Genomic DNA, 116,943 nt, shown 5'->3' with positions numbered 1-116,943 from the left:
CTTTACATGTAAAGAACCCCTTAAATTCTCTCACAATTGGTAGAAATTTTCTGGTTTTAACACTGGCAATGCATTTTCAAAACAAGATTACCACGTGACTACAGCTTATCCGTTAAATTGACTGATCAACATGAGGAACTTGTAGACTCATCAATCATGCTGATTATGTCTTTACAATTACTAGTATTTCTAAACGGCAAGTGTTTGGTACCTTGTAACTACAGAACATGCTTATGCCAGTAAAAAACATTGTACTAAGCTTTTGTTTAATACTTACCTTTGCAGCGTGTCACCCATGGTTGAGCTTACTACCCGTTGCAGTTCAATGAGGTTCAAAATGGCCTCGGAATTCTCTTAAAGTACACTATGAGTGATAATAATGGGGACAATGTACCTCGATTGTCACGTTTTGTTTATTTACATTTGATGATTTCCTTGATAATCAAGAGCCAAAGTCGAAAACAATAAGTTCTGTGCTGCACCCCTCTTGTGATGTGTAAAGGCACTGGATACTATTGGTAATTGCTCACAATAATTATTAGCATAAGACCTTACTTGGTAATGAGTAACGGGGAGCTGTTGATAGTACATGTATTAACCAATGTGAGAAACGGATCCCTCTGAAGCGAAGTAGTTTTCGAGAAAGAAGTCATTTCTCACTAGTTCGAGACCATGGAATTTGGTTTTGAGGTATCGAATTCAAGCATCTGAAGGCACATAACTTCGTGTGACAAGGATGTTCTTTTCTCCCATTGCCATCTTTAAGTCCTCCCGTGAAATAGCGAAACAGGGTTAAGTGTCTTATAATGTCTTGTGCTGGCATAACAACATCTTTGTCGGCTGTACTAATCTCAAAAACACCTCCCAGTAAAACATCAATGATCTCTAAAAACAAATCAGTGCACTGATAATCTCGGAGGTAGAGCACCTCCGAGATTAAGACTACAAGACAATTATGAGACAAGACAATTGGGTGGGGGTCTAAAAAAGAAATATCACCCTTAATCAATGCAAACACTTTAAACTGTTAATTTTGTTTTATTTGAATTTTTTTTCTACTAAAAGTCTCTTTTTTTTAATCATATATATATAGCCTTGTTTTAATTGTAATCAAATTACTTTCAAGAGAATGTTATTATTCAAAGAGATGTTTAAGCACAGCCCTTCATATAAAATATCGCTTGTAAGCCATCAAGATTTGATACGTAAGACATAATGACTATATATGCACGTGCTAACTGTTCAGCCATCGCATTACCTTTTACTTCAATCAATAAGTTGTTGTGTTAAAAAGTTGCGGTATAATTAACACCATGTGATTGGTTTTACTTTTCGACCAATAAAACTTTAGAATTCGTCACCGATAGGTATCAAGCGCTTTTGTATCACATCACGTGATTGGTTCTCGTCCAATAAGACTTAATTATTATTATTGGTTTATTAAAACACATTCAAACATCGCAGCTACAAGCTGAATTGAGTTTAAAATACAGAGATTAAAAAATAAAAAAAAATAAAAAAAATAGAATTGTTTAAAAATTACAAAAAAAACATACAGAATTTACAACTTTTTACCAAGAGGTTTGCTTTTTGCCTAGTCTACAGGATGCTTGCACGTTCTCAAAATATGTAAGCGATATAACAAGCGATAATGAGAAGAGCGATTTTAAAACACAAAAGAACATAAAATGATTACGCTGCACCGGTATTTGGAGACCATCTTCATGGAATTACTGCTTAATATAATGATAATACTTTAAATAGAGTGATGGAAATATTTTCATCGGGTAAACATTAATGACCTTACATTATGCAGTCGTTTTAGACACTAGTGGTTTGATTTGACGTTACATCCGTCCTCTGGTTCAACGCTCCACAAATGTCTCATATTGGATCCAATCCACGAAGTTCTCGATGCGCACATACACACCAAACTTGCCTGCTTTTGCGCATCCCTCGCCCCAAGATACTATTCCATATGTAAAATAGCGATTAGTGACGTCATCTCGTAGCATCAACGGTCCCCCGCTGTCCCCCTGACAACTGTCAAGACCACCTACATAAAATAAAACATAGGTTGAACAAAAGTGACGCAAAGAAATAGATATTTTGAGAAAAAGAGCGGTATCATAAACTGTCGCATTTGTAAAAGGCCAAAACAGTCCCAGCTCCACCCCTCCTTTGTTTATTTAATTTATTGTTCACCCATGAGTTTTCTTTCCAATTTCGACCCCTATCACTATTCTTGCATTTACGCTTGGCTGCGTCAAACTTGATCCTACTCGTATAATCTCATTGTGTTGTTGTACTCTTTCTTACTGTTTGACTAGGGATCGTCTTTGGTCTAAGAAACCGAGTCGTTATGGATTGTTATGGGAAGTAATTGGCATATTGGAGATACATAACGTATGACATAACTCACCTTCTGTTGATCCAGCGCAAACCATGTTAGTTGTAACAGGATCATTTAGCTTCATATTACATAGGTCCCTCGGCACATTGACACCAACGTAAACCTCTAGCAGTACGTTTGACGTAGACAGGCCCTGGCCCCTCTGCCCCCAGCCAATCACAACCGCCGTTGTATCCTCGTCGGCTACGTTAGGGATGTACACGCGTTCGTCGTCATCCTGCTCAATGTGTGTGTTTTGTGGTGGGAGACAGATTGGTCGTATGACGTTATTGAATCGGATGGATTCATTGAGGTGAATTAACGCCACATCGTTATCGTAGGTTACAGGGTAAAACTCAGCATGCTTGATGATTTCAAATGCAGATCTCTGTCATGTCAGGAAGAAATGTTATACTGCAGAAGTTAATGACGAAACAAAAGTTGTCACACACACGACAATACGCCTGGAACGTGGTTGGCGATTGTCACAGAGAAACTATCATGTTTTTTTTTTTTTGCATACATGTATATATAAGCTGAGATGTTACCTAAACCCAAGTTGCGAATTTGAATTTCAAATAGGCCAACGCTTATTAAGCAATGCTGTTGTTGATTTAAGCTGAACAGGTAAAAACAACATGTGGCAATGACTTACGTTTACGTTTTTGGAGACATTTTGGTCTTTGTGACCTACATTTACGTCTTTGTGGCCTTTTTGTGACCGACATTTACGTCTTTGTTACAGGAAAGTGCACAGTAAAACAAAAATGGTCTTAACTTACGACGATAGTGTGTTCAGCCGGACTGCCTCTCTTATGAATCCCCAATGATACAACCACGGTGTGGTTGGGTACAACTTCGCCATACGTTGTAAGGTAGCTTTTGGTTGCAGTGAGGCAATGGGCTGCAGTCAATATCCATTCTTCATTCAACACGGAGCCACCGCAGATGACGTTTCTTAGTCCAAACCCAGGGGCGTTGATATTGATCAGTACTTGCCACGGCCATGAGCCCGGTGTAGACTCTTGACCACCGACAATGCGTCCAGTCGAAAGGCCTCTTGGTATAATAGAACTCTCACCACATACTGAACAGACAACAAGAACAAGACGAAATAATTCCATTGGTCCTTAACTTTTTTTAAGTTTCCGCACGCTCAGACCTGAAAATACTCCTTTAAATGTTGATATACAAAAATATTAACTATCATGTTGAAATAGAAAGGTTTTGCGGAAACACCATGTAATGACTATCTCTAATGAGTTGGGGATATACAAAAATATTAACTATCATGTTGAAATAGAAAGGTTTTGCGGAAACACCATGTAATGACTATCTCTAATGAGTTGGGGATATACAAAAATATTAACTATCATGTTGAAATAGAAAGGTTTTGCGGAAACACCATGTAATGACTATCTCTAATGAGTTGGGGAAAGCTTTCTCCAGAAGACGATCAGAGCATATTGATCGAAACGTCGAGTTAAAACCAACGGTTCTTTTCAGAACCACCCCAACTCATTAGAGATAGTCATTAAATGGTGTTACCGCAAAACCTTTCTATATCGTATTTCCACCATGCAAAGTTTCAAATCCTACTCATCATGTTGATTTTTTTTTAATTAATGAAAGTGATACAGCAGAAGAACATTCACAATACGCTTTTGAAATTTGAAAAAGGTAGAATAAAGTAAATTTAGAAAAATCAACTTGAATGAAAAACAAAGAACGCCCCACCCAACCCCCGCAGGCTGGCAGATTGGTAGACATGCATGGCATGTAGACTAGCAGGCAAGCATACAGACAGCAGCGGGCGGCAGACAGACATGAAGACTGGCAGGCAGACTGGCAGGCAGGCAGGCAGACTGGCAGGCAGACTGGCAGACTGGCAGACTGGCAGGCAGGCAGGCAGGCAGACTGGCAGGCAGGCAGGCAGACAGGCCGACTGGCAGGCAGGCAGGCAGACTGGCAGGCAGGCTGGCAGGCAGAAGTTTTGTGTCATTGCCTTTGTTCAATTGCCATAGTTTCCACTTCCTCTGACTTGATACTTTTTCTTCAAATACTGTACTCTGTTGTCTCAGACACCAACACAGAGATGACGGCAATGACGCTATTCGCTCAGGTTGTACTACTAAAACGACGTATATAACTTACTTGGTACACTGGTGGCGTTGGACTACTCAAACAACGTATATTATAACTTACTTGGTACACACACTGGTGGCTCTGGACTACTCAAACAACGTATATTATAACTTACTTGGTACACTGGTGGCTTTGGACTACTCAAACAACGTATATTATAACTTACTTGGTACACACACTGGTGACTTTGGACTACTCAAACAACGTATATTATAACTTACTTGGTACACACACTGGTGGCGTTGGACTACTCAAACAACGTATTATTATAACTTACTTGGTACACACACTGGTGGCTCTGGACTACTCAAACAACGTATATTATAAATTACTTGGTGCACACACTGGTGGCTTTGGACTACTCAAACAACGTATATTATAACTTACTTGGTACACACACTGGTGGCTCTGGACTACTCAAACAACGTATATTCTAACTTACTTGGTACACACACTGGTGGCTCTGGACTACTCAAACAACGTATATTATAACTTACTTGGTACACACACTGGTGGCTCTGGACTACTCAAACAACGTATATTATAACTTACTTGGTACACACACTGGTGGCTCTGGACTACTCAAACAACGTATATTATAACTTACTTGGTACACACACTGGTGGCTCTGGACTACTCAAACAACGTATATTATAACTTACTTGGTAAACACACTGGTGGCTCTGGACTACTCAAACAACGTATATTATAACTTACTTGGTACACACACTGGTGGCTCTGGACTACTCAAACAACGTATATTATAACTTACTTGGTACACACACTGGTGGCTTTGGACTACTCAAACAACGTATATTCTAACTTACTTGGTACACACACTGGTGGCTCTGGACTACTCAAACAACGTATATTATAACTTACTTGGTACACACACTGGTGGCTCTGGACTACTCAAACAACGTATATTATAACTTACTTGGTACACACACTGGTGGCTCTGGTGTCCATGTTCCATTCACTCCACATTCACTCGAACTCATGCCTTCCATTTCATAATAATCGTTACACACAAAACCAATGGAATTGGAGTAGCTGAAATTCATACCGGAGTAGTACTTGATCTCACCGTTACTGATGGGCTGTGGGATGTTGCATTTTACAACTGAAAAAACAAATCGCATATTAATACTCCGTTGAACCTTCTTGAATCATCACATCTTGATGTTAATTCTTTCTCAGAGAAATGAAGTTTGAGTCACTTGTATCAAAGCCCTTCCATTTTAGTCGTCACTAAAACATTTTGACCTATGGCTGAGGGAATGATGCGATGCAGGCATTGTCATTACCTAACCTTTTGTGTAAACTTAAACCTCGTTTCAAATAACATTCGTTTTTTCGTGAGATTTTTGGGAATAGGACGAAAGGATTTCTCGGAAACGAGCGGATATTTTGAGGAACGAGCATATAATTGAAATACATTTGTTTTAATTGTTCATTTTTTTTGTATAAACTGTAAACTCAGTTAATAGATGCATACATACTTTCACAGGTAGGTTGGATACCAGACCAGGTGCCATTAGCTTGACATGATCTCGATGTGGAGCCATTTATAACGTAGCCATCATTGCAGCTGAATCGAACAGAGTCTCTAAAGGTAAAGTTACTTCCTGATATCATACCATATGTAGGCCGGTAGAGGGCGGGACAAGATCGACCTACAACCAATAAACGAGAGGCATTCAAAGTGACAAGACTCGAAAGGAAGTATCTTTGTGAGTGTTTATAACCGTTTGATTTTATACAAACCAGTCAGTTTACCTTTTGGTTTATCACTTGATGCTAGGTATCCGTGTAAAACATTCACCAAGTTTGAACGTCCGATCATTATTGTACCCGCAAAAGACATTGCCTTATTAAAACGTTAATGTGCCAATTTTGGAGTGGACGATTGTAAATAAGAACGACATGTTTTAGTGGGAACATGTTGCACGGATGAATGGCAGTGAAATATACCAACATTTTCCGTTGCCCTTTACTTTGCCGCCCATATTCGTTCATTGGTAGTTTCGTTTTGTTTTGCGTAACGAGGAAAGAGTTTTGAGGGGACGGACTATTTCGAATTAAGCAGGGTCTGTTGAGTACTAGAAATGACGCGGTGGTATTTATCGAACACTATTTATCTATCGCTTAATACGAACGATAGGCCACGGTGGCGTCTGACTAGCATGCAACACCCAGACAACCTCGCTCGACCCCAGGTCAATCAAGGCAATGCGCTTAGGCCGACCGAACCTGACAACAAGGTTGTTATTCTCACCTGTGACGTCATACCGAGCCCGGAATCCCATTCTCTGTACTGATTGATCGGAATGAAACGTCACATTGGCAATGTTCCCGGATGTGGAGAAACTTGCGGGTAGATCAGTTTGTGAATCGCCACACATTGGCCCTCTAACCTCGTTATCGTAATAAATCTGCCAAGAAAAGGAAACAAGTTTTGGCATTAGATGATGTTTACACTGGCTCAATGTCAACTTAAATATACACGACAGACTTTGTTCTGTACTTGAAGTCATTGGGCACCAATGTTGTAGTTTATTTTGTTACCGATCTCTAAGCCATGTGCCAAAGTGCAAAAAGGCAACAGCTTTTAATAATAATACATGTCCCATTATACAACTCGTCACCTGATAAGTAGTTTTATTCAGGATATATCAAGTACATTATTCCTGGTTCTTACTTAATGCATCAACATAAAACACAGTAGGATGTTGATAGTTATGACTCTCCTCCAACTTTCTGTTACTAAAAAAATGTTACTTTGAAAGGTAAATCAACTAGTTTATTTGGTGTAACTCTTAATCACTGTTTACGCCTACTTTGACATAGTCGTAAGGACAGAGTATAGTTGGATGCGATTCTATCTGGAATGTTTCAAACACGATGTTAATGGAGTATCCGATGTCGACATTTATCAGCCAGTTACAATCAGCATTCGGCGGATAATCGTCAGGATAGTCAGGAGTCTGGAAGTCATCTTCATCTGAGGTATAAACAATATCCCTGCAAGAAACTGAAATACACAAAAAAGTACTGAGAAAAGTGTTTCGATACTAGGTTCTAATGAAAGAGGAGGTAAGAAAGAGATGAACCGGTATGTAGAGGACATTATGTAGTACGACCTGAAACCGATTAGTGGTAGGCTAGATCCTGTCCACTCAAGTCATAATGTTTTAGCGAGACATTCATCTTCCCTTGAAATATCTACAAACCAATATTTTTGATTATTGAAAAAGTAGAAAAACTTTCGAAATTTGTTGAAGAAACAATGAAAAGAAAATCACAAAAAGGTCGCCGGACCCTTATAAGCCCCCCCCCCCCCCCCCCCTAAAAGTAGCGTCGCTTCTATTTCTTTCATACATAAAAATAAAAAATAAATAATAAAACAATTAATTTAAAAAAACATATAAAAAAAGTGGCACCGCGTCGACCAATGTCAACGGATAAAACCCATGTGTCTTGTTCGACTTGCAAAGACGAACAAAAATGAATGTTGTCGGTGTCGCTAGTTCCCAATAAAATGAGGAAGAAAAGTGTTACCTTTGCAGTGGTGATTATCTGGCTGCAGCTGGTAATACAGTCGACATGAACAGTAATATCCAGACACGAAGTTATGACAAACTTGCTCACACCCGCCATTGTTTACCAAACACTCATTGACATCTGAATAGGAGAAATTAGTTTGACATCAACTTTGAGAGAAAAAAACGGACAGAACTTACTATTGTAGTGGACGTGCAGACACTATTTATTTAAAATGTATATGTTTCTATGTATGTTTACTAAGCAACATGTTTGACTCAAACCAAAAACATAATAAACGAATGATCGTTAAAAAAGGACCCAATTTAAACGGTGTACACATGACGTCATTTGAGTGTGGCGCCCTCAGCTAGAAGTCAATAGGAGGTCGTTCATTGGCTCACCCTGCCCGCCGCGCACATAAATCTGTGCGTCTGCATTGTTTCAGTGTCAGTATACCTCTAAGTAGCGGATTGATGACGTCATTCATAATGAATTTAAGATACTGGATTGTGTATCCGTAAAATTCAATAATAACTATCATTGACAGATACGAATTATGTCATTTGTTGTATTTATTTTGTGTGGGTTGTTTTATAATAATAGGCTCTTTGGTAACCCCCAAACAAGGTCTGGTTCTTTCATTTGGTCGACTGTTTGAGCACATTCATTGTCTTTCGGATCAGAGCAAGCAGATTTGCACAATTCAAATTAGATTTCATTACATTACATTGGATTGTGTCAGCTCGTGGTTTTTGGTGTTTGTTATTGTTGTGATGACGTACCCCTGGCTTGGTAATGTGCAACAAATCCAGAGAACTGTTCTTCATTGGAATAGTCCGAATGAAACTCGACCACCATGTTGTTATTTGGTGACGTCATGTTCCTGTCACGTGGGGTTCTAAACTCCAAGAACTGACCATTGCCACAGAAGGTTGCTGTCTCTTTGGAACTTGACACCTGTCGACAGGAACTTGTGTTAAAAATGTGTAGCACATCTAGAGGCAAACCAGGAGTTTAAAATATCCGAAGAATAAACAATTCTGTATTTATTTCAAACAGCATTTTTAAAACTCCTGAGCTGCAAGTTAGAAAATAAATAAGTAGCAATTTATAGTGTTTCTTTTATTCTCGCTGAAATTGTGAGAGCTTTAAATTTTAAACTTGCTATGTACGCTTAACAGCTATTTTTGAGTTAAGTATGAATCACGGCAGGCCATACTTTACTTCGTAAAAATTACCTTGACATAGTCATATGCACAATCTAATGAAGCTTCTAGCTCGAAGAGACTGAAGTACAAGACTATTGTGAATCCGTCAGGCACGGTTATGTTCCAGACTCTATCTACGTTATCACCATACGGCTCAGGATAGTCTGGTGACTCTATCTGCCCGTAGAGGGCGCTTCGTTGCTCAGTTTCGCATGTTGTGTTGACAGGAAAATGGACGAGGTACATCAATATTGAAGCGATGATGACACGCGTCCTTATGAAAATCACATGTATTCAACTTTGGGTTTAAAAACAGAAGTGACTCGGGTACGAAGTGACTGGGGTACGAGGTTACTTGTGTATGAAGTGACTTGGGTACTTGGGTAAGATATTTTGGGTACGAAGTCACTTGGATTTGAAGTGACCGACATCGTATTTTGTGTTAGTATTTTCCAATCTATGAAACTACCTTTAACATTATTCTGATTCAAAACGACCATTAACCATTTTTGTCACCACAAATGTAGACATAATTACAAATAATGTTTTAAAAACACGCAATCTGCTACTACTAGTTAAGAGAACCACTGTATAAGAAGAAGTTCTGCGTGACAAAACTTACCGATTCAGTGTTTGAGCCATGATCTGCCTTTAGGTGCCTGATGCAATGGAGTCGCAAACAACATCCGATTCTGTTTCAACACATAAATATAAATTTGGGTGCAGAGTTCGTCGATTGTTACCGTCCTGCTTGTTTACATGTTTACATGGCTGTACATAATCAAAGCCCGATCATCTCAAACATGGATTTGTTTCATGCAAAATGTCAACATGAAATCACAGCTTAAAGGCACTGACATGTTTGGTAATTATTGTCAAAGACCAGTATTCTCACTTGGTGTAGCCCAACATAATATGCATTAATTTACAACCTGTGAAGATTTGGGCTCAATTAGTCATCGAAGTTGCAAGAGAATAATGAAAGAAAAAATCTTGTTACACAACTTCGTGTGCTTTCAGATGCATAAAAGGCTTCAGCTGAAGTATTTTATTATTTGAGTGAGAAATGACCTATTTCTACAAAATTGTGTTTCTTCAGTGGGAGCCGTTTCTCACTACTATGAACAGCTCTCAATTGGTTGTTACTACCCAAGTAAGTTTTTATGCTAACAATAAAGGCACTGTGTGATTGGTAAATATTACCAATCACACAGTGCCTTTAAATTGCTGTAGGGTGTGTACTTACAGTGGGCAGTGCTACAGTATATGTGTAGATCTCTTGTAAGATAAGAATCTAGCTTAGCAAATCAAACCATTGTTTAGAATGGGGGGTGGTGCTCGGTACACTGTGCGTTGATGCGAATAAAAAGTGTTGCCATTTTTAACTCTGGAGCTACAAAGTAAGGTCCATCGTCATCACAGACAATGCAAGTACAGTTAATCACAAACGTTGGAGACTGATGGTAAAACACGTTACTTGTGATAAACATTTGCTTGTATCTTGGGCCATGATTGTAGACATGGCCTTGTATCAACCCCATGAGAAAATGGTCTGACCCACACTTGGAGTCAGCAGAGGTACTCAGTACAAACAATTTCACCAAGGTTGGAATTTTCTTCTGTCATTTCCCACCAAAAATCATGACCTAATACCACCAAACTGCTAGATAGTTGTTGTATCTTCATATCCTTGAGAAATGGTCTCTACGACCGTTGTGATCTTCTGATTTAAAGAGAGCCTGCGTGCATGTCTGTCGTCAGTGTACAGATTTAGCGGATTTGGGTGCCATTGAATAGCGGACTCTTTGAAGAAAAAAAATACCGATGCTGAAAGTAAGAGGCCATAAGTTTATCCAATCAAACTCTATGATGTTACATCATTGAAAAGAGCACGAGCTATGAGCTTTGCCATAATGAATGAAACTGTTTAAGCCCAACGCTTATATTCTTATGTCTGTATTCTTTTAGTCTTAAGACTCAAACTACATTTAACATTAAATTATATGGTCAAATAGCCTTCCAACTCATTGCATCTCCGTTAAGGAACTGCTTCCCATTTAATATTCGCCAAGCTGACTCTCTTCAGATTTTAAAGGAACTTTTATAAACTCATTTGTTTGAATATTTCTTTAATAACAAAATGTTTGTGTGGATCAATATACTATTCTAGCCATTTTACATTTTATAACAAGCAGTTTTAAGTTTATATAGACAGACTCTCCCGATTCAAGGCAACGTGTCCCTTTAAAGTCATCGGTTATACTTGTATTCTTATTTGCCTGAGCAATACGAAAAGTAAGAATAGAAAAAGCAACGTGTAGAGTTTGGTTGGTGTCCATCCACATTGGGCTTCCGTAACATTGATGATTACATCATCGGGTTGGGCTTCCGTAACATTGATGATTACATCATCGGGTGTTAAACAGTTTTTTCTCCACTTTAGTCGGCACTACTCCGTTGGTTTAACGCTCCAACCTTATTTTAGATTGTATCCAATCTACAAAGTTTTCGATCCGCACATAAACGCCAAAGTTGCCTTCACGTCCACATCCATCACCCCATGATACCACTCCGTATGTAAAATAGCGATTGGTGACGTCGTCTTGTAGCATCAACGGACCCCCACTATCGCCTCTACAAGCGTCACGCCCACCTGGTAGTAAAAACAAAATAGTATCAACGATGGTTAATTGAGCAGTTTTGATTTTTGGCCTGTTCGCCCGGTGAGAGACATAAATTCTGTTTGCTATCTCCGTCAAAACGTTTTCGATGGCGAAAAATATTATTTGGGGTTACAAAAACCAAAGACTCTTTTGAGGAACTTGGAAAAACTGGTATTACATTATTTTTGGTATGCCAGTCAAAAGAAGCGTGACTTACCTTCTCTTGATCCCGCACATACCATGTTACGCGTGACATCAAGATGTTGCCTCACGTTACATTCAACTCGTGACACATCGACACCAACGTGCACCTCTCGAAGCGTATCAGAGGTCCGTCCATGTTCTGAGATCTTCCCCCAGCCAATCACAACCGCCGTTATATCCTCGTCGGCTACGTTAGGGATGTACACGCGTTCGTCGTCATCCTCCTTAAAGTGGGTGCTTTGTGGTGGGAGACAGATTGGTCGAATGAAGTCAGTGAATTTGATGGATTCATTGAGATGTATCAATGCCACATCGGAGTCAAACGTCGAAGGGTCATAATTAGGGTGTTTGATGATTTCACGAACGGTTCTCTGTCATGCAGGTTAAACAAGTATAAAATATGGAAAGTTAAAGACAGAACATGTTATAATAATTTTGGTATTCAATTTGACTATAAATACGAGGAAAGTGAGAAACTTCTTGAAGGAAAATGTTCTTGTAAAGAAAAGCCTGCTCTTTGTTTAAGATTTCCAAACAAAAAGGAAGCACAAGAAAGAAACTTACGAAATGTTATGGCTAAGCAAAATAACACATCTTACATTGATAGTGTGCTGAGTCGGCACACTCCTCCTATGGAGTCCCAATGATACATCCACGGTGTATGGAGGAACAGTCTCCCCATACGTTTCCGAATCTTCAAATCCTCCCGTTACGCAATGGGCAGCAGTCATAATCCATTCTTCATTCAGCATGGAGCCACCACAGATAGCGTCACCAAATATGTCATACTTAGGGGCATTGATACCGAGTAAGACTTGCCATGGCCAAGAGCCTGGTATGGCCTGCCTACCACCAACAATGCGTCCAGTTAGAGGGTCTCTGGGAGCGTTAGAACTCTCACCACATACTGTGAACAGACAAACAGTTGCCACACCAGGTAATTTCAATAGTATTCGGTCATTCATTTCATTTCCAATCGCTAAACAACGTTTGAATTTGTTTTCTTTTTATGTTAAACATCCCCTGTATCCATGTTGGGCTATCCATGCACAAAATGGCACTGATCCAGTACGGTCATGACTGCTGGGCCCCAGACAACCCCTCAGCCCCTACCCGCACAGCTGATGGTCCACAATGCTACCCACAACGTCACTTACTTGGTACACACACTGGTGGCTCTGGACTACTCAAACAACGTATTATAACTTACTTGGTACACACACTGGTGGCTCTGGACTACTCAAACAACGTATTATGATAACTTACTTGGTACACACACTGGTGGCTCTGGACTACTCAAACAACGTATATTATAACTTACTTGGTACACTGGTGGCTCTGGACTACTCAAACAACGTATATTATAACTTACTTGGTAAACACACTGGTGGCTTTGGACTACTCAAACAACGTATATTATAACTTACTTGGTACACACACTGGTGGCTATGGAATTCTCAAACAACGTATATTATAACTTACTTGGTACACACACTAGTGGCTCTGGACTACTCAAACAACGTATATTATAACTTACTTGGTACACTGGTGGCTCTGGACTACTCAAACAACGTATATTATAACTTACTTGGTAAACACACTGGTGGCTTTGGACTACTCAAACAACGTATATTATAACTTACTTGGTACACACACTGGTGGCTCTGGACTACTCAAACAACGTATATTATAACTTACTTGGTACACACACTGGTGGCTCTGGACTACTCAAACAACGTATATTATAACTTACTTGGTAAACACACTGGTGGCTTTGGACTACTCAAACAACGTATATTATAACTTACTTGGTACACACACTGGTGGCTCTGGACTACTCAAACAACGTATATTATAACTTACTTGGTACACACACTGGTGGCTCTGGACTACTCAAACAACGTAATTATAACTTACTTGGTAAACACACTGGTGGCTCTGGACTACTCAAACAACGTATATTATAACTTACTTGGTACACACACTGGTGGCTCTGGACTACTCAAACAACGTTATTATAACTTACTTGGTAAACACACTGGTGGCTCTGGACTACTCAAACAACGTATATTATAACTTACTTGGTACACACACTGGTGGCTCTGGACTACTCAAACAACGTATATTATAACTTACTTGGTAAACACACTGGTGGCTCTGGACTACTCAAACAACGTATATTATAACTTACTTGGTACACACACTGGTGGCTTTGGACTACTCAAACAACGTATATTATAACTTACTTGGTACACACACTGGTGGCTCTGGACTACTCAAACAACGTATATTATAACTTACTTGGTACACACACTGGTGGCTTTGGACTACTCAAACAACGTATATTATAACTTACTTGGTAAACACACTGGTGGCTCTGGTGTCCATGTTCCATTCACTCCACATTGACTCCAACTTATGCCTTCCATTTCATAATAATCGTTACACACAAAACCAATGGAGTTGGAGTAGCTGAAATTCCTACCGGAGTAGTACAAGATCTCACCGTTACTGATGGGCTGTGGGACGTTGCATTTTACAACTGAAAAAACAAATCGCATAGTTTATTATCACACCAGTAATCGCCTCAAATTGGTGTGAGGTTGTGACATTATTTTGCTGTTTATTCCAGCCAAAACAAAAACATAAGCAAAACCAGATGATAATTTGTATTCAGGTTCAGGATAAGGCATCATTTTGGAGAAAAACAGAGCTGAAATATTTTACCAATCAAACAAACCAGCTATCAACCTATAGGCTCAAAAATTTCAACCAAACGATTTGGGAAGACACACCAAAAATGTGACAATCGAACTCAATGTATCAAGTGCCTTCCAGTGTTTCAATGTTTATAATTTCGTCAAGGCTCGAGACATGTCTATTTCTTCTTCATTACCATTCCATTTAATAAACCCAGTATACATACTTTCACAGGTAGGTTGGATACCAGACCAGGTGCCATCAGCTTGACATGATCTCGATGTGGAGCCATTTATATAGTAGCCATCATTGCAGCTGAATCGAACAGAGTCTCTAAAGGTAAAGTTACCTCCTGATATCATACCATATGTAGGCCGGTAGAGGGCGGGACAAGATCGACCTTAAAAAGCAAATACAAGGTGGTCATTAAAACACTGAACCTTCACGTTGTTCTCCGTACCTGGAGTTAGGTTAATGATCTGCACAACAAAAATGTAGTCATCCAACCGAGTTGTCCACACTGAGTCAAAATTCAGGAAATCACCTCCGAATCTTTAACCGAGTTAGCAAGCGGGGGCGAATTTGTAAGGGGTGGCTTTGTAAGGGGGTAACTTTGTAAAGGGGTGACTTTGTAAGGGGGGCAACTTTACAACCCCCTTACAAAGTCGCCCGCTGACAAAGTCACCCCCTTACAAAGTCGCCCCTGACAACCGAGAGTTCAATTACCTCAGGTAGTGCATCAAGCAATCAGCACACATTTTGTAGCGTGTCTGGGCTGAGCGGATAAGAGCACCGGACTCAAGCTCCGTTGTTTCTGTTTAGCAGTGTGCCGGGGTTCGAGTCCCGGTCGTGACACTTGTGTCCCTGAGCAAGGCACTTTTACTATATATACTTGCTTCTCCACCAAGGGGTAAATGGTTCCGTGTGCATAGCTTAGTAGTGCGTATTTGCTGCATTTATTCAAGCCAAGTGGCGTCACCTGACATTTTCCTTGAAAATTATGCGAAAATAAAATTTAACCGTGGGAATGATGAAGAACGAAGAACGTGTCATAATGGAATCGATTTAAAACAATGAGAACGAGGTTGTACCATCCTTACCTGTGACGTAATACCTTGCACGGAATCCCATTCGCTGAACAGTATCGTCAGAATGAAACGTCACATTAGCTACGTTTCCTGATGTAGTGATACTTGCAGGTAGTTCAGTTAGTGACTCGCCGCATAACGGGCCTACTACCTCATTATCGTAATCAATCTTTAAACAAGAATTTACAACAATACAATTATACTAGCTGTCTGTCCATTTCTTTTTGTGGAAAGATCTTTGAAAAATGCTTCACGTACTTCAACTCGGCAAAGTTTGTGCCACCAAAGTAATCCGACACTGTTGTCACTATAGGTGAAAATTATTGCAAATACTTTTAGCTGTCTTTGTAGTAAAGTAGTAAGTTTCAACCAACACATCTGCTTTGATCATTGGTTAATTCTCAAGACTGACTTTTTAGACTACAGGGGCTAACAACGCTGCAAGTTATAGTGGAACATACTTTGATAAAGTCGTAAGGACAGAGTACAGTTGGATGCGATTCTATCTGGAATGTTTCAAACACGATGTTAATGGAGTATCCGATGTCGACATTTATCAGCCAGTTACAATCAGCATTCGGCGGATAATCGTCAGGATAGTCAGGAGTCTGGAACTCATCTTGTGCCGAAGTATAAACAATATCCCTGCAAGAAACTGAAATACACAACTAAGCAATATGTCATAGCCTTTGTGCAATTGTGTAGTTCTGAAACACAACTGGTACGCTTAATAAAGGAACACTATACGTAAAGTAAGAACAATCAAAAACAATCGTGAAGATCACAGATTTACATAAAACCTACATGGTCTAATGATGATGATAGTAGAAATCATCCCTTGAAATATTTCTGTCTGAAATGTATAATGTTTGATGAGAAATAAATACAACTATTTCCCCGTTGGAAGTTTGAATTACTGACACAAAAACTGATGGAAAACTTTCAACGGCTAACAAGAACAGTGATGAGAACGTTATTTGTTTTAGTGTGCATTATATGTAAAACACCAGGTTACCTTTGCAGTGGTGATTATCTGGTTGTAGCTGGTAATACAGTCGACATGAACAGTAATATCCAGACACGAAGTTATGACACACTTGCTCACACCCGGCATTGTTTACCAAACACTCATTGACATCTGAAGGGAACAAGGTTGAACACGGGAACAAGGTTGATCACTCCTTTATCATTTATCACACTCTTCGCTTTTCTTTTTAAAAGAGCACATCCTCCTGAATAATTTCTGGCATGTCAATAATTATTTTCGTACAAACATGGTTTTTCACTTTGTTTTCAGGTCTTCACAATAAAAAATGCTGGTCTTTTCAACTAAGAATGCATGCCCGCTAAGCCTATTCATTATTTCCCTTTTTTATGGATGTACGACTTGGAATTCAAACTTAACCATGTAATGTGTGATTGAAAGAAACTGTTAACTTCTAAGAAGTATGCTAAGAGTTAATTTGTGGCTACCACCATGTATTATATCTCTTTTGAGGGATTTGTGGTTACCACCATGTATTATATCTCTTTTGAGGGAGTGATCGCTCTAAAAAGAGCCGGTGTGTTATCGACGTTTCGAACACTTATACTCTCCTCGTCTTCAGGAGAAGACTTGTGTTAACTTCCGATTTGTTGTTGTTGTTTATGTTTATATTGATTTACCGACATACCGATTGCACGGTAATGTCCAACGAATCCAGAGAAAGGTTCCTCATTAGAGAAGTCCGAATGAAACTCTACAACCATGGTGTTATCTGGTGAGGTTATGTGTCTGTCGCCTGGGGTTCTAAACTGCAAGAACTGTTCATTGCCACAAAAGGTTATCGTGTCTTTGGAATTGGACACCTTTAAAAAAGAAAAAGATATGTCAAAGTTTGATGAGCTCTTATTCTAAACTTATTGTACTATAGCTCTACATAAATGTATCGAGCACTGTGAATAGTGATAGAAGACGATTTTCGTTTAATATAATTTTTATAAAATATGCAAATTTACAAACTTACCTTGACGTAGTCATATTCACAGTCGAATGAAGCTTCTAGCGCGAAGAGACTGAAATACAAGCCTATTGTGAAACCTCCAGGCACGGTTATGTTCCAGACTCTGTCTACGTTATTTCCATATGGCTCAGGATAGTCTGGTGACTCTAACTGCCCATAGAGGGCGCTACGGTGCACGGTTTCAGACGTGGTTTTAGCGGGGAAACTAAGGAAGCAAATCCACACCAAAGCGACAAAACGCGTCCTTAGAAAAAAATTATTTTGTCAAACATTGGATTAGATTTTGATACTATACTTAGAAATGACAATGAAACGTGAAAATAGAATAAGCGGCTGTGCCCCAACAATACATGTGACGATTCTCAATAAAGCTGTTGTCACAATAAATGTTTGTTTGTTATCAAAAGCCCTCTAATCTTTACCTTAATTTGAATGACAAAGACTGATTCAAATATAACTTTGCCTTCTCAAAACAAGCATTAGTAAGTATTGGTTACAGCCTTCTTTGTTTCACTATAAGTTCTACGAACTACCACATTTTAGTTGATCTATTTTATTCTGTTGAAAACACACCCATGCATTTATAATTGTATTGATGGTATAACTTCAGTAAAATCTCCTCAATTAATTGGCCAATGCTTCTAAAAACAGATATTTTGAAATGGTGAAAATTATTTGCACGAGTAACTTACCTATGCAATGTGCGAGCCATGACTGCACTGGGCACCGACCTACTGCATTTCAGTTACAAAATGGCACCTGCGGTTAGTTGAACTTAGTACAATGAAAGCTATCCTCATGTTAGGTTCAGAAGATTATGTCTTGTTTGTTTACCTGTTTACCTTGTTTATTTATGATCGTGTGTAGGCATACATGATAGAGAACAACATGTTGTATTGTTGCACCAAGCGATTACACGGGGTTCAAAGTTCTTCTTTTATTCAAAGCAAAACATTTTGACAATGATTGCGCATGTGACGTCATGAGTAAATATATTTAACGAGTGTAATCACTATCCAAAATGGCCGCTCAGAAATACGAGAGCTGAACGTCCGCTTTGCGAGAATCCTAATTTTTTAAATATTTGATTCTACAAAACAAAGACACTAGACACAATGCTTTTCAATTTTTATGTAAAACAATCATATTATTGTTCGAAAAGACCGCCATTTATATCGGAATGCCATACATCACGTGTTATTATAGTAACCAAAAAATAATAATTATAAACACAAACAAATAAATAATGAAACCAAACTCAAGAACTATTTAAGATGAAATCGCAATCTCTGCAGGTATTATACATTATTCAGAACAAAAACTGGGTCAAATAGTGAACAATAATACCTCAATACAATAGAGTTGAGTGAAACTAAACCGTTTATTTTTTCATTGTTTTTTTCACTGTTGTCAAATAATGTTGAAAAGAGACAATAAAGGTCAGCTTTGTGAAACTTCAGTTGAAAACGATGCGCACTTGGTGATAAAATATCACAAACATTTTGGTTACTGAGGTAAAGCAGGGGACCTAACCCTCGCCTTATTGACGGCAACCATCAAACGGCACCACTGAAAGTTCCACAAGTTGCCTGGTGGGGGCGTTCGCTAAAGAGTCGCTTGTCGATAAACGTTTGTTTATTTCTAATATTGACATGGGTAGGCAGGATCTTAACACTACAACACCATGTGTATTATAAGTGAGCTTTCGATTACAAATTACACGTGTTCGTACCAAAGTCATTTAACCATTAAGTGTTTAAGGAAATCATGCAAGACTTTGGCCCTTTTCTAAACCACGGCTTTGGTTCTAGATTCGGCTCAGGCTAGCTTGGCCCCGCGGTTGCTCTGAAATATTGCTCTGAAATCCAAAGCCGAAGCCGTGGATTCGAAAAGGGCTTTTATTAACGTAATGTCCTAGGTTTAGAAATCAAGACAGTTACACAACGTAGTTCAATTTCTACAATGGCAGACATTTTGAAAACTGTCAATATTTCTCTTGGAGTGGGTGTAATACGGAGTTTAACAGTTACTTTTTGGTTTGTAAAAAGAGTATAGTATGGCTAGGAAAACAAACGGTAGGCCTATGCGTACATACATGATTTTATGTAGCTCCTTCGCAACTAACTGTAAAACTATTTTGTTTAATCAAAATTAATATGAAACTGGTCCAATTGTATAAGCCCCATAATCTAAGGTAGTATTCCTCCACGGCACCCACGCACCAACAGTTTTTACTATTGCATTAGGGAGCTCATACCAATAGCGATCTGCGCTCTTCATCGTGGCATTCCATTTAGGGTGTTTGAGAGTTAAAGAATGATCTAAAGGCTTGACTGCTGTTGACTGGTGCTCAGCAAGCCTGCGCAGAAGCCTCATTACGATGTCATGGTAACGAGATGCTACGTCATGATTCTCAGTTGGATCTTGTTTGATGTTGAAGAGTCGGATTGAGGAAAGTCTTCGGTCTTTCTGGACGACTTGGGAAATATCTTCTAAGGACTCTGGAGGTGGACTCCATTTTGAACTTCCTGTATAAAGTCAAGACAATACCAATACAATACTTTAGCATATAATGTCGTCACTTTCTCCCGTATTGAATTGTGTGAGCTGAAAACAGCCTGGCTCTTCATCCGGGAATTAGTTCGGTCTTCAGTAGACTGTGTACAAGTCCCTCGCGTGTTTGAACTACCGGGACTAAGTTGGTTGCTTCATACTGGTTTACGTGTGTCGTTCTGTTTCATTAATTATTTTAACTTAACGTAGTTTAACCCTTCGCTGCAGTAGACCCCCCCCCCCTTGCCAATACTCACGCCTTCCCATGTTCGTACAGTTGGCGACTGTACCGCGGTATTAAAACGGATTTTGGCTGCTGACAAACTTGTCTAACAAAGTATGAATAAGAAAGGCAAAAAAAGGGCAAGAGAAAATTTCAGTGGGTAGACACTCGCAGTCGCTATACACAAAATATTACTCCAAACCCCACTTGTTTTATGTTTTCTGCACTGCTTGCCAGTTGACTGAGAAACAAGGCAACTTATTTACTTGGCCTACCGAGCCCCTGCAATAATTATGAAGTTATTGTTTTCTTTTTGCGGCAAAACACAAATATCGGTTCACGATTAACAAGTTAGCATGGGATAGGTTTGCGTCATACAATGAATTACTGGCTTAATAGTCAGCATGTCTAGTGGGGCTGACTTGGCGTATACAGCAAGGGCTACGGCTTTTGCTATAGCGTGTTGCTATATCTCAACGCAGTAAAGGATTCAGGTACTTTTTCAAAATGTCCACAGATCTACATTAAACTTACAGGGTTTGAAGATAATGATAGTGGAAAGCTTCCCTTCAAATATTACTAACTGAGGTTGTGTAGTTTTTGAGAAAATGGGTAAAACAAGTCACACAATAATGTTCGTCTCAGGAAGATGAAAATTATTTAAGCATGTAAAATCCCATAACCAGTTATGATATTATACTAAAACCATAGGATAACTGGTTAATACATTTTTACATGCTAAAACTGAGACGACAATATTGTTTGTTTTACTCATTTCTCAAAAACTACAGCACCTCAGTAAGTAAAATTTCAAGGGAAGCTTTCTACTATCATAATCTTCAAACTGTGTAAGTTTAATGTAAATCTGTGGACATTGTGTTTTTTGTTAGGAAAAAGTACATAGACCCTTCAAGACGCGGAAATCTAGCTTTAACCCTAGCTTTAGCCGCAAATTCGGATGGCCTGAGAATGGCTTACCAACATGCCCTGTGACAAGTTTCCAATCTCCGTATCTGATTGCTGCCCTCATCGTCACGTTAAAGGGAAGGTCGGATAATCTTCCCCATATTTTCTCATCTGCAAACGTCCAGAATGTTGGTCCCTCTAAGGGGTCTATGTTATGAAGAAGCTCCTTCCGAGGGGATGGCTTACCTAAGCTGCACCATAATTACAATAATAGCAATGCTGTCAATCTGAAATAATAATGAGACGTAATTATTTTGTTTAAGAATGGGCCCTGATTGGTGACTGTGTTTTTTTTAAGTGTGTGACTGGTGACTGTGTTTTCTTTAAGTGTGTGATTAACGACTGTGTTTTCTTAAGTGTGTGATTGGTGACTGTGTTTTTTTTTAAGTGTGTGATTAACGACTGTGTTTTCTTAAGTGTGTGATTGGTGACTGTGTTTCTTTAAAGTGTGTGATTGGTGACTGCGTTTTCTTTAAGTGTGTGATTGGTGACTGTGTTTTCTTTAAGTGTGTGATTGGTGCCTGTGTTTTTTTTAAGTGTGTGATTGGTGACTGTGTTTTCTGTAAGTGTGTGATTGGTGACTGTGTTTTCTTTAAGTGTGTGATTGGTGACTGTGTTTTCTTTAAGTGTGTGATTGGTGACATGTTTTTTCTTAGTGTGTGATTGGTGACTGTGTTTTTTTTTAAGTGTGTGATTAACGACTGTGTTTTCTGAAGTGTGTGATTGGTGACTGTGTTTCTTTAAGTGTGTGATTGGTGACTGTGTTTTCTTTAAGTGTGTGATTGGTGACTGTGTTTTCTTTAAGTGTGTGATTGGTGACTGTGTTTTTTTTAAGTGTGTGATTGGTGACTGTGTTTTCTTTAAGTGTGTGATTGGTGACTGTGTTTTCTTTAAGTGTGTGATTGGTGACTGTGTTTTCTTTAAGTGTGTGATTGGTGACTGTGTTTTCTTTAAGTGTGTGATTGGTGACTGTGTTTTCTTTAAGTGTGTGATTGGTGACATGTTTTTTCTTAGTGTGTGATTGGTGACTGTGTTTTTTTTTGTGAGCAAAAAGGCCAAAGAAATTTCCATGGAGGGACAATGATGTGTGTTTGTGTATTTTATTGTATTGTATTATATTGTATTGTATTGTATTGTATTGTATTGTATTGTATTGTATTGTATTGTATTGTATTGTATTGTATTGTATTGTATTGTATCGTATCGTATCGTATTGTATTGTATTGTATTGTATTGTATTGTATTGTATTGTATTGTATTGTATTGTATTGTATTGTATTGGATTGTATTGTATTGTATTGTATTGTATTGTATTGTACTGTATTGTAGTGTATTGTATTGTATTGTATTGTATTGTATTGTTTTATTGTTTTGTATTGTTTGTATTGCATTGTATTATTTTGCACTGTATTGATTAATTACAACGGGATGAACACACCTGATCATGCGCCATAAATTGAATCCATCCAATGGGAGATGGTCTTTCGTGCTGTGCTTAGCCACGCCTCTCACCAACGTTGGTAACCAGTCGCTCACGTGACACAGCCCTTTGTTAACTGAACCTCGTACTTTGGTTGGTAGCACGGGACCAGTGACGAAGGCAACACCACGAACACCTCCTTCCCAGAGGGTGGATTTTTCCCCACGGAGTGGCCAATTAATCCCGCCTGACTTTGGTCGACCCCCGTTGTCTGTAATTATGAGTGCAGTATGCCCGTTCTTAGTTTATTAAGAAGCATTTTAGATCAGGCTACGTAATATACTCTAAATGCACTGGACGCATTGGTAATTGTCAAAGACCAGTCTGTCAAAGACCAGTATTCTCACTTGGTGTATCCCAATAACAGGCATTATAACACACCTGTATGAAAACGTAACAAAATGCGAAACAAGACATCGTCTTAAACTTTGAGAGTAGCAGTACTGTCTACTGGGTTATCATTAATTATAATAAATAATCTTACCAGTGGAGAAAATGAGTAGAGTATTCTGCCAAAGTCCAGCGCTAACCAGAGTCTGAGTTATGTTATTGATTCCTTCATCGACGGCACTCAACATCGCTGCATACTTTTGTCTCTTGGAGTTGTGTATTCTGTTTGAATACTGCTGGATGTATTCACTTGGAACTTGAAGGGGTGAGTGTTGACTTTGGTATGACAAGAATATGAAAAACGGTGGCTGCATGGAGATATAAGAGAATCAACATCTTTTAAAATTGCCATTTTCCGTTTGGTGATGTATAAGAAGCATGTATTGGCGTACGTAAGATCCCTGTGAGTGTAGAAGCATGTATTGGCGTATGTAAGATCCCTGTGAGTGTAGAAGCATGTATCGGCGTACGTAAGATCCCTGTGAGTGTCTTTCTGTAAACAATTATTTGCGTAAAAAAGATTTACATGCTATCAAATACAGACCGTGCATAACAAAATAGAATAAAAATTTGAAAAAAGCAATTGGAACTTGATTTACCTTTGATTTTCCTTGATGATACTTTATGATCTCTTCTGCTCGTTCGGTGTACAGCAAAGTAGAATAGCGCTTGACATGTTTCATGGGTGTTTCATTGAAGTAAAGGGCAGTTGAAGACTTTCTCGTGTAGTCAAAATGATTGCTATACCCAAGGACCATACCTATAACAGTTTGAAACATGTAACGAACTGTTTTGAGTAACCAATAGTGTCCTGTGCCTTAAAGAACAACATTAGGTTACGTTACTTATTGGTTATGTCACAATATTCACAAGTTTGCAAAGTTTATAGCATTTATTATTTTATTACGAAGCTATTTATCCATCTGATTTTATTTGATTTGATTTTATTTATGTGATTATTTGTCTTTTGTTTGGGGGGATTGCACTATGTAGCAAAATGGTAGTTTAATCAATAAAGGTCTAATCTGAATTCCATCCAGCATAAATCCAAGTTAGCCAGTAATAACCCCCCTAGTGTATTGGGTTGCATAGCCTTCCATGATCCCTACACACATCATCTGTCACTATGCGTTCTGGGTTGTAATTGACGTGTTTGCCTCAGTCAATGTCTACACATAACTTTATGATAATGTCTACCATGACAAAACATTCATTCCCTACTGAGAAGTGGCTTTACCTCCATTCAAGGTTGGAAGTAGGCAAAACTGTATTAAACAAAAAGAAAGAGTGTGTGTGTCATGTAAGTAAAACACAGATAATAAAGTCGAAGTTTTTAACCAACTATTATGCCGAACTTGGGCTCAAGACGTTACGATCATGTTTTTTTTTTTTTTTTTATGTTAGAAATTTGTTTGTGCCATCCAGGCAATCATGGGCAGCTTTAACAACTTGATCGTTTTGTAGGCCGATGGCGTTGAGGTCGTCTATAACCTGTCATATAGGTGCAGCGGAGGCTTCCACCCTGTCGAAAGGGTTCATCAACATAAACATTAATAAAGAAGTTTTGGAACGGGGATCTTCAGAATATTATTTTCGAATCCATTTTGAGAGGGGACCACCATGTTATGTAGGGCTAATAGATGTCTCAGTTGTTAGAACGCTAGAAAGTTAAACTCAAGTTCATTACGTCTAGTGTACATGCACAGATTCGATCTTGTTTGGGAGCATCGGGAAGCGATATTAGTGAGTTATTGATAATGTGGTTTACCCTTCAAACACTGGCTTTTAGGCGTTACCTCGAAGGTTATTACAACTCTTGAGTTGAAACTGTGTTGGTTAAAAATAGAACATGGATCGCCCTTGAACTGGGATAGTACGTAGTCAATGGTTCAGACATAGGACTTATGTGGTTCACATAACTCAACTGGGATAGTACGTAGTCAATGGTTCAGACATAGGACTTATGTGGTTCACATAACTCAACTTTAAAGGGCATCTACAATTCATTTTTATTTTTCATTTTATAAGAATGCCCAATGATTAAAAGATTGTTAATAACAAAGGTGAGTTGAATCTTTTCTACCTCAGACAATTAATTAGTGATGTTGCTATTTCTTGTTCTCTTCCTTTTGGTCTGTCCCTTTAGTATTCTACAAAGAAATAAATGCAGCCGATTTTTTTTTTTGTCGAGTCAAGATGTTCAGAGACGCAAGAAGTATGTATGAAATAATAAAAAATTAAGACCTGTCATTTTTCAGTATATTTGTAAACAATCACTTGCAACAGCTGTTGGCCCATTACATACAAACAAAAACCAAACATTAAAAACAAAACCATTTCCCAATTTGTTTGTTATTCCCACCGCCCATCCTATAGCTTTTTGTTTGTTTGTGTATTAGTGTATGTCTTATATTTGCTGAAAACCTTTCTCGGAAAGCAATCAAATGGAAATAGAAACCGTCTTGTTGAACCCTAAACCTTATAGTTTTTTTTTTTTTTTTTTTTTTTAGTATTATGTAGTTTAATGAGCTTGAACCCGTACCCTGACGACTGACGCGAGGAAGTTGTTATTTGACTCGGCCAGGTGTTTTCCTGCTTCTTAAATAACACTTCATCTGCCGTTAAATGACTGATGGTTGAGAGAGAGTTCAAAGCGAACTGGGGACAAACTGTAAATGGTTCTTTCTCGAAAAACAAGTCTGTCAAGTTAAGCTGCACTGAACATTTGGGTCCTTTTTTCTGGAGGATAAGTAACACTTTGATGAACTATCGTCTAGGTAACGACACTCCAATACTACAGCTTGCTTGATTTAATCAAGCAAGCATTAATCATGCTACATTAATAATGTCCAACCCGTCGGCTGAGTTTGGAACATCATGCCTAGCCAGGATGTTTGAATATATATTACATCCTTGTGCTGATAATTTGACTACAGTATAGTAGCAAAAATAAAGCAAACTCATGAGGAAAACCAACGTTGTTAAACACGGAGTAAACTAGTTAAAGATGTTGCGTCTGTGCGTCTGTTTTCCAGCATGAAACACAGTAGTAGAGATCGGTTTCAAAATACTTTTCCCTCTTATCTTTAGAGTATGGTTGTCTTCCAATACGTATAAGTAACATGACAAAATGAACATAATGATTCCGTACCGAATAGATTCTGATAATGATGATTTACCCAAGTATGAATGGAATCCTCTTCTTGTCGGTAGACACTCTTTAAAGCTGTAGCCTAGATGCCATTTGCCTACAGCATGGGTCGAGTACCCTGCTGACTGCAAAGCTTGGGCCAGTGTCCTCTCCTTTAAGGGCAGGCAGTGGGGTGAACTTGGAGCTAAGTTGTCATGTTGCATGCCAGTATGTATCTGAATAATTCACAATCAAATTCATAAATAACATCAAAATACGAGTGGAAATTATGCACCTGACATAGGTCAATAGTTTTTTTTTTTTTAGTTTTTTTTTAGATAACTGAAATGGCTTTATGCCGGGTGTCCCAGTAAGGGGAAATTATTGTCCTCCGGAAATGCTGTCCCCAATAAATAGGAAAATTTAATGTGGGATTAAGAGGATGATTCAAAAGAGGGTGCCATTTGAAAGGGCATAATTTCCTGCAACAACACCTGCTTCAGTTTTGTATTGACCCAATTTACGATAAGGGGTGCAAAACAAAATGTGGTTGACTTTGATCAAACGTCGGTACTGAGATGTTGCACTTAAAAAAAATAGCAAAAAGAAAAAGAAAAAAATAGCAAAAAACATTGGTGTTAGACGTTTTCAAGCAGCTTACATCGTTTGCAATAATAATTGATATTGACGTGTGACTATGCAACAGACAGCAAGGAAAGTTGTCCTTTTTTCTGCACACCAAAAATGTCACTGTCGTAGTGCTTTTTAATGGGGATTTTTGTTTCCTAAATCGATTTCAAATAGAAAACCCTACAACAAATGTTTTGGAATTTTGTTGAGGGTGGCAGTTCTATATCACACAGAGAAACAAATTGCTTTGGAGTAGGGGGACGTATGCCCCAACTTTGATCACCATTCCCTACAGATAACTAATTAACTTTGTAATAAATGACACTCAAGTAATTTTGTGCTGTATGCCTTGGACATGTTTTAGAAGTCAATAGTTAATCATATTGGTTCAAGGCTCTTGGTCTTATAGGTAGGGTTTACACCTGTTATTTTCATCAATCAAAGACTGATTCATTCTTACTAATAATACTTACAGACATGGGGTATCACTTTAAGTATACGGAATGGATGACATGATAATAGGAGGAAATACTGCTCCACTGACAATGTGTGAAGGGAATGGGGTTTAATGCTGTGTGATTTGTATTTTTGTTTTTGTTTTCTATTAAAACGCTAGCTAACATTTTCCCAAGAGACTGACTTTATAAATGACAAAGAAAACTTAAAAATCATGCTCAGTTTTTCTCTAAATGCAGTCGTGCCTAAATTATTGGTTAACGCCCTTCCTCAGGTATTTATTTCGGTGTACTCTCGGGGACGACACAATAATTACGACTGATGATTATTTGAATAGTAAAAATAAATTGTACCTGGTATCTCCCAGTCATGAGTTGACTTCTTGTTGGAGTACAGCTTGGCTGGACGTAGTAGTTCTCGAGACGGACCCCTTCCATAGCAAGACGATCAATAGTGGGTGTGGTCAGTGCGGATCCCCCCTCTCCATGGTAACCCACATCATTAAACCCCAGATCATCTACTAGTATAAAGATTATGTTGGGTTGGCGTTTCTCATTGTTGTCTTTGCCGCTATCTTTGTCGTTTTGTGATTTGGATTTTCTCTTTGATGTTCTTGAGCCATCTTTGGCAGACGCTGATGAACTTTGAAGAACTAGAATACAGATATATAAGATCAGAATTTTAATGTTATGATCCATGGTCAATTGACCAGGCGGCTACCGGCTCTTCACTCCTCATGTATCTCGATTATACATTCATCCTAACTCCATATCTTGATGAGTCCGGGACAAGTACATGTTATGTACGTAAGATCACGTTTTGCTTTTCCCCCGTTGGCTGCCGTTAGTGCCGGTCTTCTGGTGTAATGTGAAACACAGCCGCCTAGCTCAGCGGGAGTGAAGTCTTTCATCGTATGGCATAACTACTCGTGGCTTATTTTTTGCTTCGAGCGAGCCTCTGTAATAACACGATGTCAGCAGTTTCAGGGTTTGTGCTTAAAGCTCACTGCCAATGTCATTCAGTGTAGACGTCCATCTTGTACTCGAGCAGCATGCCATGTCATAGGCACAGACCTTACGTCTTGATTAAAAGGTCACTGTCGCGTGAAAATCTAGAATAACATTGTAATGTGCCGGAATTTGCTAACGTTCGAGTTGCTGATAATTATAAACTTCTTTATAAGGAAACAACTTATCGTTATTATGAAAACTGACTTGCTTTACTTACTGCCCCGCAGCTCTTGAGGAAATAATTGATTTAATTTACATGTTCGCCTATTATTGTGTAAGGCCTTATCAAGATAATTCCTAGCAGCACTCCTATCAAAATAGTAAACTTCTTCAGGTCGTACAGGGTGGAAATATCCATAATAATTATTAGACTGTCAAAAACGTCAAATAATCGCCAACTGCTATAAACTTTTTCCTACATGTTAACGTCAAACTATTTTCTATTTATTGTTCATTACCTGGATTAAGTTTTCCTTAGTACATGTTATAATATGTTTTCTGGACAATGTTATCACACTGTATTGATTGATGTTGACATGAAATAAATGTATCTGAAATGATAAAACTGGCAATTCAACAGCCAAGCCTTGCAGCTTGACGACGTGAGTTAGCGTATTATTTGTATGGTTGTCTCTGAACAACAGAGGGCGCTGTAACACTTTAGTTGTATGTAAACAACCGTCAACTGCAGACCTTGCCTTGACAGTGTGGTTGACGGAGGCATTGAAGTTAAAGCGCTCTCTAATAGAGGGCGCTATAACGATATTGTAGAACCCGGGGATTTTTTTTTTCTATGGATATTATCAATATAGCGCCCTCTATCAGAGGGCGCTGTAACAGTATTTGAAATTTTTTGACATTAAGTCGTCTGCTTGTTGTAGAGTCGAGAAGAGAGGTAAGAAAACCCTTACATTTTCCAGTGACTGCTCGGTTTTCGAGTCTCAAAATAAGAGTGTATTATCCATTATGATACTGGTTAAGATGAATCCACTTCAGCAGTACTTTTTACTGAAGAGAAGTCATTCTGGAGTGGATAAAAGATTACTAAAGCTAGCCCACCACACGACTGTGTAGCAACTACCATTAATACCAACACTACGTACACAGTTATGAACTTAAACAAGCATGACTTTCGGACTGGACCGATTTCATAAAGAGAAGGTATACGTTGGGTCATCACTCCTAAAATTTATAGCAATAATAACTACTTACTTTGTTCGAAGTACAGCAGCTTTCGATACAGAATAAAGCAGATTGAGAATCATTTTAATTAGGCCCTACTTCAAAATCATAAATATATCATAATTATGAAGTTATCATCAAAAGATCCAGTCACTCAACAGGGATATAGGCCCCTATTGTCACGACTGTTCTCACTTTCCCCTGAAATTTGAATTTATCGGTCGTACTAGTGCCCCAATAGCGAAACCACCATTTTCTATGACTGCTCATAGTTAAAATAATTGTAACAATAGACTGCCTCTGGCCAGGGTTGTAGCATCGGTATTCAAAAAATTGGCGGGGGTTGATTTCGACGAGAAGTGACCACCATTTAGCCCAAGTATCACGATGTTACGTATAAAACACCCACAAAAAGGATAACCAAATGATCACCATGAGATTGGAATTAATAAAAATGACTTCAAAACAAGACTGAGTAAATATTTTCCAGAAAAAAAAGGAAAACAAATTATCTGGGGCTGCCCAGTTCCAGCATTAGATCAGACATATCGTCTAGCACTAAAAAACACTGATGGTTATAATGATAAACAGCCAAGTCCCTGTTCATCTTGAAATAGTCAGAAACCTGAGGACATTGTTTCAAATCCCAGTCAAGTAAACTTTTTCTTTGTTGAATCTAAATTATTTGTTAATCAAACAAAGATTTAACCAACTCCTGTTTGTGTTGTTCTCTTGATAGCTGTTCCATGTCTACCTAGTCATCTTCGCTAATAACTTGAACTCATCACTTTGTGATGCTGATCAGCTGAGGGCGCTCTTTGCATTCCCTGATTCAGTCAACGCAACTCAGTTGCATGAGGCTCTGTGTAGTAATGGCGTCCTTGGCTCGTTGGAGTATCTGGCAGCTACTAAGGTCTTCAAGCAGATCATGGATGAGGTAGGTCTTATAACATGGAGGATCGTTTAGAGATGGCAGAGTTTGAAGTAATATGCTGAAGGTTTTTGAAATATTTGGAGGTAGAACAAAGACAAAAAGAACCATCAACCTCTGGTTTAATGTGCCATCGCTCTACCAAAATAATATTCTTTCTAGCCCTATGTTTGCAGTCTGTCTATTGACAATATAACCAACAACCTCTGGTTTAATGTGCTGGCGCTCTACCAACTGTTCTATCTAGCTCTATGTTGGCAGTCTCTCTATTGACAATAATCTTTGTTAGGGATGCCAATCAGAAGCCATGTAACCAAATCTATTCAGTCAGTTTCAGCTGTGGTTTATAAGATTTCAGAATGACAACTCTTGCTCCTTGTTTCCCAATTCAGGTTACAGCCTTCCAGCAAGATACCTTCAACATCAGTTCATTTGTTACTGACATAGATAACCTTCTTAAGCATCTAACATCCGTGGGTAATTACAATGTGAACACAAACATCAACCCTGAGCCATTTCTTCCGATACTTCAGATGGACTGGAACCAGGTCATCTCAGAGAGTGCTATTCTGCAGAGACTGGAGTAAGTTGTTTTAAGGTTTGAAAAACTGTGCAATATGTGCAGGTCCCAATTTCATCGAGCTATTATCTGAACAAAAATGAGTGGGTGGGAACCACCTCAACATTATAAACTTCTTGGAATGTTGGCTAGCAACCTATTTTTGCTCAGCAAGATATTCCTGTGCTTATAGCAGTTTTTTGTGCTACTGGCTTTCTGAGATTATGTTTTGTTTTGAAGTATCATTATGTGAATCGACCCGTGAAAAGCAGACCGAAGGTTGCCAATGACAAACCTCAGGTTGTTACTCACTGGTTTGGGAAAGAGCAGTTTCCAACATGATCTTTCTTATCTTATCAAAAGTTGATGAGGTGTAAACGTGTTGTTTGAGTTTACTGACACAAATAACCACAAGAACTTCTTTATCCTAACACATTAGGGTACCTTATGCAGCAGCTCCACCTAGACACAGATGCCATCACCACCCTGCTGGCCAGTGAACTGACCAGTATCCCTAAAGGTGACCGCCACCAGATGGACCAAGTGGCTGAGCTTATCGTTAACATCACAAACTGCATCGAACTGGATTGGTTTATTCCGTTCCAGTCTGAGCGGGAAATGGAAAGAGAGGCACAGAGATTACATATCGATGGCTGTCTGTTTGCAGGTGAGTTATACTCGACTTACTTCAGACAGATGTCCAATATTTGGATTGATGGATCAGCTGACGCTGCGAGATCGATCACTCCTGGGAATGAGGTTGACATAATACCCTCACTCCTACGACTCTTGGAACTATTTTTGGAACTGTTGGATTGTTTTAATCCCATATAAATGAAGATGTATACAACTAAACATGCATTTGAAAAAAGGCTCACATTTTTTAGCTTTTGCTGCAAATCTTGAGAGAATATGTCCACACAGGAAGAATATTCCTTATAATAATTGGAATACACAATCTGTGATGCGTCAAAGATTCAAATTTTGGGGCATATTAAGCTAATATCTTTTCATATAACCACATTACTTCAAAGTGAAATGTTTCTGAAAGTGCTTTAGACTATCAGAAGCTGCTGTAGGTTTCTATGTTTCTGAAAGTGCTTTAGACTATCGGAAGCTGCTGTAGGTTTCTATGTTTCTGAAAGTGCTTTAGACTATCGGAAGCTGCTGAAGGTTTCTATGTTTCTGAAAGTGCTTTAGACTATCGGAAGCTGCTGTAGGTTTCTATGTTTCTGAAAGTGCTTTAGACTATCGGAAGCTGCTGTAGGTTTCTATGTTTCTGAAAGTGCTTTAGACTATCGGAAGCTGCTGTAGGTTTCTATGTTTCTGAAAGTGCTTTAGACTATCGGAAGCTGCTGTAGGTTTCTATGTTTCTGAAAGTGCTTTAGACTATCGGAAGCTGCTGTAGGTTTCTATGTTTCTGAAAGGGCTTTAGACTATCGGAAGCTGCTGTAGGTTTCTATGTTTCTGAAAGTGCTTTAGACTATCGGAAGCTGCTGTAGGTTTCTATGTTTCTGAAAGTGCTTTAGACTATCGGAAGCTGCTGTAGGTTTCTAATCAAAGGTTTTCATTGACATTAATTATAAGAGTGTTTTAATGTAGACCTTCCCTTTGTTATACTTTCTTACACCAGTGGGGTTTATCTGACATGGCAAAGACATACAAAGATTAAGAAGAAGAAGATGATGATGATCAAGAGGAGGAATATGAGAATGTAAAGAATGGGATGAAGAACTCATCCTTAGAGAGGTAGAGGCTGAGCTAAGGCGTAGAGAAGGAATGGATACAGATGGTGATGAGGTCGGAAGTCAAGGCTCGGACATTCCACTAGAGTCGCTGGAGTGTGAAGAAATTGAAACTGAAGATAGAATGGTGACCAAAGAACAGATAACTGATATTAAGGAACAAATCTTTTAAAATAGTTTGTGTAAAGTCCAGGGGCCAATTTCATCAAACTGTTTAAAGCACAAATTGATTGGGGCACCATTCACAACAAAGTAAACTACAATTTCATCAAACTGTTATGCTTGACAAAGTTTATTGCTATAAAGCACAAATTGATTGGGGCACCATTCACAACAAAGTAAACTACAATTTCATCCAACTGTTATGCTTGACAAAGTTTATTGCTATAAAGCACAAATTGATTGGGGCACCATTCACAACAAAGTAAACTACAATTTTGACCGGTAATCTTTTTCTGTTAAGCAATACTTTTCTGTACTTAGCAAGGGTTTGTGTCGACTGGCCAGTTGATTGAAAAGCTTTTTGAAAGGAACATTACAGAATTGGTAAGAACAAAAGTGTGGGTTGCCGCGTTTGAAGGGACATGAGATAGAAAGAAAGTTTAGCTCATAATTATGACGCGTATTTATAATGTATGTAATAATTACGCCTTCTATTTACTTATATCTTGAATTGTTTGCTTGGCACAAGTCATAAATGACTTACACATGCTAAATCATAAAGAGATCAAATAATTGTCTTTATTATTCTGCCATAATGTTATAGCCTTTTTAGATCTTTTTAGAGGTCACAAAACAATTTTAACACAATTTCTCCAGAAATTGTATTTTTAAGCTAGATTTTTCACTTGAGCTTGTTTGTTTCAGTAAACTAAGCATCTGAGTTTGTGTATATCCATTATTGTTCAGTTCTCTAATAACAAACTTTACCTGGCAAGTAGATACAGACATGGTGTTACCGCTAACCAAATATATTTTGATACCTTACCATGCAATGCCTCAAATCCTATACATTATAATTCTACTGTCATTATTCGTACCGAATCTTTAACGAAATGTTGTGAGAAAATCATAGGTACCATAATGAGAGAGCTAGGAAATGTCAACATTGGACCCCCAAAAAATGGCAATTTGAATCAGTTTCAGAGATGATACTTGATAATGGTTGCAGAAACGTTATGGGTGCATTTTATAGTGATAGAAAGTTGACAGCAATAGCTTTGAAAAAATATAAAAGATTATTCTTAACTCACCTGAATCTTTAGAGAAGAAATTAATTGTGTATAAATAAAACCATGGCGACTAAAAGAAATATTAATCTTGTGATATTTTAATAACACTTTATGAATAAACATCATCATTACATTCTACAATACTTCTAAATTTGAATTAAAAAAGAAATCGTTTTGTATAACAATTATTGCACTCTTGCTGGCTGGGCGATGCCATAATAAAGTCAAATATTATTAGAACCATCAATATTTGAGAAAACTATGTTGACTATTAGGGCCAATTCTTGTTGAATAATTTTAAGCGGCCATTTTCAAAAAGTAAAAGTATACAATATTTTCATGATAGAGCTACAGCCAGCTCACCCCCACCCCCTAACGAAAAAAAGTTATACACAATTTTGGTAGGCCTACTGAGGACGGTCTATTTTCATTTAAGGCAGTGGACACTATTGGTAATTACTCAAAATAATTATTGCCACAAAACCTTTCTTGGTGACAAGTTGATAGAAACATTGTGAGAAACGGCTCCATCCTCTGTAGTAATGTAGGTTTCGAGAAAGAAGTAGTTTTCCACGAATTTGATTTTGAGACCTCATATTTAGAATTTGAGGTCTCGAAATCAAGCGTCTGAAAGCACATAACTTCATGTGACCGAGTGAGCTCAAATTTTCACAGGTTTGTTATTTTCTGCATAATGTTGAGATACACCAACTGTGAAGGCTACTTTGACAATTACCATTATTATTGTCCACTGCATTTAAGCCTGAAAGCAGTAAAAACGTGCTAAGCACAACAATTTCAGGCTTGGCAGAAACAGGGCACCACCGAGTCAGTCACATTGCCTTTAACTTTCATTTAGGCTGGTACCCAACTGATAATTTCCCCAAGTTAATAAATTTTGCTGAGCGGCATTGTCTGCTTAGCAGCTTCAAAAAAGGTAGACCTTGATCGGCCTTACTATTACAACATACAGAGAACGCACTTATTTTGCCCCCAATTTGTTGTTTCATCTTTTTGTTTAGTGAGGTCGAGCCGGAAGCGAGGTTAACAGATTTGAATAATGAATTTTCTCAAAAAACAATTTATTGTTATTGTTTGTATTGTTTAGCTTAGCAGAGAAACTGGCTAAGCAGTTAATTCTGGCGACCCCGCCCGTCCCACGCATTGGCTGTTAAATCAACCAATAGTAAAACAAAAATTAATTGTTGTAATTGTTACCAATAATTATTTGTAAAGCATGTAAGCACGACACAATTGCTAAGCACAGACAAATCTTACTGAGCACAAACAGGGCCCATTTGCATAGAAGTGCTAAGCACAGATAAATCTTACTGAGCACAAACAGGGCCCATTTGCATAGAAGTGCTAAGCACAGACAAATCTTACTGAGCACAAACAGGGCCCATTTGCATAGAAGTGCTAAGCACAGACAAATCTTACTGAGCACAAACAGGGCCCATTTGCATAGAAGTGCTAAGCACAAAAAGGAGCTACGCACAACATAAAAATGCATACAGAATAAGTTACCATAACAAACCATGTCACGTGTACATCCTGCTTGTTTTTGCTAAGCAGAAAATAATTATTTAATAAAATGCTTTTACTGCTTAAAGAAGGCAGTGTTATGTTTGGCCTAGATAAACATCCAAAATTTCATAAAGTTTTCACTGGTGCCTGCTTAAAGAAGGCAGTGTTATGTTTGGCCTAGATAAACATCCAAAACCTCCTCAAGTTTTCACTGGTGCCACTCGTTTTTTGCTCACTGATGCTACAAAGCGAACTAGATTTTTTGTTTTGTGCTTAACCATACATTTTATTGAAATGAAAATAAAATAATGCGACAAGCTAGCTATTATTGTGAATACAAGAAATTAAAATGAGGCAACTAGCTTTCTGTTCGTGTTTATTGCTAAATAACATAACCATGCATTATTTAAAAATATTGTTACAGCTTGTTTTAATGACATGACAACGCTCATAGTGGATTGCGGTCGATATTGTTTTTTTACTAGGCTGAAGCCCCTAATAATTATTAGACAATAATTAGAGAACTAAGTTTCACATTGTGAGACGTCTTATTTCAAATTTGTAGTCAAATTTAGGTTCCAATTAAACCAATCAAGAGGTTTCTTGAAACAACTATTTCAATAACTTATTTATGAAAATACCCATTTTGTCACAAAAGTCTGAATAAGGGGGGAGTTGAGACTGTCTTGGGTGACTGAATCTTTCGCCACCCGTTTAAATTTATGGAGTGCGCCCTCTATAGTTTAGATTTAGGTAGGCAAAGAAGAGGGGAATTTTGACGTTGATCATCGTTGATATTTTTATCTGCAAACTTCAGGCAAAATGTCTCGTTCAAGCCCATAGAAAGGATATATGTCAATGTGGCTGTTCGACTGAGGATGACCGGAGATATCAAGGTATGTTTTGGAGTGATATGTTGAGAATCACGCATTTCCTGATACGTTTATATTTGCATAATGGCATGTTTTGATTTTTACGAGGAGGCGACCTAACGGCATGATCATACTACCCTGACAGGTGGTGCCTGACTACGGCGACAGTCCGGCTATAAGCATGGCGGTGGGTGATCGTAGTTATGCGTGTATGGGATACGTGTACATGTTTTTGTCTCTGCTTACAGAAGATTTTCCCACGTATTATTTGCTCCATAATAAACAGTAGACTCGGGATTATTTGTTTACTGTTACTAGTGTTACTGTTAGTGTTTATCAGTTATGAATATGACTGAGTTAAGTTTCCATCAGTACCTCGTCCCCCCCACCCCCTAAATCCCATCATAGAGTAAGGACAGAGAAAAATCCCATCAATACTGATCTGTACTTTTCAAGGTTCCTCGTCCACCACGGTTTACACTGCTGAGTATTTAGGTCCAGCATTATAACTACTGGAGCTGTAGTCCCCATTTTTGTGGCCAAGATATTAAAGGGGCTACTACAAATTTCGCTCAACAAACATAGTACAGATAACTAGTACATGTTTCACTGTGGCCCTTTTCGGTCGTGGCTTTATTGAGCTTTGCAGCTTTTTCTACCTCCGTGATTAGGCTAAGCTAAAAAAGTTAGAACCCTTTTTTATTTTCTGGGGTCAAGGTGTTTTGAGAAACGTAATTTTTTTAAGGTGATAACTGTTTTGAGAAACTTTTCTATTTGAGAGTCGATTTTTGTTTTTAAAGGTGTTTCGCAAAAACATGATTGTAACATGAAAGGTATTTTGAGAAACATAATTATTGTTTTAGGTGTTTCAATCAAACTATTAATTTAAGGTGTTTTAGAAACTTAACATATTTTAAAAGTTTTTGAGAAACATAATTGTTTGCCAGTGAAGTGTATTAACTGTTTCCCTGGTTACCTATCAAACTGTGTTTATCCCTGGATAAAAATGTTTTGTTGTTATACATGTAATTTCAAAAGTCCAATCATTTCTAACTTTAACCAAATTTTCAAATCTAATTGAAACCCCAATTTCAACACCCCCCTCAAAAAATAGATAAAAGTTAAGTTTAAAACAAAAACTCTTTGCATCATTTTCTTTTTACAGTGAATGCATCTGAGAAACACAAATTTCTTTTTAATTTGATTTTGTTTCCCTGTTTTGTTCAATTTGTACAATTTACTCTTGAAGAACTTTTTTTTTTTTCTCTTGGTTTGTACACATTTTTGGCGGTTTATGAGTATGACAAACATAATTGTTTTCTGCATACACAACTCAAATATTTATTGGGAAAATAATATTTTTGTATGTCAAATTCGTTTGCTGTAGTTGAAACTGTAAAATATTTATTATTGAGCAATGTATTGTTTGTTGTGGGGTATCGTTTATTGAACAGCTTGATTAACTTTTATGTGCTTGATTATGAGAAACTTGTCATAAATTGTTAAGAAACATTTTTTTTTTTAAGCTTGTTGGAACACTAGTTTTAGCAGGTATTAATGGCGAATATAGTTGAAAAATTGTTCATTCACACAACATGGCCCAACTTCATGGCTCTGCTCACCCTAAGCGAAAAATTGGCAATTACGGAAGCAGGAAAGAAGGGACTCTTGCCTTGTGTGATTGTGTACTCCACATTACTAGACATTCTTCGCTTACACAGCAAGCACTGAAATTCGGGGCTTGCCCTGCAAGCAAAGAATGGTGAAGCACAGAATTTGCAGTAAGCAGTCATTTAAAGCCCTTTTGAGGTATGGCGGATGTGACAGGAGTGTGCTGTTTGGTTTGGGTGTATAACAGACAAATTTACCAAAACCTTATAGTGTTGTAGTATTGTGTCCATATCTCAAAATGGCTTATGAAGGTTCGCCCAGGAAAGTTTACTTAGGATATCATTTATGACATTTTTATTGACTTAATTTTTGTGTTTTTTATTTTTGTGTGCAGGTCAGACATCCAATTCTAAATATGGGCGGTGATGTTTGATTCCAACGTTGACATCTGCTTGTGACTCCTACATGGGGCAGCTATGTTTGGATTCCTACAGACAGCACTATCTGATTCCTACATAGACAGCAACATCTGATTCCTAAATGGACAGCAATGTCAGATTCCTACATGGACAGTAACATTTGGATTCCACATGGACAGCAACGGCTGATTCCTATGGACAGAGCGACGTTTGGATTCCTACATGGACAGCAACGGCTAATTCGTATGGACAGTGACGTTTGGATTCCTACATGGACAGCTTCTTAAGGATTCTTAAACGGGCAGCAACATCTGGTTCCGAAATGGACAGCAACGTCGCTGATTCCCACATTGCCAATGTTTTTTACCACAGATCTGTGTGTGCAAACTGGGTAGTAAAGAGAATCTTAGTTAAAAAACAACAACAATTTCAGACTAAAATATTATGGTTCAATTTAAGGCACTGGACACAGTTTTGTCAAAGACCAGTTTTTGCACTTTGTGTATCACAACTATGCATAAAGTAACAAATCTGTACAATTTTTTTGTACTCGATTAGTCATCAAAGTTGCAATAAAAATAATGACAGAAAAAGTGTGCTTCCAATGCATAATACAAGGCTTCAGGTCTGATGACTTTTATTATTTGAGTGAGAAATAACTACATTACTCCAAAAGAATTCACAAATTAATATCCATAATCCAGGAGTGTGTGTTTTCAGCTTGATGGATAATTTAAAGAATTCACAAATTAATATCCATAATCCAGGAGTGTCTGTTTTCAGCTTGATGGATAATTTTAAGAATTCACAAATTAATATCCATAATCCAGGAGTGTCTGTTTTCAGCTTGATGGATAATTTAAAGAATTCACAAAATTAATATCCATAATCCAGGAGTGTCTGTTTTCAGCTTGATGGATAATTTAAACAAAGTACTGTACTCAGGTTTTTTTTAGAAGACAAGTGTTATTTTATCATGTGTTAAATAATAAGTAATCAAACTTGTCTTATTTAGTTATCTATATCAAACTTGAGTTATAATCAAACGCAGTTTTAGGACTTTGAAATGGTTAGTATTATTTGATGTAAATAATTTAAATAACTGGTAAAAAGCTGATGATAGAAATTCTAGATTAAATTAAAAATGAACGATTAACGTTAATTGCTGTTATAGCATGGAGTTTTGTGCAATATTAAAACTGTTCATTATTATTACTGTAATAAATAAAAATGGTACACTATTAATCTAAACCCGTTTTTGTTTGACTGTCATTATTTTGTTGCCAAACCTGTATTTATTTGTTTAAAAAGCTTTATTTGACTTCATAAAACGAAACAAACATGTGCACAATAAGGCTTAGCTTATTCAAATTTTATTAAAAGAAAAAAAGGAAAACGTATTAAATTTTATATTAAAAACAAGACAGACAACAAGTTTATGTTTCCGTGTGGCCGAGTAGGCTATTGATTGCTAGTCTTGATTCAAGAATTTTCTTGAGAGAGAGCGCGCCCTCTTGTGGCAATATTAATTGATTTGGCACTATTAATTACATATTAATTAAAATCGCCACAAGAGGGCGCACTTTTTACGACTGAATCGCTACCCTGTAAATACGCGTATAATACATGTGTACATCAAATTTCGTTCTAATGTTTACCACATCGAAATTTTTTTTCTCCAACCCGGAAGACGCCATAGCCTAGCGGATAGGGAGACGGCTTTGAAAGACTACACTGGAGACATCTGTGCGGGTTCGAGCCCCGGCCAGGACACCACCCACATGGAGACACCAGAGGAACGCCCACGGACCCCGGACCACAACGAGGAGGCAACATGGCGGAGATACACCAGGGGGAGGCGTGGACCCGGAGAGAGAGAGAGGGGGGAGCGGTGGACCGGGTAGGAAGGAAAGTGGAGGCGAGATTTTTTTTTTAAATTAATTTTTATTTAATATTTCAATTAAAAAAAAAAAAAAAAAAATTAACGGTGAATGATTTTCTTAAAATCGCCTGAAACGTACGCTCGTTAATTTTTTTTATTTTCCATCAAAGAAAATCCAAAATTGTAAAAACTTGTAAAAATCACCACTAATTTTTTTTTTTTGGTAATTCATTTTCTTAAAATCGCCTAAAACGCATGCTCGTTAATTTTTATTTTAATACTTTTTTTTTGGCCTCAAAAACTCTAAAAATCACTGAAAATTACATAACTTGAGGGTCAAAAACCTTCAAAACACCCTTAAAACAGTACGGGATACACTACAAAGTGTCCTATTTAGCAATCTACATGTAATACGTATTCTGGTGACAAAAATGTTCACAGGAAAGTGGGTTTTTCAAATAAATAATTGCTTATATAACTCTAAAACTCTAAAATTGTAGATGCCATAACTCTTATTACATCAATTTCAATGCACAGAACACACGTTCGTGACTTCTAACCTTCAAACTTCTTATTTTTTTAGTGTAACAGATAGTATGCTTCGCTTTACTGTGAATTTCGTAGCTGTATTATTTAAAAGGCTTGTTTAAAAAGGGCCTTTTTATACACAATAACCTTGATAACATAAGCTATATTAAACAAGTGTGTTAAGAAATTAGTCTGATACCTACATTAAGAATAGTGTTATATAAGTACTAAGAGACAGGAAGCCAGACTTCCAAACTGTTGCAAAAAATTGTATGGAAGCTTAGAGCGGCCATCTGCATTGACAAATTTCCAAGTTAAACACATCAAATAAATCTAAAAAATTAGATAACTTTGTATTTTGGGGTTCTCATGTATTTGCAGAATCTAATTTTCAAGATAAAATGGTGGAAAGATGCAATACAGAACTTTAAGTACTAAGCATTAAACTTTATGGACATGCAGATGTTCACTCTAAGTTTCCATACATTTGCATTCTGTTTAAAACTAAAGGCCCTGCTCAATTTGTACAACGTTTTACAGTTAAATATCATCATTTACCACATAAATAAAAACCAAACTAAGCATTTAAAACATGTTTTAACTCTGTCTGACCTGTGTAAAAATTATGTTCACTTTACATTAACCATGCATAGGCCTATGACAACGAGATTGCATGACTTTTTACTTCATTGCTTTGTATGCAGTGCTCTTTGATTTCTGCATTTCATTTACCATTCTTCAGGCCTGATGCTTCATTCTTGTAAGGGGAAGGCTGTTTCTCAGTAAAACGCAAGAGTAAGAAGGAAATTTGAATAAGTACCGGACCATTTTGGGCACCAAGGCAATGACAAAGACCGAGTGCATGGAGGCAATTGCAGCGTAATTTAACTCCGCAAAGTATCAGGCCTGATGAATCAAAAGAGTTATAAAATGTACACAACTATATCCAGCAATGTTTCACTTCATGACATAACATAACATAGGGCTCAACATGGTAAAGATCTGTAGGATTTGAAACTTTGCATGGTGGAAGAAAGATATAGAAAAGTTTGCGGTAACACCATGTAATAACAATCTCTAAATGAGTTGGGGTGGTTCTGAAAAGAACCGTTGGATTAACTCGACGTTTCGATCAGTATGCTCTGATCGTCTTCTGGAGAATTCCCGAAGACGATCGGTATGCTCTGATCGTCTTCTGTAGAATTCTCCAGAAGACGATCAGAGCATACTGATCGAAACGTCAAGTTAATCCAACGGTTCTTTTCAGAACCACCCCAAATCATTTAGAGATTGTTATTACATGGTGTTACCGCAAACTTTTCTATATGGTAAAGATCTGTTTACGCTGTACACTTAGTTTGATTTAAATTCATAGCTTTGAATTAAATATAAACTTTGTCAAGTTGTAAACAGTAAAGACTGATGTCTGAGTGGTTTTTTAAGAGTCCATTTGTAAACAGATCTTTTTACAACAATTTAAAACTCACTACGTGAGACGTACCTTAACATCTTAGTATTGAATGAATCACAAGGTTGAACTGAATTAGGTTGAGACGCTGAGAAGATGACGTATTTGAAATCATGACGAGGCAGCATCTCACAGGCTCTCTTCAGTCAGGCTGGCATATCTTTCGTACCACAGCTTGTCGTCATCTTGGGTGTTCTATAAACAAGTTCACAAGACAAAAATAATGCTCATGAATTATATGTCAAAAAGAAAACATTGTACACAGATGTAATTAAGTTTATAGAAGGGGCTGTTGATTGGTGGTGGATCCAGATTGGCAGAAAAGTGTTTTACATCTCAAGGGGTGTTCATATTAGGAACAGGTCAAGAACGGCAGATGACTGGTGAGCAAGGATACAGAATGTTACAGAATCATAATGGCGACAAGTTTAGAAAAACAAACCAAGTGTTTTGTACCTTAGGCAATACAGATTTGAAGTACTAAGGGGTAATAATATTGACGATGGGTCTAGAAAACCAGAGTAAGCATTTTGCACCTTTGGCATTGACACAGATTGAAGAGAACTAGAGGTAGGCTAAGTACGGGTTTAAATAACAGTAGACAAGTGGAAACAGCTTTGAAGTCGAACCGTCCCCCCCCCCACCCACTTACCCAGGGCAATGAGATCATAGGCAAATCATTGTACCCTCATAGTTGAAAAGTTTTGAAAAATTTAATAGAAAAGATGTTGATGGTTCACAAATAAAGCATGTTTTTACATGTTGTACCTACATGTACGAAACTAAACTAAGGGGCCATTCACAGTTATCAACATTTTCAACAGTTATCAACATTTTCACAAGCGTACAAAGCTCACACTGGGAGAGGGGGTTATTGTGCAATTCACCACTTGTTGTTTATTTGGTTTAATTAATTGTCCCATCATCATCATCAACTTGAATACCTCTGTCAATACCCGACACACCGATACACTTGTATTCAACCATTTGTATGCTAGAACCCTCAGCCTAAAAAACACTTCAGTTCATTCTTTCCCTCGTGTTTGGAGCGGTCTGCCAACAAATATCTGCAACTCCCTCACCCTTGATTCATACAATTGTTTTAAAAGATACCTGTGTCAGCACTTCCAGAACCTGTAGAGTTTTTCCAAATTGTTTTTAATTTATCTGTTGATAAAGATTGGCCCTTTTCTTAATTTCTATATTTTTATTTCCTCATTTGTTCATTGTTTTTAGGTCAGCTTTTTTAAATTCAATAGTGCACTTCCAAATAATCTTGCTACATTTAAATAGGTTTTTCTTAACATATACATATTTATTTTGTTCTTAATATTTATTATATTTTCCAAAGTTTATCTTTACTGTTTTTAAATGTTTGTTAAAGATTCTATTCCTATTTTAAGATTGGATTGATAGGCTTTCGAGTCACAGTGGTTAGGTTCACTTTTATTAATCCTGGCCATCTTAGAATGGGCTTGTCCTGTCTGTTTTTATAATTGTCTTGCTTGATTGCCAGTGCTCTGTCTCACTCAATCATTGGTTTACAATTGTTCTAGATGTCATAAGTTTACATTCATTGTTTCTTATACTGTTATATTTCTTTATTTATATTTCAATATTGTATCTTGTACTGTTTGTTGAAATCTTGGCCGAATAAATAATAATAATAATAATAATAATAATGCCCGGCGTACAGTTTTCTGAAAAAGTGTTTATAAATCTAACAATAAAATCTTAGCCTACAAGAAGCTTCATAGCCATTTTAGCATTGTAAGACTGAAAACTATAATCTGAGTTATACCATTTAATAAACAGTATCACTTTCTTCAAATGATTTTCCTCTAGAAAATTATCAAGCCCTGACTCCTTCACTGGCAGTGCGGCAACCACCACTCGGCTGCTGACACACCCCCCCCCCCCACCCCCTGATACGTTGGGTGGGGTGGGTCTTGAATGGCAGACACAGATTTGACGGGTGTAAAATGTTGGGGGCGGGTCCTGAATGGCAGACAAGTGGGGTTCATATTGGATTGATGTTGGGGCGGGTCCTGAATGGCAGACAAGTGGGGTGCATAGGATTGATACAGATTTGAAGTAGAAGGGGTAAAATGTTGGGGCGGGTCCTGAATGGCAGACAAGGGGGTGCTTTGGATTGATACGGATTTGAAGTAGAAGGGGTAAAATGTTGGGGGCGGGTCCTGAATGGCAGACAAGTGTTGTGTATATTGGAGTGATACAGATTTGAAGTAGAAGGGGGTAAAACGTTGGGGGCGGGTCCTGAATGGCAGACAAGGGGGGTGCATAGGATTGATACAGTTTTGAAGTAGAAGGGGTAAAATGTTGGGGGTGGGTCCTGAATGGCAGACAAGGGGGTGCATAGGATTGATACAGATTTGAAGTAGAAGGGGTAAATGTTGGGGGGTGGGTCCTGATCGGCAGAAAAGTGGGGTGCATAGGAATGATACATATTTGAAGTAGAAGGGGAAAAATGTTGGGGGCGGGTCCTGAATGGCAGACAAGTGGGGTGCATAGGATTGATACAGATTTGAAGTAGAAGGGGTAAAATGTTGGGGGGCTGGGTCCTGAATGGCAGAAAAGTGGGGTGCATAGGATTGATACATAATATTTGAAGTAGAAGGGGAAAAATGTTGGGGGTGGGTCCTGAATGGCAGAAAAGGGGGTGCATAGAATTGATACAGATTTGAAGTAGAAGGGGTAAAATGTTGGGGGTGGGTCCTGAATGGCAGAAAAGGGGGTGCTTAGGATTGATACAGATTTGAAGTGAAGGGGTAACATGTTGGGGTGAGTCCTGAAACAAATGGCTGAAAAGTGAGGTGCTTATTTTAAATTAATACTTTAAGATCGCCCAAAACATTTTCACCAGAAAACATCTTCATTGTGAGAGGCTTAAAGCACCTCCATGCTTAAAGCCAACTCTGTTTCAAGCAGTTTTTAAAGAGTGGCATTATAGACAAACTGTCGAAGTTGACCTATATTCCAGTTGGGTAAAAAATGCTATCATGGCCTAAGATACACATTTGAAGTAGACGGGTAACATGTTGGAGGCGGATCCTTAAAGGCAGGGAAGTGGGGTGCATATTTCGGGTTGATACTTAAGTTCTTCTTAAAAAAAACGTTTTATTTTTCACTGCTGCTCCAATATTGTTTTTTAGTTTTGTTATAGGAGCATATAAATTTTCCTAGATAACATAGACTGTAAGCATTGCTCTTTTGAGCAGTTTTTAATTGTAGACATAGGGAGTTGATCGACCTAGTCAAGTTGAGTTAAAAATGCATGCCTCCTCATTCTTAATTTTTTTTGTAAAAAGCTTAGACAAGAAACTGGGTTTTTTTTTTAAGTATGCAGTTCTGATGTACAGATTTGTAGTAGAAGGGGTAACTTGTTGGAGGCGGATCTTAAAAAGCAGAAAAGTGGGGTGCAATTTTTGGATACAGACTTTTTTGTTCACTGCTGCTTCAATATTCTTTGTTAAGTTCTTTTAAACAATGTTTCATTCAAACATCTAGGCCTAACAATAAACATTTTCATATTTGAGCAGTTAGTAATTTTGGGTCAAAAAGTGGCCTCCTTCTTTCTTGTGAAAAAAAAGCCAAAACGAGAAACTGTTTTTATTTTTTTTATTTAAGTATGCACATGTATAGGCCTAAGGAAGTAGAAGGAGTATTATGTTGGGGGCGGATCCTGAAAGGCAGAAAAGTGGGGTGCACAGTTCAGTATCACCCAAAAAAGTTAACCACTTCATTTTTAAATGATGCTTCAATACTGTTTTCAAAGTTTTATTTTACAAAACTTCATCATCTATAGACATTTTCAAAGGCTTAAAGCCCTCTCTTGTTTGATCATTTTCATCAACATACTTAATAGTCTTTCTTTGCAGTTTTATTGAGTGGCATTAGAGACATAGGGAGTTGACCTAAGTTGGGTAAAACAAATTAACTTTAATAAATAAAAGGAGGTCTCCTCCTTTCTTGTAAAAATACTAAGAAAAAAAGAGAAACTGTTTTTTAAGTTTGTAGGCCTGTAGAGAATGGGCAAGATATTTGGGATGTGGCCACAAGGGCAGACAAGTGGGGGATGGCATTGATATGCTTTTAAAGTTGAAGGGGTAACATGTTTGGGACGCATAATGGAATACAAATATTAAAAGGGTTACCTTTGGGGTGGGTTCCAAAATATCAACTTTAGGAGATCTTGTAAGTTAGGATTGTGAAGACATCCAGTTTACTGGAAGTGGTTGGAGAAGGGTAAAAAATGGCAAGGGTGAGGGGCTTGATGTGTCAGGGGCGTGGCTTAAGATTGGCAGAATAGAGGGGTAACGGCATGTCTAGGTTAGGGCAGGTTGACAAAGCAGATGGTTGATTTCTAAAATAGGCACCCCTTGATGAGAGTATAACTTTTAAGAACTCACCATTATTGCAAACGGTAGATTGTGGTTCAAAACTGATGAGGTGGGACTGCTAGTTGTCGTAATCGTGAAATGAACAATCCAGAGCAATGTGATCCATCTGGAGAAAGAAAAGCAAATAAAATAAAATAATACCCTTTAATACAGAGTCAATGTTTAATATTTCTTTTTCAATTTTGTTGGGGTGATGGGAAGGGCAGGGAGAGGGGGAAGGGCAGGGTAGGAAGGGGGGGGGGGGTGCTGTCAAAAAGAACCCAAAGAAGAAAAGTGGAATTTTGACTGCTTACTGAGCAAGGCCATCTTCATTTTTTATTTAATAAAATCTTATAAAGTCTTTTAAACAAGTTTGTAAAAAGGGGCACCAAGGAAAATAAAAAATAATTGGTCTGATTTGTTTTTGTTTCATAGTCATCTGATTACAAAACACAAAATAATCATAAACGATGCAGACATTCCCGAATTAGTTTGAGGTAAAATGTGTCTTGTAAAAAGGTACAAAGTGTCTTATCTTAACAAGGTACAAAGTGTCCAAGGTACGAAGTGTCAAAAGTCACTTCGTAAGGCCTACCTTTGCAAAAGGTAGGAAGTGTCCAGGGTACGAATGGAAAAGGTATAATACAATAAGTCTGCTGCTGACATTAGTTGCTTAGGTTACCTCAAATAAAAATAAGTTTTACTAAGTGAAATTAGAGTTTAACTACCTTGATTGTATCATGGAAGAGGATCATTCATAGATATCTACATATATCCAGCTACTTGTCAAAGTCTGTCATTATGTGAGGACATGATGAAGTTGCCAATGCCACCAAAACATCGTCGTCCTGCCTGTATGTCATAACACTCCACACTGGAGTATGTCCACACTCGCTGGCACTGCTGGCAGCACACTGTGACTGTGCGCACACGACGAAGGAAAACATAAACACATCTACGATCAGTTTTCACTCCCTACCAGTCACCAAGGAGTGTATGCATGATTATTAGCTTTGGAGTAATCCTCAAGACTTATGAACAGCCACATTTGAAAAGAAGAGTCCTTGTAGATATGGTTCAAACCAGACATTTTGTTGAATTACTCAGCTGTCATCGCTCGTCGAACGTAAACATTGCCTCCATTATTATTATTAGCACGCTGCATTACGTCATAGTTATCTACAATTGAACTATGGAGGGCGCACTCCATAAAAATAAAAAAATCAGAAAGTTTTTTATTTATTTTTGATGCGTAAAAATATTGAAACCTTTCTTTTCACAATATATGTGGTTGTTTCTTTAAACACCCAACTGTTGACCCACACTGTCCTCAAATAAGGAGACAGGTCGTCTTGTCAAACGACTTCAACAACTTTTAATGACAACTGTCTGTACTTGTATAGAATTTATTACCAAAAAAGAGGGTGCGGGGGTGGCCGGAGGGCATCTTAAAACTGAGAGTTCTCATCTGACGGGCCGGTAAATGGCACTGGACACTAATGGTTGTTCTCATCTGACGGGCCGGTAAATGGCACTGGACGCTACTCATAATAGTTGTTAGCAAAACAACTTACTTGATACAATGGGGAGATGTTGAAAGTATAAAACAAAATGTTTTATTTTATTTCGATACCTCACGCGGTCTCGAAATCAAGCATTTGAAAGAAACAACTTCGAAACAACTTCGTATGACAAAATGTGGTTGTTTCTTTCATTATTATCTCGCAACTTTGTCGACCAATTGAGTTCAAATTTTCATAGGTTTGTTCTTGTGTGCATGTTGAGGTACAAAAAGACTTAGTGTGAAGACTGGACACTTACATTTAACATAAGGTGTCAAGAAACTTTTGTTCAAAACAACGGGTGTTGATTTTTATTAGAGAAAGTCTAGTTGACCCACTTTTCGCTCAATTAAATTACAGTTCGTAGATCCAATACATTAACTTGTTGAATAAATTACGTAAGTTTATAATTCCTGACGATGCCTAAAGCAAGCGAGTCAAAACATTGAGACCAATATTTAAGAACTGTCACAGCGCATCAGTGCAGTCACGAACATCCAGTAGATGCTCTATACCATCCGCCAAATATGCAGGACAGCAGCTCTTTTTAGAACCGAGAAGTCTCCCGAAAAATCCGAAAAATATACTCCACGGTAGTAGAATTAAGAGCAAAAACAAACTCTCCCTGGCAAGTAGATACACACATGGTGTTACCATAAACCAAAATATTGTGTATGTTATGTACGAAGATGCACTGTTCTACATTATGCGCCCCAAAACGACCTGAAAACAATCCTGTTTCGCTTTGAAAGTCAGACGAAAATTACACCATATATCACTTTGTGTTTCTTTACAATTCATAATAACATTCTATTTTATTTTATCATTTAAAACTATTAATAGTCAATATATTTTACTAGGAATTTGAAATACTATACTATTATATAGTTTTCCAGTCAACGTTTCCTGGCCAAGGTAAATAAATAAAATAAATTAATAGTAATAACAATAAAACAAAAACAATAGAAATAAACAACATCTAAATCAGTTATAAAAATAATGTAAAATTTTTGCTTTCTTTTTAGATACTACACAACTTTTCCTGTGTATATGTGTTATATTTTAAGCTATAAAAACACACGAAATTAATCGCCAGTTATACTTTTATCTGGTGTACCAGGGAATTCTGTCCACTGGAGATTCGGTCCCCCATATTATAGGAGATGCTTCAAAGGAGGGCGCTACCAGAAGTAGTCAGTACAAATTTTGCCAAATTGGTGGTGGTGGGGGGGGGGGGGGGGGGAATCTCCGAAAAGGGGGGGGGGGGGGGGGGGGACACACAGAATCTCCTGCCACATATAAAAAAAAAACGTGCCAGGTACAATTTGGTCACTACTACATGCATACCAGTAAAAGGGCAAGTTTTATACATTGTATAATCTGGCAGAAATAACACAAAAAACAATACGACTTTAAGCTAAGCTCCCTAACAAAGGTTTAAAGGCACTGTTGGACCGTTTGGTAATTACTCATGATAAATACTGGCACAACATATTACTTGGTGATAAGCAACGGAGAGACATTAGCAGTATAAAACATTGTGAGAAATGTCTGATGAAGAAAATGTAGTTTTTGAGAAAAGGGTCAGTTCCTCACTAAAATATTTTAATCTGAGCCTAAGACCTTGCTCAGGCATTTGAAGGAAAAAACTAACTTTGTGCGACAGTGGTGTTTTTGTTTTATTAATTTCTTGAAATTTGATGACCAATAGAGCCCAATTAATTTTCACAGATTTGTTACTTCATGCATGTTGGGATATAAGAAGTGAGAATTCTGGTCTTTGAAAATTAACAAACATGTCCAGTGCCTTTAAAGGATTTTAGTATTTTTTGAACAAAAAACACAATGTCCACAGATTTATGTTAAACCCACACAGTTTGAAGACAATGGTGGTAGAAAGGGAACCCTTAGGTGCTGTAGTTTGTAAGAAAATTGGAAAAACAATGTCATGAAAGTCTGTATTACATGCTAAGATAATTTTCGTCTCATTGAGACTTACATTAATTTCGTGACTTGTATTACTCATTTCTCAAAAACTTGAGCACCACAGTACGTACCCAGTCGTCAATTTCACCAAACTCATCCTAACTATTAAGGATTAATCTTAGGACTTAGGATGAGTTAAGTTCCCTATCTAAAGAGGTAGGACGCATTGAACCCATCCTAAGTTAGGAGGGGTTTACTCATCCTAACTCGTGAAAAGATTAATCCTAGCATTAATGAAATCAGCTGCAGACCCTTTAATCAATCAGTTTGGTTGCACTATCTGCACTGAGTCAAGTCCAACAAACAGGGGTACATTTTATTGGTTTTTCAAAATGACTTCACCATTATGGTTAGTATTTTGCACAATTCGGTACAATCTCTCCTACATTGATCTACCTACATGTAATAATTGGGGGTTTTAAATACCCTAGACACTATTGGTAATTGTCAAAGACCAGTCTTCTCACTTGGCGTATCTCAACATATGCATAAAATAACCAACCTGTGAAAATTTGAGCTCAATTGGTCGTCGAAGTTGCGAGGTAATAATGAAGAAAAAAAACCTTGTCACACGAAGTTGTGTGCTTTCAGATGCTTGATTTAGAGACCTCAAATTCTAAATCTGAGGTCTCGAAGTCAAATTCGCGGAAAATTACTTCTTTCTCGAAAACTACGTCACTTCAGAGGGAGCTGTTTCTCACAATGTTTTATACTATCAACCTCTCCCTATTACTCGTAATCAAGAAAGGTTTTATAACAATTATTTTGAGTAATTACCAATAGTGTCCACTGCCGTTAACAAACAAGTGGCATCCAAATAGACAAGATCATGAGACAATTTTAATGAAAGATGATGACATCGTGAAGATGAAACAATCCAACATTTTATCACAATTTTAATGTAGAATGTTGTCTTCAAGAATGTGTTCCCAAGACAACTTATCCTGTGTTTTTGACATTCTATGATGACATCCTTTCTTGAAAGCAACATCTTACATTAAGATTTTGTCATCCATCCTGAGATAAATAATGATATCAAGGTGTTGTAATCTTATTATTGTGATGGCATCATCTTGAAGTAATTTAACGCAAGAGCTCAACATGTGGTATGACACTTCCAGAGTTTTGTAATTAATAAACTTTAATAATGTTCATTAATCTTTATATATGATTGCACTTGTCATTAATTGACTTTTTGATGTATTTCATATTTTCAGACCCTTTTGTTGTGCCAGGAAACTCAAGTTCCACCTGTTCAATGAGGCTGATAACCATCCGTCGATTCAACTGCCCCCTCATGGCTTTACCATTCTTTGTATGAACCTCTCCTCCTTCATAGTTATGAGTTTTAAGTGTCTCAACAGAGAAAAAGAACTTTAGAAGACTACGAAGGAAGGCAGTGGAGGTCTTACTCTTTAATAGGATGTTATGATATTCCACACAACTAATTAAAACTGGGGCAATATATTCTTCTTTAGCATTTGTTGAATCAAACTTAATGGGGATAACAACAAAGTCGTTTTGGACGAGTCTGCAGCGTTGGGTCCCCGGTGCGTCGGTGGAAAGGTCAATTGTTTTGACTGCACTTGAGTTGGTTTCAAAGGAGGAGAATATTTCAAGTGGTTGTAGGAGTGAGTTGGATTGAGGATGTCCATTGGATGCCTGCTGCCTTTCAAGTTGAGGCAGTTCGGATGAACCACTTATTGACAAATCAGTTTGTGGAGATAGTCTCTCAAATGTTGCAGACTCCCCATCACTACTCTCACTATTCACAACATAACAAGGGTATACAGGAGGTCTCGGTTCCAGAACCTTAGCGCTTATTGAGCAATCTTCAACCTGCTCATCTAGTGGTTCATTCTTAACACAATAGTCATTAGTGACCTCTGAATGTGAACCAACCACTCCATCAGTTTTAATGAGGGTTTCCAGAATCTCTTGCATTGTTCTCTCAATGTTTTGGACTTGTTGCTTTAGAGCTCGTTGGTCTTGAAGAAGCTCACAGAGGACTCGAGACAAGTCAACATCGGAGTGTAATCCAAGCCTTTTAGAATTCTCTTCTTCCTGTCGTGATGTAATGGTGAGAGGATGGAGACTGCAACCTGGAAATTAACAACAAAAAGTGTCATAAAACCTGCACAAAAAGGGAGGCCGCCAACAAAGGGCTTGATAGGCCTAAGTCAGCTGGTATACAGCGTCACACATTAATCCAAGGTCATTGATTCAAATCCCGCTCTTTTAAATTTGTCTTTGTTCAACCCAACAGTATTTTAAGATGTACCCAATCAGTTTCCCTTGTGGTTTGTAGGATAATCAAATACACAGACTTGCATCCCAAAACAAAGATATAGGGACAACTTGCATTTGTATTTAGATCTACATTTATAGGGTAGATTGACTTAGCTTTCGATCCAAACGGACCTTCTTTAGAGGAAACATAGTTCTATCAATTGATATGAAAAACGAGGGAACAAGGATTAAGGGAAGGGATCAAGTAAAAGCAGAAAATTTACAGCCAATCAAAGTTTGTTTTCAGAAACAGTTGGTGGCTATGATTGGTTAGGACAAAGGATGGTAAGTATTAAATTTGCAAAACAAATTACTAAGTTATAAAGAAAAAGTTAGAAAACCTGTAAAAGGTTATTTACAAACCTGTGAAGAGAACAAAAAACCTGCAAAAAAAGTTATTAACAAACCTGTAAAGAGAGAAACAAAGTTATTTACAAACCTGTAGAGAGAAAAATAAAACCTGCAAAAAAAATAATCAGTTATTTACAAACCTGTAAAGAGAAACATAAAACCTGCAAACAAATTATTAAGTTATTTACAAACCTGTAAAGAAAAAGAAAAACTGAAAAAAGACAAGTTATTTACAAACCTGTAAAGAGAAAGACAAGCCTGCAACAAAAATAATCAGTTATTTACAAACCTGTAAAGAGAAATAAAAACCTGCAACAAAAATCATCAGTTATTTACAAACCTGTAAAGAGAAACATAAAAACCTGCACACAAATTATTAAGTAATTTACAAACCTGTATAGAAAAAGAAAAACTGAAAAAAGACAAATTATTTACAAACCTGTAAAGAGAAAGAAAAACCTGCAACAAAAATAATCAGTTATTTACAAACCTGTAAACAGAAAGAAAAACCAGCAACAAAAATTATAAGTTATTTACAAACCTGTAAAGAGAAAGAAAAACCTGCAACAAAAATCATCAGTTATTTACAAACCTGTAAAGAGAAAGAAAAACCAGCAACAAAAATTATAAGTTATTTACAAACCTGTAAAGAGAAAGAAAAACCTGCAACAAAAATCATCAGTTATTTACAAACCTGTAAAGAGAAACGTAAAAACCTGCAAACAAATTATTAAGTTATTTACAAACCTGTATAGAAAAAGAAAAACTGAAAAAAGACAAATTATTTACAAACCTGTAAAGAGAAAGAAAAACCTGCAACAAAAATCATAAGTTATTTACAAACCTGTAAAGAGAAAGAAAAACCTGCAACAAAAATAATCAGTTATTTACAAACCTGTAAAGAGAAAGAAAAACCTGCAACAAAAATCATCAGTTATTTACAAACCTGTAAAGAGAAACATAAAAACCTGCACACAAATTATTAAGTAATTTACAAACCTGTATAGAAAAAGAAAAACTGAAAAAAGACAAATTATTTACAAACCTGTAAAGAGAAAGAAAAACCTGCAACAAAAATCATCAGTTATTTACAAACCTGTAAAGAGAAACGTAAAAACCTGCAAACAAATTATTAAGTTATTTACAAACCTGTATAGAAAAAGAAAAACTGAAAAAAGACAAATTATTTACAAACCTGTAAAGAGAAAGAAAAACCTGCAACAAAAATGATAAGTTATTTACAAACCTGTAAAGAGAAAGAAAAACCTGCAACAAAAATAATCTGTTATTTACAAACCTGTAAAGAGAAACATAAAACCTGCAAACAAATTATTAAGTTATTAACAAAACTGTAAAGAAAAAGAAAAACTGAAAAAAAAATCGATAAGTTATTTACAAACCTGTAAAGAGAAAGAAAAACCTGCAAACAAATTATTAAGTTATTTACAAACCTGTAAAGAGAAAGAAAAACCTGCAACAAAAATAATCAGTTATTTACAAACCTGTAAAACAAACATGCAAAACAAATTAATCAGTTATTTACAAACCTGTAGAGAGAAAAATAAAACCTGCAAACAAAATTAATAAGTTATTTACAAACCTGTAAAGAAAAAGAAAAACTGCAAACAAAACATTAAGTTATTTACAAACCTGTAAAAAAAAAACATGCAAAACAAATTAATCAGTTATTTACAAACCTGTAAAGAAAAAGAAAAACTGAAGAAAGAAAAATGATAAATTATTTACAAACCTGTAGAGAGAAAAATAAAACCTGCAAACAAAATTAATAAGTTATTTACAAACCTGTAAAGAAAAAGAAAAACTGCAAACAAAACATTAAGTTATTTACAAACCTGTAAAAAAAAAACATGCAAAACAAATTAATCAGTTATTTACAAACCTGTAAAGAAAAAGAAAAACTGAAGAAAGAAAAATGATAAATTATTTACAAACCTCTAGAGAGAAAAATAAAACCTGCAAAAAAAATGTATCAGTTATTTACAAATCTGTAAAGAGAGGGGGTAACTTTGTAAGGGGGTAACTTTGTAAGGGGGTAACTTTGTAAGGGGGTAACTTTGTAAGAGGGTAACTTTGTAAGGGGGTGACTTTGTAAGGGGGTAACTTTGTAAGGGGGTAACTTTGTAAGGGGGTGACTTTGTAAGGGGGTAACTTTGTAAGGGGGTAACTTTGTAAGGGGGTGACTTTGTAAGGGGGTAACTTTGTAAGGGGGTAACTTTGTAAGGGGGTAACTTTGTAAGGGGGTAACTTTGTAAGGGGGTAACTTTGTAAGGGGGTAACTTTGTAAGGGGGTAACTTTGTAAGGGGGTAACTTTGTAAGGGGGTGACTTTGTAGGAGGGTGACTTTGTAAGGGGGTGACTTTGTAGGAGGGTGACTTTGTAAGGGGGTAACTTTGTAAGGGGGTAACTTTGTAAGGGGGTGACTTTGTAAGGGGGCGGCTTTGTAAGGGGGTGACTTTGTAAGGCGGTGACTTTGTAAGGCATGACATTATAAGGGGGTGACCTTGTCAGGGGGTGACTTTAAATGGGGGTGACTTTATAAGGATTTTTTGGGGTGAAAATTCAAGAACCCAAGCGTCCATGACAAAGTGATGCTCTTTTGCTTTGTATATTCATTTGTTTACTCGTTAAATGGTTGTGTGTTTTGTTACAGAAAGAATGCTAGTTGGACTCATGTCAAAGTCACAACTATTAATTGCTCAGTCAAGTCATGTCTACCGTTTATCATCTACTAGATTAATTGTGCTGCCACAACTACTACAAAAATAGTTGCAACGACTACAAACAAAAGTCGCAACTACCTGTTTTGTGAACCAATTTTGTCGCTCACAGCCATTCACAACAACGTAATTTACTTTCAAAACACAATTAGACTTCAGTGACACAATCCTTCAATCCTTTCAACATGAGTTTTACTATTGTGCATACAAGTGGCAAACATTATGCCACAATGCATCTTGGTGGTTAAAAATTAGTTGCGACTTAGAGGCGAGACTAGTGGAGTAATAAATTGCACTAGTTGCCCAGGGGTCGATTTCACAAAGAGTTAGGACTATTTAGGACTAACTTAAGACTGGTCCTAAATTATATTAAAAAAATGTACGACTAGTCCTAAGTTAGGCAAATAACTCGTCCAAACTCTCGAGATAAGATTAGTCTTAACTCTTTGTGAGATCCACCCCAGGCCTACTTACCATTAAATTGATGTTGGGTGTTTGTTTTAGGATCAAAAATCCGCACATGATGCTCCTCAGCATTGGTACAGCTAGATTCTTTCTGGATGTCTTTGTTGAGTCTCTTTGGTGATGGTGATAATGGAGATGGTGACGATTGAACCTTCCTCTTTGAAGAGGACGCTAAGATTCCTCCATCCAACTCTTGGATCTGCTCTTCAAGTATTTCCTTGCTCTCTGTCTCAACAAAAAATAAATCAATTATAAAACCTGAACAAAACTACAGTCATCCATCATGTCCATTCTATAGCCCGCTCCATACGCTATTGACATACTTCGGTAACAAGTTGTGAAGTTTGATTGGTCGAGATCCAATCACACATACATTGTACAATGGCTAAGGATGCGTGCTGCAAGTTATGCATAGCGCACATCCTTAGCCATGGTACATTCGTTTTTACTGGTGTACATTACCTTGATAGTTCCCACTGTTGGTAAATTTCCAGTGCTTTGTAGGAAACAGCCACAAGTTCAAAATAAATAACTAATAATAATAACAATAACTCTTGTAGCGCATTTCACAATAACCCAGAGATGCCAACATTGAATTTTAAAAAAGAGTAGCATCTCCCAAATGTTAAGGGCGAGCGCAGCTTGGGCTCCCTAAACCGATCTTTCTATTACACTCTACAATGCTAATTAGCTCATTTTCAGGCATTGTTGTGAAATAACAATTACCTGTATGCATCAACAGAACAGCTACAAATGTTTATAATCTTCTGACTATGTTTCAAAAATAAATGTAACATAAAAAAGGGTGGCCTTACTTAAATGTTTTTGTTTTAATGATCAGAAATGCAACAACAAGCTATTGGGAGAGAAAACAAATAAAAAATAAATAAAAAACGTGTGCGTATTTTGGGCATTGTCTGGACATCGGTGCTACAATTACTGGTAGGAAAACATGGAAACTGTCTAGCTTAGACCTCACAGGCCACTCAGTTGAAGGTATTTTTGTACAGAAGGTCTCCTTTTTTTGTCGCCATTATTTCGTACTTTTTTTGCCAAGCTTCGATGAAGTACATTTACAGACAGCGTGGGCACAATAATAGTGGATACATGAGGGCATGTATACTGTTAGTCATAGTGTGTAAATAAACCGTTGGAAAGTATTTCAAAGTCTGTGATTAGAGTTTCATCCACAAGAGTCTTACCTCCTTTCTGGAGAACAACAGCATTACAGAATCGTTGTTTGTCTGGGATGTAGACCGTTATACGATCGTCATCTTCATGTCGTTGGATGTAATCAACAGGAATAACTCTCTTGACGTTGTCCAAACAAACAACCAAGGCATACATCGCTCTCCTGTCATTCAAAAATAAAATACAAAAAAATGATAAATAACACTTCAACCAAATGCACTCAATATAAAAGCAGATTGCAATAAAATAATGTGCAGGTGTCGTGGCCGAGCGTTTTTTTAAAGTGCACCACCACCAAACTGAAGCTCTGACCTATTCAAGGACTAGGGGTTTTATTATTTTTTTATTTATTATTAAATATTTTTTCTTTTTTAAAGTGTTTATTCTTCTTGAAGAATTAAAGCGCCAAGTTACTGTAGTGTAGTGTATAGCCTAAGCTTGGGCGGTTCCAGAAATTTGGGACTCGGTTCCGGTTCCCAAAAAAAGCTCGGTTCTGAGACATACCCGGTTCCACTCTATATAAAACTTAAGCCGCCCGTCCCGAGCTCATACACACACCATTGAGCCGATCTATTTTAACTGAAAATAACCAAGTTAATCAGACATTGGTCCGAAGCTCACACACACATACACACAATTGGAGCCGATCTATTTTTAAAGAAAAATTATTACCAGAATACCCACCAAGTCAATCAGACATCGTGCCACCGAGCACCTATTCTCCATGCATTTATAATACAAGTCTTTGATTTAGCCAGCCGGCAGCAGTACGTCCGTAGTGCAGTACGCCGTAGTGCATGCCTGTAAATGCATACAGTACTGTGTGCATGTGTTTTGTGCATGGGACAAGCTTTTATGAATATGGATATATCGGCAGCCAATCACAACGTGCTGTCTGGTTGGACTTTGGACTCTGTATATCTCAGCATATGCCTATGCATCATCTGTGCACTGTGTGTTGTATAATAATGCAGCCACATGTGATAGTTGATGCTCATGTCGGCTTGAAGCCTTTGCACAGTGTATCTGCGGTCACCGTTTTCAACATCAAGCCTCAATTTCTGGAGCCGGTTCATCCCAAGATCGGCTCCACAGAGTCTTTTATAATTGGGACTCGGTCTTTTGAAATCGGAACCGACAAAAGCGGGTACCCGGTTTCACAGAAGAGTGGAACCGCCGGTCCGGTTTTCAATTTGGAACCGGGTAGAATCGGGTAACCGAAGGAACCGCCCAAGCTTAGTATAGCCCACCTTGTAAATGACAATGTTATCGCTCTTGAGCTCTCTTGGACTTTGGTCTTATCATCTGTTGACATTTTGGCAACTGTACATGGCCTGTCGCAATGACTTGTATTTAGCACAATTTTTTCTTAATATTGGTCAGTGCAAAAATTACATTCTAAACTTTGAGTGTGCAAAAGCAAAAATAAAAACATAACCTAAACCTCATTGACTTCTCCCTATGGAAAAAAATATAGTGTGTCTGCATCCCAATCCAACTAGGCCTACCCGGAAGGCACTAAAAACTAACTTCTACAGCGGTTCAGAGCTTTTCGTGCGCTCTCGGAACATTCCGGCACGGTTCGCGACGATCCTCCACGCAGCAGGTTTGAGGAGTTGTTACATAAGAGTGAACTAACCACTGGGACCTGGTTGTTTATATTTTCATGTTTAAAAGATGCAAGCACTGCTTCAGACCTCTTTATTCAAGTACATTTGTAGCACCAGGTTTGGGGATTTGTTACAGAAGAGTAGACTAACCACTAGGACCTGGTTGTTAATATTTTCATGTCTAAAAGATGCAAACATATGCAAAATGACGTCGTCATTCTCGCTCGGGTATTCTCCGATGGGCCGAACCGCTGTGGAGTTTAGTATTTTAATTTAGTGCCTTCCTTCATTGAGTGCGTCTGCATCGCATTTTCAGAGCAGTAGCGCTAAGCCCTATATTTTTGTGTATTCCTTCCACTTCCAAGTTCAAAGTAGATTGACAAAGAATTGACCATAGCCCTGTGACGTCAGTCAGTGCAACGGAGGAGTCCAACCTGGCCTAGTGTAGTATATAGTAGGGAAAAGTTTCCGTATAGCGCCACCACTTTTTCACTCGGTATGAAATATAATATAGTATCTAATTTACCTAAATGAGATATCCCTTTTTGTATACGGAAAGTTATCCAAAAACATAACATTAACAAGACAGCCATTTTATGTTTAAGTTTAGTTATTAATTTTAAAAGTAAAGATGTGGCCTAGTTTCCGGACAAATATTAAAACCCAACTTACTACTTTACGTTACGTTGTACTTGTAGTTTGTTCTGCAGTGTGTATCAACGTGTGTTGTAACTGGAAAATAAATTGATGTATTAAGGCCTATGGCAAATAATACAAACAAAGTTACCCGTTTTAGACGTGCAATGTTGTGTTGAATGGAGTAAAACAAAACACAAAAACAGAGTGTGCATGAAGAAGTCCAATCAGCAGCACCGGCTCGACCTCCAGAAATCACAAAAACGTCATAATAAATATAGCGCCCTCAATTGACCATTACGAAATAATGTGTGTGTGTGTGTATGGGGTGGGCGCGGCACGCAGCCGGTATGAGGGGGGGGGGAGAATCGCAGGCCTGGGCCACCGGCTGCCTCTACCGTTTTTCTTGATTGCATAAGCGGGGACTTCCTACACTCCGCCGGAGATTCTGTTCCCCTCATCTGAAAATGTTTGCATGTAAATCACGCGATCGAAAACCATCTCAACCATAAAGGCAAAAGTCCTTGGTCCACCATCACCTGATTTGTGTGACCGTAATTCAGGGTGAGAAAGGGGTAAATAAAAGAAAAAAATTCAACCCCACTGAAAAACAAGTCTGGATAATATAGCACTCTGCTGTTAACCATTCAATTTGTAAACTCTATTTGTGCGTCTAGGACAAAATGCCGACGGCTATTCGTTTCTATAAACAGGCAGTTTAAATTGTGTACACCAGCCAATCAGAGAGTGACAACCTCGTTGCAAGCCACACACGTGATGTTTTAATTGTCCAATGGGAAACCACCATGACACAGAGAGTGACACAGATGTCTTAGCGATCCCAGGCACCAGTCCTTGGCCCACCATGTGTAACGCTGAAATAAATTGTTGTTAGCAAAACAACATCTAGTCAGACTGCATTCAGACATGCAACACGTGACAAAATGACCAAATTAATTATGCAAAATGACGTCAGGGAGGAGGTCACCGTCAAGATATAAACGTTGAATTTCACGATTTACGCCAAACGTCTGCAGCTCAAGCTTCGCGTCAATACTTGCAACTTTACAAACTTCCCAAGCTTTTTTGTTGAGTTGTGGAAAGGTATGTATCTTGCCAAACTAATAATGATAATTAAATCCTCATTCATAATAGGATATTATTTAAACTGCTTGGCAGTGGTCTGCCGGTAAGCCCGCACGCTGAATTCGTCAATTGAAGTATTTTCAAACATTTTGCGGCTTAGTGCGTTTTTCTCAACCATCTTTTAAATAACCACACTTAACAGTTATTTTGTTTACGATAAATGCATTCATAATACATATATATAATTTTGTATCAATCGTTTTCTGTTTCCACAAACTTTCGTCAAACCGTTTAATCAAAAACTTTACTTTCCGCAAGTATTCCGTGTCACGTCAACTGTCACTCAGTTTATTCGTCATCATACTCATACTATTTCACTCGAGTGCACTGTTTTTATTGAGTTTATTAGTTTCAATAAGCCTACATCTAGGTGAAATTGATCATGCATTAAACTGTCCTTTCTTGTTACATGTGCAATGAATGACATACAGCTGAGGACTCCAAGATGTTCCGTCTGACATTAGCAACTGCTGTGCTGTGTGTTGTGCTGCTTCAAGTTGCATCCTTTGAGGAAAAGAGGGACACTGCACAATATGAGGCAAGAGTCGTTTAGCTTTTTATTGATACGCAGGTGCTTGTTTTAGATTAGTTAGTAAACGTGTGGCCAGAATGCGGTAATACCAAGACAAAAGTGTAAATTCAATTATCCGAAATAACTAAATCTTTTTACAAAAAATAATGATGTGGTATAGCATCCTGCTAATTTTGTTTTCGTCTGATATATGCCAGCGATCACTACAAATCGGTAAACAAAATTGAATTATGAGAAACGATTTATGCATAAATCGTTTCTCTTGAAGTGAAATCAGTGAAAACGTGGACCACTCGCATCTCATTCCTCATAATTGATATTAATTATGAGGAATGAAATGCGGTTGGTCCCCGCTGTCACATCCCCATAAAACATGGATGGATTTAACGTTTGTGTTGAAATACCGTGTTCTAGTTTGTTTCTGTTTTATTCAATTATTCATTGTTCAGCTGAACCTTTTATCTGTCCTTTGATTGCATCGTTCGCAATGATTGTACCTTTAAATCGGTGATATGTTGACTGATTGCATCGTTCGCAATGATTGTACCTTTAAATCGGTGATATGTTGACAGAAACAAACGATGAAGCTCTTTCAGTTAATACTAGCGTTTGTAGATAACTGTCGGGTAGTAGAAAAAAAAGGATATGTAATTTGTGATATTATTACCTTCAAATATTTTTTTACAATAAAAGTATAAAAAACAGACATCGCGTAACCGTCCGCCTACTGTATAATTATTATTTAATGGTTATTGGTTTCCCCCTTTCTTCTCCATTTCATTTATTTATGGTTTATTGATAGCTGCCTCTCGAAATAATGCTCCAGTAAGATAAGTTTGTTGCCCCTTATTATTCTACGAATTATTGTTTGTGCAGTTACGGTCTCTTCGCAACGAGAAGATAAGGAGTCTTCTAGACGAGCTTCGTAGTTTGTACCAAGAAGAGGAAGAGATGGCCCGTGAGATGAGCCTGAAGAACAGAGACATTGAGTCTCGTGGTCCTGGAGAATGGAAGTAACGTCTCAATGTTCCAACTTCCTGTATAGTCATTGACCAATCAGGGGCACAATTTCATTAAGCTGCTAAAGCAGAAAATACCGCCTGACGAATTGCTTTGCTTGAAAAATTTAATGTGGCACCAGTCGCAACAAACTTCAAGTAGTCTTGCCTGGTAACCTGTTTCTATTAAGCAATACTTGTCTTTGTTTAGCAAATTTCTGTGCTTGATGCTTATGAAATTGGGCCCAAGTGTCTTGTCATTCAGACATTTTATTACTTTATCTCGGGAATTATTTGGAAAGTTAAATTTAGTTTTTAAATCTTAATAGAGTCTTTAGTGTATTGCTTTGGGTTTTTTTTTTACTGCTCGTTGAAAGGGGGATTTTTAAGCAAACTAGTTAATAAAAGGCACAACTTCTTCTGACAGCTTTTGATTTGGAGGAGTGTTAAACAATGTTCGGATTGATTTTGTAATTAATGTTTATGTCTTCCAAACCACTGCCGATGGTGGCAGTTCCATCGATTATGTTTTTTAACCTGCTTAAAACAAGGCTATACATTATAATAAAAAACTATTCTTATAAGCCATTATGCTTGATGAGTTCCTGATTATTTGTTTGCGGTTATTTGTAGTACCGTCAATAACGCTTCCATTTTTACACACGAAGTTGTGTGCTTTCAGATGCTTGATTTCGGAACCTAAATTCTAATCCTGAGGTCTCGAAATCAAATTCGTTGAAAATACTTCTTTCTCGAAAACTACGTCACCTCAGAGGGAGCCGTTTCTCCACCAATAGTGTCCACTGCCTTTAAGGTATCTGAAAGCATACAAATTTGTGCAGCAAGTGTGTTTTGGCTTTCAATATTCTCTTGCAACCTCGAAGACCAACACGAGTCCAAGTTTTGGCAGATTGTTACTTCCTGCTTCTTGGGATGCACCACTGGACAACACTGATTCCACTACCAAAGGTATACAGCGCCTTTAAAGGCAGTGGACACTATTGGTAATATTGTCAAAGACTAGCCTTCACAGTTAGTGTATCTCAACAAATGCATAAAATAACAAACCTGTGAAAATTTGAGCTCAATCGGTCATCGAACTGGCGAGAAAAAAACACCCCTGTCACGCGAAGTTGTGTGCGTTTAGATGGTTGATTTCGAGACCCCAAGTTCTAAATCTGAGGTCTCGAAATCAAATTCGTGGAAAAATTACTTCTTTCTCGAAAAATATGGCACTTCAGAGGGAGCCGTTCTCACAATGTTTTACACCATCAACCTCTCCCCATTACTCGTCACCAAGAAAGGTTTTATGCTAATAATGATTTTGAGTAATTACCAATAGGGTCCACTGCCTTTAAGCTTAGTTGCTTATAATCCAAATAATGGGATTATGGTTGGAAGACCAGAATGCATTTCAAAGTGTATGGGGGGGGGGGGGGTTAATGGAATATTAAAATCCCAGCGTATGGACGCTTTATGGCAATATCAGTTCAACCGACCTATATTTTATACCATGTAGGCCTATGCCTCAAACTCCAAAACTACTTTTAAAACGTCAAACCCCTGCATTGTGATAAATCCAGATTCTGTGAATGTTTCTTATAAATCGTACTTTGATCCATTGTGGACGCTTTTATCATGTAAAATTCCACAGATGTGGGTGTGGATGTGTAATTGAACTTTGCTATATAAATCGTTAAGCAAGAAACCTTTTTCAAGTTCAGGGCTCTCGGGTAAGTGTAGGCCCCCTACCTTAAAATGAAACTCGAACTAACCATGCTGAAATAAAGATGAACAAGTGCATCTTCATTTGGTTTTTAGTCTCCCAAAATCCAAAGTCTACCTCGTGGGAAAAGAATGAAAAAACAACAAGATTTAGTTTAAAGCAAAAAATATCCACCAAAGTTCTCGAGCTTATAGAACAACTTGAAGTACAACAATTATTTTCAAAAATTATTTTCACCTTCACCCATTTTTGGTCATAAATCCAGACTTTCCAATTATTATTTCGTAGTTGTTGTCCAACTGTTGTAAAACTGTTGCAGATTCGTTTATGTTGTGACACGACCAATAATTAATGGTCCAAACTTCACTGCTACTCTGCTTCACCCCTTGCCTCGCAGTACTCAAAGATCCACCAGTGGCGTTTCAGCATGCAGGATTACCTTCTTTGAAAAGGGAACAAACAAACCCATATAACTTTTGATCTTTTGTGTACATAGAGAGTTTAAAGAGCTCAGTAGTAACTGCTGGTTGGTTTTACGATATTTTCTTTTCATACCAAGCACAATTAGAGTATTTCCCTTTTGAATGCAATAGGGTGTTCAATGCAACAGAAAATACGACATAAATCATCGGACAAAAAAATGCTCTTGGCACTACCTTGCGACTTGTTTAAATTTGTAATGGTATTTTGTAAAGATTTCATTTTCATAATAAGAGCATTAGAGCAGGGTATTTCTTTTGAAAAGAATAAACAAGTTAAAACAAGATCCATTATTTTACAGCTTGCCGGGGTAGATTTTTCAGCAACTATGTCTGTACTTTTCACTGCAGACATGACCTTATCTTGAGTAGTTCTTTTGGCAAGAACAAGTTTCACTTGAAGTAACTTGAAAGTTTCTTTTTCACTTTTGACAACTGAGACAGATTGCGGGGTAGATTTTTCCTAAACTGAAGCTTTACTTTTCTCTGCAGACTTGACCTTATCTTGAGTATTTCTTTTGGCAAGAACAAGTTTCACTTGAAGTAACTTGAAAGTTTCTTTTTCACTTTTGGCAACTGAGACAGGTTGCGGCACGTATCTACCCTGTCTGCCATGCAAGTACTCGAGGCGCTCAGTGTAATACATTTTTCACTGACAGATTGAATTTATGAATTCTGAAATTCAATTATTATTATTCCAGTTATCTACGTACACTTTGGTATGATCCCTTGCCAAACCCTGGGTTTTAAATACTCAATGACTCTAGATCAAGGTAACAAACATTAGACAAACAGCAAAAGGGCTTGATGGCTCATCAGGAGGCTGATGAGGAGTCAAATCTCACCCTTGATACAAATTTTCGTTCTTTCTTTTCAAACAGAAATTAATCAATACTTATTTCGTTTATTTCCCTTTTTAGGTTAATTTCTTTTGATGGAGAAATAATCACAGAAATGTCATTTTGTTTAAAATATTTTGTTTTCCTTTGATACTGCACTAAAAAACTGGTTTTTCAAAACGCCTTTTGCATAATATTGTTTTGACAGGAGAATTCTTTTTTTGAAATAAATTTTAAGGAGTAGACATAAAAGAGTTTCAAACAACTTTTGTAAGTTGAATTCCAGCCGGAACGTGGGAAACATTTCACCTTGACATGAGACTTAATCAGATCCATTAAGCTTTGTTCAATCTTTCAGGCTCAGTGGTTGCAGAAGGAGGTCGGTTGAGGTTTAAGTTCAGCATAATGGCTTTGTTCAATCTTTCAGGCTCAGTGGTTGCAGAAGGAGGTCGGTTGAGGTTTAAGCTCAGCATAATGTCACTTTTAGAGCCAGGTTCTGTTTTGCGGACTAAAACATTTTTCCCCTATAGTTCGCTCTCCCCACAACACTTTTCATAATGACCCAACTTTGACTTCGTAAATTTGGTATTGTTCTTCCCTTTATGACGAGTGTATTCTATTTGAGATCTTTTATAATAGTCGTTACACTCACTCTATGCACATTATGTTTTAATATTAGGTTTTCCTGGCCAATTTCAGAAAAAATCCATGCATTTTAACTCCTGGCTCATTCATTTTCGTTTTGAAAATAAATGCATTTTGAATCAACATTCAAGAGTCAAAAAGATTTATTAAATTTCAAAAGTTTAGCATTCACTGGTCAGATAAAATCATTCAATTTCATTAGGCCGCAAAACTCATTCAATATCGTTAAAGCCAGCAGCAAGACCTGGTCAACCAATCAATTTCATTAATGGGCATCAAATTCAAATTCTATGTTGTGCGCTTATAGTAAAGTCCTTTTACCATAGGTTTGTGTCTTAGACGTCTAGTATATGGTGAGATATACCATAGGCCAAGGTCTTCCTGAAGAAAAAAACAGATCCATTGAGCTTCGATCAACCGTTCAGGCTCAGTGGTTGCACAAGGAGGTCGGTTGAGGTTTAAGTTCAGCATAATGTCACTTTGGCTTTGCTCCCAGGTATGAGCAAGCCAATATGGGGCAGTTTGGGAAATATCTTGGCCAATTGGGCTGGGGCAACCCACAGGTGGTTCCATATGGGGCCCTGATGGGTGTGGGTTATGGGGAATGTTCCCACAAGGGCCCCGTTTTTTGTCGTTTTAGTATGGTAACTTTACAAGAAGACGCTGTCTTTAAAAACATGCTTATTAAACATTTTACTTTTGTCAGTTCCTGGCCTATTATATATAGGCCTATACATACATTTTTGTTTTAAGTAGACATTATAACTACACAACAACTTAAAGGCAGTGGACACTGTTGGTAATTACTCAAAATAATTATCATCATAAAACCTCACTTGGTAACAAGTAATGGGGAGAGGTTGATAGTATAAAACAATGTGAGAAACGGCTCCCTCTGAAGTGACATAGTTTTCAAGAAAGAAGTAATTTTCCACAAATGTGACCTCAAGTTTAGAATGAGGTCTCGAAATCAAGCATCAGAAAGCACCTAACTTCGTGTGACAAGGGTGTTTTTCTTTCATTAATATCTTGCAACTTCGACGACAGATTGAGCTCAAATTTTCACAGGTTTGTTATTTTATGCATATGTTGAGATACACCAACTGTGAAGACTAGTCTTTGATATTACCAATAGTGTCCACTGGCTTTAACTTACGCAAATTACGTCGAGTTTTGTGGGCAACTTCAGCGACAAATGAATTGGTGTTTGTAACAATTATCCCTAAGTTAGAACAAACAACTATAAGAACAGGCTATCACTGTACACCAAGCAAGCTTTTGAGTCGTGTGTTCATCTACAGAGGTTATTTTTTTCAAATTTTCAAAATAAAATTACAAGAAATAATTATAGAAGATGCTAAGGATAATATTTTCCTTTGATGCAGTATGCCATTTGAACAAGCTTCTAATATCAGTTTTGTATTTCACTGGTCTGGTTTCCAGCGATACTCTTCAAGATCAGACCAACTTGTTTTGCATCACAGCGATGTATGTACCAACTTTATACCAAAACGGTTTAAAACAGGTACTTGTGCGAAAATGGCAGGTCGTGATTTTTGCTGAATTTCATATAAAATGTTTTCAATCAATAAGGAAATCGAGTCGAATGACTATGAATATACTTTAATTGTAGTAAAACACACAATCATTTCGAATACCATTCAGTGCTTGTTTGAAAGATTCGCGCCATAAACGGCAGAAGTGTTTCTAGTTTTCAAAATCTTTAGGTCAGGGCATGATTTTTTAATCGATAATAACGAAAACTTCAGAAGTGTACAATTATCAAAATATATTTAAATGGTAACTTAACCAAACAAGATTAATGGTGCTGCCAAGAAAAGCAAACCAGAAACAGCCAACCGATCACCCTTTTATACCACGACTAAATAACCAAACTAAAATAGTGGATACAGTGCACTAAGTCGTATAATTGATGAAGACAGTTAAGCAAACTTCATTAGATCTTCACCAGGCTGGGTCGATGGTGTCTCGTTTTCCTGAAGTAAGTGTCTTTACTTCACGAGCCTCTTCATCATACAGATAATGTAGCTCACTCAGTAAAGACTTGATCCGCTCGTGTCGGAGCTGTAAAACAAAAAATGAACAGAAATGGACTGAAATCAGGATGATGTCAACTTGATCAAAGTCACTCCAAAATATAAAAATCAACAAGAGACCTATTTTCAGTTATTGGGATATCTGTACTTCCAGTGTGTAGTTAATCTAGAGAGTCGTATTGTCGAAATACACCCGCGGTACATCTTCAAAGTCAGAGAGCCATGAAGTGTTTAATGAAAAAGGGTGACAAAAAAGGGAGTGATTATCCTTGTTTCTTTCCCCCGATCGAGCTCCATTTTGTCGGACTTGATCTGAAAGGGAAGGGGGAACAAAATAAAGACTTGCTCTGAAGCATCATGCGATCCTCCTTCTTTAGAGATTCAAAGAAAACTATTAACAACCATGATGGAGTCCAACTGCCGTATGCTTTTCGGAAACTATAACAACCATAATGTGTTTTTCCTCAAGTTTTGTAACTCGGCCCAAAAGTTGTCAAAATGTGCAGTCAGAGAGAGAGAGAGAGAGAGAGAGAGGGTTGGAGGGGGAGGGGGGGGGGGAGAGGAACTCATACAAATGGTGCTTGAACTCAAAAGAGGCACGAACTGGGTCAGTGTATTCACATTGAGAAACAAGAAAAATGGCTCCTTATTTCCCCCTGAGGCTGATTTATTTGTGCTCTCCGGGATTATGAAATTCCGAGTCTGGTTTGACAACAATCATCAATCATTACTTGTTCAGGAGGGTAAGTACAAAATAACAAGGGCAGGCCACCTTGCTGGTTTGGTGGACTCTTGGCCAAACACATCAAGGTTTTGGAAGTAGTAGCGAAGCATAACACTTTTTCGTCTTAACCGGCTGTTTTTAAATACTGTCCATACACTCGTGTGTGGAAAATCATTTTGCTGATGATCTTCAAAATCGTTTTAATTGCTGCTTTTATACTAACTATAGGTAATAGTTTAAGAAAACATGGCTTTACAAAATAATAATAATTAGGCAACGTCATTTCGGTTCTCGAATATAACTGGTCCATTGAATACATCCCTGCATGGTGTCCCTTAGTTAACCCAGTTAAGAAACAAACATAATCTACAATCTATCGTTTGCAGTTGTTGATTTGCCCAATAATTGCTTTAAAAAATTACTTGTTTTCAAACAACGAACGCACTCTGGTTGGAATATGTAGCAGCACTTAAAATAATAGTCTTCTAAATAATGAATGTTTCTCATTATTAAGAAAAAAATCGCCTGATCTGTTTAGTTAATTATTCTAATGATTTGAATGCACATTATTATGGTATGATTATGGAAGTTTACCTCATATTCCTTAGCTGGTCCTGCTGGTCCTCGAGTCTCCTCAATCCTGGTCTCAGTGAACTGAAGAAGGACGATGCAAAACACAACGATGGATAGAGTCAAGCGAAACATGGTGTCAAAAATGGCTCAGCTGCGATCTCTTACACAACAAACTAGAACGCCAGGGATTAGAGAGAAAACAAAATTAGAATAATGTTCATTCTCCTCAGTCGAAATTCTCTGCTCAGAAATTGTTACAGTTTACAACTAATTATTGGATAAGGTTTGCGGTAACACCATGATCGTCTCTATGAGTTGGGTTGGTTCTAAAAAGGAGCGTTGGTTTCAACTCGACGTTTCAATCAGTATGCTCTGATCGTCTTCTGTGGAGAAAGCGTTATAATGCCTTTTTCAGCTAATATCAATTCAAAATACATAATTATTGTAATTTTGGGCTTATTCAGAATATTAAAGTTGGTGTCACCTTACCAGCTTCAGGTAATTTCAAGGCCAATGGTTGCAAAACGTACCTTTTATTAATATAAACCGAGCTGAGAAAAATTCGATACTGAGTTGTGATGCCTTTCAAAGTGTTTGCTAGCTTGAAATGTCGAGACCACCGAATGTTGAATAACAGGGTTTTTGTCTCTCTAGCATTTGGGTGTGTTGAACATTTCGCCCGTCACCAACAGCCGAATAATATCATTACAAATCATAATAATAATAAAGAATACCTTTGTGTTTCCTACCTATTGTTGATCCACCTACACTTGCCGTGTGACTTCAAACAATGGGTTGCGAATCGAAAGATCCTTGATGTTGGTTCGGCCCTGTACCCACGACCCTAGATTCAGATTCACTGCCAACCAAATGATGAATAGTTTGTTTGTTATGCCTGGAGGTGAAATACCGATCGGCAATGGTTTCACCTCTCTGCTGCCTGTCACAGCCTCAAATTGGGATTGACTAATGGGCTATTGACTAATGGGAACAATGACTTGGAAAACAAACAAAGAGAATTTCTAACAATTAATTTTGAATTATTATGCACTAAGTTATGTTTACTGAGACAGCCATGTAAAGTGTTTTCCCTGGGCTAATATTAGTGCTCTCTTTCTAATCTAAATTTACTCCCTCTGCGGCAGGAGGAAAGCCTCTTCACCAATTCTCAAAATTTCACTTTATCCTGAGCTGTCCGTTGCCAAGCAAGTTCATCTCTTCATCTTCTGTTTTTTCGCCCTCTTTTTAGTCGTCCGGTTTTTAGAAGTTTTGGTTGTTTTGGCTTGCCAACCCAGCTGTTGTCAAGAACAAAAAAATTGGCAGAAGAATCCAACAGCGTAAAAAAATATTTTGGTTTTTACTCCTTATCCCCGTTTCCAATTTTTGAATCAACCGTAAACTAAACAAATTGCACCGGGCGGGGTAAGCCCACATCGTCACCCTTACGGTAGAAATGGGTCTCTGGCACTGGCAACAAGGAGAAAGCGGATTGGAGGCGCCCTGCGTACCCTTTTGACATCAAAACATAATCATGCACGCTGGGAACGGGTGAGGGGGTGTATCATATCAATGCGCGAGTAATTTACTGAAATCATTACCAATGGGTGGCGCTATACTTTTTTGTTGTTTGACCCCTCGAACAAGGTTTGACGTTTGACCTTTGTTGTTGTGAGAAACCACTCTGACATGGCTGACATGTGCGATTGACACGGACGTTTCCGATACTGTATACGATGTTAGAGACTAAAAGATTACGCTTGTTTGCGGCCTCTTGACTGGATAACTGTGACATTGGTGATAATATGGGCTGTATTTCAATGGATGGCCGGCTTCTCAGTTCGAAGTATCAACACCTGGAACTCCCTACAGCTATACATACCCGAATTCATTGAGAAGGTATACTATTTTGTTTCAGCATGCCGGTTTTGATTGATTTGAGTGACACACCCACCATGCCCAAACCTGCCCACCCAGTATCTGAGTATAAACTGACACACACAAGGTACAGACAGTCACACGGCGCTAGAACTATAGGTTAGTTCCGCTATTATATTCGTCTCCTCGTGGATTCAATAGCGGAACAAACCTCGCCACACCACGACCACAGAAGAAGAAAGCCACGGTAAATATTGTGCTTTATTTTAATAAACACCACAGTCTGTATCATTTATAGGATAGAGCAAGGTGTTCATTAAACTTCGTTGCTCTTAAACAATCTTATGATTATTTTATATTTATAATTATTTATACATATTTCTTGGTGGTCTACATACGATTTTTACTTTGCAGCCTGTAATATGACAGTTTGTGCAGTATCATTGTATTGTCATTTCTATTTTTGTTTAAAACCATACAGCTTACAGAGCCAGACAGTTCTATATCATGCAAGTAGCCCCACTTGTGTGGCCAAAGGCTAGCTGAGTCCTTGGCCACACAAGTGGGGCTATCAATTATGCTAGCAATCATTCATGGGTATTGTGTTACAGTTGCAACTTATTACTTTCACTACACATTCATTGTGTTTTCTGTTTGAAACAGATTTCTTATATAGTTAGATGCTACAGACGCAAAAATTGCACCACATTTTGGCTACATCATATGTGGGCTGTTGAAGCTGTAGTAGATGAGTAAGCATAATAAGAGACAATTTCCTTGCTTCTTTCTCTTCAGTGTGGCTGGGGGAACTCAATGTAAAGACAGATATCGCAATTTGGTGCAGGCAAGTAAGTACAAAAATTCTCCAGATTTTGAGTGAGTTCTTGTTTATTTATCTCGAAACTGGTTGATTGTTTGTCTGGACTTTGGACTCTGGATCCTGTCAATAGGCCTATATCACGTGATGTGTTTTATAACAAAGAAATCATAAACATTTTGTGAACTTCCTGAGGATTAAAAGTAATTTTAAGTACAACTATTTTTTCATCAAAGTTTGTGATATTCTCTTGAATAATGTTCACTCATAATATTGTTTGATGTTTTTTTTTTTTTTTTTTCTGGCAAAAATCAAACCTAGCATCTTTAAAGATGATATTGCACTATAGTTCTGTTGTCACAACACACATAGTTTTTATTTAAAGTATGACAGTTTGAAAGAAATTTATTGTTAATTTTTCATGTAGGAGTCACTGGTAAATGCATCTTATTAATCCACAAAACATTTTGGACTATTAAAATGCCATAGCTAAGTGTTTTTATTTTATTTCAAACTTTCAGTCACAAGAAGAAGATGGCAAGTACAGGCCACAGCAGGTGGTGCTAATAGCCTCCTTCCACTTACCAGAGCACAGGTTTTAATTGAAGGGTCGCTGGCAAGTGTCAAGTCGGAGGGAATCCACTGCCCAATTGACATCTTCAGTTGCAGTAAGTCATGCATGATCTTGAGACTTTGTTCAATTTCTAGTTTTCCCCAGTAAGAAGTAACTTTTGGCTCTTTGAGTAAGAAAGTGACCAAAGTCGCCCCAGCAAGCTCGACCCCTCAAATGCCACAAAGTACAAGCTCGCCCCTCACAATGTCGCCCCCTACTAAGACCCCTGCCAAAGTCGCCCCTTATAAATTCACCCACCGTACAAAGTCACCCCCATAGTCTCATACAAAGTTGCCACCTTTGTTATGTCTTGATTTTTCTATTAATGTAACATACTTTAAAACTGATGATTCAGTGTCTAGATAGTTGAACTATGCAAGACAGTCTCATACTTTTAATTGTATTCACCTGTGATGAGAACTCTAGGGCAATGACAAAATAAACAAAGGAGTTTGCACCGCAATGCTGTAAATACCACTGAAATGTTTGTTCAAATAAAATTGTATTTGTTTTTGTCAACCTAACCTTGGCATTCGCTTTTTTTCTTCTTGCAGCTTGCAGAAGCAGCTAGGATCATTAGGGAGACACTCATAGTAAATTAATACTCATTTTATTTTATTCCTGAACCATTTTTTTTGACAACATTTTAAAAATAACATTTTAGGTGAAGATACAGGGAGCAGAATGTAGAGAATCAGGCATTGAATAGCTTCTGCTTCCTACATACCACAAGTCCAATAGGTTGAGTGGTATAATACTGTACTTCTACAACTGCTTTGAAAATTACAATATGAATAATTATATTAGTCTTTATTCAAATTTTGCTGTTTTTCTATTTTAAATATTAATCAATATGTTATTATAAATATATTTCTATATTAAAACAATTTTAAAATTTTAATGTGTTTGTAGTTGCTGGGCACCTCTGAAAAACAGTGTTTTTCTGAGATTTTTCCCAGGGGTAAAGCAGAAATACATAAAAATAAATATGAATAATCAAATTCAACAATGGGGGAGCGCAAAGTACAGCCAGCATTTCGGAAACATTTCAGAAACATCTTTTGATAAAAATGTTCTGGGTTCTTTTACTTCCATTACACTTTACACAAATCTCCAGCTTTGTATTTCCACCAAAGGATAAGTGCAGACATGCATTATTCAATGTTTCTGTCAACTTAATTGATTCAAATTAGATTTTTAATCCACCTTGGATACAGCTAATGTAATTGCCAGCTCGATTTATGTTTCTCTTTTCTTGTTGATTTCAGTTTACAGCATGCCAGTTACAATTGAGACTGATGGTGAGTAAAAGCAAACTAACTTTTCCTTTCTCAATGTTTTAAAAGATTTGTGGCCAAAGTGCATGGTCCTGGCAATGAGCGACTTGTATTTCCAAACACCAGAATACAAAAACTATCTGGGTTAAACAAGGTGTTGTGCGAAAGATGTTTTGTACAATTGTGAATGAAGCCAGGTGTTGCAATAGATTCTCCCTGAGGTATAATGTGTGTCATCTCCCCCCCCCCCCCACCCCTTTTTTGGCGGACTGCGCACATACTTCTTAACATAGCGCCCTCTGTTAAATCGTCCTCCTTCAGCCCACATTAGGCCCTATTTCATAAATTTCCCAAAGGGAAAATAATCTCCAGTGGTACATGACACCACAGGTTTATGAGGGACTTCATATCTACATCAATTGTTACAGGCAGACACATCTCTCTTTTACTTACGTATGGTAATCTGTAAATAAGCTGAAATGGTTCAAGACAATAATCAAGAAGTATGTTGTTCATGCTCTATCTTGTGGTCACTGCTCCCTCCTGTCTTTAAGTGTTCCACAATGTGCTGCAGTGACTTATCAATACTATCCACTCTCTCACTTAACTTCTTTAAGAAGTCTCTATTATTGATAATGGGCTGGTGTTGCTCCTCAAGAATATTCCCGTAAGAATCCACTCTGAAAAACATAATCATCGTTGACCATATTGAAGATGAAACAAAAACTTTTAAGAAACAGAATAACGTTAGGATAAGAAATTTGTTAAATCAAAATGGTTCACACGTCCGTCTGCCGGGGAACAAAAATCTGACAAAATGTTATTAATGAAGTGAACATGAACGGAATTCAGGTATAATAGTTCTTACGAGTCCAGATTGGATTAGGAACTATAGATCTTTGAAACAACTTTTTGTTATTAAGTTTTGTAAACCATGTGTGTTAGCAAATGCCAAGTTCATGAAGTCACGGCAGACTCATTTTTTAAACAAAAATATTGCGAATAGAAGCAACGTGTTAATTTGAGATGGGGCTGACCTTTCTGAAATACGTTGTACTCTGTTGTTTACTGAATACTGCTCCTTTAAGGCCTGTTGTCTCAAGTAATTCTCAGTGCACTCCTCTTCAAAGTTATAAAGACGCTGCATGGGGTATTCACCGAGCCCTACGGGAGCTGTCAATTAATAAATACAGCATCAATCAACCAATCAACAACATTTAGTTCCATACATACATCCAAATTAATAGTTTGATTTTACAGGGACTGAAACTTAATTGAGGCATGACCCATTCAAAGCTAAAGTTTGTAGGCTGGAATGCCTTGTTCGAAGCAAAACAAAGATTGAAAGTATTATATAACAATGAAAAAATAAAAGAGTACACGATATAAAGTGCAATCTTGTTTATTTTTAAAGTAAAGGTGCTGGACAATAATATGATCATTTAGTTCTCCAGTGTTTTGATTTGCTGATCTATACCTTCCACCTGTGCTCTGCAGCAGTTGAGCGTATTATGGAGGAGTAAGTTACTTCAACATAAACTTTCTGAAATTCCAGATAAAATTCTAAAAATCTGGAATGCTTTTCCACAGTGAATAATCAGTGAATAAAGTGTTTGGACCTGCTAAACATACCTTCCACGTGTGCTCTGCAGCAGTTGAGCAATTTACGTATAAGTAAAATGATATGGATAACGATGGTAAATGGCGGTGGGAGGAAAGGCTTCTGGCTGTACTCCATAATAAGACGATAACGTTCAAACTTCCAAATCTCACTCGCATTGTCGTGAACTCGATTGAAAGTGTTGCTAATAAAATGCAAAACATAAAGTTACGAAATGTTATGTTGGGATTCCCTTCTGATTCGTGTTTAATGGCAAACGCCGGAAATGTTTAGTTTTCACACTCTGGTGATTAAGAAAAGAATAAAACAAAACAAAACAACACAACAAACGACCCCCCCCCCCCCCGGGAAAAAAAAAGAAACGAGAAAGGGTTTCCGCTCTCGTCGATTCTCACCAAGAACTCTTTGACCTAAATAGCAGAAAAAAGGAAGCATCAGAAGTTTACTGACCCCCTAAAAACAAAAACAAAACCTTAATATTGTGAACATTAAATCCCCCCTTCATCCTTTCCAGCATTACGTCCTTCCTCCTGGCACATTAACACTACACTTTATTACCTGTGAACAAACTCTTATCTGATACTTGTCGGTAACAAAGTTTTGAACATTAAACTAAAATATTCTTTGAATGTTTGATGTTTCTGTCGCACACATGTGATACATAGGTAAAATTATATAACAGCCAAAGTGTCAGAAGCTCAAATAAGAACGAGACTTCCAGTTTTGGTAGAATTTAAAGTAATGATGACTTACTTGAATTTTGCAATCAGTAGATTAAGAAGAAGCACGTTTGATATCATGAGGAAGATGACCATGATCATTGTCACAATGGAGTAGCCCAGTAAACTTGGATCGTTGACTTTATTCTCTGTAAACATCAACAAAATGAGCAACATTTACAAGTGAGCGATAGAGGAGTACACTGCCTTTGAATTGTGCGTTTTTAAGCTATAAAACAGTTTGGTATAACAAATCAAATGATACAAAGTAATGATTCGGTAGGGGGTGCAGCTCGTGTGCAATAATTATTGCAGTTGAATATTAAACAATTATAGACTCTTAGGTTTACCTTCACTTGGGAAGTTATCATCTGGGAAGAGTTCACCATAAACCTGCCAGTATGGGAGAAAGAATATCTCGCCAAGAATAGACCATTTCCATTTTGATCGTGGACTGATGATAGCTTGTCTTGCTACACCGTAGCTAACCACAAATACAAGCAAGATCACCATGAAGTAAGCTAAGTCACGTATCTGTAGAATTAGAAAGAAACTAAAGTGTTGGCTCAGAAAGGAACAAGAGTTCAGATGTTACTCTAATTCTCAAGTATGAATTGTACTATTCAAAACATCGAAACTTTATCGTGATCAATATGTCAGAATCAAATACTCAGAATGTGGATTGTTAGTGGGCAATGCGTTTTTTCGCCGACAGCTTCGACAAGGAACGTATATACTTTTTTGTTTGTTAACTGTTTGATTGCTTTAAAGCCATTGGACACTTCGGAACAGAAATAAAATTAAAAGTTCACAGATTTACAAATAACTTACAGGGTTTTCAGAAGGTAATGGTGAAAGACTTCTCTTGAAATATTATTCCATGAAATGCTTTTACTTTTTGAGAAAACATTAAAACAATATCAACTCTTGATATCGAGAATTACGCGGCGAAACGTGCGGAAACAAGGGCGGGTTTTTCCGTGTTTTTCTTCCGACTCCGATGACCGATTGAGCCTAAATGTTCAAAGTTTATTTTAGATATCATTGACTAAACCGTAGCGATTGTGTCTAGGCAGACATTAATAGTAAATGGAATACACATTCTGAGAGTCGTTATTGACCGTGACCTTTTCTCAAATTCAAATGTTTGTATTAAAGAGCCCTGGATATCTTTGTCCCTGCTGAAACCACGATACTTCATATGGAAATTATTCTCAAATTGCTTTACCATCGAAAATATTGATGTACTCGAAGTAAGTTTTCATTGTCAATAATGTTTGTAAACCTTCGTGAGTTTGATTAACAGTTGGAAAGCTTACCATCCTTCCGATCATATTGACGTATGGACCTATGACGTTGTTGACACTGCAAACATCCAACAGTCTGATGTACCACACCATTACATCCAAACTGAATAATATCCTCGCGTAGGGTTCCTCAGCAGGAACGATTCCTGCTACTGAACACAGACGCAAGACGAAACCCGGAATGTAGAGAAGAACACCAATTAGATCCCAAATGTTCCACTTATCAGATGCCCACATCTTCATTTTCTGCCAGAGAGTTGTGCGACCATGTTCACCCATCATCATTAACTGTTACAATCATCATTGAAAAAGTCAAACCATAAGAGATTAACAACAATGTTTAAACTTCACTATTAAGTATTGCCCCTCCAAGTTCAAAGTGAAAGAGATCAAAGAGAGCGAGCTCATTGGTCGCGGAATTTCAACTTAACTTTCTCCTTTAACAAAACAAACATTGAAACATGACAGAAGTTTGAACGCTGAGGGCGTTACTAATTAGTTGGTTTGTTTAATAGACCTTTTCGCAAATACCGGGGCGCGCGCGTAAAGCTTGGAATTAGGTGCATTGTGGTCTTGCTGGTATCCAAATTTGATCCATATATATCCCACAATGCACCTCATTCAACAGTCTGCGTTTGCGCATTGGTATTTGCGATAAGGTCTATGCGCAAAGTGTTACCTGTCGTAATTCTTCTGTGGCTAGAGTGAAGATTGTACACGTTACTGCCCATTCTATCATCATGATATCTCCTTGTAGATCCACTAAAACCACAAAGCTGAACATCATCAGGAACAAGAAGTAGAAGATCTATGAAATATAAAACATATTTGGCCTCTTTTTATTGTTGTTTATTGGGGGGGGGGGGGGTCCCACCTAACAAGTTTTCACGGTCAACAATTAGTTGTGAGTTTTAACCAATCTACGACCCTACCTTCATTATACCAGTCGTCGTCGCCTTTTAATCGACCGGGTCAAATTAAAACAGTGTGAATTCAGGGGAATTCTTATTGTATTCTTTCTTACAATTTAAATTTGCATGATCCGAGCGCTGGTATAAAATATCTTAAACAATTACATTACATACACAATATTTGGTATTTTGCCTAATTACCATGGAAGTGAAACAACCAAACATGGAATGAGAGAAAAGCCGAATGATCTCAAGTGTAAACCCAAGACCCATAACACTACAAACATTAATATTATACATATTATCCGGAAATTTACCGTATTGATCCAGAACTTGACGATTGGTGCAACCAGGAGAAGTCGACTTTTCTCAAAGAATGATTTTTCTGAGAGATCTTCTGCTTCCCTAGTAACAAACGCTAACCTCCTGTGTAGTGTCCCGATGCCTGAACCAAGTGATCCCAAACTAATCACACTAGTCCTTCGTCTCAAGCTCTATAATGACAAAAGTGTATTCCATTTTAGAAATTGCCTTAAATAACTGTTAATAATTATCTGTATTTTTTACAAGTTTAATGCGCATCTGAAATTTGTATGAATCTTGCACATAATAATGAATAAAATATTTAAAACTATTATGGATATAATTGTAAGCAGATTACGTTTCAAGGGATTGTTGTTCTAGCATGTTTTATTTTTGAATAACTTAATAAGGCAACGCTACACACAATTTGTAATAATTATAACACGTACATATTTTTCGAAGAGCATCTATATTTTGTATCATGTTTTCCTGTCCAGTTTAAAGCAAACATAAAAAACGATGTCACCCTCAAATAATAATGTTGTTATTGATGAGATCATTTCTGATTTAATTTTTTTCAGAATAGTAAGGTAATGACAAAAAAAAAAGTGTATTTTTGTCACGAAAGTAAGAAATAATTTTAATATGAATCTTGTTTACAGCCAAAAGCACCCAATGGAAACAATGTCTTCACCATGCAATTAAAGGGGGTTTTGGGGTCAAAGTTAACCCAAAATTAAATTTAACATCACTACTTACTGAAGATTTCCCTGTGTCACTTTCCATCGAAAATGAGCGATCAAAGTTTATGTTCCCGGTTCCATTTTTATTAGTAACAGAATGGGAACAGGAATCCATGGCATCTTCTCTGGACTTATCCGTTGGGAAAAGAAAATCATCAAGTTCCTTAGAAATAACAAACGAGAACAGACAGAAGTCATTATCGACGCCATACCACCAACTGACTTGTTTTGTACCACAAACAAACTTTTCAGAGCTTACGACATTTTGTTATGACCTATAATTAAAAACAATAAAAGACCCTTGCTTTTAAATATTATTTGTTGGTTAACGTATTTGCATCAGTCGCAGGAAAATTACTCTAATTGAGCACTTAGGTTCCTTCACCCAGTTTCATAGAGGTGCTGGAATTACCACTTAACATGTTTTTGCTAAGAGAAATTTTTGAAGTGGGAAGCCGCAAACAAAGCGAAGGGCTTGTTATACCATCACATACCTTTAAAGTTGATATTTTACTGAAAGCCCCGTACCATTGGTCATTCAGTAAGAACTGTATACTAGGATGAGCTATGAACCGAGAATGGTTGTAAGATGCAGCCAATGATAAGCAAGTCTGCTCACTCCAGTTCTTCAACTGGGCACAAAGAAGCTCGCATGTATAAGTTGCATCTTCCTGGAAACACTGGCTGAGTAGCTCCACGGCTAAGTTATTGTACCACCTGGAAACGAATAACACTAAATTTTATTAAAAAGTCCAACATGTTTAGATAGAAACCAAAACGAAACAATATTATGGAGAGAAGATGAGAAGATGATACCGCCACCCAAAACGAAAGTAACAATAACAATATTAACCAATTAAACATAATATTCAGGATGAAAATGATTCGAAAACTGTTAATTACATTTCCCTCATTAATCTGTCTCGTTCACAAATAATTGTTGTCGTTTGTGTTTTAAATCTCTTCCATAGATAAACCTGTTCCCTCCAAACCCTTTGCCCCGTTCTTTGACATTCACCCCTTGCCCTTTTTATTGGTGTCTTTTGCCCTTTCTCTCTTCCACTTCGTTCCATTTGACTGTTTTTATTTTAAACCAGTTTACCTGTTTTATGTGACTATCACATATAAAACATAATCTCCTAAAAAGACAATGCTTAAATGGACCCGTCAGGCCATGAACTCTTTGTTTGTTTGTTAGTTTGTTTTTTGGTTGTTCCTTTCATTTGTACCACGTGTCATTGTAGTTTTGCAAACAAATTGAAACAGCCAATTAGAATCAAAAGTTTGAGAAGGGGGTTATACCTTTGAACAAAATAACCCTACAACTATTGATAAAAACCATAAAGTATTATAAGCATACTTTGTTTCTTCCATTAGTCTATCAACAGCATCAGTATTGTATTTCTTCTTAGCAACGTTGGCCATCCTGTAGCACAGTCTTCCACCGACCAGTGCCTTTGCCAGGGTTCCTCTACCTCGTTGCCACATCAACCTTGCGATTGCAAACTTCTTAGTCAGGATGGCCCAGAGAAACAGATCGTTGAAAGGATACTTGTCGGATTCTCCAAATCCACCGCTACTTGATTCATCAATCTGAAGTTGAAGTTTGGAATACCGGTAAGTCAACTCATCTTTCAATGAATAAAAATAAATCTTAACAAAAACTAACACTTATATACAAAACCGGATTAATTCTATAGCGTTTCGTGAACATAGCTGCAGTATTCTTGAACTTCAATCATCGTTTGTACCCATTGTTCAATTCAGCGCTTTCCTTTGAAGATGAAGAAATTTACATTTCTTACCTCCTTTGTTTTAAGACAACTGAAGCATGAGCAACAATTGCTACACCTGTCTCTTCCTTCCTCACTGTTAGACGAGTCACTGAAGGTAAACCCTTTACCCAGAAGATACTGAATGACTTGATCAATATTCTTCTTCATGAATGTATGACAGCCATTGTCATTCTGAAATGAGGGTTTTAATCAAGTTAGGAATATATTGAGTGAATCGCAGCTCTGGGTCGTGAGCAACGGCGGGTCATTTTAAACATGTTCTTTATCAGGGGGTATGGGGGGGGGTAAACTGTATATCTTGGTGCCTAGTCATAGGCAAATTCAGCGACGAGATACAAGATATTTAAAACTTAGGTTTGATTTTACAAGGAAGCTTCTAGAGTTTATATTATACCAAAAGTGCAACTTTGAGGTGGGATTGGGAGCGTCTCAAATATTTGACAATCAACTCTTACAGTGTTATTTTGCAAAAGTTACTTAAAAATTGAAACTCGCTGGGGGGGGGGGGAAATAATGTAGACTGATGTTTACCTTGGGGAGTATGACGTCAGCTTGTTGGTAAAGCACACCAAGTGAAGGGCAGGGCTCTGACTCGCCCTGTTAGGATAAAGCATTTATTACTGTCAAAGATAACACATTATACTTTGTTGGTTTGTTTTTTTATGTTGAGAAAGGTTTTGTTTTGGTTGGACTATAGTTTTCTATGAGACTTTCAAAATGAATAGCATAGCCCTAAATAAACATAAACATTAATAGGTGTGTTGGACAGACGGAATTCGAGACGGTATCAAACCATGTTCTGGATGGAGTTGTACAAGTGTTCCAGTCTCCTATCAGTCACAAATTCCTTCATGTTGAAACCAGTCTCCAGCAACAGCTTCACAAATTCCACTCTGTTGCGGACTAGTGCCACCACCATTGCCTCCTCCAGAGATCTATCCTATATTGAATCAATTAAATAATACTTTGAAAATACCTCTTGAATATGTTTCAACATTTTAGAGTTAATAGCAACATTACTATTCGACAGTCAGTTTTCTGTTGGCAATCTAGGAAAACAAACACACACTGTATTGTATTCAAGTGTTTACTATTAATCCATTAGTAATTGTTAAACAGTTTTCTTAATAGTAAACCGAAAACTGAGACCTCAAACTGCAAACTTCATAATATTATACAAACAAAACAAATAAACAAACAAACAAAACCAACATACAAAGCGTCAACAACGTAATAATAATGATGATACTTATTAATATTGAGAACTTGAATCTTTGCCTACATCCAAAAAGAGTTTGCGGTTGAATATCTTTTCCTTGGCTAGATCGACTCTGTTCCACATGAGAGATAGTTTAAGTTGATCTGGCTGGGAGAGGTTGCTAGCTGGAAAGGAAAGACAACATTAACAAACATTATAATTTTTTGTGATTGTAATGATGCACTGGTGAAGGCATCTATAACCATAAATATGCTGTGTTTTATTTTGTCTTGGGGTCCATTATGTTTCAACAAACATGTTTCTTCTATAATCCTTATTATTGTGGCAAGGCTAGAGTTCGTCACCTTCCACCTATAACGTAACATATAGAAGTTGTGGCATTATCACCAAACTATTAATGTTTTGCCGTGTGCTAAAGAACAGAGGACACAATAATCTGTTTGATTTTTCTCGTTTTTATTCTATATTTACCTTTCATTAGTGCATTAAGAATTGCGTAATCTATGTCCACTTCTTCCTCTACTCGGTATATGGTAATCTGGGTATAATAATAATACGAATAATAGTGAGCAAAGGAATCATCAGGATAGTCACAAGTAGTGGTTATTGTGTTTAATATTACACCCATTCTTCGAAGCGAAGTCTCTTACCAAGTTTTTCTGTTTCATAGCTTCAGAAAGGTCGTCGTACAAACTGTCATATCTAATCGCATCCTTTGGGAATGTGTCTGCTATCTTTTCCCGTAATTGCTTTTCATGTTCTGGTGGAATAATTCTGTAAAGAAAAAAAAATTGACGTGCAGCTGTGTTATTATTCCAATTTGACCAGACGAGTACCGTGGAGATAAAACAGCATAATTGTTTCAAAACAAAATATGAACTTTTGCATCCATTTTGCAACCACAAGCCGTTAACTCACCCCTCTCTGTCTGACCACACTGACCGTTAACTCACCCCTCTCTGTCTGACTTGGAGTAAGCGTAGGCAATAAGATCCGCCCCTCTTCCACTTCCATCAGCAATCACTACAGGTATAGCTGGGTCTTTAGTTATGTTTTCTAGTACCACTCGGATGGTGTTTAGCCCGCCCTCTAGGACCAGACACACAGCAGGAATGTGGTAGCTAGCTGAAGCTAAAATAAAACACAGGGATCATTTCATATACGTTAACAAAGTTGCCATCTTCCTTGCGATTAAAGTACTACTGTTACACCAAAATGGCGATGACATACAAACTGGTACGCGTCACGTCACAACCAGCACCCCCTCACCTCCAAAGGAAAAAAAAAACGCTTGATGACATCGAAATCAACAGTCAAATAAATACCAAACACTTCTTTACACAAGCTTGTTTCATTACCAGTGCCTAGGTTTTCCGTTCAACATTTGCTGTCCCCAAGACGTTAATTTCACAACGTTTGCTGTTCCCAAGACGTTAATTTCACACATTTGCTGTTCCCAAAACGTTAATTTCACAACGTTTGCTGTTCCCAGGACGTTAATTTCACAATGTTTGCTGTTCCCAGGACGTTAATTTCACAACGTTTGCTGTTCCCAGGACGTTAATTTCACAACGTTTGCTGTTCCCAGGACGTTAATTTCACAACATTTGCTGTTCCCAGGACGTTAATTTCACAACATTTGCTGTTCCCAAGACGTTAATTTCACAACGTTTGCTGTTCCCAAGACGTTATTATCTCACTTACCCGTGGGGTCCATTTTACGCATGGATACAAGTTTTTCAAGACGGGACCGCAAGGCAATCTCTACACCAAACTTTTCCGTTGTTCCATTATCAACTAGAATGAAATGGGTGTGGTTTGGATCTAGACACGCCCTGTTACTTTCCATCGAGCTTGTCATGCGGTAATGTCGTACACGCTGCAAAAATAAGTTTAGGAACAACATTAATCAAGGGTTGAAACTGCAGTTAAACTCCTCTGAAGTTTTAAAGGAAAATGGTGTTTTAAAAAACATTGAGATTGTTAGTGTAAGTGAATGTTTGTTTGTTTCAGATCGTGGTGTATGCGACGGTTTAATATGAAGTACAGACTCACAGCATGTTGTTTCTTTTCCCTTTCTTGAAGCTCGCTGTTACCAACTACGATGCCCCAAGACACAACACCAATCGCATGAATCTTGTGTTTGGATCGTAGTGTGTGCTCTCGAAGTGCCTTGCCAACGTGTTTCATTACGCCTGAAAGTAACCAATATAAAACAACAGGTGTCATGGCCAAGTGGTTGCATCGAATTCAAGTTCTGATGGTAAGTCATCTTAGTGTGGGTTCGGGTCCCGGTCGTTACATACAGATGTGTCCTTGAGCAAGACACAATTCTGAGAAGCCGTTGATTTCACCAAACTCGTCCTAGCATAGGATTAGTCTTAGGACTTTGAGACGCTAAAGCTCCGTATCCAAAGACTTTAGGACGCGTTAAACCCATCCTAAGTTAACTCGAGATTGGATTAATCTATAGCGTTTGATGAAATCTGCTGCAGGATGTGTAAATTTGTAGTATAGGGATTTGAGAATCCGCACTGATAACAACATGAAACAGGAATGCAGATATGGATGCTAATCAGAGCGTTACAATTGACGTTATTTATAGAGCAGAAGTTCCAGCTTTACCTGTATTGGTTCCCCCAGTCAGAATCCAAGCATCTGTTGACTCGGCTACCTTAACGATACCCTTACGGAAGACACGTCGTAGCTTGGGTTGTAAGACGAAGTCTTTAGCTCCTCCAGTCACTTCAATAATGAGTTTAGGCAGAGGTAGATTCCAAATATCAGTCAGAAGATGTAAGATGTCTGACTCGGGAGTATCGTGGGCAACTCGGATATACTGATCAATTGTAAAAAATAAATGATGTGCAAAATAAGAAAGCCCTGCAAGAGACCTCCATAGACTGACGGTTATGTTTCAAATAATAACGCTCAAATAAAAGTGCTTATTTATATTCTAGACAAAATAATAGTGACGTGTGAAAGTGGAAAGTGGTGTTGCACAAGAAAAATTCCAAAACATGTCAAAGTTTTGACGGACTAACAGAAGTAAGTTTATACGTTGAAAATTGATTCTTGAATAAAATACTTTTAATTCACTTTTGGCAGAGATAAATAGTTGAATAAAACACGGGTTGAGATGAGGACAATCATCGTTCTTACAATCTAAAGAAAAGGAATAACGAACAATGGAGCACTAAACAAAACCACAAAAAAAAAAATATTGTCTAATATTAATCCGCTTTGAAAGATCATGAAGGATATAGACAACTCCAGTTATCTGAGCAATGCTTGTTTATTATTTTAATGTTTACCTTTGCTCTGGTCGATGTCCATACTCCCTGGAACTCTAGTTCCCCGAAGGCATCGGTTGGGGAGTGCCTGGTGTAGTTACCGTCATCAGGGTCCCATACCTCGTCTGGACCGCCATCCACACACTCTGGTATGTGGTGATCTCTCAATAGACCGCACTGACAACTACAACAACATCATTTTGTTTTTTTATTCAGTCATTTTATACTCGGAATAGATAAATAAGCCCATTAGAATGTAACACAGATTTGAAAATCACACAACGTAGCTGATGATTTGAATTGGTTATTGGAAACAAGTCGGAATAGACATTATTTTAAAAGTTTAAAACAAAGACCATTTTAATCAATGCAGTGTGGATCAGAATGGACAGTTAAACTTTCCCCCATCAATATACCTATGTAAGAAATATTTCTTATTTCCATTCGGTTTCAACCTCTGTTTTTAAGACGGGTCAATGTTCCAAGACGTGCCTCCTTTCGGTGACCTAAAACTGCTGAGGTTTTGTGATGACAGGGGCCGGATGTGATTCAGAAGTAACCAACATGCAGCAACTTAAGTCATTCAGCATTCCAAGAAACTTACTAGGCTGGGGATTTCTGTCGATGCGGAATAAAACGAATGCAATCCACTTTCTTGAAAGTCTCTTTAATCTTGTCATAAACAGTCAAAGCCTACAAAGAACGGACACAGAAAAGTGAAATGGTTTTGAATATTGCAGAGAGCTACCGTGAGCCAATCATGCGGCTCAATTGTAACTTAACGATCATTAGGTTGATCCTATTCGAACCACAACAATCTATTCACATTAATTTTAAGCACATTATAACTTATCAATGACCTAAATAAAAAGTCAATAATATTGTACTTCTTTCAGTTTTCCTTACTAATTGTTTTCTCCTTTTTTTCTGGGCGTTAAATTCAACGTTTCATGAATTAAGTGATTTGAAGAAAGATAAAAGGTACTTTATTGTTGAAGCTGTGACGTCATCCGAGTAAAATGTCAACCGGGAAGTTTTTGTAAAACCTTTGCTTGACAGAGGAGTTTTGATTATGTTTCTGATGACTGGCATGCAATGCACCGGAAAAAAGGCATTTACAAATTAACCATGTATCAGGTGCTCAAATTGAATATTGACTACTGACAAATTGTTTAGATAGCCACCAGTTATGTTAGTCAAATGACTGTTCATGGATACTTAAACAGCGCAAATTGTTAAACTCACTTAAAACAACGGTTCTAACTTGCAAAGACAATTTAGTCAAATTAGTTTTCGCTATTATACCGCGCTTAGTCAAGTATCTATCAATGTTTCACCCCAATTAAACAAACAAACGCTGACAAACAATCAAACAAACAACCCAACTCTCAACAATCAAACACACACGAATCAATGCGAACCTCTTTTTAAAAGGGTAACACTTTATTTGTAATTCCTGGTGGCGTTTTACCTTAAACTCTTCCTGTATGCTGATAGCCCTCTCCGTCCTGTATCCTGCAGCCGCTGTAGACATATTACAGGTTTGCTCAAATACTCCACAACAAAAATAACGTTACTCAAACTTAACAGCCTGCTATCAAGTGAGATCTTTGAGAAACCATAAGCAACGTTGATCATTTCTTGCCTGGAGAAAAAGTGTTTTCCTGTTGATCTCCTTGAGTTCCCTGCTGAGGTTTTAAATCCATTACCTCAGGTCCTCGACAACGGACCTGTAGCTTCTTCGCAATATTCTTTAGACATGTCACAACAAGACGAAATGTTTTCAAGATCCAAGCATGAAAATAGTCATGACGTCGTCCTGAACGACTCAGTTATACAGAGTCAAAGTACAGCTTCTAACTACCCACTTTCTATATGAGTGTTTCCTTCCTGGTGATAGCTCAAAATCAAAATCGCTCAGCGATTGCACAAGATTCTCCCTGCAATCGGTTCAAGGCAACTAGTTAAGACACTCTGCTTAATTGATCCCCGGTCAGTCTTTGCCGATACGTTTCCGGAACAGAAATTAAGAAATTATCCCAATGCATCAAACTACACACTGATCTTTTTTTTTCTTTCGAGTGACTTAACTTTTCCGGATGTTGCACATTATGATGCATGCATCACTGATATAATAATGATCTAGTCCGATGTGTATGATTCAAAATGGCAGCTGGAACGAGTCACCTCTGTAAAACGATCAGAAAGCCGTAACAACTTGGGCCTTGTTTGTAAAAAGTTTATTTTGTTACTATTACATGGAATATGCTGTTTGATTCCCGAATTGTAACGTAGTTTTGTTTACAAAATGGACATTAATTCAACACATTGACTGAATGACATTGACTCAACACGGAGTTAAGCACATCTTTCGGAATATTATTTGAGTATAGTATGTTGCTATATATTGGCCAATCGTACATCCGTGACCGTCAACTGTTGTTTGGCATGACGTGCAATCTCAAAAACCAAGCCTTGCTATAAAGTGTAATGTGTCTCAATGCAAATGCATGTCTTTGCCTACAAGCTCTGCTTCTAATGGATCCCTCTGCGGTATCATATTTGTTTCATCTTGATTAATTCTTTTCTGTATTGTAATCTTTAAACTGATCGCTCTTGAGTGATAATGTATTTTATTTGTTGATACTTTGGTAAATAAATAAACCTTTAACCTTTTATTATTTATTTATTATTATTTCTTCGGCCATTTCACAAAGAAGCGAACAATACATGTTTATTGCAAATAAGATTATAGTTATAGGGGAAACACCAAATGATGAACAGAACTACATGAATGCGCGATGCATGCTAAATAATGGCAACTAAAGCACTGGTCCTGAATAATGATGACTGACCAGTCATAAGGTTCGGATACAACATGGAAAATGTTAAGAATAGATGAGAGTAGGGTAGATTGGGAAAGGACAGAAAACAGTTTCTGTTCAATAACTATAGCTTTTAATAAAGGAAGCATTGGCTAACTGTTATCGCAAAATCGATGAGGGCGCTATATTGTTATGTTTTAATTTTTTACACAATATCTCAGAAAAAAATCTGCCTCTGTGCAACTGCACCGAAAAACTAATTCATGCCTTTAGATCGAGTCGTTTGGACAATTGTAATATCAGATAGTCTCATCAACTAGCTTCAATTACATTGGCTGCCTGTCAGATTTATGATTAATTTGTTGATTGTTTATGAACCTCATAATGGGCAAGCGCCTTCATATTTGTGTAATCTTTTAACTGACAAGTCTTTGTCTAAATATTGTCTTGGTAGTTTTAATGACACTTCCATTCTCAGTTGCCCACTCTGTATGTGAGATCGCGCTTTTGAGTGTGTTGCTCCTAAATTTTGAAATGCTCTCCCACATGCAATCAGGATCGCCAACAATACTGGTACCTTCAAAACATTGCTCAAAACCCATTTATTCCGCCAGGCTATTTATTAGATTTTTATGTGGCCTTTGCCGACTGTCGCTTTGTTTCTGTTGTTTCATTTTAACTGTTGTTCTCATAATTTTCAGTATAATTTCCATTTTAAAATCTTTTTAATTTTTTTTTTTTAATATCTGTATATTGTTGTAATGCCAATCTGTACATATTATTTTTTATGAAACTTGGCCGATTTGACCCAAAAAAATTGATTTAAAATTCAATAAGTATTTTGATGGGGGTCGAGAAAGTAACAAGCTTTCATTTGAGCCATTGATCGAAAAAGTCCGCCAATTATTAGTGGCAGTGAAATAAAGTGCTCAAAATTAGTTTATGTCGGGTTCCCGACAATAATATATCACGTGACCAATTATTATTTGTTTTATAAGAAACGTTTTAAATTGTTGTCATGGTTCCTGACCATTAAAAATAAAAGTTAAACCTTTTTTCGTTAGAGCGGGTGATACTCTTTGAAATACCATTTACAAAAAAAAAATCTATTTTTCAATGTTTGGGGCCAAAAATCTGACATAGCATCTTTGAATCGTAAATATCGTCTAGCGCCGCCTACGACGCTGCACGATCTTTGATTGCAATCCCGCAATATCGATATAGCGCCCTCTATTGCAATTATATAACGCGATCAAAGTTCGTATAGCGCCGCCTACGACGCTATACGATTTTTGATGGCAATATTGATATAGCGCCCTCTATTTAGAGGGCTCTATAACAGACTGTGAAATTTTAACCTAAAGTCGTCTGCTCGATAGACAAGAGGAGAGAGGTAAGAAAACTTCAATTTTTCCAGTGAAAGCTCGGTTTTCGAGTCTCAAATAATAATAATATTTTACTAGTCAAGAAGATTTCGCACTGCAGTAATTTTTTAACGAAGAGAAGTAATTCTGGAGTGAAACAAAAAGAATAGGAAAACGAGCTTATTGACGCACTATGTGAATGTGATGGTGATAGTGCCAAGTGGGTGTGACTGACCATAGGTTTATATCGCAATTAGGCCTACGCTCTGAATGATTTTGATGATTTGCCGAAAGTTTGAAGGGATCGACTTTTTGAAAATTATGGCAGAGTTGCAATTTCTGTTACATAGTGGGGAGTGGATGGTTGTTCCACATTCAGGGAGCACAACAAATTACAATTAATAAAGGAGAAAGTCCAGTCGCGAGCAGATGAGGAGAGTGTTCTGGTTGTTATGTGTGTGTTCGATTAGGCGTGTGTTGTCAGTAAGCTGGAGTTGCAAGCTTGTGCAAGCAAGGTGGCAGGTGCCAGTGGCAGGCCTGTTTTAGTTTACACGGAGGCAATAATTGCGATAGCCTCCGTTCTTCAAATGCTCCAGTAAAAATTTACAATTTCCTCATAGGGTGCCTTTACTAAGAAGAAAATGCCTTGCTGCCCTTGCCCTTTCAATTGTATGCCTGAGAATTATTGACAAACTCAATGCTGTAAACATTATCAGCAAATTTCAGTGCCTATATGTAATAGTTTGGTAATTACACTAATTAGTAAGAACGACGCATCGCTAGATTTGTCATTTTGTCTTTTCATAAAGTGACCTATCTAGATACGTCGCTTTAATAATGGTTAAACTTTGCGCTACAGTAAGCGCGATTATGGCGCACTTGAAAATTTTCATACCACGAAGTGACCTAACTGGGGAACGTAGTATTTTCACAAAGTGACCGATCTCGATAGGTCTCCATTATGCATTGGTTTGTACACAGCGCGCTGCAGGCAACAATGTTTAGGAATTAATTACATAATTACAAATTAAAAAAAGTTTTAGGGGTGAAAACACATTGATAGTTCTGTATGAATAAAGTAGTCAGCTTTGTTTTAGTCATGATAATACAATAAAGTTGGTAAGCAGATTCCAAAAGAGCAGTTTGAAAAGTAGTGCAACTTCAATCGTGATTTTCTCCGAACACGTTTTTTAAACAGTGAACGAGTTAGGTCAGTTCGTGGTACAAACAACGAGTTACATTACAGTGAGGTACCCCCATCCCAACAGCAGGAAACTCAATAATTACAGTACAGTGAGGTACCCCCATCCCAACAGCAGGAAACTCAATAGTTACAGTACAGTGAGGTACCCCCATCCCAACAGCAGGAAACTCAAAAATTACAGTACAGTGAGGTACCCCCATCCCAACAGCAGGAAACTCAATAATTACAGTACAGTGAGGTACCCCCATCCCAACAGCAGGAAACTCAATAATTACAGTACAGTGAGGTACCCCCATCCCAACAGCAGGAAACTCAATAGTTACAGTACAGTGAGGTACCCCCATCCCAACAGCAGGAAACTCAAAAATTACAGTACAGTGAGGTACCCCCATCCCAACAGCAGGAAACTCAATAATTACAGTACAGTGAGGTACCCCCATCCCAACAGCAGGAAACTCAATAATTACAGTACAGTGAGGTACCCCCATCCCAACAGCAGGAAACTCAATAGTTACAGTACAGTGAGGTACCCCCATCCGAACAGCAGGAAACTCAATAATTACAGTACAGTGAGGTACCCCCATCCCAACAGCAGGAAACTCAATAACTACAGTACAGTGAGGTACCCCCATCCCAACAGCAGGAAACTCAATAGTTACAGTACAGTGAGGTACCCCCATCCCAACAGCAGGAAACTCAATAGTTACAGTACAGTGAGGTACCCCCATCCCAACAGCAGGAAACTCAATAGTTACAGTACAGTGAGGTACCCCCATCCCAACAGCAGGAAACTTGAGCTTGAGAAGCTCAAAGATTATTTTCACTCGTTGGTCTCAAAAACTAATCTTCTTGCTTTCCTTCCATGCACAGTGCTTTTTGGAAACTTGTAGTTTGGAAACACCAAGGACTTGCGGTCAATCTTGTAAGCCATCATGCATAGACACACCAAGGACAAGTGGTCAATTTTGTCAGCCGTCATTCATCAGACACACAAAGGACAAGCAGTCAGTCTTGTCAGCCATCATGCAAAGGACACACCAAGGACTAGCCATCAATCTTGTCAGCCATCTTGCATCAGACACACCAAGGACTAGCAGTCAATCTTGTCAGCTGTCTTGCGTCAGACACACCAAGGACTAGCGGTCAATCTTGTCAACCGTCCTGCGTCAGACACACCAAGGACAAGCGGTCAATCTTGTCAGCCATCTTGTGTCAGACACACCAAGGACTAGCTCCAGCAGATGATTCAGTATGAGTGAATGAGAGTGAAATACCAGACGAGGAGATAATAAGCTGCAGGGATGATGACTCAATATGAGTGATTGAGAGTGAAATACCAGACGAGGAGATAATAAGCTGAAGGGATGATGACTCAATATGAGTGAATGAGAGTGAAATACCAAACGAGGAGATAATAAGCTGCAGGGATGATGACTCAATATGAGTGAATGAGAGTGAAATACCAGACGAGGAGATAATAAGCTGAAGGGATGATGACTCAATATGAGTGAATGAGAGTGAAATACCAGACGAGGAGATAATAAGCTGCAGGCTCCTTTGTTTCTAGACTTTCTTTCTTATAACTCAGTCAGAATGTTGAGTTGATGCACTACTCTTCATTCAGACAACCTCTAACAGCTCCTTTGTTTCTATACTTTCTTTCTTATAACTCAGTCAGAATGTTGCGGCACTACTCTCCATTCAAACTCCAACAGCTCCTTTGTTTCTAGACTTTCTTTCTTATAACTCAGTCAGAATGTTGATGCAATACTCTTCATTCAAACTCCAGCAGTTCCTTTGTTTCTATACTTTCTTTATTCTTTCTTATAACTCAGTCAGAATGTTGATGCAATACTCTTCATTCAAACTCCAACAGCTCCTTTGTTTCTATACTTTCTTTCTTATAACTCAGTCAGAATGTTGATGCACTACTATTCATTCAACCTCCAACAGCTCCTTTGTTCCTAGACTTTCTTTCTTATAACTCAGTCAGAATGTTGCGGCGCTACTCTTCATTCAACCTCCAACAGCTCCTTTGTTTCTATACTTTCTTTCTTATAACTCAGTCAGAATGTTGATGCACTACTCTTCATTCAACCTCCAACAGTTCCTTTGTTTCTATACTTTCTTTCTTATAACTCAGTCAGAATGTTGCGGCACTACTCTTCATTCAACCTCCAACAGTTCCTTTGTTTCTATACTTTCTTTCTTATAACTCAGTCAGAATGTTGAGGCACTACTCTTCATTCAACCTCCAACAGCTCCTTTGTTTCTATACTTTCTTTCTTATAACTCAGTCAGAATGTTGATGCACTACTCTTCATTCAACCTCCAACAGTTCCTTTGTTTCTATACTTTCTTTCTTATAACTCAGTCAGAATGTTGAGGCACTACTCTTCATTCAACCTCCAACAGTTCCTTTGTTTCTAGACTTTCTTTCTTATAACTCAGTCAGAATGTTGATGCAATACTCTTCATTCAAACCAACAGTTCCTTTGTTTCTATACTTTCTTTCTTATAACTCAGTCAGAATGTTGATGCACTACTCTTCATTCAACCTCCAAAAACTCCTTTGTTTCTATACGAAGGCCATTAAATTTGTTGGTTTATCTTTGGTGAAAAATACATTCCTGGAAAGCACCTTTTGGAAACCATTTTTCTGGTTCTTTTATGCAACCTGCATCCATATAAAAAATACCAATGTATAATGAGTTATTTGTGTTTGTTTCATTTTCAGCCTACAGTCCACTGGTCTGGAATTGACTGATGAGCTGAAGGGATATACTAACCTGATCACAGGCATTTCAGTTCACACCAAGGAAGATATACTCAAGATATTAGTCAATTCAGACAGCTCTGTCCCTCATTCAACTCACTGCAACATAGAGAGACTGGGACAGAAACAAATAGTCTGGCCCAATTTTGGTATGAACAAATTCACTGTTGGTTATCACGATTGCACATAGGGCACATGACAAAGAGGTTATGAGGGAACATATTACGTTCATTTTAACTCTCAAATCGGGTTTCAAAATTTGGAAACAAATCATTTATATTACGTATACATAAAACGCTCTTCTGTTTTCTCTATGTGCAATCCTATAACAATAGTTTCTCTTTGGCTTTGAAATGATTTTGTATAACCAATATACACCGATGTGTGTAAGCACTGTTTACAATTACCCGAGTTCTTTGAAAAAAATCACAGGCATATTACTTGGGTGGGATTCAAACCCACGACCTTTGCAATTCTAGAGCAGTGTCATACCAAGTAGACTACCAAGGATGCCCAGTGGCTAGAGGCAGTTCAAATCCTATGTTTTAGCAGCGCGTACTGCAAACGATTAACAAGATGTTAAATTTGCATTAGGGATAGAGAACATCTTTGGTAAAACCAAAATGAATATTCTTTATCCCATTTGCAGTACCCGCTGCTAAACATAGGGTTAAAACTGCCTCTAGCCACCACCAGGTGAATCTTGTTTGTCTAGTTGGTAAGACACTGCTCTAGAATTGCAAAGGTCATGGGTTCAAATCCCACCCTAATAATTTAAGCCTAACACACATCGGTGTAATGGGTAAAACGTAAATTAATATTTTATTCCTGGTTCAAATTTTATGACACGAGTAAATCTATCTGTTTACACCCAAACCAAACAGTGCAGGGTCCACTATTATTTCAAAAAGGTGCATCTAGTGTCCACTGTTATTTCAAAAAGGCTTATTGGATTGTATGTTTGCATCGAGGACTGTAATGGAGGGTCATGTCGAGTTGTTACAAAAAGTTGAGTTAATAACCTCATAATATTGGTGTTTGTACCTTTATTGTTTCATGTTATTGAAACTTCTTTTTATGGTTTCATTTGGTTAGGGGGTTTTGGGGGGTTTTCTTTTTTTTCTTCTTTTGTTTTGTGGGGAGGGGGGTTATGATATTGAAATAAAACAAAATCACTGTTTTCCTATGTTTAAATAAAAGAAGAACAAAATGTATCTTTGTGTCTTTTTCTATAACTTGTTTGCATCACAGACCTGTATCACCTTCATCACTGGAAGCAACTTACAGTTAGTGCCAAAGCATAAAAAGTCAATGATTAATTCAAACCTTTGTTTAACTCTCCAGTTAAGCGCTGTTGTAAAAAAACAAACCAAGCAGTTGAAGTAAATCATTTTGCTGCTTGATGTCTTTAAAAAGTAATTGACAGTAAACAAAAGAATGAGTTGACTAAACAAGTATACCCTTGAGACTATGGTTGACTTGTGATAAAAGTTGGGTCATTTGTAATCATATAAAGGGACGGTACTTGTCTTGTAGTAAAGCATCATCTTAAAACAATAAAATCAACACAGCTCATTACAGGTTGTGAATAAATGGTTGTTCTAAACCAAATGTTTTATTTTTCAACAATTTTATATTTGTGATGAGGAATGTTTCCAGTCATGTGACAAGTATTTCAGAATCATTGGATCGGTCAAGTTGGCTTTTGTAAAACGTTCTGTAATAAACTGGGTAAAAAAACGGTTTCTAGATCCGAGGCAATGTGTTCCTCTAACTTGCTGTAGGTCTGCAAGTGCTTCACTATGTAGCAAACTAGAGAAGCAACTTTGTTTGCGGAGGGGGGGGGGGGGGGGCAGAAGTTGGGGATCGGTAGCTTTGAGCAGGTATCTTAGGGAGGGGTGTTATTTCCAAGTCTGGGAAGTAGGCCTATTGTGTATCATGTCTAAATCATGCAAAGTGTTCATTTGGGTTTAATTTGTATTCTGTTTTGGACCTAAAGTTAGCCCAACACATGAAAGCATCTCCGTTCTCCAGCATTGACCCAAGAAGCAAAGTGAGACTGCCATCAACTTTCTGAGGCTGTGATGCAAGCGCCAACAACCAAGTAAGTCTTGTGACTGCATCCATCTTAGTTTGATATCAAAGTGAGGCTAAAGGTTTCGTTTATGACCGTCGTTGGGTATAAATTATAATTTTGTCACTACTAGTCCGTTTAGGGGGGTGGTACTTTGGCAAGGGAGGGAAGGGGTAGCCATTGACTCGTAATGACATACCCCTCCACTGCCCTGACCAGTTTCTACAGCAGTAGATCGAGTGAGAAAGCAGTGGAACTTTAAAGTTATATCCTAGGACAGGCAGTAATACTCTCGGACTCTCAAATTAGGGGAAAAAAACTTCTTCATAGCTTTTGCACAGATACCCCAATTTATTAGTTTAAGCGCACAAACTAATGTAGAAACATATAATAGGGGCCCCCTAATTGAAAAAAATGATTACCAGCGTTTTGTCAGTCGGATTTAACTGCGAACCTCCATCGAACCGTATGGGCTAAAAAAAACACTGAGTGACAAGCAATAGAGAGCTGTGTTAAAACATTTTGAGAAACGGCTCCCTGTGAAGTTAGGTAGTTTTTGAGAAAGAAGTAACTTCCCACTAAAATATTTTAAATGGATTTCGAGACCTAGGTCTCGAAATCAAGCATCTGAAGGGTAAATTTTCTTCAATTAAGTATCGCAACTTCGAAGCAGTATATTGGAGCTTGTTTTATTGATGTATGGTGGTGCCAGCTGGGTGTTGCTGACGTTTGTTGTTTAATAAACGGAGGAGTATACTCCACATCAAGAGAAAAAAATAATAATAATAAATAAATTGAAGGGGAAACAAATAAACAAATTGTCTGGACTCACTCTTAGACGATGCTGGTGATGATTGATATGAGATGCCGTGTAAGCATTATATGCAGAAATTAGGAATACGAAGCTGTAATTAAGTTGTGTATTTTTTTTTAGGAATACGAAGTAACATTTAGTTGTTTTTAAATAACAACAACCATGATAGCAAAAAATGGTGCATCCTAGAAATAGGCCTTAAATTCCAACATCTGAGAGGGGAGGCACATCACCCTTCAGACCCCTTTAGATTGCACCAGATAGCATCTTCGGCTGAAAAGTTTACCGGGCCCTAAAGCGGGCCCCGAACCCCACGCCGTAAATGTTATAACTATGAAAGCCATTCTACACTTTTGGCACAGAAAAAAAGAAAAAAGTTTACAGATTTACAAATAACTTACAGGGTTTACAGAAGGTAATGGTGAAAGACTTCTCTTGAAATATTATTCCATGAAATGCTTTACTTTTCGAGAAAACATTAAAACCGGATTTTCCACGTTATTTTCTCCCGTCTCCGATGACCGATTGAGCCCAAGTTTGTTAGTTTTAATATCAGTTGTGATACACGAAGTGTGTGCATTTTGACGTACTGTTTACTGAAAGTGTCCAATGGCTACACGCAAATTAACAGATGTTCCCAAATTCCACATTTGTTGTGCAGACTTTTAATATAATTTATTGAATAAAGTATCTGCTATGAATGGTTGCATTGTTTCCAAGAAATAGTGGCAGAACTTGCTCATGGCCTCGAGCTGTGTCGTTGAAATAGAATAGTCTTGTAACATTTTTGAACCCCTTTTGGTAGAGGGCGGTATCGTGTTTAAGAGCCCAAGGTGTCGCTTATCAAACGAGACCGAATCTTTCATATACTTATCAATAAGTTCCATCTGTCTTTAGCTTTTTTAGGGATCCACTTATGCATCATGGACCCCGTGGCTGAATATTTCAGCTATACAACTTAACCGTGCGATACTTCTAATCACAGTCTTATTTTTGTTTGTATGTAATTTACCTGAATCGAAATTTGGCAACGTGGTATTTTTGGTACGTAGTTGAAGTCATGGTTGGCAAGAATTTCGCAGAAGTCGGACGTTAAATAAACGTGTTATATTAATTATCCACATAGCAAAGTGACGTTGGACTAAAACAATTTGCATAGAGTGAATAATAAGTTTAAAACGTTTATTTTACGTCCGATTTTACAAACTACTTGCCCACCATGGCTTTAACTACCTCCCCAAATTACTCCCTTGCCAAATATCGGCACTAATGAACTAAAAACATCAGACTAGTAAAGCATACATTCCCGGGAGCCACAAGGTAAGTGGCTTCCTAAAGAAGCTAAAGACAGGTTTATACAAGCAGATAATTTGCACTAACTTAATTCATAATTAACTCTCATTTAAAGCACATTCGGCGCTGTTAATATATAACGCCCGTTTAGACAAAAGTTTGTGTTCAAAATAAGCACCGATCGCTACGTCAAAGCCCGAGTTTTTGTCAACCGAGATTGGCAAACTATGGAAAGTCATAATTGAATGCGAAACAAAAACACAGTTTGTGGCATTCAACAAAACTCAAACACTGGTGTTTGGCCTATACTTCTTGGAGGGGATATTTGAATGAATTGAAAGTTGAAAACAAAAGTGGAGTTTAAACGAAACAACTTGTGAAGGGGCAGCTCATTTATTTTTGAATGGCAATAAAAACCTTATACTTGGTTAAAAGTAGGCTACATTAGTGTTCGATAGTAGAAAGCATTTAATTTTTGTGAAATAAATTGAATAAAATATCTCCCATGGATGGTTGCATTGTTTCCAAGAAATTCACGTTGCTCATGGCCTCGAGCTGTAACGTTGCATTATAATAGTCTTTTTAATTAATTTAATCCATTTTGGTAGAGAGCGGTATCATGATGAACAGCCCAATGATACCCATTCACAGACTTGTCAACATAGGCCTATAAGTTCCATCTGTCTTTAGCTTTTTTAGGGATCCACTTATGCATCATGGACCCCGGGGCTGAATATTTCAGCTACAACGTAACCGTGCGATACTTTTAACATTGGTCTTGTTTTTGTTTGAAAATAATTTACTTCAATTGAAATTTGGAAACTGGTATTTTTGGTACGTAGTTGAAGTCATGGTGGGCGAGTAGTTTGCAGAAGCCAGACGTGAAATAAACGTTTTAATTTAATTATTCACGTAGCAAAGTGACGTTGGACTAAAACAATTTGATTAATATGCAAATGAATAGTAAGTTTAAAACGTTTATTTTACGTCAATTTTTTACAAACTACTTGCCCACCATGACTTCAACTACGTCCCAAAAATACCCCCTTGCCAAATTTCGGTACCAAGGAATTATTTTACATCAGACTAGTAAAGCATAAATTCCCGGGAGCCACGAGGCACAAAGTGGTTCCCTAAAGAAGCTAAAGACAGGTTCAAACAAACAGTTAAATTGCAATAACCAAATTCAATACCTCATTTATTTATAAAGGGAAGGTACACGTTTGGTAATTGTCAAAGACCAGTCTTCCCACTTGGTGTATAAGCATACAATAACAAGCCTGTGTACATTAATGAGCTAAATTGGTCATCGTAGCTGCGAGAAAATGATGAATTAAAAACAACCTTGTTGGACGAATTTGTGTGTTGTAGATAGGAATAATAGACTTCTGGCACAGACTTGAATTATTGTTTTAGTGAGAAATTACCTCTTTCTCAAAATCTATGCTATTTCAGAGGTAGCCGTTTCTCTCAATGTTTTATATTATCAACAACTCTCGAATTCTCATAACCAAGTCAGTTTTTAAGTTAATATTTGTACGGCGTAATTACCAAACGTGTACCTTCCCTTTCAAGCACATTCGGCGCTGTTAATATACCGCACTCTAACAAAAAGTTCATTATTCAAATTAAATACATCTATCGCAATGTCAAAGCCCGAGTTATTGTCAACCGAGGTTGGCAAGTCATAATTAAATGTGAAACAAAAACAAATGGACACAGTTTGTGACATTTAACAAAATCCAAACAAAAGTGTTTGGCCTAAATTTCTTTGAATTTATATATTAATGCTACTAACTGGGATATAACTTGTGAATGAATTGAAGTTTAAACAGAACAACTGGTAAAGGGGCAGCTCATATACAGTATTTTGGTAAGGACTGTAACCATTAATGGCAATAAAAACTTATTTTTTGTTAAATGTAGGCTACATTAGTTTTGGAGAGTATAATGCATTTTGAGACATTTCTGTTATGGAAAAAGCTATTAATTTCAATCACTGACATTTGAATAATGGGGTTACCACCTGAACGATTCTTGTGTATTTTCATTATGAGGATTTGCTTAATGGGTGGGTAGACATAGCTCCAATTTGTAGGTGTCATTCTCCAACATGCGACCATCTTTTGATCAATGAAATTTTCACAGGTTTGTGTAATTGCTTTTATATGGGATTTAACAACTGAACCAATCATTGTATACTTTTCTCTTAACGCGATTAAATGTTTTGCTAATTCGTCCTGTCGTTCATGTACACCAGCACAGTTTGTTTATCAACAATGGAAAGGTCTATGAAACAATTTGAAAAATTACCGCCCTCGTTGTTAAGGCACTGGACACGTTTGGTAATACCGCCCTCGTTGTTAAGGCACTGGACACGTTTGGTAATACCGCCCTCGTTGTTAAGGCACTGGACACGTTTGGTAATTATTTCCAAAGAACAGTATTTTCGTGTATCCCAACATTATGCATTAACAAATCAAGTCTGAAATATTTTAACATTCGAGTGAGAAATTACCTCTTTCTCAAAAACATATTTACTCTAGAGGGAGTCGTTTCTCACGTGTTTTATACTATCAACAACTTTCTTTTGTTCGTTACCAAGAAATGCTTATTTTGAGTAATTACCAAAAGTTTCCAAAGTCTTTAAAGGCTTGTCCCCTGTTGTTATTTAATAAAAAAAACAGATCCAATGAAATATCTGGGTCTGTGAAACAAATACCTGTTGTTATCCTTGCTGATATAGTAAACAAAGAACGGTTGCCATGGAAACAGCAAACTCCATGTAGCAACTTTGTTTCACTTTTGTCCTTAAATGTTTGGAAAAGTTAATTATTATATGCATTCTTTTTTCCTTGTAGTGTTAAGTTTAAAGTTTATTTTGAGATCATGTGAATTATTTGTTGACCAACGGCAATGTTTCGGAATTTGAAGAACTTTGGGAATCGTAATCTCAATATACCCGATGGCGGTCGGATCGAAATTCATTTTCCAGTCATCTTTTACACTGTATGACATGAATATTGTGAGCTTGTAGAACAGTGTTTGAGGGTCCACTAATAGTAAATACCGCCCTCTTTGACTAGAATGACTAAAGGTCCCGTACAGGTTTAGGGTTACAAGGATCTGTGCGTTTGACTCTGAAATTCGCGGCATACGTGGACAAGACACTGGACACTATTGGTAATTGTCCAAACAGTTGGTGTTTCTCAACATTATGCATAACATAACAAACCTGTGAAAATTTGAGCTCAATCGGTCGTCGAATTTGCGAGATAAAGAAAAAACACCCTTGTCACACGAAGTTCTGTGCTTTCAGATGCTTGATTTCGAGACCTCAAATTCTAAATCTGAGGTCTCGAAATCAAATTCGTGTAAAATTACTTCTTTCTCAAAACTACATTACTTCAGAGGGAGCCGTTTCTCACAATGTTTTATACTTATCAACCTCTCCCCATTACAAGTAAGATTTTGTGCTGGTAATTATTTTGAGTAATTACCAATGAGTGTCCACTGCCTTTAAGTACATCAGCTTTTTGGATGGCACCTCTAAAGTAAAAAGATATCACATTTTATCCCACCAAACTTGAATATTATTACCGCAGTATCGCTTATGAAACATAAACGGCCGGCGAACCAACAAGTTACCAATTCTACCGAAACAAATTTCGTGAGTCGCTGAGAGGGGCATTACCAATTTCAGAAACAAGGGTATAAGTAAAATAATATTCGAAAACACTGCCTTCTCCTCAGTAAAAAGACTTTAACACTTTTTAAACATTATCATTTTATTTTCAAACGTGCAGGGGTTACGTCTTGTGCAGAAAACTCAAATAGGCCTATAGACTATCTTTATTTTGGTTTAGCAGACGACCTTGTCTTGCAGCATGTGAATAGAAATGTCGTCACGTGATTGCGCCTGCGCCTCATAGGCCTGTGTCTTTACAAAAATGGCGTCGTCGTGCTCTGATTGAAAAGGTAACAACAATTTTTTTTGACACAAATTTAAATGTATATATATCAGTCAAATTCATGTTTAGAGATATTAAACTTAATCTTTTGTTTCTCAAGTTGTACAAAGTCAATGTTTGGCGGTCCAAGTTGGCTGCCAAAACAGAAAACCGAAATTTTTTGCCAAACGGCCTGCGCGAGCATGGCCTAAAAACATTTTTAGACAATAGCGCGCCATGTTCAATGCACAGAGCAAGGGGACCAGATGTGTGTAACAAACTGTAAAGGGAAAAGTGAAATCATACATGTGCCTTGTGTAGACAGACCCAGAGATGAGAACATTATTGACATTATGACCACATAGAAAAAGGGGAGGATAACTTTCCGTATGGCGCCACAACTTTTTCACACATTTTTACAAAAAGGGATATATCAATCAGGTAAATCAGATACTATATTATTTCATTTCGAATGAAAAAGTGGTGGCGCCATACGGAAACTTTTCCAAAGGGGAAAAGTTTCCGTATGGCAACACCACTTTTTCATTCGAAATAAAATAATAATATACTAGTATCTAATTTACCTGATTGATATATCCCTTTTTGTAAAAATTAGTGAAAAAGTGGTGGCGCCATACGGAAAGTTATCAGAAAAAGGTGTTTGATGGAAAATAACATATTTTGTGCATCAGATTAATGTTGTTTTAGGACAAACACAGAAATACTTTTACATGTATCGTAGGACGTAGGAGTAGCGAGTCTGTCAAAATGACAGTTTTGTAAAACGTATCTGTTTGTGTGTGAAAAGTAGCTGTGAATAACTCACCAATTGATAACGGATTAACGTTAACCTTATCCAAATCAAACAAGGATTCAGGTTTCCAGAAGAATAAAGATGAATAAATCCATTTAGTAATAAATAATTCAAGTCAAAAATGCACCTCTCCGCGCGGCTTTTTCAGCCGAGAGTCAAAAACTGCTTATCTACACGAATGATAATGATATGCAATGACCCTTTGACGTCATTGGCGCTTTTTCCCTATAGCGTTTGTGCACAGTTCTCCAGCTTTGGCGCTATTTTCCACATCAAAAAGCGCTGATGAAGTCACATTTCCTGTGTCGCGTGGGTTTGTTTTACCTCACGTTTTTCAGATTTTGGCTTGGAGTGTTTCGGAGAAAAAACATTTTTACCACGTTTTAGCGTTTGGTAAGAGACTCATTAATTTTTGTTTTCTGTTTCCTATTTACTAATATATCAAACTAATGTATCTGAGCATTCTGTAGCCGGCCTTTAAATAAGATCTAGATTGTCTCATAGAACCTGTGCACCTTTCAGTAGACAAGGGGTTTAGCCTAATTGAAGTAAGCACTTCCTCATTAAAACAAAATGTGTGAAGTTTCATTACATGAACATCACATAAAAGGTTCAAACTTATGACCTCTCCTTTCTTGTGTTTAGTGTGAAGTTTCCAACACAACCTTAACTGGAGCTCTTCGATGTCTGTTCGCCCAGCGCCTTGCCATGAACTACTGCGTATTGTTTTAACTCAGAGAATTATGTGACTACAGGGCGACTACATGAAACTGGATCGCTTTGATGTTTGTTCACCTCTTGTTGATAACACTCACCATGAACTACTGTTTGGTTTTACAACCCAGGGAAGTAGGCATCTACAAGATGTCAATGCGGGAACATTTCTTGACACTGCAGACAAACACTAGACTAAGGATCTTGGCCATCAAACTGAGATGGCAATTGACAGAGGAGGTGATTTCTACAAAGACTCTTGGAAATCCAACCAGTGTTAATCATTTTCATCAAACAGTGTTAAAAGCATGGAACGTTTCTTTGTTGATACTAACAATCTGTGAATGACTTCTTGGCTTCTTCAGGCCAAGTATTGTATGTCATCAATTAATGGAACACTTAAGTGACACCATGATGACATGATATGAGACTTTGCTCTTTGTGTGGAGATGCAGAACATTTATAGACAACTCTTTGACCCCAGAGTGACATGAGGTCACCTGGGGTCATAGTGAAGCAAAATATGGACATTCATCTGGAGGAATTGAACAGGATTATGTTGAATTATTTACTTTGTATGAATTTTATTAGCCCCTCACAAAAAATACTAAAAGGTTAAATTTAAAGAGATGCAATGTAGGGCAAATTATCGTATCTGTTGAATATCAAATCCAATGATATAAGTTGTAGGGACAAGTTGGGATGTTTTACTGCAATCTCCTAAAACGTAAAACCAACAAATTTAAAAATTCAACCATTAAGTACACAAAATTAGCATTACATGTGCTCAAACAATTCTACTCCTTAAAAAAGGTTGAACAAAATGCGATGGTTGACAAAAGGGCTAATATAAAGCCATAGAACTAATAAATGAGCAACATGTTTATTTGGACAATTCTATTTTTTAAAAGGTACCACTAATTGACAAAAAGTCAATTTATATCGAAATGTTCTGATAAAAGGCACTTAAACCATTTCACCTTTCCAGAAAGTGGTACATTTGGAAGCTGATTGACGAAAAACAAAAAGTACAATATTTTATACGAGCAATTATTGTGAGGGGCTTAAAATTATAAAACTTGTGACCACATGTTAACAAATAGGTCTTGAGCATAGACTTCTTGCTGCACAAAAAGTGTTCACAGGTTAAAAAGAAAAAAAAAACATTCAATCTTGCATATAATGAAAATGTATGAAAACTTATTTCAGTTTTTTGTTTGGGGAAAGGGGAGCAACTCACAATTTTTCAGCTGTTGTCTTTTATCAAATGTTAGCTTTTTATGTTGAAAATCTGGTACAAAATGTAAACTTGCGGGAAATGCCATGCATTGCTCAAGATCCATCTTATTGTAAGCATGTGGTATGTATAAGATACATGGTACAGCATTGGTTACTTTAGTTAGGATTTAGCTTTTTAATGAATCACATACCAAAGTCGGCCTGTAATTGATTTATGATACATGTATACTCAATAATATTTGAAGGCAAAACACTTTTTGAAAAATTACCCAAAACCAATCTCCAATGAAAACATACACAAGTTTTAAAACTGTTTTATTTCTTGACACCAATCTACAGGCATACACTTTTGAGATAAGTTACCAAAACCCATTACAATAAATAGAAATAGAAACAACTTTTACTAAGAACAAATTTACAGCAGATTTGGTTTTTGGACTGGTTCAACTTTTGATGACAAACATTGTATCTTTTAAACTGCCACTTTTGCCAGATAACAATAGATCATTTCAAAAGTGAGTCCAAAACTGTGGAACACCATTCCCTTTGACACAAGGGTTGGCGATTCTCTTGCAATTTTCAGAAAACATCTTAAATATTTATTCCATAAAACCAAGGTATTTCCTTTTTGGTGTGATCTCTCTCATAAAACTATTGTTTGAATTCAAATTTAGTATTGTTATTGTAACCAATGCTGTACCTCAATGGTTTATGTATTTAAAATAATAGTCCTAGGGGAAACACAAAGAGTGCGTGTTGGTAGCTGGATACAAGATTGGTGATACATGAACTGTCCACATTTCTGAAAACTTAAAGTATTTAAATACATGTACACTAGTTGTATCTGCTGATGTGACAGTGTTCATACATGCTCCTATACGATGTTACAAGTACATGGTAATATTCTCTTCAATTACTCTACTGATTTTGTCAGATGACAGGTCAGAATGAGACGGATAAGAAAGGAACTCTCAGTTTTTCACAGCATTTTAAATACAAATTTGTATGATAAACATAAAATTCAATATTTTTGAAAAGTGAAAAAAAAACCTTGAATTACTTACTTATTGCATTAAGATGTGGTACTTATATTAACAATTATTGACGCTGATTCCAGCTGGAAAAAAGCGTCAATTGACAAGAATGCAGCACTCTCCCAAATGCATGATGACTCCATCTACATATCCAAACTATGCATTCTTGACACTTGTAGCCTAGTGGTTAGGGGAAAACCCCTAAATGACACACACTTCATGATTTGTCTTTCCATTATGGCCAATCTTTGCAGTGAGATTGGGATATTGGTAAAAGGTACAATGTAGTGAGATGGTCACTGAAACTAGCAGGGCCCTCCTCACGTTTGACTAGGCAGACATCGAGTTGTACTTTACCAAGTTTGCTATCCAAAATGTTTCATATTGTGGCAGTTCTTGTGTTAACCAGTCTTGTACTAAAGATTGTTTCATATTTGCTGCATTTCAAAATGATTGCAAAAACTTTTTGTTTTTATTCTGGATCTTCCTTTTACTCTCCAATTTCCCTTATGCAACATTCCACTTTTTTGAATTTTTCAATGAAATCCAATGCAGTGTTACTAATGAAACATTTAACTGTGTTCTACCAACAGCTCATGAATGTATCCCCTCCCCTTTTTGGCACCCCGGTGCATGCAAGCCATCCTGGTACTCGCACGAGTGTTCCTCGCCTGCAGGTGTCGGCAGGCTGGTCGGTGGGTTGCCCTCTGTCTGCATTTAACTGGCGTTTGGCTGTTTGTGATGTGTCATCTTTCCCGATCATGTAGTCTGGATGAATCAAGGACCCAAAGTTGGCTACAACATGGTAGGGTCTTTTGAATTTTAATAACCAGTTCTTTCTATAGAGGACGATGTGTCTACTACTACTCCAGGCATTGTGCATGGACAGAACACCTTCAACACCTACTCTGAAATTCTCACTGTAACTTCTGGACTTGGAGTTGTCTCATGAGTCTACAATGACGGTGAAATATGAACCTATGGTGCACATTTAGAGTTGGTCTGACATCTGTGTGATAACAGTCACTACCTCAGCTTGCCAAATCATGTAGATAATGTCTCCATCTTATTCTCTCTGCTCTGCATTATATATTCAACCCCAAATCACTTTTGATCTCTGAAAATGAGATTCAACATTTACCTGATCCAAAACCTGAAAATCTAAAAAGCCCAAAGAAACTAGTGCATGATTTAATTCAACTACTTAGAAAATGTTCCTCTAGAGAAGTACAAAAAACAAATCTACTTCATGAGCACAAATAGTAATAAACTACACTATCTAGATTAAATTCTGATGAAAAAATAGGCAATTTCATCTTAGCTAGTACATTCAATGAAATCAGAAAATGCCAATACCTTTTGGAAAACCCAAAATCAATTCTTGAGAATCGCTGTAGGTCATGTAATGATCATTAAATAGGCACTTGTCAGTAGGCAGCAACAAATACTGAAAACAATAACAAGTTTAAAATATTTAAAAGGAAACTATGAAGCAATCTGAAGATTTTTATTGAAAAAACTGAAATGCCTCTGGAATTTTAGAGTGCTAATCTACCTCCAATTAAGTTCAAATTGTTGCCATTTTAACAACTTGGCACAAAAGATGTTGCCAACAAAATATCTAAACCTTGTCATTCTAGGAAAATGTAAGTTTAAAATCAAACTTCAACAACAAATCCTAAGAGGAGGCAGTTATAGAAATACAAATTGGATTCTGAACATCTTTATGATGTTCAAATAGTTCCAAAGCTATAAAGGATATAAAATAAAATAGACATTTTGTCCACAAATGTGAAGATAAACATTCACAGGAGATTAGATCAAAACAAGTTGGTGAATTTAAAACCGACTATCTTGTGCTAAATCTTTTCACTCAAAAAGCTTTTGCCAAAAGCACCAGCTTGAACAAAACACCTGATGAAGGTTTCCTGCACTGTTCCACTGAACAGAATTTAAAAAGGTCAACATTGTCTGACATCCAGACTAAAAATTTGACCAATAAAGAGGACACCATATCGAGGCACCAGTCTATGTTAGACATCAGCCTTATTTTGGTTGTCATGGAGTTGTGTGTTAGAATACCAAGATTAAAAACCAATTTTTAAAAAGAGGCCTTTTAAACTGTATTTAACTGGTTGCCCTAAAAATAAAAATTGTTTTAATAGAGTGTTGCAGTCATAAAACAATGAAATTTTAAACGAGGATATTACTTTACAATTGGAAAGTAATAAATCAACAATTGAATATTGACCTTTTCCGGCTAGACTGCAACACAAGGTCCCACATAGGGGATAAAATAGGATGCCAAACTCTTCAAACATCTGTAAAACAAAATGACCTGGTGTGTAGATGGAGAGCACCATACTATAACTAGGGCTGTAAATGGGGCGATGTGGTGGAGGTCTGTCCCCCCGTAGTCATGGAAACTTTGGTGTCCGATACGGGGGTCCCAGTCCTGTCAGATAGGTCCATGGTCATTTTAATTGAAGTTGGAATTCATGTACTGTAACTATACATCCTCAATAATGTGTATCTAGGAGTAGTGTGCATAACAGATAGTCTTCAATCAAAGGCAATATCAAGCATTAAGGGTCTTAGGAAAACAAGATTGTATGAAAACAACAAGAGGATTGTTACAGCCAGTATGTAACAACCTTAAAGATGGAATCAAGGCATGGTCATATCTGAAGGTTACGAATCAAATCTTTTAGGCATCAGACAAAAACCTGCTTTTGAATCACATGGAATTATTCAAAAGTAACAGTTGTTTACAGCAGTGAAGAGACCAGCTGATATTTCTTTGAAATGAATGGAATCTTTCAGAAAGAAACAATGATGAAATAAAAACCATCATGGCAGATGCTGGTTGTTATTGAATAAGATGCCAGTCCAAACAAGAAGATAGAAATCATGGGCTGCAGCAGGCACTGAGCCCTTGTAAAATCACACTCTGTGAATAGTGAGTGCTTTTTGTGAAGTTAAAAAAAAACAATTCAAGCTCAAAATTATACAAACAAAATCCCTTTTGCTTGCCACTGAAGTCATACCATGAACAGCTAATCATTTTCTCTTTGGGGAACTGTTCAACTTGAGTAGAGTCATGAACCGTTTCTCTTTACAAGTTGTTTAATGTCCCGAATAATTTGTGAACAAATCTTACGATTAATAAGAGACAATAATCTTACACACTTAATAGTCGACGTTTGTGCTCATGAAGTATACACTGAAATACATAATTAATTATAACGCATATAAATACGTGTACGCTTTTCAACCCCAAGTGAATTCTTAACATGCACAGAAACCACATTGGTTTAAAAGCATGCCTTTAAAACAACAATAAGATCTTTTAGTCGTCAATAAATTTTAATTAGGTATCATGCACATTAAATTGTGAGTTGCTACCTTCTTGGAAAATTTGTTTCCATGTACTTTCAAAGCATAAAATGGTAGCTTACATGTATGCTTAAGGTGCGCCCCCCCCCCCCTTAAGTCTAGTATCAAAGAGCAGAGAAATTAATTAGAGACATTTGAAACATGATTGGTATTGCTGTAAGGATAGAGGTCTAAAAATCGCAAGATGGTCAGAGAAAACTTGCAAAAATGATGTCCATTTGTTTATACTTTACATGATTTGAATCAAACCCATGACGCAACTAATTTAATTTTACAGTGGATGATTTCAGAGTAGGCGTTGATGGCGCTTTCTCCATGGGCAATGTCGGGAGTCGTAGATAGACTACATCCGACTCTATGGTAAAGTAAACTGATTATTAGAGCTTATTAGATCCTTTCCTGTTACAGTAAATATTGGGGGCTTTGGCCACACAGACTTAGATTGGGGACTGCTGAACACATTGCAGTAAGCCACTCACTGGTTGGTGTTGATGGAGGGCACTTACTGACTTAGTCTGCTGACACTTGTGGGCGGGGAACACTTGTGCGAGTACCAGGGGGGGGGCTTGCATACAGTACATATGAATAAATTACAAGAGACATGAACATTTGTGTATACTTAGTCTTTATTTCAGACTCTGCTGCCCTCTATGTCCTTACCCTCCCCATATATAAAGTCTCTAGAACCCCCCTAACCCCCAAACCTAATAACCCCCCCCCCCCCCAATTAATAACCCATAGTGCATCTGCTTTCTATTTGAATACAAGTTGCAGCACTATTTTGGTATGTTGACAAACCATGGCAGATGTAAATAAATTTCTGAAGAAAGCGCTCTTTAGCGCTCGACTCTTTTGCAAATAAAACATTCTCAAAACAAGCTGTGCGTGTAAAAGTAAACGATCCTGATAAATTATGCCCCCTTTTTTTGAAAGAACAGTTTGAATGGTAGCCTGAAACGATCTGATGACACACTTTGATGCTCATGAATAATGCCAGAGTAGAGACCGGTTTCGCATGGCAATTTTTTCCTCTTTCCAACTATCCTGAGGACATTGCATATGTCTGTTGTGTTCAAATTATTAGTCTGTAGAATAATGTATCGATGGTGTTTTGATGCAACGTTTACGAAATAATGATTGAATTCCACTATATTTTCTTGATCTGAACAGTAAAAAAAAAGTTTTCTTGTTCATGCATTCCGAAGCTTGTGTATCAGTTTTGTTAACCTGTCCCCAAACCCAAGCTTGCTTAGCAGATGAGCTCATCTGTCTCGCATCCAAAGCTTGCTTAGCAGATGCGTTTACCTGTCGTCCAACTGAAGCTTGCTTATCGGATGAGTTTACCTGTCCATCTACCCTAATTTGCAGATGAGTTCGTTTGTCTCTCAACCAAAGCTTGCTTAGCAGATGCATTTTAATACCTGTCGCCAAACACAAGCTTGCTTTTTTATCAGATAAGTTTATGGCCATGCTACTATCAAGTCTATAATTTTGCTTATTTAAAATGTCATCTGCAATGGAACTCTTTTTTAGATGTTATGGCCAAGTGTGGGTTCAAGTCCCGGTCGTTACACTTGTGTCCCTGAGCAAGCAACTTAACTGTAATTGCTTCTCTCTCCCCATGGGTTAATGTTTACATGATGTGGCAGGCAGAGATGGTTCTAGTAATTGATTCAGTGCATTAGCGCATAGTTGCACAGGCTGTCGTCTTGCTATATCTTTTTCACAAAAAATAACACACAAGTTCAAGTGGGGACAAAGGTCAACTCTCCCCCCCCCCCCCCCCACACACACACACACACGCACCCCTTACTTCACGCATGAAATCACTTTGGCAATTTTGTGACAAAACAAGGAAACCAACCTCGAGAGCTGTCGACCAATCAGATCTTGGTATTTTTCCTGCAGAGTTCTTAATGGAGGGCATTTAACACACGTAATCCCATTAAGAATTTTGTGACAAAATGAGGATCCAAGCTCGAGAGCTGTCGACCAATCAGATCTTGGTATTTTTCCTGCAGAGTTCTTAATGGAGGGCATTTAACACACGTAATCCCATTAAGAATTTTGTGACAAAATGAGGATCCAAGCTCGAGAGCTGTCGACCAATCAGATCTCGGTATTTTTCCTGCAGAGTTCTTAATGGAGGGCATTTAACACACGTAACCCCATTAAGAGTTTTGTGACAAAATGAGGATCCAAGCTCGAGAGCTGTCGACCAATCAGATCTTGGTATTTTTACCTGCACAGTTCTTAATGTAGAGCATTTACTACACGAAATCCCATTGAGAATTTTGTGACAAAACAAGGATCCAAGCTCGGGAGCTGTCGACCAATCAGATCTTGGTATTTTTACCTGCACAGTTCTTAATGAAGAGCATTTACTCTACACGTAATCCCATTAAGAGTTTTGTGACAAAATGAGGATCCAAGCTCGAGAGCGGTTGACCAATCAGATCTTGGTATTTTTACCAGCACAGTTCTTAATGGAGGGCATTTAACACACTAAATCCCATTAAGAATTTGTGACAAAATGAGGATCCATGGCCATCCAATCAGAAGCAGACAAACCTGCTGAGCAGTATTCATGAAATTGACCCCTGGATGTGTACGTGACATACTACGTCACAGAGAGCAACCAATCAGAACACGGAAAGTAAAAGCCATGAAATGCAAGCTATTATCCATCTATTGAAATCATTCATAAATACAGCATGCATTTCTTCGGGCCCAGCTTTTGTTTGTTGTTATCATGTGGAGTTTTCTACCCCTCGACTATGAGCCTTTGTTTTGATGATTTACCCAGTTGTAAAAGTATTACGTAAGTTCTTTTTCTTTTCTGTTAGCACGTGATTCAGTGGAAATTTCCGTTCAGATTTCTTTCACTTTTGTTAAAACTCTGGCAGCGTGGTTGACCAGTTGACTCAACGCTAAGCTACGGTAAGGGTGGTTGTGGCAGGATGCGGATGGTAACTTTTTAAAGTAAGCTAGACGACTGAAGTTAGTTGGATATTGTTTTATATTTATTGGAGTATTTTGCCTTGTTTTCCTGTGCACCATGTGCTATGCTGTGCTACGTTAGTAAATGCTGTGTTCGCCGTCTACATGTAAATGCTTCTCGTATCGTAGGACGTCCTGTTTTCAAGGTGTCCCTATAATCGCGGCAAATCTGTTACCTATCGTGCTTGATGTAAAAACAGTCTCTAAATAAATAGTTTGTGGTTTGACCATGGTTTAACTTGCCAAGCAAAGAGTCTCCTATCCCTTGACCAAAACTTAGAACAATGTAAGGCTTCACTCGTTAGTTGCACTTGCAAATGCAAATTTAGTGCTTTAGGCGTTTCTACAACTTTTTACAAGGTACACAAATTTGTCACATTGTATGGCCATATAAAGAAAAATTGCCCTCTGGAAAAGTTTTCTCAAACACTGTTTAACTTACATTTTACGAGGATCAGATCTTGTGACTGAATATTCTGCTGAGCATTCTGTGAAATAAATACAGAGACTTAAATAAGCCATGTGCCTATATCATTTTCTTTGGAGAATGTTGTTTTAACCCTCATTAATATTAAAAATTAAAACATTTGCTAGGTGATTCAATTATCACTGTTTATTTATATGTTTTACTATATATATTAAGGAAACAAAATACGAAAAAATAAATACGAATACAAGCCATTTACAGCTCAACAAGGTGGGCTAGGAAACGTTTTGCCCTTCACACTCCTGGAATTCTTATTTAAAACTGCATCTGGCAATTAGTCTATTTGCAAGCTTGTCTCTATGTTGTTTGTTCTCACAGTGAGCTCAGCCGCGTTGGTCCAGAAAATTATCCCTGCAAAAAAGAAGTAGCAAACAAATGCTCACCCAATTTTCACCCTCGTTAGTTAACATTTATGCCTCCCTCTCGTTGAATTGTTTTAGGTTTAAGACTAAGTTTCTTATTGTGTCTGCCTCATCTCTGTTTTTTTCCTTCAATTTAACATCTACATGAAATTATTTGAAGTTTACAAGTTCTAATGTAGCCTGCCTGATAATAGTCCAAACATTGATGCATAACATTGGATTATAAAATTGTGTCTCTTGTCTATAGTAAATATAATAAGATTTTTTAAGGCAGTGGACGCTATTGGTAATTGTCAAAGACTAGCCTTCGCAGTTGGTGTATCTCAACAAATGCATAAAATAACAAACTTGTGAAAATTTGAGCTCAAACGGTCATCGAACTTGCGAGATAATAATGAAAGAAAAAAACCCACCCTTGTCACACTAAGTAATGTTCGTTTTATGGTTGATTTCGAGACCTCAAGTTCTAAATCTTAGGTCTCGTGATCAAATTCGTGGAAAATTACTTCTTTCTTGAAAACTATTGCACTTTAGAGGGAGCCGTTTCTCACAATGTTTTATACCATTAACCTCTCCCCGTTCCTCGTCACCATGAAAGGTTTTATGCTAATAATTATTTTGAGTAATTACCAATAGTGTCCACTGCCTTTAACGTCCCATCCGAAGGACTAAGCAATGGTTAAGTGTCTTGCTTAAGGACACAAGTGGCACGGCTGGGGGTTCGAACCCTCACTCTGCTGATCAGAAACACCAGAGTTTGAATTTGGTGCTCTTAAAAGTACTGCTCGGCCACTACTCTTCTACAACTCCAGGTTATCTTTGTGGGCTAATGCATACCTCCATGTATTAAGTAAAAACACTGTACAGAAACTCTGCGGTTGACATGCTCTCACTATGAAATCTTCTTCTAGTTCATCATTCTCCTTGAAATTGTCTTTTACAATCCCTTTTGACCTTGTTTTCATGGAGTTCTCTTCTAACTAGCCATAACCTTAGTTTTAAATTGTTTTCACTGTGCTGTACTGCCAAACCCTCCTAAGGCTATAATGAACACAGCCAGATAGATTACTGTTTAATGAGGGGAAGTCAACCTGAGTGATAAGTGGTTTATTGGTCAGCCTTCACCTTGTTTAAGGTCAGCAGTACTGTGTCCAGCCATAGAGCTAGGGTCCTAGCTCTATGGTCCAGCGGTGTCCAACATACTGTGCTTGTTTACATTTGGAGTAGAGCATGACATAGCATGGGTAAATGAGGCCATGGAATTGGGGAAGTGTGAAATTACATTTCAGAGAATTAGTCAACAATTTAAAAGGTCTGGGCTTGGATGGGGAGCATTCCTTGAAACTAAAGTGAAAGTCACAGAGCCCAGGTGAAAAAATGCCCCAAGGTGAATTGGATGGTTCACAAAAGAGAAACAATTAAATTTCAGCCAATTCCTGCATTCAATGAGATTTCGGATGGTTTCACAGTGGATAGTGTCTGGTGTGATATCTTTTAATTTACAGCAACAACTTTGCCAAAACCAAATACTCCCCAGCGATCATTCATTTACAATCCTGCCTGTGGAATGGGCTGCTCACGGGAAACCGATCTTTGTCAAACTTCTTTGAAACCCGATCTTTTTAAGACTGGTTAATAATAATAATAGTTAGTGGTCACTCTTAAAAATAATGTTAATGAGACAAGTTTCGTTAGAAGCCTATACACAAGTTTTTTTTATAGTAAATGGATGGTTATGGATTCTGGATTCAAGCGCTTAGTTTGTGATCCAAAAAGGCTAGGGTTTCACTTTGACCTTACCCATGTACTTAGACCTCAGTGTGGCAATACAAGTTTTGGAATAAGATGACGTCATAACTTTAAATCAATGTTTAATTATTTACAAAAGATTATATCTGGAGAACCGTAGTTGCTACATGCAAGATCTTTGCACCCTGTGAAAGACCCTGGACATTTTTTTAAAGCTTACACAAAGTGTGTGATCTTTACTTCTGTTTAAAAATTAAAGCATTTGGATACTTTTGGTAACACAAAAGACAATGTCCGCAGATTTACATTTCACTTACACCAAAGATAATGATTGTGTAAAGCTTTCCTAGAAATATTACTATCTGAGGTGCTGTAGTTCTTGAGAAATTCGCTCTACATGCTTAGTAGTTTTTGTGAATGATAACGGCAGGAAAACAAGAAGTGTAAATGCACCAAAAATACAATTACATGTCAAACGCATTATAAGCAAGTTTACATGTAAATGGTATTCCAATGCATTCAGTCTCGTTCAAGTACTTTATTTAGCACCTTGCCCCTCGTTCTAAAACTACTCTCTAACCACTGGAGCTACCATCTTTTACTCTGATGTTGTCAAACATGTTTTACAACTTATAGAATGTTATCTTTGTTTCCCAACATGCAGTGACTGAGATTGAGAACCTGGGATGGAGTCCTTCTCATCTACATGCTCTCTCATGACAGACCCTGCAACCACTGTAATCCCGTGGTATTACGGCACAGAGGGATTACGTCCACCTTAAAGGTATATTATTATCACCATTTATTCACTCTAACATCAAACCTGCACCAAACTGCATGATTAACAAGCTCACTCCATCTACACCATCACTTTAACATCTACTAAGCTCATTTCCATGCTTGCATGTTACATCTTAACAATCAGGGGTTCGTTCAACGACAGCGAGAACCTACCCCATCTATAACTCCACACCATCCGTTATCAGTCACTTGTCATGTAACAACCACTCACACCATTTATATGCACCTGAAATATTCCCAAACTAAATGGAATAATTCTGTTTGGAGGTGCATTTTCTGAATGTATGTATTTTCTGTTCTTTATTTACTGCAATGGTGAAATGCGGAACCAACTGCCATTGGAATACGCAATATGGAGTCCAATGGAAACTGCACCAGTCATTCCAGGGCCATGAAGACTTCATTGGAGCTGTGGTGAGCGGAGGTTGCTGTGAGGAAAACAACACTTACACATTTTAAAGTTCAGGAATAGAACCTGAAGGTAAGTTTATGTTCAGGATGTTTATAGTTTAGAAGTTCTTGCAGGACCAAAATTGTAAACAAAAAATCCTGAAATGATCATATTTTGTTAATATTTTGGTTAAAGCCAATGAACACTTTCTGAACAGAACAACAAATTAAAGTGCGCAGATTAATAAATAACTCACAGGGTTTACAGAAGGTAATGGTTAAAGACTTCCCTGCGAAATATTATTCCATGAAATGCTTTACTTTTTGAGAAGACATTAACACAATTATCAATTCTCAATATCGAGAACAACTGATTTATTATGAACACTTGTTGTGACACTGCGTAAACATAGGTGGGTTTTCCCGTTATTTTTTCCCGACTCTGATGACCGATTGAGCCTAAATTTTCACAG

At 37.5% G+C, this 116,943-nt stretch overlaps 5 protein-coding genes and 4 long non-coding RNA genes across 10 annotated transcripts in view; 2 read left to right on the top strand and 7 right to left on the bottom strand.

Moving 5' to 3' along the window:
- Positions 1-1,511: 1,511 nt before the first annotated feature.
- Positions 1,512-12,965, bottom strand: LOC117302643 (mannan-binding lectin serine protease 1-like). Its single transcript, XM_033786626.1, has 12 exons — positions 12,758-12,965; positions 12,172-12,529; positions 11,767-11,944; positions 9,322-9,565; positions 8,866-9,040; positions 7,378-7,571; positions 6,816-6,972; positions 6,040-6,213; positions 5,475-5,660; positions 3,175-3,479; positions 2,423-2,780; positions 1,512-2,056 (listed from the first exon to the last, which is right to left on the bottom strand). The coding sequence occupies exons 1-12, from the start codon at positions 12,908-12,910 to the stop codon at positions 1,866-1,868; spliced, it is 2,673 nt and encodes an 890-aa protein (XP_033642517.1). The 5' UTR covers positions 12,911-12,965; the 3' UTR covers positions 1,512-1,865.
- Positions 12,966-16,938: 3,973 nt separating this feature from the next.
- LOC117302642 (mannan-binding lectin serine protease 1-like) lies at positions 16,939-18,661 on the bottom strand. Its single transcript, XM_033786625.1, has 4 exons — positions 18,642-18,661; positions 17,953-18,154; positions 17,620-17,794; positions 16,939-17,084 (listed from the first exon to the last, which is right to left on the bottom strand). The coding sequence occupies exons 1-4, from the start codon at positions 18,659-18,661 to the stop codon at positions 16,939-16,941; spliced, it is 543 nt and encodes a 180-aa protein (XP_033642516.1).
- Positions 18,662-19,311: 650 nt separating this feature from the next.
- LOC117302514 (arylsulfatase B-like) lies at positions 19,312-29,018 on the bottom strand. Its single transcript, XM_033786479.1, has 7 exons — positions 28,131-29,018; positions 26,741-26,927; positions 24,161-24,321; positions 23,656-23,869; positions 23,130-23,382; positions 21,704-21,882; positions 19,312-20,477 (listed from the first exon to the last, which is right to left on the bottom strand). The coding sequence occupies exons 1-7, from the start codon at positions 28,473-28,475 to the stop codon at positions 20,101-20,103; spliced, it is 1,716 nt and encodes a 571-aa protein (XP_033642370.1). The 5' UTR covers positions 28,476-29,018; the 3' UTR covers positions 19,312-20,100.
- A 602-nt stretch (positions 29,019-29,620) lies between these two features.
- Positions 29,621-34,847, top strand: LOC117302504. The gene is made up of 5 exons (XR_004520442.1): positions 29,621-29,682; positions 30,709-30,906; positions 31,293-31,483; positions 31,899-32,126; positions 33,093-34,847. It is a non-coding gene; the product is annotated as an uncharacterized LOC117302504 (long non-coding RNA).
- A 7,708-nt stretch (positions 34,848-42,555) lies between these two features.
- Positions 42,556-47,993, bottom strand: LOC117302692. Its single transcript, XR_004520446.1, has 3 exons — positions 47,872-47,993; positions 47,174-47,270; positions 42,556-42,938 (listed from the first exon to the last, which is right to left on the bottom strand). It is a non-coding gene; the product is annotated as an uncharacterized LOC117302692 (long non-coding RNA).
- Positions 47,994-51,421: 3,428 nt separating this feature from the next.
- LOC117302359 lies at positions 51,422-60,229 on the bottom strand. 2 transcript variants are annotated; one of them, XM_033786280.1, is made up of 4 exons: positions 60,008-60,229; positions 57,737-57,888; positions 56,544-56,759; positions 51,422-52,793 (listed from the first exon to the last, which is right to left on the bottom strand). In XM_033786280.1, the coding sequence occupies exons 2-4, from the start codon at positions 57,879-57,881 to the stop codon at positions 51,853-51,855; spliced, it is 1,302 nt and encodes a 433-aa protein (XP_033642171.1). In that variant the 5' UTR covers positions 57,882-57,888; positions 60,008-60,229; the 3' UTR covers positions 51,422-51,852. The 2 variants fall into 2 exon arrangements, with proteins under 2 accessions (XP_033642171.1, XP_033642170.1); XM_033786279.1 differs by having other exon boundaries at positions 60,123-60,229.
- Positions 60,230-67,705: 7,476 nt separating this feature from the next.
- On the bottom strand, positions 67,706-70,356 carry LOC117302141. The gene is made up of 3 exons (XR_004520397.1): positions 70,221-70,356; positions 69,712-69,863; positions 67,706-68,421 (listed from the first exon to the last, which is right to left on the bottom strand). It is a non-coding gene; the product is annotated as an uncharacterized LOC117302141 (long non-coding RNA).
- Positions 70,357-73,903: 3,547 nt separating this feature from the next.
- LOC117302641 (transient receptor potential cation channel subfamily M member 1-like) lies at positions 73,904-87,718 on the bottom strand. Its single transcript, XM_033786624.1, has 24 exons — positions 87,656-87,718; positions 86,789-86,877; positions 86,206-86,368; positions 85,517-85,730; positions 84,947-85,086; positions 84,596-84,770; positions 83,845-84,016; positions 83,542-83,665; positions 83,363-83,429; positions 82,955-83,055; positions 82,466-82,612; positions 82,204-82,269; positions 81,682-81,843; positions 81,237-81,469; positions 80,371-80,593; positions 79,893-80,039; positions 79,148-79,324; positions 78,599-78,727; positions 77,932-78,207; positions 76,963-77,146; positions 76,647-76,752; positions 75,905-76,077; positions 75,310-75,445; positions 73,904-74,952 (listed from the first exon to the last, which is right to left on the bottom strand). The coding sequence occupies exons 1-24, from the start codon at positions 87,716-87,718 to the stop codon at positions 74,769-74,771; spliced, it is 3,651 nt and encodes a 1,216-aa protein (XP_033642515.1). The 3' UTR covers positions 73,904-74,768.
- A 24,806-nt stretch (positions 87,719-112,524) lies between these two features.
- Positions 112,525-116,943, top strand: part of LOC117302326 — a 5,331-nt gene continuing 912 nt past the window's right edge. The window contains exons 1-2 of the long non-coding RNA XR_004520417.1: positions 112,525-112,621; positions 115,944-116,561. This is a non-coding gene — a long non-coding RNA (uncharacterized LOC117302326). The remainder of the gene's footprint in view (positions 112,622-115,943; positions 116,562-116,943) is intronic.

Source organism: Asterias rubens, chromosome 18, assembly GCF_902459465.1.
Source record: "Asterias rubens chromosome 18, eAstRub1.3, whole genome shotgun sequence".
NCBI classification, from domain to species: Eukaryota; Metazoa; Echinodermata; class Asteroidea; order Forcipulatida; family Asteriidae; genus Asterias; species Asterias rubens.
This window is presented reverse-complemented; position numbering and strand designations above follow the sequence as displayed.

Bases quoted from the DNA above. Each gene is read 5' to 3' on its own strand.
- LOC117302643 (XM_033786626.1), bottom strand. From the start codon at position 12,910: ATGCTGAATGAAGAATGGATTATGACTGCTGCCCATTGCGTAACGGGA. The intron at 7,572-8,865 runs GTACGTCATCAC...TGTGTATTTCAG, and splicing joins TGCACATTACCAAGCCAGGG to TTTCTTGCAGGGATATTGTT. The intron at 3,480-5,474 runs GTAAGTTATAAT...TTGTCTGTTCAG, and splicing joins GCCACCAGTGTGTGTACCAA to TATGTGGTGAGAGTTCTATT.
- LOC117302642 (XM_033786625.1), bottom strand. From the start codon at position 18,661: ATGGCTCGCACATTGCATAG. The intron at 17,795-17,952 runs GTAAGTTTGTAA...TCTTTTTTAAAG, and splicing joins GTGAATATGACTACGTCAAG to GTGTCCAATTCCAAAGACAC. The intron at 17,085-17,619 runs GTATGTCGGTAA...TGTTCCCTTCAG, and splicing joins TGGACATTACCGTGCAATCG to ATGTCAATGAGTGTTTGGTA.
- LOC117302514 (XM_033786479.1), bottom strand. From the start codon at position 28,475: ATGGATCATAACATTAAAATTCTGATCTTATATATCTGTATTCTAGTT. The intron at 24,322-26,740 runs GTAAATCATCAT...AAACTGTTATAG, and splicing joins AGGATTCCATTCATACTTGG to GTATGGTCCTTGGGTATAGC. The intron at 23,383-23,655 runs GTAAGATTATTT...TCATAATTACAG, and splicing joins TCTACTCATTTTCTCCACTG to ACAACGGGGGTCGACCAAAG.
- LOC117302359 (XM_033786280.1), bottom strand. From the start codon at position 57,881: ATGTATGCCTTGGTTGTTTGTTTGGACAACGTCAAGAGAGTTATTCCT. The intron at 56,760-57,736 runs GTAAGACTCTTG...TTGTTGAGACAG, and splicing joins TGTTGTTCTCCAGAAAGGAG to AGAGCAAGGAAATACTTGAA. The intron at 52,794-56,543 runs GTAAGTAGGCCT...GTTAATTTCCAG, and splicing joins CACCCAACATCAATTTAATG to GTTGCAGTCTCCATCCTCTC.
- LOC117302641 (XM_033786624.1), bottom strand. From the start codon at position 87,718: ATGTCTACAGCGGCTGCAGGATACAGGACGGAGAGGGCTATCAGCATA. The intron at 85,087-85,516 runs GTAAAGCTGGAA...GGTTACTTTCAG, and splicing joins GACTGGGGGAACCAATACAG to GCGTAATGAAACACGTTGGC. The intron at 82,270-82,465 runs GTTTGATACCGT...TTATCCTAACAG, and splicing joins ACAACTCCATCCAGAACATG to GGCGAGTCAGAGCCCTGCCC.